Source organism: Malus domestica, chromosome 16 (genome assembly GCF_042453785.1).
Source record: "Malus domestica chromosome 16, GDT2T_hap1".
Classification (NCBI taxonomy): Eukaryota; Viridiplantae; Streptophyta; class Magnoliopsida; order Rosales; family Rosaceae; genus Malus; species Malus domestica.
This window is the reverse complement of record NC_091676.1, coordinates 4416469-4550821: the sequence shown is the minus strand read 5'-3', so window position 1 is coordinate 4550821 and position 134353 is coordinate 4416469. Positions and strand designations below refer to the sequence as shown.

At 38.1% G+C, this 134353-nt stretch overlaps 24 protein-coding genes, 1 long non-coding RNA gene, 1 other non-coding gene and 1 pseudogene across 39 annotated transcripts; 14 read left to right on the top strand and 13 right to left on the bottom strand.

Moving 5' to 3' along the window:
* Positions 1-1261: 1261 nt before the first annotated feature.
* On the top strand, positions 1262-1981 carry LOC139192772 (nodulin-related protein 2-like). The gene has a single exon (XM_070815439.1). The coding sequence runs from the start codon at positions 1262-1264 to the stop codon at positions 1979-1981; it is 720 nt and encodes a 239-aa protein (XP_070671540.1).
* Positions 1982-2606: 625 nt separating this feature from the next.
* LOC103402839 (stress protein DDR48) lies at positions 2607-4878 on the top strand. The gene has a single exon (XM_008341608.4). The coding sequence runs from the start codon at positions 2793-2795 to the stop codon at positions 4512-4514; it is 1722 nt and encodes a 573-aa protein (XP_008339830.3). The 5' UTR covers positions 2607-2792; the 3' UTR covers positions 4515-4878.
* A 939-nt stretch (positions 4879-5817) lies between these two features.
* LOC103402840 (uncharacterized) lies at positions 5818-7900 on the top strand. The gene is made up of 2 exons (XM_008341609.4): positions 5818-5954; positions 6762-7900. Exon 2 carries the CDS (start codon positions 6763-6765, stop codon positions 7549-7551), a length of 789 nt encoding a protein of 262 aa, XP_008339831.1. The 5' UTR covers positions 5818-5954; position 6762; the 3' UTR covers positions 7552-7900.
* Positions 7890-9648, bottom strand: LOC103402841 (uncharacterized). Of its 2 annotated transcripts, none has more exons than XM_008341610.4 (6): positions 9512-9648; positions 9316-9396; positions 8970-9228; positions 8493-8886; positions 8324-8405; positions 7890-8251 (listed from the first exon to the last, which is right to left on the bottom strand). In XM_008341610.4, exons 3-6 carry the CDS (start codon positions 9181-9183, stop codon positions 8057-8059), a joined length of 885 nt encoding a protein of 294 aa, XP_008339832.3. In that variant the 5' UTR covers positions 9184-9228; positions 9316-9396; positions 9512-9648; the 3' UTR covers positions 7890-8056. The 2 variants fall into 2 exon arrangements, with proteins under 2 accessions (XP_008339832.3, XP_008339833.3); XM_008341611.4 differs by having other exon boundaries at positions 8493-8880.
* A 219-nt stretch (positions 9649-9867) lies between these two features.
* Positions 9868-12428, bottom strand: LOC103403264 (heparanase-like protein 2). The gene is made up of 10 exons (XM_070815034.1): positions 12222-12428; positions 12042-12078; positions 11705-11888; positions 11465-11619; positions 11111-11344; positions 10834-11023; positions 10550-10675; positions 10355-10454; positions 10202-10287; positions 9868-10153 (listed from the first exon to the last, which is right to left on the bottom strand). The coding sequence occupies exons 1-10, from the start codon at positions 12426-12428 to the stop codon at positions 9949-9951; spliced, it is 1524 nt and encodes a 507-aa protein (XP_070671135.1). The 3' UTR covers positions 9868-9948.
* Positions 12429-13533: 1105 nt separating this feature from the next.
* On the bottom strand, positions 13534-13607 carry TRNAT-AGU (transfer RNA threonine (anticodon AGU)). Its single transcript has one exon. It is a non-coding gene; the product is annotated as a tRNA-Thr (tRNA).
* Positions 13604-15065, top strand: LOC103425567 (pentatricopeptide repeat-containing protein At5g66520-like; annotated as a pseudogene).
* A 93-nt stretch (positions 15066-15158) lies between these two features.
* On the bottom strand, positions 15159-17826 carry LOC103425471 (receptor-like protein 35). Its single transcript, XM_008363554.4, has 12 exons — positions 17721-17826; positions 17467-17634; positions 17212-17359; positions 17036-17107; positions 16749-16820; positions 16548-16619; positions 16315-16458; positions 16141-16221; positions 15970-16041; positions 15758-15829; positions 15458-15529; positions 15159-15365 (listed from the first exon to the last, which is right to left on the bottom strand). The coding sequence occupies exons 2-12, from the start codon at positions 17558-17560 to the stop codon at positions 15275-15277; spliced, it is 990 nt and encodes a 329-aa protein (XP_008361776.3). The 5' UTR covers positions 17561-17634; positions 17721-17826; the 3' UTR covers positions 15159-15274.
* A 3571-nt stretch (positions 17827-21397) lies between these two features.
* Positions 21398-23386, bottom strand: LOC103425470 (putative SNAP25 homologous protein SNAP30). Its single transcript, XM_008363552.3, has 6 exons — positions 23148-23386; positions 22323-22779; positions 22099-22192; positions 21898-22013; positions 21716-21813; positions 21398-21630 (listed from the first exon to the last, which is right to left on the bottom strand). The coding sequence occupies exons 2-6, from the start codon at positions 22662-22664 to the stop codon at positions 21534-21536; spliced, it is 747 nt and encodes a 248-aa protein (XP_008361774.3). The 5' UTR covers positions 22665-22779; positions 23148-23386; the 3' UTR covers positions 21398-21533.
* A 985-nt stretch (positions 23387-24371) lies between these two features.
* On the top strand, positions 24372-29918 carry LOC103431906 (alpha-1,4 glucan phosphorylase L-2 isozyme, chloroplastic/amyloplastic-like). The gene is made up of 15 exons (XM_008370081.4): positions 24372-25044; positions 25512-25741; positions 25854-25955; positions 26080-26256; positions 26342-26617; positions 26702-26973; positions 27107-27224; positions 27324-27707; positions 27810-27962; positions 28187-28315; positions 28393-28629; positions 28730-28806; positions 29150-29336; positions 29410-29610; positions 29704-29918. The coding sequence occupies exons 1-15, from the start codon at positions 24846-24848 to the stop codon at positions 29818-29820; spliced, it is 2859 nt and encodes a 952-aa protein (XP_008368303.3). The 5' UTR covers positions 24372-24845; the 3' UTR covers positions 29821-29918.
* A 20172-nt stretch (positions 29919-50090) lies between these two features.
* LOC103403263 (probable WRKY transcription factor 57) lies at positions 50091-55434 on the top strand. 4 transcript variants are annotated; one of them, XM_029095804.2, is made up of 4 exons: positions 50091-51157; positions 52306-52449; positions 52956-53383; positions 55255-55434. In XM_029095804.2, exons 1-3 carry the CDS (start codon positions 50739-50741, stop codon positions 53365-53367), a joined length of 975 nt encoding a protein of 324 aa, XP_028951637.2. In that variant the 5' UTR covers positions 50091-50738; the 3' UTR covers positions 53368-53383; positions 55255-55434. The 4 variants fall into 4 exon arrangements, with proteins under 4 accessions (XP_028951637.2, XP_028951638.2, XP_028951639.2 ...); XM_029095805.2 differs by having other exon boundaries at positions 55201-55434; XM_029095806.2 differs by having other exon boundaries at positions 52290-52449.
* Positions 55435-61817: 6383 nt separating this feature from the next.
* LOC103402838 (uncharacterized) lies at positions 61818-64540 on the bottom strand. The gene has a single exon (XM_008341607.4). The coding sequence runs from the start codon at positions 64009-64011 to the stop codon at positions 62308-62310; it is 1704 nt and encodes a 567-aa protein (XP_008339829.3). The 5' UTR covers positions 64012-64540; the 3' UTR covers positions 61818-62307.
* A 2686-nt stretch (positions 64541-67226) lies between these two features.
* On the bottom strand, positions 67227-70329 carry LOC103416497 (uncharacterized). Of its 2 annotated transcripts, none has more exons than XM_008354742.4 (3): positions 69636-70329; positions 69016-69166; positions 67227-68881 (listed from the first exon to the last, which is right to left on the bottom strand). In XM_008354742.4, exons 2-3 carry the CDS (start codon positions 69158-69160, stop codon positions 67497-67499), a joined length of 1530 nt encoding a protein of 509 aa, XP_008352964.3. In that variant the 5' UTR covers positions 69161-69166; positions 69636-70329; the 3' UTR covers positions 67227-67496. The 2 variants fall into 2 exon arrangements, with proteins under 2 accessions (XP_008352964.3, XP_008352965.3); XM_008354743.4 differs by having other exon boundaries at positions 70041-70286.
* Positions 70330-71387: 1058 nt separating this feature from the next.
* Positions 71388-73137, bottom strand: LOC103402836 (UDP-glucose 6-dehydrogenase 1). Its single transcript, XM_029095711.2, has one exon. The coding sequence runs from the start codon at positions 73135-73137 to the stop codon at positions 71695-71697; it is 1443 nt and encodes a 480-aa protein (XP_028951544.1). The 3' UTR covers positions 71388-71694.
* A 4608-nt stretch (positions 73138-77745) lies between these two features.
* LOC103402833 (beta-glucosidase 40) lies at positions 77746-82461 on the bottom strand. The gene is made up of 13 exons (XM_008341602.4): positions 81918-82461; positions 80669-80735; positions 80179-80237; positions 79996-80071; positions 79840-79911; positions 79676-79763; positions 79322-79577; positions 79120-79235; positions 78810-79033; positions 78589-78620; positions 78395-78497; positions 78182-78290; positions 77746-78079 (listed from the first exon to the last, which is right to left on the bottom strand). Exons 1-13 carry the CDS (start codon positions 82062-82064, stop codon positions 77893-77895), a joined length of 1536 nt encoding a protein of 511 aa, XP_008339824.3. The 5' UTR covers positions 82065-82461; the 3' UTR covers positions 77746-77892.
* A 2728-nt stretch (positions 82462-85189) lies between these two features.
* On the top strand, positions 85190-87936 carry LOC103403260 (uncharacterized). Its single transcript, XM_017323422.3, has 9 exons — positions 85190-85386; positions 85488-85705; positions 85815-85929; positions 86240-86329; positions 86447-86620; positions 86730-86849; positions 87226-87336; positions 87524-87605; positions 87692-87936. Exons 1-9 carry the CDS (start codon positions 85228-85230, stop codon positions 87748-87750), a joined length of 1128 nt encoding a protein of 375 aa, XP_017178911.3. The 5' UTR covers positions 85190-85227; the 3' UTR covers positions 87751-87936.
* Positions 87937-88089: 153 nt separating this feature from the next.
* On the bottom strand, positions 88090-90325 carry LOC103425466 (NAC domain-containing protein 20-like). The gene is made up of 4 exons (XM_070815032.1): positions 90192-90325; positions 88905-89246; positions 88509-88810; positions 88090-88427 (listed from the first exon to the last, which is right to left on the bottom strand). The coding sequence occupies exons 2-4, from the start codon at positions 89161-89163 to the stop codon at positions 88293-88295; spliced, it is 696 nt and encodes a 231-aa protein (XP_070671133.1). The 5' UTR covers positions 89164-89246; positions 90192-90325; the 3' UTR covers positions 88090-88292.
* A 381-nt stretch (positions 90326-90706) lies between these two features.
* LOC103416495 (protein KTI12 homolog) lies at positions 90707-92581 on the top strand. Of its 4 annotated transcripts, none has more exons than XM_008354740.4 (3): positions 90707-90842; positions 91329-91682; positions 91764-92581. In XM_008354740.4, exons 2-3 carry the CDS (start codon positions 91417-91419, stop codon positions 92323-92325), a joined length of 828 nt encoding a protein of 275 aa, XP_008352962.1. In that variant the 5' UTR covers positions 90707-90842; positions 91329-91416; the 3' UTR covers positions 92326-92581. The 4 variants fall into 4 exon arrangements, with proteins under 4 accessions (XP_008352962.1, XP_070671569.1, XP_008352960.1 ...); XM_070815468.1 differs by having other exon boundaries at positions 91326-91682; XM_008354738.4 differs by having other exon boundaries at positions 91329-92581.
* A 1422-nt stretch (positions 92582-94003) lies between these two features.
* On the top strand, positions 94004-98889 carry LOC103425468 (probable methyltransferase PMT5). Of its 4 annotated transcripts, XR_011576929.1 has the most exons (11): positions 94303-94492; positions 94649-94816; positions 94906-95818; positions 96013-96148; positions 96389-96629; positions 96733-96955; positions 97126-97291; positions 97376-97677; positions 97902-98034; positions 98137-98351; positions 98574-98889. XR_011576929.1 is itself a non-coding variant. In XM_070815030.1 (9 exons), exons 2-9 carry the CDS (start codon positions 95307-95309, stop codon positions 98284-98286), a joined length of 1863 nt encoding a protein of 620 aa, XP_070671131.1. In that variant the 5' UTR covers positions 94004-94492; positions 94906-95306; the 3' UTR covers positions 98287-98889. The 4 variants fall into 4 exon arrangements, 1 of the variants encoding a protein (XP_070671131.1); XR_011576928.1 differs by lacking the exon at positions 94649-94816 and having other exon boundaries at positions 94004-94492; XR_011576930.1 differs by lacking the exon at positions 94649-94816 and having other exon boundaries at positions 94004-94492; positions 98571-98889.
* A 603-nt stretch (positions 98890-99492) lies between these two features.
* On the bottom strand, positions 99493-101032 carry LOC139192899 (uncharacterized). Its single transcript, XR_011577445.1, has 2 exons — positions 100893-101032; positions 99493-99817 (listed from the first exon to the last, which is right to left on the bottom strand). It is a non-coding gene; the product is annotated as an uncharacterized lncRNA (long non-coding RNA).
* Positions 100921-102819, top strand: LOC139192898 (F-box/FBD/LRR-repeat protein At5g22700-like). 2 transcript variants are annotated; one of them, XM_070815790.1, is made up of 3 exons: positions 100921-101886; positions 101965-102300; positions 102376-102819. In XM_070815790.1, the coding sequence occupies exons 1-3, from the start codon at positions 100921-100923 to the stop codon at positions 102553-102555; spliced, it is 1482 nt and encodes a 493-aa protein (XP_070671891.1). In that variant the 3' UTR covers positions 102556-102819. The 2 variants fall into 2 exon arrangements, with proteins under 2 accessions (XP_070671891.1, XP_070671890.1); XM_070815789.1 differs by having other exon boundaries at positions 100921-102300.
* A 2401-nt stretch (positions 102820-105220) lies between these two features.
* Positions 105221-106429, top strand: LOC139192771 (F-box protein At2g26160-like). The gene has a single exon (XM_070815438.1). It carries the CDS (start codon positions 105221-105223, stop codon positions 106427-106429), a length of 1209 nt encoding a protein of 402 aa, XP_070671539.1.
* Positions 106430-109520: 3091 nt separating this feature from the next.
* LOC103402830 (14-3-3-like protein GF14 iota) lies at positions 109521-112162 on the top strand. The gene is made up of 7 exons (XM_008341598.3): positions 109521-109708; positions 110223-110529; positions 110785-110872; positions 110991-111100; positions 111182-111330; positions 111742-111800; positions 111883-112162. The coding sequence occupies exons 1-7, from the start codon at positions 109633-109635 to the stop codon at positions 111883-111885; spliced, it is 792 nt and encodes a 263-aa protein (XP_008339820.1). The 5' UTR covers positions 109521-109632; the 3' UTR covers positions 111886-112162.
* Positions 112163-113304: 1142 nt separating this feature from the next.
* On the bottom strand, positions 113305-115277 carry LOC103402829 (uncharacterized). Of its 2 annotated transcripts, none has more exons than XM_008341596.4 (5): positions 115038-115277; positions 114842-114914; positions 114149-114200; positions 113993-114062; positions 113305-113586 (listed from the first exon to the last, which is right to left on the bottom strand). In XM_008341596.4, exons 1-5 carry the CDS (start codon positions 115140-115142, stop codon positions 113500-113502), a joined length of 387 nt encoding a protein of 128 aa, XP_008339818.1. In that variant the 5' UTR covers positions 115143-115277; the 3' UTR covers positions 113305-113499. The 2 variants fall into 2 exon arrangements, with proteins under 2 accessions (XP_008339818.1, XP_008339819.1); XM_008341597.4 differs by having other exon boundaries at positions 114842-114902; positions 115038-115260.
* Positions 115278-117197: 1920 nt separating this feature from the next.
* Positions 117198-120488, top strand: LOC103402827 (triose phosphate/phosphate translocator, chloroplastic). Its single transcript, XM_008341595.4, has 12 exons — positions 117198-117919; positions 118185-118256; positions 118362-118427; positions 118528-118606; positions 118696-118816; positions 118907-119002; positions 119123-119235; positions 119324-119401; positions 119497-119613; positions 119713-119812; positions 119941-120041; positions 120166-120488. The coding sequence occupies exons 1-12, from the start codon at positions 117603-117605 to the stop codon at positions 120190-120192; spliced, it is 1287 nt and encodes a 428-aa protein (XP_008339817.1). The 5' UTR covers positions 117198-117602; the 3' UTR covers positions 120193-120488.
* Positions 120489-120903: 415 nt separating this feature from the next.
* Positions 120904-124534, bottom strand: LOC103402826 (pentatricopeptide repeat-containing protein At1g26460, mitochondrial). The gene is made up of 7 exons (XM_008341594.4): positions 123802-124534; positions 123363-123585; positions 122787-123269; positions 122118-122324; positions 121607-121744; positions 121317-121505; positions 120904-121191 (listed from the first exon to the last, which is right to left on the bottom strand). Exons 1-6 carry the CDS (start codon positions 124413-124415, stop codon positions 121320-121322), a joined length of 1851 nt encoding a protein of 616 aa, XP_008339816.3. The 5' UTR covers positions 124416-124534; the 3' UTR covers positions 120904-121191; positions 121317-121319.
* A 3084-nt stretch (positions 124535-127618) lies between these two features.
* LOC103402825 (PLASMODESMATA CALLOSE-BINDING PROTEIN 4) lies at positions 127619-130483 on the top strand. Its single transcript, XM_008341593.4, has 4 exons — positions 127619-128029; positions 128393-128635; positions 128741-128777; positions 129899-130483. The coding sequence occupies exons 1-4, from the start codon at positions 127978-127980 to the stop codon at positions 130155-130157; spliced, it is 591 nt and encodes a 196-aa protein (XP_008339815.3). The 5' UTR covers positions 127619-127977; the 3' UTR covers positions 130158-130483.
* The last annotated feature ends 3870 nt before the right edge of the window (positions 130484-134353 follow it).

Sequence of the window (134353 nt, the reverse complement as noted above, 5' to 3'; positions counted from 1 at the left end):
GAAAAAAAACTAGTTTTCCAAAGCTTCAAATAGCAGCTTCAGCTTTTTCCTTTGATTTTAGCTTATTCTCACAGCAGCTTCCAAAATAAGCCTTTTTTTTTTCAGTTTACCAAACACCTAAAACCCTTACAATTTTTTTTCATGGGTATTTTTTTTTAAGCACCTCACTCCCAAACTAGTTCTTAAGCTAATAAGCTTTATCCTTTTAGGAACGTCGATGGAGGAACGTGTATCGTGTTTCATCTTTGTTTTGCAATTTCACGTCTCGAATCAATGACTTTTTCGTCATAAAAAAGCAACTCTCTGATTGCGCTAAAGCTCATTCTAAAAAATAACGTTTCCTTATCTTAAAAAAATAATCATAGTTTTCTTTGGTCCCAAATCGAAGGCCCAGAAAACTATAAATGCTAAAGCAGGAAGCCTGGACATGGCAGGCATTGACGTATAAGCCGAAGAAGCCCAAGACATATCAAACTCTGAGCCCATTGCATACGTGGATCCTTCCCATGCCTTTCAAGCAGAAGCTTGGCACTTGGCAGTTTCAAAGTCAATTTGAAGAGGGAGCAAGCCGGACCACGGTGTCCTACCACGTGTCAACGTGAGATAGGGTTTAGGAGGGGACCAAAATGTTAGAAAGAGATCATCTTCATATCTCTTCCATCAAAATCTGTAGATTAAGTGATCTTGATCCTTGAAATTTGATCAAACAGCTAAAAACAAATGTTCATTTTAAAAGTTATAATAATTTTAACCATTAAATCAAATTTCAATAACTCAAATCACTTGATCCGTGAGTTTTAGTGGATGAGATTCGCAAATGATCGCTTCCCCAAAATGTTAATACGAAACAGGATAAGATGAAACACGAATATGCCATAAAGATACCGAAATCTGAACGCGGTGAGCAGCAACAGCCACCGCCACAAGAATCCTCGCCACAAGAATCATGTGGTTATCATAACACAAATCGTATATTACGTGTTTTTATATAAATAATGATTTATTTTATTTTTTAAATTATTAATTTTTTAATACATTTATTCCGACATAATAGCATACAGTATATTATCCGTATTCTGATCATACTGAAAAAAATTTCTTGCCGACAGATTTATTTCCTACCGACAATCATAAATATTTTTAATTATCCATCCATCCACCCATAAAGCAAGAGCAAGTCAGTTTAAATATCATCACCTTCAACCCGTTTTAGCAAACCCTGCTCGCAAGCAAAAGCACTTCTACTTTTCTTCACTCATTAATGGATCGGCTTTCAGCAGCTTTCTCTTCCGGAGGTTACGGGGACAAAGACCAGGAAGATCAATACGGTGGCGAGAGAAAATCCGCCACGGAGGGTCGCCACGGGTCTGGAGGTTACGGGGACAAAGACCAGGAAGATCAGTACGGTGGCGAGAGAAAATCCGCCACGGAGGGTCGCCACGGGTCTGGAGGTTACGGGGACAAAGACCAGGAAGATCAGTACGGCGGTGAGAGAAAGTCCGCGACGGAGGGTCACCACGGCAAGCCGGGACGTGCGCCACCGACGACGAGTGAGCTGATGTCGAGTGCAAAGATTGTGGCGGAAGCAGCCAAATCTTCGATGAACAAAGGGGGCGACGAAAATATCGACAGAGCTAGGGTTTCCGAGGCTGCTAGTAACATCTTAAGCGGTGCCGCACACTATGGCAAGCTGGACGAGAAAGAAGGACTTGGGAGTTATGTTGGTAAGGCCGAGGATATGCTCCGCAAGTACGGCAGCGGCGGTGACGGTGAAAGCGGCGGAGGAGGAAGTCACAACTCTTCTGAGTCTTTTAAGTCTAGTATGGGGAAGGAGAGAAGAGACGATGATGAGAACTATCCGGTGAGCGGAGAGCATGAGACTAAGAAGAAACCTAGTAAAAAGGAGGATGAGGAGGAGGAGGGTGGATCAGGTGGGGTTGGGGATTACCTTAAGGTTGCTCAGGGTTTCTTGAAGAAGTGATGATCGTCATAATTAATCACTAATTAAGTAACGTTAATTATGCTTATTCCTCCGGAACTTTCACTTAATTTGGCTTAAGTTGTTTACTTAATTATGATGTTAGATAAAGTTTGTTTGAGTGTCTGCATTTGATTTGGGGTGTGCTGTTTCGGACCCAGTCCTTATATGTATCAGTGTATGTATTTCTTTCCCAAAAAATGAAGTAACTGTGTTTGTGTGTAGATCAGTAGATGTATCTAAATCTTAAGATCGGAGAGATCACATCGGTTACACGTTAGAGTCTCTACGCGACACTAATCGTCTAATGAAACAATGCAAGTTATGTTACATGCTAGAATCTCTGAACGGCATCGCATGCTTAATCAAATAATGCAAGTTATGCAACCATTGTAATACATTGTAGCATTAAAAATTCTCTGTATTCAAGTACCATCCGGCTCCATGCAAGTATAACTTCTAATGCATAACATAAGTATAAATTTCAATGCGAGAGATCATACACGCTGATTTTCTGCTCTACCGATTTTCTGCTCTACCGAAGTTTCTCTCCAGAAATGAGTGGTCGAGAGAGAAAACCCGTGTCCAACCAATATTTGGCTTTCTACAATCTATGATAATTGAAGAATAAGAAAAAATTGAACCATCAATTAACACCACCCAAAATAGAAGTTGCTTGTGAATAACCCGTTGAAAACGGGTACTTCACAAAGTCGAGAGAGGCATGCGTATATATTCACCAACAAGCTACTCAATTTCTCATCACTTACAGAAAAATTAACAAGGCACTGCTACATTTTCTTTGAATTAATCAATGGATCGGCATCATGGTTCTGAAGATTACGAGGAGGAAGAAGGAGCTCATAGTCAACCCCGCCAGAGAAATATGACCAAATCGAAACCTGCTGGAGGAGGGTACGTAGACGAAGATGACCAAAGCCAACATCGCCAGATAAAACCAGCTTACGGCGGTTCTCGCGAAGAGTATGGCGACGAAGAAGATCGAGACCGACATGGTGAGAGAAAATCCAGCAAACCGAAATCATCAGCAGCTTACAGTTCGAGGGAAGATGAAGATGAATATGACGAGAGAAAACCCAACAAGCCGAAAGCCTCTGCGAAAGCAGCTTACGGTTCGACGGAAGATGAAGATGAGTACGGCGAGAGAAACCACAATAAGCCGAAAGCCGCTGCGAAAGCGGCTTACGGTTCGAGGGAAGATGAAGATGAATACGGCGAGACAAAACCCAACAAGCCGAAAGCCGCTCCGAAAACTGCTTACGGTTCAACGGAAGATGAAGATGAATACGGCGAGCGAAAATCCAACAAGCCGAAAACCGTTGCGAAAGCGGCGGCGACTTACGGTTCGACGGAAGATGAAGATGAATACGACGAGAGAAAACCCAACAAGCCGAAAGCCTCTGCGAAAGCGGCTTACGGTTCGACGGAAGATGAAGATGAATACGGCGAGAGAAAACCCAACAAGCCGAAAGCCGCTGCGAAAGCGGCTTACGGTTCGAGGGAAGATGAAGATGAATACGGCGAGACAAAACCCAACAAGCCGAAAGCCGCTGCGAAAACGGCTTACGGTTCAACGGAAGATGAAGATGAATACGGCGAGCGAAAATCCAACAAGCCGAAAACCGTTGCGAAAGCGGCGGCGACTTACGGTTCGACGGAAGATGAAGATGAATACGGCGAGAGGAAACCCAACAAGCCGAAAGCTGCTGTGAAAGCGGCTTACGGTTCAAGTGAAGAGTATGGGGGCGAAGATGATCAGGATGAATATGGCCAAAGAAAACCTGGCAAACCAAAGGCCGCTGCGAAACAAGCTTATGGTTCTGAGGGTTATGGAGATGAAGATGATCAGGAACATCGCGAAAAAAAACCTAGCTCGGGTTCTGCCGGGAAAGCAGCCAAAGGCGCGAAACCTGAAAAAGATGGGGATGTGGAGGATGATCAATACCCCGAGAAAAAAGCTGTTGCTGCTAAACCATCAAAGTCAACTTATGGGGATGAAAAGGATGAGCAGAGTGAACATCGTGAGCGGAAAGTGGGCACTGACGGGAAACATGTTGGTGGTGTGGGGGCGGAGAAAGCGAAAGCGGGAGGAGCGAAGGAGAAAGGTGAAAAGCCATCAATGGGGGAGGTGATGTCGAGTGCGAAGATTGTGGCGGGCGCTAATAAAGGGGACAAGTTCGACAAAGCTGAGGTTTGCAAGGCTGCCAGTACCATTCTAGGTGCTGCCTCTGCGTACGGCGGTTTCGACGACAAAGAAGGCATCGGGAGTTACCTCAGCAAGGCAGAGGATATGCTTCGCAAGTATGGTGGCGGCGGCCAAGAAGGTGAGGGAGGTGGCCCCAAAACTTCTGTTTCTCATTCTTCAGCTTCTGAGGAGAAGAAGAAGAAAAGTAATGATTCAAATGAGAGCGGTGGGGGCCCGAAGAAGCCCACTAAAAAGGATGACGGTGAAGAGGATGGTGGTGGTGGAGTTGGGGGCTATCTGAAGATGGCTCAGGGTTTCTGGAAGGGCTAATCTGATGATTATCATTAATCACTAATTACGTGAAGTTAATTAAGCTCACTTCGAGAAACTTACACACACTGAGATACCACTAAAGTGACAATGCAAGTCAATCATGCAGTGCATACTTGTCACAAAGTATAGTATGATTCGATTAATGTATAGCAAACGTTTTCTTGGGTTGATGATCATAGTTTGTTTCTGACTTTCTGTATTCTATTTTGGGCTACTTTGGGCCTTCTTTTTGTTTTCCGGCTTGTTTTGGGCTAGAATGGACTTGTGGTCCTGGGCCTACCTTCCTATGTGTGGAGCCCTCTGTATTTCAGTATGTATATTTGTATTTCTTGCTAAATAAGTAAAGTGGTGTTTGCATAAATTAATTTTTGTAATTTGAAATACTTATCTTTGTTGTGTAAATATATTAAATATCCCTTAAATATTTCATAGATCTCATTTCTAAATTTGTTAAATAATCCAATTATTATCTTATTAATATTTTTTTCTATAATATTAGAAGAGGCCCATAGTTAATCCTTCCTCATAAGATAAAAATATTTTGCTATATTAACAAACATGTTTATTTACTTGGAATTGTTACTATTTCTTAAATTTTATGAGTTAGGTAATACGTGCATAATATAATATAATAAATTTTATATTGTAATTCGTAATCAGATACCTAAAAGAAATTAAATTGATTAACAAGAACCAACTAATATACACATTTGTTTTATCGACAATACATAACTTATTCGATTCAATAACTTCCCTCGTTCCAAGTCAATAAAATCAATGTCCAATGCCTAATTGGTGTCTCTAAACATAATCTAATCAGATTTAGGTGATAGTTAGACACATCAAACCAACCCATCTATACTTATATCAGGTTTGCTCAACAAAACATTGATTTTTCTTGGGAACACACACCAAATAGCATTGAATAATTATTATTTTTGTTTAAAAAAAAATATTTAATCTACTTTTTCACTAAAAATATTTAATTTGTTATTCTCCTATTGGCCAACGGCCACTCTGTTTGCGCTTTTGTTTTCCAATAAGGACATCAAGGTCATCGGATCAAATGATCTGGCCTTTGAAATTTCATCAAACGATCTATTTGTTTTGATAATTTAAAAGTTATAATAATTTTTTATCGTTGAATAAAATTTCAAAAGTCCGGATCACTTAATCTGGTGACCTTGATGAAAGAGATTAGGAAATGATCTCTTTTCACCCAACAAAAGAGCTAACCAGAATCCTTGTGACACGGGCTTCGCCACCTGGCACCTACCCGCATTTTTAACACCGTTACATTCTCCACGGCATCTTTGCCATTTTTTAACACGCGAGGCAGCTACGGCGATCGGAGATACAGAGGAACCGAGCTGCTCGCTCGTTCATCATCTGCCGCTTTCCAAATCCCCTTGGAATTTCAGTCAATCTCGTTAAAAGGTGAGATTTTGACCTCCAAATCGTCATTTTATGTCTTAATTTTTATTTTATTTTATCATCGATTCGAATCTACGTAAAAATTTGCCGCATTGAGGTGTTGAATTGCGATGATTGTTTGTTCGGTTGATTGTAAAAGCTTGTTAATTTCGCTTGTCAACGGTGTCACCGTTCAAATTCCTTGCGACCCAAATCATATTTTGCTTAATTGTTTGTTGGGTAGTTCTATCCTAGCGCTTTGGTTTCTCCATCATAATTCAACTGTGACGTCTTAATTGGGGTTTTTGGGTAATTTTTGGTAAACTTATGCTGTATTGTGCAGAAATTAAGAATTATAATGTTAAGCTTAGAGAATGGTAGAGGATTTCATGTTCCCCAGTATATGGAAAGTGATTAAACAAATTATAAGGTGTCCAGTTGAACTGGTGTATTAAGGACTCTACTGTGAAAAGGCTATTGTGAAAGAATTGCGGTGTCTCGATTCGGACATATTTTTGGTCGTTAAGGCATTTTGGTGTTGGATTGGTCTATTGTTTTGGGGATTCCAATGCATGCTTGCTGTAATTCATACTATGTTTGTTGAATAAATTACTTATTCACATTGCAAAAGGATAATCAAATTTGTGGAAATACAAACTATATTTCTTTTATGTTGTCGTTTATCCTAGAATTTCTCTATAAACTAGCTTGTTGTTGACAGGACTTAAAGGATTTTTGAACATTCATGTTTCTTGGCCGAATGCTGTTGCATGTTCTTTAGGGTTTTAGCATTTAACCCCTTCGTTTGTATCGGCCTGATTTGTTTGTTAGGATGTGGGGTTTTGCTTCAAATGCCATCACAAGCATTGGACTAAAAAGAAGCTCATCAGAGCCAAGTCGGGTATGCTTGGACTCCTCGGATGATGAAGTCTGCTCGAATTCAAGCCGAGAGGAAGGGTTAGAATGCCCTATATGCCTGGAATCTTTCAACATTGTCGAGAATGTGCCCCATGTCTTATGGTGCGGCCATACCCTGTGCAGAAACTGTGTCTTGGGGCTTCAATGGGCCACTGTAAAGTTTTCCTCTCAAAAGTTTAAGATACCATTCTTCATTTCTTGCCCTTGGTGCTACCTGTTGTCTTTGCGGCTGATTTATAAGGGTAATCTAAAGTTTCCTCGCAAGAATTTCTTCCTTCTGTGGATGGTTGAGAGCTTTAATGGTGATAGGGTAAAGTTTGTTCCTGCAATCAGTGGGGAAAACCAACAAATTGGTTCTCCAAGAGCAAGTTTCGCTATAGGAAATCAAGCTGGCAATGGTAACCTGAGGAGGAACCATTCTAGTTGTCCTTCACTATCAAGGTATAACCGTGATGATAGAGGTGGCCGTGTGGAGCGGCATTTATTCTCCCTGCACAAGTCTTTGGATTGCTTCATTCACATTACATCCAAGTTCCCATTAGTCATATTATTTCTCGTGATTGCATTTTTTGCAATACCTGGCAGTGCTATAGTTTTGGCAATCTACTTGTTACTCACAGTGGTTTTTGCAATCCCATCGTTCTTGTTATTGTACTTTGCATACCCTATTTTGGAGAGGCTGGTAAAGGAGATAACCTCGTGACCCATCAACCTGAGTCTTTGCTATCCACATCCTTCTCAGATCTCGTGCGTATGATGGTGGAAGTTTCAAGAGTTTAGTGGGAAGTTTCTTGGGTAATTTGTAAGTTCCGACTTCTGTGTCTAAACGATTGTCACTACTGTAACTATCATTATTTGTTTGAAGTAGCTGATTTCCTTCTGCCCAAGCTTGAGTACTCTCAAGATTATTGCTCTCAAGTGATTTTAGATGAGGTATTGAAATATATCGCAGTGGATTACATACATGCTTATTTGAAATCCGGAGAAAATGAATATACGACTTTGAAGTGTAATTTACCATATGAAATGAGTGTCTATTAGTTTGTTTGTAATTGGGAAATTCCTTTGTGTTTTATTTATACTCGTTTTAAATATGGGGCAGCTAACCATGCGGTGGAACTGCCATCTTATTGTGATTGACTCTCTGTGAAAATACAGTATCTTGATAAAAATATTTACACTCGAAAGTAGGTGAGTAATTGGTCTAATTAGAAGCAGAAGCATGTTGTAGGAGCTTTCCCTGTTCTTCTCATTTCATTTGCCTTTTGTTTCACCTTCAAGACACCATTTCTGTGCCTCTCTGCTGCCTGTGCCCTAGCTCCGTCTGCAATCTCTTTGATATATTCCATCTCTGCGCTGAACTTTCGTAGTGCTTTTTCTCTTTTTTCCGCTACTTCACCTTGCTGTTCCAATAAGTGGATTATTAGTTCATGATCTTAATTTTGATTGTATATGAAAATAAAATGAAGCAAAACCTTTATTTTATCGAGACGTTTTCTGCATTTCGTCTTCTTGTTGTTCTCCCATGCAAGTATTGTGGCCTTTTGCTTCTCATACCTGACAATAATGGCTGTCAGAACCTGAATGTGACAGAATGTTTGAACTATAAATTATGCAAAATGATCGCCGATGATGAGTAGCTACCTTGCTTTGAGTCTAGCAATCTTGGTTTCTTCCCAAATATCTGCTTGTGTTTTCCTTGTTCCAGGTCCTGTTGAAGTCGGCTTCTTGGTTTCATCCCAAGGACTTTCGGGTTTCGTAGTGGCAGACAAATTGGGTTTTGCTGCTGCAGTTTCAGGTTTTACACCGCCAGCGCTGCTCGACCGTTTATCATCAAAAGTTGGAGTTCTCTTGATAGATGGGGGTCGAAGGGGGCGTGGTGGTGGTGGTGGCGGCGGTGGTGGCGGTGGTGCAGTTTGACGTTTTATACTGTCAGGAAGGACAGCCTTTTCTGGGCTCTTCCCGGTTGTGGCAATGCTTATTGGCACCTTACCATCTGGATCTTCTTGTGCTGGAGTACTTTTCCTCGAACCTGCACCTAATACAGAAAATCTTGGTTCTGGCTTAAAAACCGGAAAATCGGTGTTTAGGGTCGTTAACAATGTTATTAGATATTTTTACCTGAGAATATTTTGGAAAATATTCCAGGTTCCGGCTTTGAAATTGCCGTTTCTTCCTTTCCGCTCGTGATCCTCACCAAATTTGGTTTACGCTCATTGCCCGCCATTTCCTTGTCAGAGATGGCCGAATCTTCAGTTGATTTAATGGCAAATGCAGCAGCTGCCACCGCAGTTGCATGCTCCATTGCTCTGTTAGCATCGTAGTCTTGACTCATTTTTGCTTAGAGCTGTCTCCGGAACCAGTTCGGGTTTCCTTTTCTCTGCAAGAAATAGCTTAAACCACTAAGAAAAGTTGTTTCCAAACCAGAAATTTGTATATTATGCAGAGACAAAGAGCCATGTATTACCTTTGAAAAACTAAGTTTTCTGCAGGTCGTAGACGCTGCCGGACTCTTCAGTCTTCTCGTCCTGTGCCGGAGAATCTCATCCTAACAATAGTGATTGGTCAAATATAAACGGATATGATCCTCTAGTTACAAATAGTAATCATAATTACATAATCGAAACAAAGTCGAATATTTTCGGGGTTAAGGGGCGAATTACCTTATTTGGTTGATCAATCTATTCTTTCCGAAGAAACGAGCCCCGAATTTTCTTCTCTGTGAATTAAGGATTTGTTGCTCATAGTTTGGTGTTTATTTGAAGGATATTTGAATGAGAAGATTAGAGAAGAGATGCTTGTTTAAAGCTAGTTCATAGGCTAGTTTTAGGGCAATGCTGGCAAGAAAGCTTGAGGTTACTTTGCACACAAGTTAGGGTTTCCTGGTGAAAGGAAAGTATTTCTTCTTTGCAATGATTCTTAGCTTTCGGAATTCTTAAGAAAAATTCCATGAAAAGTTTATGCTACTCTTCTGTTTCGAAAAAAGTACTTAAAATTACATAAAAAAAGCACTGCAAATTAACCCTACCAATACTTGAAACCTTTAATCTAAAGAACAAAGAAAGGTGGAACCAAAAAAAAATGTAAGAAAGATATTCGATTAAGCGCAGGCCGGAGCATGGGAATTTTTTATAGATACAAAGACGATTGAATCCGCTGCGACGCTGATCGTCGAAGTGGGATCAACGAGTTTTGGTTTCATTTCCGGAATGTCTGATGAGTTTGTGAGTTTCAAAGGAGTTCCATTGAGCAATACCACATCACTTTGAATGTTGCCACCTTCTGGTGTCAAATGATACTCTTCTCTTTCTGGTTCATCATTAGCACCGTACTTTCTGGTCGTAAGTATTTGCCTCGGGTACAAATTATAGTCGGGGAGAACAGCGACGTCGAAGGTGGTGGCGTTGGACATGTTGATCAGAAGTAGTGTGACCCCTTTCTGTAACAAAATATGTTAAGATGCTATAAATGTTAATAAAGGAAAGGCTAATTAGGGTTTGAGGTACCTGATTCTTTGTGCAATGGCAATATGCTCTCAGATAAGGAGAGCCAAAGTTCATGGTGGAAAGAACCCTAGTTCCCATTAGTCTATGCCACAAGAGTGCACTGGTAGGGGAAAAAACAACGGAAAAGATTTAGAAAAGTTTAAGAACTTCGGTACTGTTTGATAACCATTTCAAATTTAAGGCGGAGATTCGAACCCGTAATAATCGGGATTAGGGATGAATGTGGTGGTGTTAAGCAGAGCATAGTTCCCTCCAATCAAGGCTTGTCTGCAGTAAACCTTGTGGTTGTAGGTTGATGTCATGCCAAGCTGGTCCAAATACCTATTTCAATCAAAGTCACATTTGTTTATATTTGCTCATAGATTTTCGGGTATCGATTTTCACACTCTCGTTTTTTCTGTCACTCCATAATGTACACGGAGAGAACAAAGGAGTGCAAAATTCAGTTCCCAAATTGTAAAGGCAAAAAATGTGTTTACCAAAAGCCATCAGCAAAAGTATGTGAGACATCTTTGCCACCACTGTTATAAGCTCCACCTGCTTCCCCAACCCAAGCTTCTGACCATGGCCCAAACTGCTGGATTGTATTCGACAAGTCGTAAAATGTTTGAGCTATCTCTGACAGAAAAAATGGATCTTGAACCTTGTCGATAAGCTCGGGATCAACACCTGAAAAAAATCATAAGATTTTCCCCAAATCAGACATTTTTCTGCCAATGATCAATACTTATTGATGATTAGTAATATTTGTATTACCTGCACCAAGATTGTATAAGTGATGAGTTACACCATCAACAACGCCTGGCCCCGTGGCCTGCAGGAAGTTTTCGAACCATTTCTTGTCGTAAAATCCAGCAGGGCCTAAAACCTTAGGTCGATTTGAGGCATCGGGGTACAATTCTGTCACAACTTCTTTGAGCTTTTTCATGTCTTTTGCATATTGCTCACTTTCTATTCTTGCAGATACTCCACTCCCGGATAGCTCATTCCCTGTTGGCATTTGCAGTCAAATGAGCAACAGTTACATATATCAAACTCACAATCCTTCTACAGAGCGATTAACTACTAAAAAAAGTCCGCATTTAAAAAAACAAAACAAAAGTCATTTACCAAGCTCATATGAATCAATCTCGTATCCCTTTGCAATTGTGTACTCCATCAGATCACGAGAATTTTGAGCGTTCCAATCGCCGATTCGAAGACTTTTGTCTTCAGAAGACACTTTCTTCCCATGCAAGGCATTCAAACCAAATGTGACTTTAGCTCTGCAAAAAATGAACGTGTGAGTGTTTAGTAAATCAAAGTGCCATCTTATTTCCTGCATTGCTTTTTATGGAGAAATTATCATACTTTGTTTTGTTAAAGAACTGATTGAGCTCATCCCATCTTTTATTGTGAAGGCAAGCTTCGCTGAATCCGAACAATCCCGAATCATTTTTCTTGAAACGGTTGCATGATTTGTCTCCAAACCCTACTCCATAACGGACCTGATCTTGCAATGAGCCTCCAACTCTGATCCTCATTGGATTGAAAGCTGAAAATTTTCCAACAAATTCAGTCCTTCATCAACACAACGTTTTCTAATTTTAAAACGAAAGTAGTGAAGCCAATCACGGATTAGGCGAGCAGAACTAAACGTCAGAGTTTCGATAATCGAATTCTCAAAGTGTTACTCGGAAACACTTACCCTTGACAGCATTGTGCAAGATCTTGTTACTCAAATCCTGCAAATACGAGCAAAGTTTAGGATCCTCACCAATTTGTTTATTAAGAAGATGAAAGAGTACGGCTAGAAAACATAACGAGAAAAGACTCGTTAACTATAAGGAGATGAGCAGTGTTCAATGGAGAAAAAGACGCTACAAACCAGATTAAAAGTGCCAGCCTTCCCCCATGGGCACTGATCGTAGTCACATTTGTCAGCAGGCCACCAGTCCAAAGTTGCACAGATGAAGTTATCATCTGTGGTGGCTATGAAAGTCACTCCCTTGACTCTCACTTCAACGTACTCAGCTAAACCTAATGAAAACCACGATACACAAATAAAAAATATGGCTCCTCCTCTAACCTCCATTTTTTCACACACAGTAAATCTGGGAGAAAAATCACGTTTATGTATAGTGCTTTTTTTGAAATACATAATATGGATAGGGATAAATCTAGGTAGGGTAATTTGTTTGTTTGTCAAAATCCAGTGTTTGTTCATGTACGTATCACTCACAGTTTAAAGATTTTGAAAATCTCTTTTATATATCCTGCTATATATCTTATCCAATTTGAGATAATTTTGTTGTAGTAATCATTATGTTTAACCGAAATAGTGGGTTTTTGTGTGATATCGCAATTTAGGTTTAATAATTTTACTCGCATTGTCACAAATTGATATTTTACATGATTGATAAAAATATATGAAAATATTGTGGAGCAAAAGATAATCTGAAATTTTTTGGAGTGACAAGTAACGAAAATGCTCCCATTAAATTAGTACGCCCCACATTTATTGTACTACCCTCTTGAAAACATGAGCCTGTGACTACAATCCCACCAAGCTTAATAAGGGGAAAGGTCAAATGTATTAAAGATATCATTAATAACCAAATCTTATCTTTATGCTTTCCTAATTGAAGACCAACCCAATCAAATAAGGAATCACAATATAATTCAATAATATCTCTAGGACAATTCTTTCATACTTTATCCAATGGATGACATATATTGGCCAACTGAATTTCGACACATGTCATGGCAAACCCTACACATATGGCCAGCCCTAGTTCTATAAATACCTCATTTTCCATCAATTAATAGTAAATTTTGGGCTATCCTGTTAAGCCATAAACTCTCTTTATTTTCAAATAAACTAACTTAGATATCGAAGATTCATTAACTAAATTTCCCACTGAAAATTGAACGAATTTTTGCTACCACAAATGTGCCAAAAAACAAAGAGAGCCCAATGCAGAAACAAGACAAAACGGAGCTCCAAAGGTCCAACACAAAAAGGAAAAGAAAAAAAAAACTTTAACGAAAAGTTTTCGGTATTGTTCATTTTAACGAAAAATCATATTTTTATACTAAAAAATCAATTATGGTACTATTTACTTTACCATTTATTTTGTATTTATCGTTAAAACAAATTCAAACATTTTTCATTAGTTTTCTTTAAAAATCAACTTAAATGCTTTCATTGAGAGTTGAACTCAAGACCTCCCGCTTACTAAACGGGTGCTCTAACCAACTGAGCTATGAAAGCATTCTTGGGGATGCCTTCATCAGATTCCTTTTTATCTGGTGAAACCAATAGAATGGCCTTTTGCTTGGACAAAGGATTGTAAACCAACATTTCGATCATTTGAGCATGAAGGTGAGTGCCCATATGAGCCCACAATCTGCTTCTACAACACAATGTTAAAAGCTTCACTGCTCAGAAACGAACTCATCCTGACCGTCGGTGTATTTACCGAGATGTTGCAGAATGGGATGTGCCCAGGTAATTATACCCTCCCTTATTTGCTAAAGGCTTGTGCGAGGATGCAAAGGTGTCGTCTTGGGGAATTGGTTCATGGGTTCTGTTTGAAATTGGGTTTTGTTTCTGATATCTTTGTGGGTAACTCTCTGATTGTTATGTACTGTGCGTTTGATGACGTGAAGAGAGCACTGTACGTGTTCGATGAAATGCCTAGCCTAAGTGCAGTTTCAAGGATGGTCATGATTTCTGGGTTTGCAAAGGTGGGCAATCTTGACATGGCGAGATTGTTCTTTGATGAAGCTCCGGTGAGGGACAGGTGGATATGAGGTGCCATGATTTCTGGGTATGTGCAGAATGGTTGTTTCAGGGAAGGTCTTTATTTGTTCCAGTTGATGCAGCTTAGGATACAGAACCCGATGAGGCGATTTTTGGTCGTGTTTTATGCGCTTGTGCTCATTTGGGAGCTCTGGATATTGGGATTTGGATTCACTCGTATTTGAATCGGCTTCGGTTGCGGTTAAGTGTTCGATTGACCACTGGTCTGATTGACATGTATGCCAAATGTAGGAGATTGGAGTTAGCTAGAGGATTGCTTGCTGAAATGCTGCAAAGAGACACGGTTTGCTGGAATGCAATGCATGGAGATGATGTTACTTTCATTGCTGTGCTTACTGCTTGCAGTTATTCCGGCATGGCAGACGAAGGAATGAAGGTGTTTGATAAAATGCGTAGGATATACACGTTGAGCCAAAAAGCAAACACTACGGATGTATCGTTGACCTTCTAAGCCGTGCCGGGTTCTTCGAAGAAGCAAAGGAGATAATTCAAAGTATACCCAGTTGCCAGTTCAAGTAAATCATCTGAATAAGCAGTAGCTTGGAGAGCATTTCACCTCGAATGTCACATGGGCGTCTATGTCTTGCTGTCGAATTTGCATGCAGCTTCAGGGAAGCATGGTGATGCGAGATGAATGAGGAATTTGATGAGAAACGGAGGCGTACACAAGGCTCCAGGTTGCAGCTCGGTCAAGGTCAATAGTTTTGGAGACCATAAAAATGCAGTTAGAATTTTCAGGCAGAGATCGATGTTCGTTTCAAGTTGACAAGACTTGAATCAAAGCTTTAATGTTCGATTGCCGAATTCCTAACCTTCAACACATAAAAAAGAACTAAACCAAATTTGCGGTATCGAGATTTTTCTTACCAAAAATTAAACGGTTGATTTCTATACTATGATTTAAAACATGCATTAGTTCTGCAACTAATGTGAAGTCCTGCTACCATTTACCATATAAGCAAACTCCTTGCGGAGTTGAGCAACATATGAACTCATCAGTGACAGCAAAACTTCATCGATATATATTTCCATTTCGTTCCGAGACTATAAGAACCCTTGTTTGGGCAGTAAAAAACACAACCGGTTAACAAGTAAATAGTAGCTTGATGTCTTGACTAGACGAGAAATTCTGAGTCTGTGAGCTCGAGAACTTTGTGTATGCCTAGCGGTTTTACACCTGGTCGGAATGCATTCCCTTCAATATACCTGTGAGAAAACGATTGACCAAAGTATCAAACACAATACTGCATAGTTTTAGTAATTCAAAGTTTCCAAGTTCCGGAGACAAAGAAACTCACATGTCTTTCAAGAACGGGTGTTTGTAGAAGGCATCAGGAATTCTTCCTGAAAACTGGTTGTGATCCAAGTACCTAAATTTGATAAAAACCCGAACAAGAAATGAATGAAACTGCACATTAATTTTCCTTAATCTAACGCAGTAATGGGTAGATCCTTCATCAAGGCTGTTTACTTTCCAGAGTACAAGTTGACCGTATAAAAAAGGAGGCAAGCCCTTGATCTTTGATGAAACTACCCCCTAAACACCAATTAGTCGAGCACATACGCAAAGAGTAGAAATGTCGTAAAAAGGAACTCACAAGTACGTCAGTCTCGGAATATGGGAAAGTCCTAATGGAACTATCCCAGACATCTTGTTGTAAGATAGGTACCTGTAACCAACAAAATAATCAACCCAACAAGCTTCGTGTCAGGTCAAAATGTAATGAAACCAATCCAAATTGATGATGCTTAACTCAAGATTAGAAACAGCCCATCGGGACAGGAATGGAGAGAGGGGAGTGAGACATACAGTATTTCCAGTTTGGACAAGCTTGCAAGCTGTGCTGGAATTCCTCCGGTAAGATAGTTGTTGTTTAGGTAACTAGATACCCCAGTTGCAAAAAGATTCACTTCAGTTACCATGTCATTTATACTTTTGAGGTAGAGATAATTATGTATTCGCCAACTTGGACTAACTTACAGGTTACGCAAAGCGGGAAAGCAGCCCTCAATACGTATGAGTTCCCTAATAGTACCCACCAAATGATTGTTACCAACGTCCCTATGAACAAACAGCACCACAATGGCACACATTGGTAACAAGATACAGATGCATTATCTTGACAAAGTGTGAGGAGTAGTTATGTAAACATACAAGTGCCGAAGATTTTGCAGAGTTCCTAGTTCTGGAGGAATCCGCCCAACAAGGCGATTTTCTTGCAGATACAGATAGCGAAGCTCAGGAAGATTAGCAAGCTCCTTCGGGATTTCTCCTTTAAAACTATTAAAGCTAAGATGCCTGCCGAATTATTAAGTAAATCATGGTGAATTAGCCCTTACAAGAAAAATTCATATACATTGTAAAAGAAAGAAACAGAATTCACTCACAAATGGGTTAAACTCTTCAGTTCACCAATTTCAGGAGGAATGACATCTTGTAGCTTATTCCATCTCAAGTTACTGAGAAGCAACAAGAATTAGTAAACGATCAAAAATAGAAAAACGAAGACTTCTATTAGAAAAATATGCACATTAGTTGAACACAAGACAAATTATCTTGAACTAAAAAGGATTAGAAAAGGGCTGTACAGCATTTTGAGACGCTTCAAACGTCCGATTTGCGGAGGAATAGGGCCGGTTAACTTGTTGTTATGGAGATCCCTGTGACACAGACAGAGTCACATACAGATATAGTAGATTCTTCAAAACAAAGATCAAACTTTTTAAGTTTTGAAAAAATTAAAAACAACCAGAGGGTTATTGATTAATGCATTTGTATCTGATAAATTTATAGATTTTGAAACGTCAATTTGTATTAATTGTTATAGTTTTGGATAAATTAAATATCAGCAGATTGAAGAGGTGCGTGTTCTTACAGCCTAGTGAGATCCAAGAGATTGGTGACAGCAGTAGGAAAAGGGCCAACAATTGACACTGCATAAACCTCCCTGCAAATTTGCAAAACAAGAAACAACACATAAATACGTAATTTTTAGTTAAAGCTAAAAACTTTGGAGCGAAATCGAACGGAAGGTGGAAGTAGTGTTCTTACAACTCGGTGACGACTCGGTAATCGCCTTGAGTGGAGCAAGTGACACCGGACCACGGCGGAAGGTCGCCGTCTCCGCACGGATCGTCTCCTACCCAGGCGTACACCACTCTCCACCCCAGCGAAGCCTTGATCTCGTTCAGCGCTTTCACTGTCACAAAAAACCACCCATTTCCATAATTCCCCAATCACATTCGCAGAAAGAGAGAGAGAGAGAGAGAGAGAGAGAGAGAGAGGTGTGAGGAGTCGAGGACTTACTGTCGCGTTTGAGGGTTTTGGCGTCGAGAAGCAGCGGAGGGAAGACGATGAGTAGGACCAGAGAAAACGCGGCAAACGGAAGACGAAGTGCCATTGTCGTCTCCAAAAGGGGATTTTGGAGATATCTCGCAGCAGATCTCTGATCTCAGACTTCTTCACTCACACACACTTTCCACTCGGATTAATTAAGTGGCACTTAATTATCTAATTAGATCTAAAACTCTGTCCTTAATTATGATTTGTTAAGTAACTACCTGAGAGATTAGTGATTTCCCTTGAGCTTCTTCGATCTCTCCAGTCTCCAGAGATTGGAACTCTGCTTTCGTCCTCCCGAGTCGCGTCGGTGACCCTTTTTTTCTTTCTTTTTTCCTTTTTTCTGATTGGTCGGGCCTCCTTCCTGCTGTTTTTTCTTTGGGCCTCTTCGCTGGTGTTTCTTTTGGGCCTTGTCTCGTTTAGTTATCTACGGGTGTACTATGGGCTTTTTTGGGCCTCTCGTTTTTCTCTTCTCTCTACTAATTGAGCAGTATTTGAGTACATCAACATTTACATTTTACACTAGAGGTGAGCGAGAGTTCGACTAAGCTACACAATGAACACTTTAATTTGGTATCAAATTCGTCATTCATGAGATTCGAACATAATACCTCTCACTTCTAAGCGAAGAAGAATACCACAAGATCGTAGTACTAAATAGTAATTGAGCAGTATTGAACGAGAGAGAATTTCAATTCAAATTCTAGAAAAGATAAATGATTCTAGTCAGTTGAGTTATAAGTTCTGTGCATCTTTTGATTTTTTTTTTGTACACTCGAACTTCATTTTACTTATTTTTGTAATAGCATTTTAAACTAGGGGGTAGAGCATATTTTTTTGCTACGTATTTCTCTAATGAGAACTAGATTTAATCGTCGTCACTGTTCAAATAAGTAAGTGTGTTGAGGAATGCCAATATTTCCGTTTACACCCAATAACGTATTTCATTAACATATTTCACTTTCATGATATGCGATCCATATTTCACCTTATTATACAAAAAAATAAAAATACTTGAGATAGAGAAGTGTTATTCGCAAACCGCAAAAAATTGAAAGCAAAAACAAGAACTCTAAATTAAATTCACGTATTCATAGAAAAAGCTTGAACTTAATATAAATACACGATAACTTTTAAATTCGGACCCACATGGTACATTTTGGAAAGCAAAATGTCCACTTTGACCTCGAAAAAGAAAGCGATAGCTTCAAGTATATTTATGATATTCATAGGCATCTTTTGAATTACATGATGACGATATCTCCTCCTCCACCCACCCAAATTTGAACTGGCGCCTCCGATCCCATGAAGAACATCAATTCAAGAAAATCTGGGACCATTTCCTTGCTTGTTTTTCCCGCTTCCACGAGAATTAATTTCCCATTAAATTATCGGGATAGCGATGATTAATTCATAAACAAATATGAAAATAACGTGTACATGCGTCGATGAGTACTAATTAATTAAGAAAACTAATGCACTAAATATAGCAAGAGGATTAAGGAACTAAAGAACTAGCTAAACTCCTTGATAGCAATATTATACCGGTCCCGATGCATGATCGTCGTTCATCATTTCGTTATGAAGACGGAAAACGGACTCGAATATGGCTGCTGGAACGCTCAAGAACGACTTTGGTGATGAAAGATGCCAAGAAACGCTCAAGAACCGATCAAGAACGATAAGTATTTATATGTTCGTGGTAAAATATTCAGAAATTTGTTTGATGAGGACGTTACTTGGGGTGCAGGACTTGCACTTTCAATTGTGAAGAGGGTTGGGACCGGAGGGAACGAGTCTCTTCTCGACACCGTATCTTGGATCAATCTGGTGACCATCTTGATCTTGATGGTCGTCGTGAGCCGGCTGTGAGGGGCTCGACGAGGATAGTGGCGGCGGCGAGAGGGGAAGGTAGCCGTGGACTATTCTGTGGTGGGTGAGTTCAAGGCACAAAGAACGTAACTGAGCACTCGACCATTCCGAAACTGAAGTCGGATGATCGCAATTACGGTGGTGGTGGGGGTTTCTTGGCGTAACATTGATTGGGTTAGAGATGGGTGCGGCAGCAGATGTGACAAAAAGTAGTGAAATGAAGACTGCCGCCGCGGCCATGAGAAAACGCCGCCGGAGGCCGAAAGTGGAGGAGAGAAACGAAAAAGAAGAGAGAGAGCTCTTCGTCATTCTTGGGAAGAGAGAGAGAGAGAGATGGGAAGGGGGGGGGGGTGGTTTAGAAGGGGAGAAACTTTTTAGGTGTTTAGGATGATGGTGATGGAATTGTAGTAGTAAAACTAAAAGGAGTTTAATGCAAAGGAAAGGCGCAAGAGGCACATGAAGGACTTAAATTTATAAGGGAAAATTTGAAATAGATCCCATTTTATAGGCTACTTTTGAAATAGATCCAATTTTTAATGAATTTTGACTTTTGAAATAGGTTTAATTTTTAACTACTTTGAACCCATATCAAAATACCCCAATTTATAATTACAATTGCCGTGTGAGGAGAAAATTTTCGGTGTCATAGGGACACAAATTAGTGCTTCGAGTGTTATAATATAATTGATTAGAAATATTTTTTTTATAAATTTCTACCTAATTGTAATTTTACACATGAGGTACTGGACGATGTTCCCAACACAATGAAAAATCTTCTGTACCGAGATACATTGTCTATTGGAGTGGAGTGGAGTGGTGGTTAAAACTCACAAACACAAATTCACAACTCATTATCCGTTCCATTATCTCCAGTCACCAATAGATTGGATACTTAACTCATTTCTGTGTCTTTATTTTTTAATCGGTAATTACTGTTCTCAGTAATTCTATTTACATACGTAAAAGTCAACATATATGTATTTTAAAGTGTGTCAGTAAATATGTGTTGTTATTATCTTTGTCACATGATTCACATAAATATGTTATGGTCTACTCTTACTCCTATATCTTTCTTGTACACTGACATGTTCAAAATGGACAAGGATTGTCAGCCGTTCACTTATGGTGTCTCTTCCGTGCTCTCCTGTTTTGTGTGGTCACGGTTAAGCCACGTTAACCTTTTATATTGTTTTTTTTATAGATATAATAAGACAAAAATAAATAGTAATATAAAATGTTGACGTGGCTTAACTGTAACCACACAAACAGAAGGCACGTGGAGGGCAGACAATCCTTGTTCGTTCAAAATAAGACGGAAAATTTTCAAATAGCCACTCCTTTTCCTTTTTTTTTTTTTTGCTCATTATTTGTTCAGAGACTTAAGGATTTACGCCATTTTCTTCAATTTTTGCATCATTAGGGGTGAATTTAGGTACACTAGGTTGGTTGCCACAAGGAAGAAACTTACTTATGTTGGAAACCATGATGGGGAGGTGCACGACACGGTTGAGATTCTAGCGTCGGGGCAAGTTCTCGGCTGTAGTGGAGCTGGTGTAGGCGGTATCAAGTCTGTTGATATCGGTAGCGGTGGTGGTGCTGGAGTTATTAGGAGCAGTGGGGAGTGTACATTCTCATGGTTTGTGAAGGGAACAAGCGTGTTGGTGCTTGGGGTTTTTATAGGATATGTTGGGGGGTTACATTTCATATTCCAGGAAAAAGGCCGTCCCAGGAAATAACTGGACTCCTGTGAAGAGTGAGGAAACGTGAGCAGGAAGGCATCCTGATTGCCTGTTGTACAACTGCAGATTGCAGTGTTTGTAAATATTCAAACTTTCTTCACACGGTTGGTGTCGGTAGTGATTTTCACTCCCGTTTTCTCTTCCCGCCATCATCCCCTTATTTCTGTCCCGTCCCGGGATCTTATTTGATTGATTCGATCCAAAAGTTAGGAAGAAAAGAGGAGTGGAGGAGAAGAAAATTGGAATGCAGAACTATATATTGTCATTTAGAGCTGTATGGTGAAATCTGAACAAAAAGGCTCCTTTTATTGCATGCATATCCCAAATAGGGGGAGACCAGTTATATACAATCGAAAGTGGAAAAGATTTCTGTAGTTACAGTAACTAATGTTAGGTTGCTGGTATTTGTAAGGCTGTTGGTCTTCACCCAAGCAATCGTCGTGTACGTTGATTGGCACCTTTCACTCGACAATTAAGCTCATCAACATCGTCAGAGAGATTATCAATAGCTTTGTTTTGCCTGCATTTACCATATTATTAACAATAATGCAAACATGTATACGAAATCGTGAAGAAAGTTTACAGAGAAGAACAAAGATATTAACCTGTCAATTTCACTTCCCATGTCCATAGCCATACCCTTCAGATCCCCCAATATATTGCTTAGGTCTGAAAGAGCATCTTCTTGCTTTGCCTTCTCATGCTGATATTGACAAACCGGTCCCATATAAGTAAATATGGAGAGCACGTAGCCATATTCTTGACATTCGTAATCGCAAACACTTACCTCGACTTTTTGCAAGGCACCTGATCCTTCGGGAGGAGGCGTTGCAGGAGCTGACCGCCCTTTCGGAGCTATACCCAACTTTTCCTTCTGCTGTGGGTCAGCTTTTTTGGGTGCAGCTGAACATGATCAACAGATGCAATAAGCTTTATGAGGTTTTGAAGAATTAGGATATGAAGCAAGCAGATTATAACAGAAGCAAACCTAATGAAAAATCAGGCCCCGAAATATCCTTGGTCTTCTTCGGCTTCCAAGGCATTGAGAACATGCCTCCAAGATTGTTTAAAATCTTCTCACCCTGTTTTCAGAATGCATCAATAGGTATTAAGATCTAAAATGCTGCTCTTCAAGATTTATAGTTTCTTGTGTCACAAGAAAATATAAATCGTCCGGGAATAACTAAAAGCATGACAGCAAGGAGAGGTTACCCGACTCAAATCCTTATCGATATCAACAGCCGCCATGTGAGTCCTTGTAATTTGCTCACCCTGCTGGTGCAACATGTCAAGTGTCCTTGTAGCATCCCCTCTGATGTCCTCAGCAATCCTGAGGCAGTTGTTGACACTCTTTGTTGTCTCCTCGGCCTTGTTAACGGCATATTTCTCTAACTCTTGCATACTCTGCTGCTCTAACGGTTTTTTTTCGTTGCTGAAATCCGGGGTGACAAGCATAGGCTCCGAAGAAGTTCTTCTCGCGGGGTTAAGCACGTTCTTCCCGGCATCTGAATCAGCTTGAGCAATCTTTGCAGGTGATTTTTTTGACCCAAACATTTTGGCAAGAAACCAATGGTTGTCTAAGTGGTAAGGTTTTTTTAATTATTTTAACCAAAAGTCACTAAATCAAAAGGAAATTGTTTGAATCCTTGTGAAGATTCTAATACGGTACCTACAATCTCAGAAAAAAAGTTAAACGATGAGAAAAAATTCATAAACTAATAGCAATTAAGTATTTAAGCGATGTTCTAAACTACTAGAAATCATTTTAATATATGAGAAGGGGATCAAACTCGACTACAAGCGTGTGAGCATGTTGTATTGTCTAACCTAACCCACGTCTGTAAAAGACCACGAATTTAGAAACAAAAGATCAAAACTAGGGTTTCCCAATTTCTTTCTAATACCACATTCTTCACTTGGCCTACATTTTCATACCACATTGCAATATTCCACTAAATTCAATAACAAAAACGAAAAGCTCCAGAGTTGATCACCAAAAATTACAACATGGGATGTGATCAAGATCAAAAAATGTACCTAGAAATTTCGATAAAAATCAAAACTTGGTAGTGTTTCATAAACAAACCACTGCAGTTTTTGGATTACGATTTAGCTTGTGCTTGAAACGAAAAGAGGAATTTGAGAAGAAATTGGAGAGAAACAAAAGGTTTTCTGTGGAGAAGTATTTATTTTCTGTGTCTGTGGTTGTGAGGAAAAAAATCAGAGAAAAATGCGCCGTGCAAAAGCAGAGGAACTGGACGGCTCTAACTTCCTCCGAATCCAAGGTCCAACTTTGAGAGACCGTTGGGAGGGATTTACCTTCTTCCCTCCTCAAATTTCCTCAGTTTTGTATTATTTTTGTGGATAAATAAAGGATTATTGTCAAGACGTGTATGCATGCCACGTGGGTGAAGCAGATGGCCCCTGTCACTGTGGTCCATTGGCAATTTGCATGCTTCTTGTTGGGTTAATAAAATCCCAAAATGGTCCTTTTGCCATTGGGTCTGATTTTGGGTTAGAGAGAGTCATTGGTGGCCCAAACCTTTATTCCATTCTAGAATTTCTTATAGTGCAGCCTTTTTACAGTATGCCGACAATATAAAGCGGAATGCTATATGTTATTATAAAATTAGAGAAACACTTGAAAGAATTATTTTTTTCAATTGTATAATAAGATGTGATTTACTGTTCAATGTTCCGAACACACCGAAAATTTTCTCCTCATAGTGAGAGTGGATATGAGATTGAGACTCGTACATTGTAGATGATAATATCAATAAATTGGTTGGTAGTTGGTTCATTCTAAATTTGTTAGAGACCAGTCTTTTGCCCTATGATTACTTTTTCAGTGTGATCATCAAACTGTGATGTGATGTTTTTAGAGCTCTTATGTTATAATATGTGTATCTGTTTATCATTATATAACTAACAATTGGATTAGTAATACAATGTGACATGAGACATCACACTAAAAAACTTGCGAGGAATGGATGAACAACATAATTTATAGAAAAAGGGTGATTTGGAAAATGAATTAGCAACAAACAAAGATCAAATTCTCAGGAAAATAAAAAAATTAACAAAATCAAAGTGGCTAGTTGCAATTTGGAGGGGAAAGATTTACCAAAAGAAGGTGATAGTTGCTTGCATGGTAGGGTAAGTTGTTAGGATAACGGAACGGCCCACTTGTCTTGGCTAAAAGTGAGACCAAAACCTTCACATACTTTTCAAGAAATTTCAAGGAAATGCAGGAACAATATCATGCAAATAATTGTGCCAAATTTTCAGTTAAGTGAATAATGCCAACGAGGGTTGATTGAGTTAGTAAGAATTGTTCTTTTCGTTAAATCAAAGCTTAGGTTCGAGTCTTACTACCAGCAACCTTTTTTGGTGGCGATCTATAAAAACTAAGAACTAAAACCTCTTGTAAGTTCTCGAAGAAGTTTGTGATATACGATTCTAAAATAGGATAGCTCCCCTCCTCGTAAACTTTTTCAGGATGAAAAGCACATGGAGCAATAATAAAAAATTTCATTAATTGGATTAAACCAATTAATTGAAAAAAGATTAATGTGGTAAACTAAGTAATAGTGGAGTCGTTGGAAAACGACGAATCAAAGCATTTCCCTCGTCTCAAACATGAGGAAGATAAGCAGACAAAAGGCAACACATTTTCTTTCACTCATTTTCTCCTTGCTCTGCTACTAACTTTCTCAGAGGGATACTGAGAAAGCAATGGCGGCATTACCATTCTCCGCGAAATCAACACCGTCAAAGTTCGTCTCAAGCTTCATACACTCCAACCACATAAGAAGAAACTCGAGACCGTTTTTTATCACAACAACCACTTGTTCCCGCAGCCGAGCAAGGAGGCAGCTTCGTGTGAAGAACGTGGAGACTGATGAGAAAGATGTCGCCACTCATACCCAACAAGGTTTGGTTAAATTTGTTTCCTTTTGATTTAGAGTTTTGGTTGCAACGTGCTTTTTTCATAAAAGTGAAAAGATTTGATGCTTTCATAGTCAAATGCATAAGCACTTTCTACCCATCTCAGCTGAGGTGGGAATTTACTTTGCTATATCAATTTTAAGTCAAGGTGGTTCATCACAATCTCACTTTGAAGATTTCATTGCCCTGTCACTGAATTTTTTCTAGGAGGCCAATCGTTGTGCGTTTGAAAATGCTTCTCCAGAAAGCACTTCAGCTCAAAAGCGTTTTCTTAAAAGCAAGTTGAAATTCTCTCTTCCATGTATTTTGCTAACCCAGAAGCACATTCAACTTTTTCTATGCTGTCTAAAGCACTTTCAATAATTTGGGCATTTACCACTTCCAAAAATCTTTATATTCACTCATTTATATCGACTTGATTAAGTTGTTATTTGATTTGATCAAATGGTTCAGGCAGTTTGGCTACAATTCCTCCTGATTCTTCATTCATTGCATCGAATATCAAATACCATGCCGAATTCACACCCTCTTTCTCTATCGAATCTTTCGCGCTTCCCAAGGCATTCTACGCTACCGCTGAAAGTGTTCGTGACATGCTCATTGTTAATTGGAACGCTACATATGAGTACCATGACAGGCTGAATGTAAAGCAGGCATATTATCTCTCAATGGAGTTTCTACAGGTTTGCCATGAGCTTCTCTTTTTGTCCTGATGCCGAAAATAACCTCTATTTTGTATACATTGCTTGTTGAGCATAAGGAGGTCTCATCTGTTATGTTTTAAAATTGTTGCAGGGAAGAGCATTGCTGAATGCCATTGGTAACTTGGAGCTTTCGGGGGCTTATGCACATGCCTTGAAAACGCTAGGGCACAATCTAGAGGATGTAGCTAGGCAGGTCAGATGCCCTGACCATTAGATTAACTTTACTGCGATTTCCGTTGAGCATTCCTTCGAATGGACTTACTTAATATTGTCTGGTTACTTTGGCAGTCTCTAAAATTTGTGTTGTTAATTGACAGGAACCGGATGCTGCGCTTGGAAATGGCGGGTTGGGGAGGCTTGCTTCCTGCTTTTTGGACTCCCTGGCCACTCAAAATTACCCGGCATGGGGATACGGACTCAGATACAAGTATGGCTTATTTAAACAGCACATTACAAAAGATGGGCAGGAGGAAGTTGCTGAAAATTGGCTGGAGGTTTGATCATTGAGACTTACTTTTTCCTGTTCTGTTAAAAGTCATTCACTGAATTTTGTTGATTAAGAACACTTTCCCTTATCAGATGGGAAATCCGTGGGAAATTCCAAGAAATGATGTGAGCTATCCTGTGAAATTCTACGGCGAAGTTGTTTCAGGGCTAGATGGAAAAAAGACATGGATTGGAGGCGAAAATGTCATGGCGGTTGCCTACGATGTCCCCATACCGGGATATAAAACTAAAACCACCATAAACCTTCGACTTTGGTCCACAAAAGTAGCACCGGAAGAGTTTGATTTACATGCTTTCAACACTGGAGATCATGCCAAGGCGTATGCAGCTTTAAAGAATGCCGAAAAGGTTTGTATGCTTTCATCATAGTTGTTACACTTATTCTTCCAAATCTGTATTGTTGTGTTACTTTAATCTTTTCATCTTCATTAGATCTGTTATATATTGTACCCTGGGGATGAATCCATGGAGGGAAAATCACTTCGGTTAAAGCAACAGTACACATTGTGTTCTGCTTCTCTCCAAGATATAGTTGCGCGGTTTGAGAGAAGATCGGGGGAGTCTGTGAAATGGGAGGAGTTTCCTGAGAAGGTTGCAGTGCAGATGAATGATACTCATCCAACTCTCTGCATCCCAGAGTTGATAAGGATATTGATGGACGTTAAGGGCTTGAGCTGGACGGAAGCCTGGGATATTACTCGAAGGTACTTCCCTTCTCGATATTTTGATTAGTTATTTAGCTTCAAGTTGGCGCATTCCGTGTGACTTGGAGTGTTTTCCTTACATGTATAATTATATATAAGCGAATGTTTTTTCATTCGTCGATTATCTTGCCAGAACTGTTGCATACACTAATCATACAGTGTTACCTGAGGCATTGGAGAAATGGAGTTTGCAGCTCATACAGGAATTACTTCCCCGACACGTTGAGATCATAAAAACGATTGATGAGGAGGTAATATTCAGCGTTCTGCGATAAAAATTCTTTTAATGAGCAAAAGATTCATTCTTTACTTTCTACTGTAGTATGTAACATATTCGATTTCTTGACCAGCTAATTCATACCATTATTGCTGAGTACGGCACAGAGGATCTTAACTTGTTGGAACAAAAACTGAGAGAAATGAGAATTCTTGATAATATCGATTTGCCTGATTCAGTCATTGGAATTCTCTGTAAATCAGAAGAAAGTTCTGCAGTTGATCACGTTGAGGAAGTTGATTTTTCTGATGAAGAAGCTAAAACCACTGATGAAGTAGGTCAATCTAAAGGACTGGACACTAATACAAAAAATGAGGTTACATTTGAACCGGATCCTAAACTTCCAAAGACGGTGAGAATGGCTAATCTATGCATTGCTGGTGGACATGCAGTAAACGGCGTTGCTGAGATTCACAGCGAAATAGTGAAGAACGAAGTATTTAACGATTTCTATAAGGTATAAACCCTATAACAAAACTTGGAAGTGTTACTGACGTCCATTTAGTATTTGCATATTTTTTGTCCACTGTTTTTCACATAATATTAATACCTCTGGCAGTTGTGGCCTGAGAAATTTCAAAACAAGACAAATGGGGTGACACCGAGAAGATGGATTCGTTTCTGCAATCCAGGTCTAAGTAAAATTATAACCAAATGGATTGGAACAGACGATTGGGTGAGAAATACTGACATGTTGGTCACCCTTCGGAAGGTAAGATGTCATAACTAGCTAACCTGCAAGTCATTGAATACATATCTGCTGGTCTTTTTCTTCGCTTCAATATATGAATTTCGATATTTATAAATCTCACTTTTGTGTAAGATGATAGCAAGTTGTATCGGCATTGTGCAAACTACCTGCATCACCCAAATGTACCCAAATTTTTTGCTTGTTCTATATGGTCTCCTTTTACACATTGTGTAACTTCTTAACAGTTTGCTGATAATGAAGATCTCCAATCCGAATGGAGGGAAGCGAAAAGGATAAACAAGATTAAGGTTGCATCCTTCCTCAAGGAAAAAACTGGTTATCTAGTCAACCCTGACGCAATGTTTGATGTGCAAGTAAATTTCTGATCCTACAAATATTTCCCCTGTTTCCTCTGGTCCTGTTTTTCAACTAAACTTATATATAATATCAGGTGAAGCGCATTCATGAATACAAACGGCAGCTATTGAACATCCTGGGTATCATTTATCGCTACAAGGAAATGAAGGAAATGAGTCCTGAGGAAAGAAAAGCAAAGTTTGTTCCAAGGGTGTGTATATTTGGAGGAAAGGCATTCGCAACCTACATCCAAGCGAAAAGGATTGTGAAATTTATCACAGATGTTGGAGCCACTGTGAATAACGATCGAGACATAGGTGACCTTTTGAAGGTATGTTTTTGGCTCATAGAAATTATCAGCTGCTTCACCATGTCCATTCTTGTCAATAATTTTGAGTGAAGTGTATATGTCTTCGATGTTTTAACCACAGGTTGTGTTTGTTCCTGACTACAATGTCAGTGTTGCTGAAGTGCTTATTCCCGGTAGTGAGCTCTCCCAGCATATCAGGTTTCTAGATTCATTTCTGCACAATTGCTTCAATTACAAGTTATCATTTGGTCTCATAAACTTCTGGCCTGTTTGGGAATGCTGTTACAGAAAGCACTTATGCTCATAAGCGCTTTTACTAGAAGCATAACAAAGTTCTTAAGAAAAATTCAAGTGCATTTGGAAGCACTTTTCAAGGAAGCGCTTGATAGGTGCTTCTCATAGAAAGCACCATAACCCAAGTACTTTAAACTTTTTTCTGTCAAACGTTCATGAAAGTGCTTCTGGTTGTCTGAAAACGTTTCTAAACTTCGCATAATCATAAATAATGGTAATAATGGTACTAATTCTGTGGCTCTCTCAGCACTGCTGGAATGGAGGCGAGTGGAACTAGCAACATGAAATTTGCAATGAATGGTTGCGTACAAATTGGAACCCTAGATGGGGCAAATGTCGAAATAAGAGAAGAGGTTGGAGAGGACAATTTTTTCCTCTTTGGTGCACATGCTCATGAAATTGCCGGGCTAAGGAAAGAAAGATCTGAAGGAAAGGTAGAATATATGATTAGTTTTTTACTAATCACTCAGTTAACAAACTATTAGACCTAATTAACATGTAATGCAGTTCGTTCCGGACCCGCGGTTCGAAGAAGTGAAGGCATATGTGAGAACCGGCGTGTTTGGTCCTTACAACTATGATGAACTCATGGGATCATTGGAAGGAAATGAAGGTTATGGTCGTGCTGATTACTTTCTCGTTGGCAAGGACTTCCCTAGTTACCTTGACTGCCAAGACAAGGTTGATGAAGCATATCGAGACCAAAAGGTGATTGTATATATTATTTGAACAATTAATTCATATTGCTTCTTTTCTCGTTGAACATTAACTTCCTTGTAAATGTACACGAACATGGTGCAGAGATGGACGAGGAAGTCGATTTTGAACACAGCTGGTTCGTACAAGTTCAGCAGTGACCGTACAATTCATGAATACGCGAGGGACATATGGAAGATTGAACCTGTTGTTTTACAGTAGATTGAAAAGTAAATAGCTAAGCTTTATATAGCTAGGTTGTGGAGCAAATTCAGATCAGCAATTAGCGTCACATTAATATATTAATTGGTTAACGCTTATATATATATATATATATATATGTATATATATATATATATATGTATATATATATAGTGAGGTAGCTCTCTCTCATGGTGAAGATAATGTTCCTCTTAACCCTAGCTCCTTTAAAAAAGAATAATGGCCCTATCAAGTGCCATTTTTGAGGAAGGCAATCACTTTTGAATCCAACTCAAAGCACAATATTCCGAATCCTAGTTTAGGGTCCTCCTCCTTCAACTTAATTTAAAAGGTATTCCCTCTCTTTCCCATGCTCCTTTAAAATTACCTTTCTAAAGGAACTCTTTTACCAATAAATTGGTTTAATTTGCCCGAGTTAATAATTAGCTTACTATTTTCAACTAAAGTTCAAAACTCAAAAGTGAACTAGCTTGCCATTTTCTCCATTAACCATATTTTTTTTAGTTGTTGGGAGGATCCCCATCGATGAGATTCCTAAGGAGAAATGTCTTCACCATTTAAAGTGGATTGGAATTTGGAACTGGCCGCCTAACAATGTGAGATAATATAATTTATGAAAAACGCCTCGATTGGAATATGATTCTTTTAATAAAAGTTGTTTTGGAACTCATTCGATTTCTTTGTCCTTGTCACGCAAATGATAAATTAACCTATCACCTAGAGTTCCTAGGCCAACAACACACCACCACCTTTAAATAGAGAAAAACTATAGTATTGCTCCTACTTTAATAATGCAATGGTTACTAATGGCGGAGTCAGAGATTTTGTTACGAGGGTCAAATTTTATATGAGTATAAGATCTATTTTTTATACAATGATATTTTATTTTACACAATGAGATGAGGGATTTGATTGAGTCACATAATGAGAGTCAAATATAAAACCTCTCATTTTCAGTTGAAAATAATCAGTCTAAACAAATTGAACTCATTAATTGTTCATCAAAATAGAAAGAAAGTACATATCCATAATCAGTATTTATCGTAAATACTAATACATAATCTCTAATTCATTCTAATTATGAAGTATCTCTATTGTTTGTCTTTTTAGTGTTTCACTATTTCTCATTAGCTGTTTATAATAAATTTCTATGTAGTAGACGGATAATTATCATTCCCAAAATTATTATATGTATATGACCTACTTTAACTAAAAGCCAAACAACATTAGTAAGGAATTCAATAATTACCAGGGCGAGAAGGGTCAAAGCAAAACAAACATAGCAAAATATGAGGAGAAACACTACAATGCCACAATGATGCAAAAGATGTGTGACAATCTGTCCCGAATTTTACGGAACAGAAGGGTATTTTTGGTAAATTCTTTTGGGTTGTGGGATATTTGGTTTAAAATATTGTTTTTAGGGCCTTAATAGGTCTGCCCAAGGGTCCCACCTTTGGATTTTGTCCCCTCGGCCTACTCTTCTCTCTCTCTCTCTCAACTTTCCCGTGCTCTCTCTCTCTCTCGGATCCCTTAGCCCTCTCTCTTCCCCAAGGACCAGTACACACCCATTACACACCTGCAACGGGTGACCACACCCTCATCAAAACACTTGGCATCGATGGAACCACCATTTTTTAGTGACAATGTAACTCGGGACTAGAGGAACCCAGTTGTTCCGGCGAGTCCGACGACTTTCGATCCGATTTTGCAACCAACTCCGGCCACTATTTGGGAAACCAAAGTTTCCGGCGACCTCCGACACTTTCAAGGCAATTTTCGGCCAAACCACGGCTAGTTAGCCATCGTGCAAGGTGCATTTATTGTGGCATTTCCGTCTTCGTTAGTTTGCATGGCTTTTCGACGACAAAGTATCTATGAGTGGACCCCTTCTAAAATGCTTGTTTTAATAGTAGAAATGCTTACATGAAAAACATGATTTAATGGTTACGTTTTATGAAATGTTTTATGAGTAAATTAGATTTACACTTATGATATATCATGCTTTACTGCGAATATTTTGGAATACCATATTTTGTCAAACTTATGTTCTTTGTAGTATATATGATGGATGACTATATACTATTTATGAACATGTTTTCTTTACACTTCTTTATAGTATATATGATGGATAACTATATGCTATGAAGATGATTTTGAGATATATGTACTAATGTTTGGAATGAGTATATTCAAGGTTTTGTGCGTATTTAGTGGTCACTATTCTGCCTACGGGCAATGATACTTATATTGACCTATGGGTTGGGTGTTGTAGGAGCCTACGGACGATGATACTTATATTGACCTACGGGTGGGGTGCTGTAGGAGCCTACGGGTGATTGATACTTGTGAAGGAAATGTTATGAAGGAAGAGTTCCGTATGTCTTCAGGCGATACTGATACCACTTGTTAGCACACTATATACGATATATGTTTTATGAATTTTTTTATGGCATGCTAGGGTTTCGGAAAACCTATCACATATTATGCTATTAGTTTTCATAAAACTTTGGGGGTTAGTACGTTATTGAATAATTGTTTCAGTATTTTATATATATATATATATATATATATAAACTTAGTCCACTTATGTTTGTTTTGTGCCCCCTTAGGACTTAGATTCAAGGCGTACAACCCTAGTGTCAAGGCACTCCCACATCGGCATCTTCAAGTCCTCTCGGTGTAGAACCCATCTCTTTGTTCATTCAATTTTGTGTTATTCCTTTTTAGTGTCTAGGGTTAGTTGTATGCTCTGAACACGTTCCTCATTTGCATATTAATTACATTTAAATTTATATGTCTTATTTATATTCATTGGTTCACATGCATTATAGTATGGCTTCGTCACCTTTGGGTGCCGGCCAGCATGTGCCTACCCTGGTATTTGGGGAATAGCAGGGTCAGGCATGTCAAGATGACCCTTCTAAGCCTTAATTGGCTCCGCCCTTGGTTACTGGCCTACTGCAACTGATGTATTAGTTTGTAAAATTGATCTGGTCCATCTCTATAACCAATCTAAAAATTCTACAATGCTTAGGTGCATGCCAATATCTTTTCTTCATCTAGTTGGTCGAAGAGTCCAAAGAAACAAATTAACGATAAAGTTCTGAAGCATATCATGCTCTTATGCACAGTTGAAAGAAAAAAAGAAAGGAAAAACTACTCCAAAAACCCTAAGCATAAATTGCAGATGCATATTGTGACATTGATGTAAGATGATTAACGCGGGAAAAACATAGATCTATGAAGTTGGACTTGCATGCCCTAGCATTATAGTTCACAAATGTGTTTGTTCTGCCCTAGTTTGTTAGCTAGCTACATCATGAAGTGCACGACTTTTCAAGCCATTTATACAGTTGTGAGTTTTTTAATATTAAGCTGCAGAATGAGAGGCAATAGCATATCTGTATGTATACATATTTAAATCTTTAATATTTATTTTACACAAAGTTTAAACATTTTTGTTTTCTCTGTCTGGGTCTCTTAATCGTATGATGTGATTGAAGTGGTTAAGTAATCGGCAGGCTCTTTCTAATGCCAATTCAACTCATACATTGAAGGAAAATAAAAAAGGAAAGGCCATAAAGAACTTTTGTGAGGTGGCCCCTCCTTAATATTAAAGAGAGAAATTTTAAAGAAACTATGTTAAAAGTGAGATTTTTTATGTATTCTCTGTCACTTCATGTTTTTAATGTAATATTTTATAATGTTAATATAAGAATTAACGTCAAATCATAAAATGATCGAGAATTCATGAAGAGTTTCAATTTGAGATAAGTTTTTTTCTTTCATAGATTACAGCACATAAACAAAGTTATTACATTATAAAGCAACACCACTTAATAAAAAAATGATTCTATAAGATATATTATAAATAATGTATAAAGCTAAAGTTAAAAAGGGGGACACTCGATCTCCAACAATTATTTGTGCATGAAAGCTAGCTAGCAATATTTGGTTCATGCATATACATATTATTTGGTATATTTCACTTCCGATATGCATATATTTGTGTGAGCCGTTAAGATTCCACAGAACATATATCTTTTGGTCCAAATGGTTGTGTATGTCCCTTTCAGTGCTAGGGTTTTGCAAAGGGAACAGTACAAAATGGTTTCTTAAGCTAAAATCATGGCATTTGCCGCTACTGGGGTTCAATGCTTCTGGTTATTGGGATAATGCCCTTGACCTAATTCTTTGTGTGATATTTATGCTTGTTATGTAATATTTATGCTTGTAATAAAGTGATCTGGATCTTTTTCTTACATTTATCTGAAATTGCTTACATTTATCTGATAAATATGAAATTGCTTACAACAATATTCCTCCCCAGTCAATATAAACTTCTTTAGAGCGAGGGTAAACCAAAAGTAGAAAGAAACTCGTGGAAAGTGCTCCTTGAAAATTTGATAACAAAACTTTGAGTCTTTATCATATAATTTCCTACATAATTAACCAACGATCACCAGCGACGAAAAAAAATAATTAAAACCCATATGAACAGGAAGTACTTGGCCGAACTTCCAAACGTTATGTTTCTGTTTAGTCGATCGGAACCCAAATCGTTCTTTGTTTGAAAATTAAAAAAAAAAAAGAAAAAAAAAAGAGAAAAAGTTGGTCTTAATCACATTAATTTGGGCAGTGCTAGTGCTGCAGAGAATACAGATGCAGATCCTTTGGAGATTATGAAAATGATATATATTGAGCCTCATGAAATCATGATTTGCATACATTAATCTCATAACGATTTGATTGGTACCTTTTAAATTTATATTCCATACTATTATAATAAGAAGATTATGCTAATTATGGTGCACCTGAATGGAAGATGATCACCTCCGGATCCACTTTGTGAGGAACTTAGGGATCCTTACATCCTAGCCGTTCATCGTATATTGTGCGGCTAGTTTTCGTCAGATACTATTTGTGTTTAATTTTAAATTAAAAAAAAAAGTCAAATGATTTATGATCGCACAATATAAGATAAATAACTAAGATGTCTAGATCCCTAGGATCCCCACAAAGTGAATCCAAATAGGATCCAATTCCCACCTGAATTATCTAATCCATCCGTTTAACTTTTTTAATGTTTAATCTAAACTGTTTAAAACCGTAAAATGATGCATATTATATCATTTATACATGACATACTGGCTTGCAGATTAATACATGATAAAAAAAAAGGCGCGTTATTGGCGTAGGTTATGAGTCATGCATGACAATGACTAAAATAAATCAAGACAAAGTTCCAAATCCAAGGAACGTGGTATATATCTTGTTTGTTTCAATTAATATATTACTTGTACCGAAAATATATATATAAATCCATCCGTCATATGATGTATTTTGTATAGATTGAGCTGGATTTTGGTGTTTTGTTTGGTGAATTCTGAATTTGTGATGTTACTTTATCTAAAGGTTGGAGGTGATTCTGGACTTTTGAAGTATTCATGTAGGCTTTTAGCGAGTCAATCGTTTCTTTTATTCAAAGTTTAACAAAATGCAACGTAATCAAGTGCACACGCATTCAACTAGAATAGCTTTCCGGGTCCTGGGTAGGAGCAAATCATCGATATGACAACCTTACTGTTTACTAAGGAAGCTCTCAAGTTGAATCGATGTTTGCGTGAAATCGGATGAGATTAAAATATAGAAGATTTCACCCTTTTTAGGGTAGGTTTGAGCAAGAAGCTTTCTCCATCAGTTGTGCCGGGGATCTTGTTAGCTTGGACCCATCCCGCCCTATATGCTACAGACATCATATAGAGAACCAACGATTCAACGATTCAAAGATTTGTTACCTTCTATTTAATTAATTCATAAAAAGAATTAATATTAATTTAGGCAGATAATAATTGATCTGAGATTTGTAATATGATAAAATAATAGAACCGGCCGGTGGAGCCAAAATAAGGGACTGTGAGGGGTACTGTTCTCAACTTTATGACGACGATGAAACCGCAACCACTCGAGATGAGACATTGCAAATTTTGGATATGGAGGTTAGACCCCTACTTTTTATTTTTTTTTATTTATTTTTTAATTCAACCATGAAATCATAACGCAGATATTCCCTCTGAATTTCTAAATATTTTTAGGTAAATTTTCAAGTTAAACTTCACAAAAATTTCTTTTTTAATACAACTACCAATTTACACTTAGGAGTAGAGAATATTCGCTCAGCACATGATAAATTAGCTACAATAATTTGGTGTCAAACTCATTATCAATGAAAGTCGAATCGAGGACTTCCAACTTATAAATAGAGTAGCACTAAACTTTAGTGCTAAGTGTCAAACTTTAATGACAACAAGATGAACAATAAGTAAAATGTTACTGATAATACTTCATGCGATATTTTGTAGATCATAGAATGTAACGGTTGATGATTGAATATCATCTTTAATAATTTAAACAAGAAATCTAATCATCAAGTTATGTGTTCTATGATCTTGCTAATTGACCTAGCCTGCGGAATGTGTAAAAAACCCGAGTTTTGAGTCAACCCACTTCTAGGAGGAACCCTAATGTTTTACGGCAGGCGATTATATGGAGTCCAACAAACCCACAAGTGGACGATTCAAAAAGATTTCGAAGCTTTCGTAGGGTTGATGGTAACCATCGATCCAATTGCCCCACGTACCCAATTGTTATCTCCATAAATCTTGTGAAATGACTTGTGGGTCTCCGGGGTCCCCAGTCCTGACATTCATCCTTCTAACAAAATGCATAGTGCATTCCTACTGTATCATGAGAAATCAATTTACATAAAATGAACGTGACAATAAATTTATTTTATGTAAATTTTTCTTTCACTCACAAATAAATCTTGTTAATCATCAATTGCTCAAAAGAATAAAAATATTATAACGTTCCGAAGTATTCTATACTCAATAATTTTCAAAGTTAGCAGTTCTTGACAAAGGATTTTGACAATTAGATATACCAAAATATAAAATGCCCTGAAATACAACCTGAAGCAGGCAACGGTTTCTCTTTAACAATAAAAGGTCTATTTATTATTTTATATTATGAATTTTGGTTGAAACGATGTGCTTGCTTGAGGCTCAAGCAGTTTTTATATCAATTAAAAAGATTTAGGTATCAATCTCTCTCTCCCTCCCTCTCAAAAGCTTTGGCCTTTGGATGATTAAGTAATTGAGGAAATAGAATTAAATTGAGTAACAATATTATCCTCCATAATAAAATAAGAGTGATTTTATTAAGGATAACAGTGTGATTATTGCGTTTGGTATGGGAGGACATAACACCTCCACGTCAAAGGTCTTTGATATGGACCATGATTTGTTTGGACCACATGTTTCACCTCTAGGCTTAACCAATAGCTATGCCTTCCAAATCAAAACTAATTGTATTCATCGACTGAAAAAAGTTTGAAATCTGTCAAATTTAGGGTACGCAGCTGCTACTTGGAGCATCTCCAATAGATGCGGTAAAACAACCAAAATTTTATTCTAAGAGTTGAATTTAGAAAAAAAAAAATACATCTCTAACAAGCTTGGTAAAAGAGTTTCTATGACATTAAAATGAATAGTCACTTGTTAAATTTACAAAGCAATTGTTCATAAGTTAAATATTAAAGAATAATAAAACTCAAGAGTGGACTCCTGAGTAAGGAGAAAATGAAGAGTATAAAAACTGTTTTAGAAAATGAGTGAATTGAGTTTGAATTGTTAATAATAAAATATTCAAAGCTTGTTAGAATAGAAAGTGTTGTCAGATATGAAAAGTTAAATTGAGTAAATAAAATAGTTTTTAACTCTGTTTACTTACTAGTTTAACAAAAATTTAGAGCTTCTTTTAAAGATGCTCTTCTAAGTTACTGCTATTGTTTTTGGGGAAAATTAAGTCATTTCAGATAAGCATATGTGATTTATTATTGTAAAAAGTAGAAAAAACGACAAAGAAAATAAGGTAAAAGGAGATGAACTTTATTATGCGTATGCTCTAAGTTTGGTAAAGCATACATTGTTCAAACTTAATTTGACAAGTGAACCACACTCGTCTATTTTCAACACATTTTGATATATGATTATTGGTTTTAATTTTAATTAAATAAGGTTCATGAAGATGATAGCAATACTTCATCACTCTAATCTAATCATTGTGTATCATTTACCCACGTAATGCATATCTATGCGTATAATTATGACGATTTTACTCTATAAAAAAATGGGGCACTTTGGATGCGGTCCTTAGCTATCAATATTCTTTGATTGAAACCTTATTAGTTTTTAGTTTTTGATTGATGTCCCTGACATTAATGTAATAATGTAAGTTACTATATTTTTAAAATTAAAAATTAAAAATTGAAATTTGTAATTGTTTATATTAATGAGATTTTAAATAAAACCCATAATTTATGGGATTAAAAATAATAAAATATAAATTATACTCTCTATTATATTGTGTGTGTGTGTACATATATGTATGGGTACATTAACCAAAATTAACAAAAAAAGTTATTGTACCAAAACATGGATACGTTCTCAAATCAAAGAAAAAGAATGTACCCATATAAGTTTAAACATGGATTAAAAAATTTGAAAGGATTTTATATTAAAAAAAAGGTACATTTTACAATAACAAATTTTTGATATATTTGAGAATGGGTACATTTAAGATTAAAAAAAATTAAAAATTATATGAATGGGTACGTTTAAGATTAAAAAATTGAGAATCTTTTTAAATATATAAAAAAAAACTAATAGGTACAAACTTAATTTAATTTAATTTTTTTATTATTTTGGAAATGTTTGAATTGAAAATTAATTAGAAGTTTAATAGAGGTGTGAGTATTAAACCCTAAATTAATTACTAATTTTTATATTAAAAAATTATATAATAAACATGTAAATTCATTATCACATTAATGCTAGGGACTTGAATCAAAATTTGAGAACTAATAAGGTCTTAGTCAATGAACAGTAAGAACTAGGGACCGGATACTAATTTTTCCTAAAAAAATTGTAGTATGTGAGTTTTTTTTAAGTGTAGTATGTGAGTTTATTACTGCATGAGAGTATGGAGAAATGAAGAGATAAAAAATTAGGGTGTGGGATAGAGGAAGTGGGTAGATCAAAATTGCTATCCCACCCTTAGTTTTCAAGTTATATTTTATCCTCCTTGTCAAATAGTTATTTTATCTTCTTTGGAAACCAAAAAAAAAAAAAAAAAGTTAGTAGCTTCGCTACTATAGTCTATTCTTTTAGAAGCTGGAAAAACTAACATAGAATCGAACCCAGGACGTTCTATGTAGAATACAGACTTGAAATTTATCTTCACCTGCTAGACTACCCGTAGTGATTAGTTATTTTAACCTCTTTGATTAACAGAGAGTTACCTTGATATATATATATATATATATATATATATATATATATATATATATATATAGACTAATGAGGAAAAAAAACTTGTTCTCTATAAACAAATATAGAATTAATTTCTTTAATTAACTTATAGTCATGCCTTTGTGTATTGAGCTTCATACTTTGCATGACAAAATTCATAATTTGTTAAATATATCATAGAAAAAGCCACAAAGAAGAGAATAAACGAATCAAAACTTAATCGTACCGTAGATGGATTTTATTTTATGTTATACGTGTTAATGTTATCTCAATTATTGGTATGAATAGGTGATGTTACTGTAGACATCGAAATTTCGGTAAATAAATGTTGACCAATAAATCAAAGTGTCAACGCTCATGTATTACATAAATTTTACACGTAGCATGTGACTCAACGAAAATTGAAATGAGTTGGAAAAGTCATCAAATAAGACACGTGTCAACACCTGGCAGAAACGACTTATTTCATCTGGGATATTATATTCAAAATTAGGCCTTGGAAAATTCTATAAATACAAGCCCATTTCATTCATTTGGGGGACGAATTCATATTACACCTTGAAGCTCTAAAGCTCTGAAACTCCGAAGCTCTCAAGCATCCAGGTTCCCGAAGAATCAAGAAAGCCTTCTTCGTTCTTCGTTCATCGTTCTTCCAAGATCAAGCCCCGACGGCCCTTGAAGAAAGTGTTATTCGTTCATCATTCATCCTAAGATCAAGCCCCAACGGCCCTTTGGATCAACAATCATCCACCAATTCAAGATCAAGCCCCGACGGCCCTTGAAGAAAGCATCATCGTTCATCATCCGTTCATCCAAGATCAAGCCCCGACGGCCCTTGGATCAACAAACATCAACAAATCCACACATCCAACCGTTCTTCAAGATCAAGCCCAAAAGCCCTTGAAGATCCGTTCATCACTGTTCTTCAAGATCAAGCCCAAAAGCCCTTGGAGATCCGTTCATCACTGTTCTTCAAAGATCAAGCCCAAAAGCCCCTTTGAAGATCCGCTCAAATCCACCTTCAAGATCAAGTCCACGGCCCTTGAAGAACGTTCATCCTTAGATCAAGCCCAACGGCCCTTTGGATCAATCGCACATCCACAAATACACACCTTACGGAGATCGAATCAGAGGATCAAAATAGAGAGAGATTGTAACCCAAAATCATCAAATACAAATATTTGTTTGTGCACGTCGTTTCTTGTCTCTTTCGTTTCAGGAATTTTCCGTGTTCACAAATTGGCACGCCCAGTGGGACAATCTCTACCTCTCATCTCTTTCTCCGTTCAAGAAATTCGAGCACACTTCCAAAATTAATGGCATCAAGGAAGGCTCAAACTGTTCCCGCAACTGGCGCAAAGAACAAGAGCGTCCTCGTCGCAAGTGGTGTCACTTTAGGCATCACGACTCGAAGCATGGCAAGAGCTACTTCTGCCGCCTCTTTCACCTCTGCATCAACTCTGCCAAGGGAACAAAAGCACCCAAGGCACGAGCCTTTGATCACCTTAGCCTCACTAAGGGCACCAAGGGGGGAAAGCCCAAGGAAATACTTCGAATCCATGCTCTCCGATGCCGATTCAAGCAACAGTTCAGCCATGCAAGTCATGACCATTGGAGCAACTTCAATCGATGAGCAGCTGGCTCAAATGAATGAAGCAATCGCAAGGCTAACCCGAACTGTGGAAGAAAAAGACTTGCAAATTGCAGCACTAGTCAACCGACTGGAGGCGCAGGACGGCGATAAACCCGACCTAGAGGATGATCCATTAAAGGGAGGAGCTGGCGGAGACGAAGAACCCCCGGTGAAGAAAATCGATGGGAAGCCGGAGCCAGACCAAGCAGTGGCACTCATGGGATCTCTCTCTATCCAGCAGCTGCAGGAGATGATCACTAACACCATCAAGGCACAGTACGAAGGGAGCTCACATACCTCCTTGTTCTACTCGAAGCCCTATTCCAAGAAGATTGATGCCCTAAGGATGCCAAGGGGTTATCAACCACCAAAGTTCATGCAGTTTGATGGAAAAGGAAACCCAAAGCAGCACGTTGCCCACTTCGTTGAAACTTGCAACAATGCAGGAACCGAAGGGGATTACCTCGCCAAGCAGTTTGTGCGCTCGCTGAAAGGAAACGCCTTTGAGTGGTACACAGACCTAGAACCTGAGTCCATCAACAGTTGGGAACAATTAGAGCGGGAATTCCTCAACCGCTTCTATAGCACCCGCCGCACTGTAAGCATGCTAGAGCTGACGAGCACGAAGCAATGGAAGGAAGAACCAGTCATGGACTACATCAACAGATGGCGCACTCTAAGCCTCGACTGCAAAGACAGGCTCTCGGAAACCTCTTCAATCGAGATGTGCATCCAAGGCATGCAATGGGGTTTGCAATACATCCTTCAAGGCATTAAACCACGGACCTTCGAAGAGCTAGCCACCCGCGCCCATGACATGGAGTTGAGCATCGCCCATCATGGGAAGAAAGAACCGATCGCCGACTTTAAGAACGACAAAGTTCTTGGGACAAAGGTGGAAAAGGTTGCATGGAAACCCACCAAGGAAGCGATGACGGTCAACACATCTCCCGTCAAAATATCCACACGAGGCAAGGCGATTCAAACCGAAGCTTTTCGTGATCAAGAGATGCGTAGACGCACTTTGAAGGAGCTCGAGGAGAAAACTTATCCATTCCCCGACTCTGATGTGGTTGCCATGTTAGAAGACTTGCTGGAAAAGAAGGTGATCGGCTTGCCTGAGTGCAGACGGCCAGAAGAGATGAATCGTACCGACAGTCCAAGATACTGTAAATTCCACCGCTTCATCAGTCATCCGACAGAAAAGTGCTTCGTGCTGAAAGATCTCATCATGAAGCTGGCTCAGAAAGGAATCATCGAGCTAGATCTTGACGAAGTGGTGAAGTCAAACTATACCACCTTCACTTTTGGCTCTTCCAACTCAAAGTTTTCACCTCAACCGCTGGGGGCATCCTCAAAGACAAGCAAAGTTGAAGGATGGACTCAAGTCACTCCTAAGAAATTGCACAAGAAGCATACGTCTCCTCCACAAGTCCGCCAATCGGAAAGGGGGCAAAGCAGCTATTGTCAACCTTCAAAGCAACGTGAACGTGTTGAAGATGATGAAATTTCGACACATAGATCGTCCATCCCCATCACGATGCGCGATTTCCTGCCCGAAGACTTCTTCAATCACGCGGTCAAAGCTCCTTGCTATGAAAATTATGAGGAACGCCTCTCCCGGATTGCTTGACAAAATTCACAAATTCTCCTCACCCGCACGAGTCTAAACTGCATGGCACAAAGCTCCTGGTCTGCACGAGCATAAAAGGCAACACCAACGCTCCTGGTCTGCACGAGCATAAAAGGCAACACCAACACTCCTTGCCTGCACGAGCTGAAACTGCAACACGGCACCAAATGCTCCTTGCCTGCATGAGTTAAAAATGCAAACGGCACAAAAAAGAAAATACCAAAAAAAAAAAATGTATGTATTTGAACTACGTTACGACTTGATCTCTTCTTTGGAGGGGTACGTAGGCAACTCGAATGTTCAATTTTTCGAGTTCAGTCACATCAAAATATAAATAAATGTTTTATTAAAGAAAGTCAATTTTATTTAAAAAAAAAATGATGAATACATATGTTTATGTATTTACAAAAAAAAAAAAAAAAAAAAAAAAAAAAAAAAAAGAGGTTTGTACAATATATATATGTATATATGTATACATATATATAATCTGCAATTGCTTCGGCCCAGCACGGTTCACACCATCAACAAGGCCACCAAATGTTGGGCCCAACTCCTGTGGCCCAGTTCTTCACATCCGGCTTGTCTTCTTCCCCTACGCCTCTCCAAAATGCGGAATCTGCTTACAGAGTGTGAAAAAGCGGTCAGGGCACCGCCATTTTTACAGCGGAGTGCTCCCATTCCTTCCACTTCGCCTGCATCTCCGCCCACGTCAAGAAGAACAGCCTCCTCCTGTGCCCCGTCTGCAGTACTGCCTGGAAGGAGCTGCCGTTAATCTCCGTCCAGATCTCCACAGAAAACCCAAAACTGAACCAACTCACTCTCTCTAGAAATTCGATTCTCCTTCTCCATAGCTCTCTGCAAGTGCAATGCAAAACCAATTCAAGCTTAAGCTCTCAAATATTTTTTTGATCCGCATCTGGCTCCTGCAAGACTCGAAACTTATCAGACGAGATCGAGAAAGCCGCTCCGGAGATTCGTCAGGTCGAGAGTACTCTGGTTCGAAGAATTGCAGAGCAGATCCAATTGAGGGAAGAAACTGTGGAGGAGTTCACAGATACTGGTATTGATACGAACAGTCGGGTTTCTGCCGGACCCTCGAACCCGATTCCCTATCCATCCTCTCATCATCAAAATCCTAATCGTCTTCGTCAATCTCTTTCTCTGCCGGATCCGAACTCGAGCCCGTTTGGCATAATCGTCTACAGCTCCACGCCCGACTCGAACACCAAGTCGGACCCGCCATTTTCTTCCTCTCTGTCTTCGAATCTCGCGACCAGGCTGCCAAACCGGACCGAGAAAATACACCTGGCTTTTTCCAGAAGTATGAGCTTGCCTTTGACCATGGCGGACTCCGGGTTCTCACCAAGTCAAGGGGAATGCAAAAGGAAAGAAAACCGAGACTTCTAGTTCAAGTAGCAGCGGAAGTGAGAGCAGCAGTAGCGGAAATGGTGGTGTTAATAATGCGGGCAGCGACTATCGAGCACGCGAGCTCTATGCTCCGCTCCACCAACTCTTCGACGCCGTCGTCCACTCTGACTCTGTGGAGTCGTCACTAAGCCTCAACCTTTCCCCCGTGTAGGACTGCTTTGTCTGTCCTCTCTTTCTCGCTTAGCAACCTCTGACGACGACAAGCACCGCCGTTCTCCTCCTGTAAAGTGACGGCTGGTGACAGCGGTAGAGGAGCAGCCGCGCGGAGCTCCGTCGCGTCGTTCAGAGTATTGCCATGGCCATTGCAGTCGCCGTCGCCGTCGTCTTCGTCTTCTCACTCTCCTTTGTCTTCACTTCCCGAACCGACTCCTCCGATCTCGGCGACTCGGGTTTCGATTCTGGTTCATTTGGTGGATTTGGATCGACGAGAAGGACCGTGCTGGCTCTGAAATCGGATCCATTGAAGCTCCTCCAGGCCCAGGAAGCCCAATTGGCGTTTTCTCCTTCACCAGCCTTTGGAATGGCAGCTTGCGGATCAGGAGCTCCGTGCTCTTCTGGTACTTCCTGATCTCTCTCAGCGCCACCGTTCCCGGCCTGAAGCGGTGAGGCTTCTTCACTCCTCCGGTCGCCGGAGCAGACTTCCGGGCTGCCTTGGGGCCTTGCCTCCGGTCGATTTCCAGGCGGTTTGCTTGGTACGTGCCTTCAAGACAAGCTGCAGGGACTTCAAGAGATCACAGCGTTGCAGCCACCACCGTTCCGCCGCCTGCTCGCATCGACGAGTGCAGCTTCGTCGCCGAGGAGACCAGAAAGGTCTTCAAAAGCTTCGATTGCAACGGCGATGGCAAGATCTCCGTCACAGCTGCCCTGTCCTCCTCCGTCCAATCCCTCATCGACAACACCGCCGTCGCCATCAAAATCATCGACAAGTCCCAAGCCGACGCCGCAATGGAGCCCCGCATCCTTCGAGAAATCTCCGCCATGCGCCGCCTCCTGCTTCACTCTCCTTCTGCCCTCCGCTGCTCCAGCTTCTGTGCATGCTTCATCCGTCATCCTCCTTGCTCCGCTCCCTGCAAATTCCCCCAGCCCATCATCGAAATTTATACAAAAAAAAATATAATAGAAAATGGGATAGTGGTGCAAATTGGTGCTGGCACCATGTGAAAAGAAAGGGGAGGTGCATGTGGCACCAAAAGCAGACGAATAAAAAAAATAAAATAAATAAATAATAATGATGAAATAATAATGATAATAAAAAAATAATAATAATAAAAAAAATAAAAAAAAAATAAAAAAAAATAAAAAAAGAAGGTGGATTCTTGGTGGCTAGCACCATGCAAAAACAAAGGGAAAATGAGTTTTGGGATGAAAAAAAAATATATATATATATATATATATGTATGTATGTATGTGTATATATATATATGTGTGTATAATATATATATATAAAGCAAAAAAAAAAAAAGAGCCTTAAGAAAAATAAAAGTCCATTTTATTTATTTATTTTCGGAAATTTTACATAAAATTGCATTCTACATACCAAAAAAAAAAAAAAAAAAAAAAAAAAAAAAAAAAAAAAAAAAACAATTAACAAATGTGCAAACAAACGGGAGAGAGTCTTTATTGCTCAGGTGGTGTCTCAGTACTCGGCGGAACCCCAGGAGGAGGAGGCACCGAAGATTGATCATTCGGAGCTTCACTACGCGGTACAGTCCCAGAAGACGAAGGCAAATGCTGCTGGAACAAACCCACAAACCTCTGATGATCAAGTAAAATTTGACCATCAGACTCCTGCATCTGGTCAATCTTCCTCTTCATGTTTGTCGCATAGCTATGTGCGAGTTTATGCAACTGTTTATTCTCCTGCTTGAGCCCTCTAATCTCTTGTTTGAGACTCATCACTTCAGCCGCCAATGATTCAACTTGACGGGTTCGAGCAAATAGGCGTTGGGCCATATTAGACACAGAACCCGCACACTGCACACTGAGAGCCAGAGAATCCTTAACAGCCAACTCATCAGACCGTTTGGAAAGTAGTCTGTTATCTCTGGGAGTGACAAGGTTCCGGGCCACCACCGCAGCGGTCATATCATTCTTCACCACTGAATCCCCAACGGTAAGAGGACCAGTGGGGGATATGAAGGATGGGCGCCATATGTTGTCTGGAGAAGAAGGGACTGCCTCTTCACCAAGATTCAAGTCAAAACGACGATCGGAGGGGCCAGACATTTTCAAAGGTGTTAAAGAAAGAAGAGGTCGGACAAATCGAGATCTTAGAAGTGCAAGAAGGTACAAGCAAAAATTCGAGTGTGCTTTGAAATGAACTGCCTGCCTCTATAAAAATCAGCACTCGACGGGATTTCAGAGATCGAAGAGGCGAGCTCAGAATTCGAAGAGGCCATTCAAAAATCGAAGAGGCAAGCTCAGAAATCGGAGAAGCATCTTGCTTTTCCAGACGCGTCGGCACCCGTCACACGCAAACTCAGCTTTGCGGAAATCACGGGTAATTTGTCGAAGCGCCGATCCCAGATATCGAAGAGGCGCCAGTCTTTTTCAGCCGCGTCATCACCTGTCATATGCACACTCAACTTTGCGCAAATCACGGGCAATTTGTCGAAGATTTTCGGTGAAGGAGAAAGCACGTGAAAGTTTACTGTTCAATCACGCGTTAGTTGCCGACACGAGTGAAAGAATAGTACCTCTACAGGTATCAAAGAACTTCCTATAAACTGTCCACCTTCACCTTCCACAGCAAGGAAGACATACAGAGCCTTTCTTCATCTAAAAAAAAAAATGCTTTCCCAACGAAGCCTCTCGAGTCATTCAATGTTCCTTATTCCTTGGGGTACCTCTGCAAGCCAATGACTCCAAAGCAAAAGTATCTCATATCACTAGGGTTGAAAGCAAGAGTATCTCATATCATGCGTTCTCCCTGTCCTTTCCTTTGTCCTTGTTCTTACCTACAAAGACAAGGATAAAGAAAACAATATGCCGGAACTTCCACTCAAACTCGGGTAAGGAACCGACTGCTTGGAACCCTTCCCTGATTGCCTGCCTAGCACTGCTCTCGAGTACTCGTCTCCCACTGCTGCTGTACTTCCATAGAAGCTGTCACATCTGCTTGGAGAACAGATAAGACAAGTGAAAATGATACCTTGCAGCATGTGGAGACAACGTGCTGAAGAAACAAGCAGAGAAGAAGGCGGTCTGCACAGTCAACTCAGCAGAAGGAGTCCGAGCTGAAGAACTCGAGAAGCTGCCATATCTGCCTGAAGAAACAAGCAGAGAAGAATGCAGCATGCTCAGTTAACTCGGCAGAAAGAGTCTGAGATGAAGAACTCGTTTTGACCCTCAAATTCTTGGGTCGACTTACTAGGCGTTGTGGGCTGCACGTGCTGATTCACCACCCTTGAATCAAATCCTTAAAGATCATGTCACCAACGGGAAGAAGAGCTCATCAACCTTGAAGATCATACCGTTGACCAAACTGCTCAGGTGTGAATTAGAAAGATTGAACAAAGAAACAGGTTGTCACCTTTACCTCGTGCCTGCTTACCATGTGTTCGAGTCAACCTTCAAGAATCAAGCCTCAACGGCCCTTGAAGAAGCTTCCAGCCAAATTCAAAATCAAGCCTCGACGGCCCTGGAAGAAATCACAAGTCCGATTCAAGATTAAGTGTCTACCACCCTTGAATCAAAACCTAGTTCAAGAATAAGCTGTGGAAAATCAACAATTGGAGGAATCTAGAAAATCCTTCAACCCAGTTCAAGATCAAAGCTGTGGAAAGTCAACAAAGCGCAACAAAATACGTGTCGATTCACCCACTACCAAAGCCAAAGATCATCTACCACATGAAACTCCTTGTGGTCCAATTTCAACCTTCACGATCAAGCCTCGACGGCCCTTGAAGAAATTTCAAACAACAATTCAAGATCAAGCCTCAACGGCCCTTGAAGAAATCTCAAGCCCAATTCAAGATCAAGCCTCGACGGCCCTTGGATCGACATCTATAGTAAGGGACTTCAAAACACATCTCCTACACGTGACAAGCACATGTATACGACGTGCCTTGAAGTGGGGGCATTTGTAGACATCGAAATTTCGGTAAATAAATGTTGACCAATAAATCAAAGTGTCAACGCTCATGTATTACATAAATTTTACACGTAGCATGTGACTCAACGAAAATTGAAATGAGTTGGAAAAGTCATCAAATAAGACACGTGTCAACACCTGGCAGAAACGACTTATTTCATCTGGGATATTATATTCAAAATTAGGCCTTGGAAAATTCTATAAATACAAGCCCATTTCATTCATTTGGGGGACGAATTCATATTACACCTTGAAGCTCTAAAGCTCTGAAACTCCGAAGCTCTCAAGCATCCAGGTTCCCGAAGAATCAAGAAAGCCTTCTTCGTTCTTCGTTCATCGTTCTTCCAAGATCAAGCCCCGACGGCCCTTGAAGAAAGTGTTATTCGTTCATCATTCATCCTAAGATCAAGCCCCAACGGCCCTTTGGATCAACAATCATCCACCAATTCAAGATCAAGCCCCGACGGCCCTTGAAGAAAGCATCATCGTTCATCATCCGTTCATCCAAGATCAAGCCCCGACGGCCCTTGGATCAACAAACATCAACAAATCCACACATCCAACCGTTCTTCAAGATCAAGCCCAAAAGCCCTTGAAGATCCGTTCATCACTGTTCTTCAAGATCAAGCCCAAAAGCCCTTGGAGATCCGTTCATCACTGTTCTTCAAAGATCAAGCCCAAAAGCCCCTTTGAAGATCCGCTCAAATCCACCTTCAAGATCAAGTCCACGGCCCTTGAAGAACGTTCATCCTTAGATCAAGCCCAACGGCCCTTTGGATCAATCGCACATCCACAAATACACACCTTACGGAGATCGAATCAGAGGATCAAAATAGAGAGAGATTGTAACCCAAAATCATCAAATACAAATATTTGTTTGTGCACGTCGTTTCTTGTCTCTTTCGTTTCAGGAATTTTCCGTGTTCACAGTTACAACTCAAGCAACATGGTTAATTAAGTAGAGCCATGAATGTTGCGTATTGGGGAATTGGATAACTCATTACAACAGTCGTACAATATATATGTACATATATGTCTTCACCATCATGCATCCATATGCCATCAATCAACATCGTTAATTAAAAACACATATTGAAAAAGATGAGTTTGGGATTCTACCAAACTTGAAAATAAAATGACGAAAATCCTTCACATCCACATGACGGGCCACGTGACGTGTCTTCAAAATATATAAGATTTTTAGCTAAAATAGTTCATGAAATTAGTATAACTCTTTGCTTTGATTCTTGACATTGAAAAGTGATAGAAGTGGTTCTTAAGTTTGTCTACTGTCAATCATTTTAGTTTTTTCATGAAAAATCTTCGTTAAATGGAATGCAAGTGGAGGGGTTGATTGGATAAAAATACTCTCAATTTAATGGAGATTTTTCACGGAATGACCAAAATAATATTGGCGATAAACAAATTTAGTAACCACTTATATTGATTTTCAATCTCAATGATCAAAGTAAGAAGTTATGTCAATTTCAAACACTATTTTGACCTAGAAACCGTATATATATAGACATAAAGGGATGGCATTCACATAGTACCATGCTACTATTCATCAATTAAGTTACTCCACATCCAACCCATGGAATAATGTACATGATGCATTCCGTGTCCAAATGACATAAATATAAAGAATAAAAGGAAAATATATTACTTACTTGTATAAACCCATCCATCTCATTGTAATTAACATATTTTTATTGGTTAATGTCATAATCAAAATTCTTTAATTTGTGAATAACTATTTAAAGTTCATGTGCCAAAAATCAACTGAACTAAAAAGTTTTTGGTCATTCATATGTACTAATAAGGATTGAAGTATCAAAACTGTCAAATTGTTCCATACATAAGGATGTTTAAATGATATTTTTACAGGAAAACTAATGAAAAGGGCTTGAAAACTTTGAGTTTTAATGATAAGGACAAAATAAAGGGTAAAGTGAATAGTACCAGGATTGACTTTTTAGTGTAAAAATATGGTTTTTCGTTAAAATGAACAGTACCATGTGCTTTTCGTTAAAATTCCCTATTTTTATTGGTTTTTTTACAAAAGATAATTTTTAAATGAACGCTTTTGGTTATAAAATGTAGAATATTATACTAATAACAATATAAAATTTACAAATGAGTGGACAATGAGGTGCACTCAATAAGTAGACATGAGTTTTGTCTTCATTTCTAGATACAAACAACATTAAGAGAAAATTTCTAACGAATGCAAGAATGACCACTCTTCAACACAAAACCATCGTTATTTTTATGTAGACGGATGAGGGGCTAGTTGCCCCATTCCCACCTTGCTTTGCTTAAATATGAGACTCTAGTACTATATTGGAGAGATTTTTTAAGTGTTCGAAACATAAGACGGTAAACCATATATTATTAGGCGGAGAATTTTTTTTTACTCATGATATAAGACGTTCCGGGCACATACTTGAAAGGTTGACGGCGACTTTTCTATCTTTTCTCTGTTCTCCCCGGCCCCTTCCTTTCTTCTCCATTTGATTCCTTTTTTCTAATTCATTCCACCTCCCTCCCTCTCTCCATATATTGCAACTGTGCATGACGAGACTAAGCTTTCCATCCCCCCTTCATAAAGTTCTAAAAGCAACGCGTCCTTTCCAACACTCACTCACCAAAACCCTAATTTTCTCTTCTCTCTCCTCACCTCCTTCTAATTCATGCTCAATTCTCACGGACGATTCCAATCCACCAGTCCACGGCGGATCGTCCTGATCTATTCTCATGGACGAAAACAACGAAAAACGCGATCCACTAACCACGACCGAGTTCACGACTCAGTCCACCTGGACTCCGGACTCCGACAGCGTCTACTTCTTCAGTACCACCCACGACAGAGACAGCAACATACTCAGCGACTTCGGCTGGAACTTCAACCCGGTCGCCTCCAAACCCGATGAAGTCTTCCCCTGCCTCGACCCCATCGCCGCCGCCGACGACATGTCCGATTTGGCGGGAAATACTAGCAGTAGTCCTCTTGTTTTGGAGAACAGCAGCAGCAGTAGCAGCCCCGCCTTTCGGAGCTCCGACCTGGCCCCGGTTGTCGGATCCGCTTCGACCAATCAGTCCGCGTCTACGAGCTCCAGCGAGGATCCTCCCGAGAAGTCTGCAGGCTCCGGCGGCAAACCACCGCCCGAGATACAGTGAGTTGGGTTTCCATGATTGAGTAATATTGATTAATAATGGCTTATTGCGTAATTAACTTGCTTTTCGTGGGCTACAACTGAGGCAGGGATCTTTTTACAAAATAAATAATTAAATGGATAAAAATGAAAAATATCAGAACGGGTTTGCAAAATCTGCAATTGGGGTCTCCGTCCGTACGCTTTAGAAAGTGAGAAACTATTAGAGCTGCACCCACACACACACAGAGTTCATGCAAGTTGGGGTGGCATTTTTGTAATTCCACACAGAATTAGGGCGTGGCAAAGCAAATTTAACGGCAGGAAATGGCGTGCCAAAATTCACACTTTTTGGTAAAGAGGGAAAAAAGAGTGAGAATATGGTGGAAATAAAGCGAGTTTAATTTATTATATATGCTTGTTTTTAAATGATTTAGGTTTAGTTAGGAACAATAATGTAATTATATGCTTGCTCTTGCTGTAGGGTTTTTTATTTTATTTTTTACAAACAATAACAAGATTTTATCTCGTCAAGTGGGGTCAGCTGTATGAATCATCGAACGCCACTACGAATATTGCAATAGCATTTGCGTGAGTAAGTGATGGATGATGCATGTGACATATTTGTCTCTAAGTAGCATTTGCATTACCATAATAAAGAGAGAGTTGGGCGATGATGATATTGCTGCCATGGGATTCTTCTTTAATTTGTGGTCCATATTTTTGGATTTCTTCCTAATAATGGTGGCTTATAATTACATGCACCACCTCACTTTTAGTTGCCGACTACCGACTATGTTGAACCCCTTGCTATTGTTTGGAATTAAAATTTAATTTACTTTGATACGAATTACAGGTTTATTCCCTAACGGTTTAAGTTTAAGTTTAAGGTAAAACATAATGCATGATATACCACACTAGTGTTGACATATGTCAATATCTTCTGAGCGACCATGTGGAATGATGTCAATAATTATATACATTATGTTTTAGGTGGATCACATTAGAAACTAACCATGCATGAATATATACGTGGTACTTTTATATGGCATTTCCGTTTAATTTGTAATATATGACATATAATTCACTTATCTTTTGGGTTTTTTTTTTCTTTGGATTTTTCAAGATATTGTTTTTGTTGTGATAATTGTAGGTAAAATATTTTGTAGGAGTAAGGTTAAAAAGAAGGGGCCGAAGAGAATCCGGCAGCAACGATTCGCATTCGTGACAAAGAGTGAAGTTGATCATCTGGAGGATGGCTACCGATGGAGGAAATATGGTCAGAAGGCTGTTAAAAATAGTCCATTTCCAAGGTCTGCAACCATTTAATTACTATCTCCACTAAAATGTTGGTACTTGCTATATATTTTCATTTTGAGACTGTTATCCTTGTCATCTAAATATGGAAATATTTTTCTTAATTTCTTATAACTGATAGCTTTATTTTTTTTTACCCTAAATTTCCAAGCCTCAAAAATAGACCTAGAGATTGTACAGATTGCGAGCGTGCCACTGTCTACCTACACTAAAAAAACTAACTTTTAATCTAAAGATTGTGAACTGAGTAGAGGGACAGAGTTTACAAATTTGGGATTAAACAACTTCAAAGTGGTTATGAATTATTGGAACAAAAGAATATTCTAACAGTTAAATGTATATGCATCATCTTACACAATCTGACACTGAATCTTTTGCTGTTTATTTTGCAAACCAACAATCATTAGTTTATTAGATATGCAGATATTAATCACCAGATTACATGCATTACAATTTTTATATGCAGAATCTCACACTCAATCTTTTGCTGTTTAATTTGCAGGAGCTATTATCGCTGCACAAATACCAAATGCACAGTGAAGAAACGAGTTGAGCGTTCCTCTGAAGATCCCACAACTGTAATTACCACATATGAAGGCCAACACTGTCATCATACCGTTGCATTCCCTCGTGGGGGAGTCATTGGTCATGAATCTGGCTTTGCAGGCCACCCGTTGGCTCAGCTGTCTCCAGCCTCACACTTCATGTATTATCCAACAATTCGACCCAGAGAAATAACTAGTCCTATTAATTTGACCCCAACGGCGTCGCACCAAGCAGTAGTCCGACGTCATGACGATGATCAAGCTGCAGGAGGATCATCCCACTTCATTGATCCTCAGCCAACCCCACCTCTTCCTACCGATGAAGGGCTTCTTGGAGACATTGTACCTCCCGGAATGCGAAATCGATAACGACTGGAGTAAAAGGGTAATAATACACCAATACTTCACTTGAATTATTTAACTATTTAATGTATATAATGAAGATGGTACTTTCTAGTTATAGGATAATGCTATTCACACACATTCATTTTTACCTCTCACACACTCTTGTTAATCTTTTGCCATTGATCTGCTTCAATTTATTCGATTCACCGAACGGAAATTGAGAGAGGTGAGTGAGAAGTAAAAATAAATATGTGGATAGTATTATCCAATTTATAATGCCTAGGAGAATAACTTTCATAACATGAGACATTATGATATCAGTGTACTCGTGGAGGTTGCTCTCTTACGATAAAAGTTCATAACCTGACGTTTGTACTTACTTCTTAACAATCATCTAGCTAGCTTATTAGGTTGAACACACGCAGATATATATTAATCACCAGAATGTAGGCAATCGTACTGTTGGTTTGAAAACCCTAGAAGTTGAAAGGATGATGAAGACTAAGAATTATAGCAACTTAATTATATAATAATTTCGATTTCTGGAGAAGTTACTTTAGGCGCATGATTGGAAGAATGTAGCTTCTTAATTCCGAAATCTGTGGAATTAATTAAAGTAGAGGTGTTTTCCTTTTTAATTAAAAAACACAAGCGTGAATTATAATTGAGTGGTTCTTATTCTATATGACTAGTATATATAATTTTGTGTATCTAATTGTTTCCTTGTGGCTTTTTATGCACCACTATCAACATCATGTACTTCTTATTGGCTACGAACTTATCTGCTACGCTTGGGATCTTGTGCTAGGTTGCTAGGTTGTTGACTATATCTTATCTTTTGATTATTGCATGCCAACTTTAATTTCTCTTTCAGCCAAAGCAAGTTAAAGGAAGCTCTAAGACGTGATAATTCATTTTACTTTTTTTTTTTGCTTGTGGGGATTTGGATTAATTTCATCATCTGCATATTTGCAATCCATATCTGCTCATGCGAAAGTTATAACTGTTATTCTTGGAAACCTCCGACATTATACAAACTCTGGCGGCAAAAATTCATTTCTCAAAATATTTTTTTAGAAAAAAAATATTAAAGTGGATGTCAAATTATCACGCATGTGAGATGAAAAATTAACGAGATGTTTTTTACATTAATTTTGTTTTAAAGTTCATTTTTCAAAACTTGACTTGATTTTGTGTGTTTAGTTATATTTTCAATTTTTTTAAACGAAAAACTTGTTTAGTAATTATTTTTCAATTAAGAAAATTGAAGTTCCTTTTTTTTTTCTTTCCCAAATGATAGCGTTGGTTAAATTGTTAGTTGTTAGAGGGGAGGGGGAGCGATAGGGATCGAACCAGCACTAGGGTATGCATAAAAAGCTACTTGTTTTAGCTTTCAAAACTTGGCTTCATTTTGGTTTTTAGTTTTCAATTGGTCTAAAAACGAAAAACAATTACCAAACGGTTTCCAGTATTTTGTTTTCACAAAAATATAAAAGTTAAAAACTGAAATGATTATCAAATAGTACAAGAGGTGGTATGCACTAAGATTAATTTATGCATTCATGATATATGCCTCAAATAAAAATAAGGGGTAGAAAATGTGCATTAATATATTTTATATAGATCAAAATATGCGTCCACTGAGAATTTGGGATTAATCAAAATATTTTAGAAAGGAAAAGGGAAAAAAGCTTACAAAAGAAGAACCGCGTATAATTCTCATTCATAATGGCTGCAGTACAAAACGCAAAAGCCTGTATTGTCCATGAGATATGCAAGTCGCATTTTCGTTGATTCTAATCATGGTTTAATTAGTAGATAGTACCTACTTAATTAACGCAAATCTTTGTTGTATAGGTGGGATATATATGTAGCATTAATATTGTTAAAGCTTGGTTAACGTCTCTGCAGGCCACGCATGCATGCGGATATATTGCAGGCTTAACTAGCAGGTGCACGTGGTATCTTCAGCTTCTTAACTAGTATATATTAAGCTCTGTATGTAATTAACAGAATGTACCTCTTGACTTAGACTCTTTCCTTTTTATACATATAATTGAACATCCTAAGGAAATTCATTCACAACGTTAATTGCTATATTTGATTAACTAATTGCTGAGATCTGATAATATATTTTCATATTAACTTTCTGCAATGATATATATATATATATGGGGTGTGAGACAAGATTCGTAGGACCATCAAGTGGGGCAGGCCAATTCCGCAAGTAGAGACGATAGAAAACAGGAGAAACTCAAAGAAGAAACAATAGGCAGATGGAGTCGAGAGACCCAAGCGCATGCATTGGATCACCATTGCAGAGATAGAAAGCATGGCTCCAGGAGAGAAACCTAAACAGAAATCCCTCAATCAAAAGCTTCTATATCTGTGTGTGTGTGTGTGTGTGTGTGTGTGTGTATGATATCTGTACGTGTCTATCATGCATCGACCGTTTTGAATTTGTTTCGTAATCCTTTTCGATAGGTTTATAAATGAATTAGGAAATGTAGTTTGTCGATTTGAACCTTGAAACCTATTGGTTTTTCGGGGGACTTGTGAATTGCCCTAGTTGTATAGTTGTCCGCTGAGTTTGCGTACGTATTGCTTTAGCCGACATTGCTTTTTTCACTCTTCCTCTTCACCTTTGTTTATCTTTCTTTCGTCTTTTTCCGGCAATTACGTAAAGCTTTCTTACCGGCCGACTGGCGTAAAGTGCCAATTACCCGTGCGACATGATTAATTTATGTTTGCCTACCTAGCTAGTATTTCCATGCATATGCATCATATAAATTCGTTTTGAGATTCAGAGAGGAACGTACTAACTAGTCAATTAACTGCTAATCAAGTAACGCAGTGACCGGTGACCAGTGACCCGTGCCCCTCTCTTTTTGTTGGGTGGTGGGCCATGGCAGTTGCTTTCTGTTTGAACTTTGACATAAATGTCCCTTTAAAGCCAAAAAAAAAAACCCTAGAAGCACCGGTGAATAAAGTTACCCTAACTTAAGAAGATCCCTAATATATTATATTACAAATATATTAACCACTCTATTGTTGATGCCGCCGATGTTGAAAGGGTACAATGGTCAAAATGGTGTTGATATATCATATTATAGTGGCGTAAACTGCCGATTTGCCCCTTGAATTATCACCCAAATTTTGATTTCTGCCCTTAACTTTTTAATTGAAAAATTAAGGACTTAAACTAATTTTTTTGGCCGATTTGCCCTTGCTGTTAATTTTTCATTCATTCCATCCAAAATTTTGTTAAATGGAAGCATGTGCACAACATGTGTGGGTAGTTCGGTCGTTTCATTCTTTAAAATAATTGAAAACCTTAGATTTATAAAATATAAACCTATGCAAATATGTGTGAATCTATAGCTTTTATGTCTGAAGGTCTAGTGAAGTGATGCTTTTGTACACAAAGGAGAGTTACGTGGTTTGCTCATGATAAAAGTTAACGTTAATTTGGATGAAATCTATGAAAAACTAATTGTAGGGGGCAAATCGGCCAAAAAAATTAGATTAAGTCCTTAATTTTCCAATTAAAAAGTTCAGGGGGAAATCGAAAGTTGGGTGATAGTTCAGGGGGTAACTTGGCAGTTTACTCTGTTATAGTGTCTACAAATGCGGTTAACTGCAACTTAATATGAGTAAAACATAAAATTCAATCGATCTCGAATTAGTTGATAGTAAGTTTTAGCCCACGTTTTAGAAATTAAATTATACAATTGGAATGAATTCGCTGCACCACTATTTTATACAATTTTTGACATAATTTTTGTGGGGCCCATTTTATTTCAACCATTTGAACCGTCTATCTTTTAGGTTCTACCAAAAATCACCCAAATCTGAAATTATATAACAGTTAGATTAAGAGTTTAAGGTTTTTTGTAGAACCGTATTCTTTCATTGTCTTCACTACAAATGATTGTTTTAATTTGTTTTGGGAGGTGCACATAAACTTAGGCCCGAATGCTGAAAAAACAAACAACAAAAAATTCCTAATCTTGAGCAGCATTAACCAGGTTGCCGCCGCCACCACATCCTCAAAGGAAACCAAACTCCAAACCCAAAAAGTAGACGCCAAATCAAGTCCCCTTCACGAATCCCTGCAAAGATATACAAATAAAGTATCTCATGGGTAAAAAGTAAGGCTAAAGAATATGTAAAATATTGTTACGGTGACGAAAATCATAAAACACTTGACCTCAATGAAAATCCGGCATGCGGATTGGAGGAGGAGAAGTGAGGTAGGGAGTTGCATGATTAAAATGAAGGCTTTCACCATGCATGCATGAAGTGGCATGGTGTCATGTAGTCAGAGCCTTCAATGTCAGAAAAGCAGAGGAGAGAGAGAGGACGCATGCCGTATATATTGAGCAGCTCTCTTAGTCTCCCAGTCATGAGTATCAGCATAGAAAATTAAGAAGGTGGTCCAAGACATGTGCTAAAAGCGGCGTTTCACCTGCCGCTATGTGCGCGAGGAGATATGATCACGCGCCATGGAAATTCCAGTCTCCCTTCTCGTCGATCGTCGGTGACATAGAATATCGATAAGAATGATACAATGGTACATCCGTATGTCTACTCTGTCTATAAAATAACCATGCAACTGATTACACGTGAATTAATTAACACCATATGACGATACAATACAACTGTTATATGAAAAAACTTATTGTCCTCATTGTACGCATTAGCGTCCCATCGCATCTAGTAGCAGATTCAGGATTCAAATCTTGGGTGGTCCCACTGTTAAATGTTCAAATTTTATAAATAGAAACAAAGCACGAACCACACAAAATAAATTTCAGTTTATTCACTGAGGCATTTCATCGAGCACTTCATGAGGCATATCGAGAAAATTTGTCGAATATTGTCCATGTAACATGTCGAGATATGCTAGCAAGTATTACATGAAACACTTATTAGGTACAAGCGGACTGATACAAAACATTTGAAGGGTCGTTTGAAGACCTTCACATGTATATTTATGAACTCCAAATGGTCTTGTAACCACCTAAATCCCAATATGCGTCCACCTTTGATCACATCCTCATTCTATTTCTAACCCTAGCAACTGTTTATAGTTAGAGTGGTGGAAGTCTCGAACTTGTGGCCTCCGAAAATGGAGAACTTGCCAACACTCATCTGGACGACTAGGCATTCATGACATCCTGAATCAATAACACAATGTCACGTATTTTAAAATTTTTATGTCCGACAAATAATTAATTTGAAATATCATCATGGCATTCTAGTTTCGTTTAAGTCATCCCGAAACTGAATAACAAGTGGCAGATCATATATGTCCATATTATTACTGAGATTTCAGTATTATGTAACGTCCCTATCAATCGACAAATATCTCGTTAGCTGATCTCCGTCAAAAGAACTGATTGAGAGTGACACAGCAAATCAATTCTTCTTCAATTATTTGAGCCACGGCGGCCTTTCTTGTGGCTGGGCCTAGTCGGTTTGTATCCTACAGTGTTGAGTATGAACACAATCCCATCCATGCGAGACCCAATCCTTACAGTCTACAGGCCCAAAGTGAGGCTCCGCAAAGTTGTTTACTTCTCTCTCTTTTTATTTTCACAAAGCGGTATTCAAATCTAACATAGAGAGAATAATTCAAACTCGAGTGCAAAAAGATTCGGTAAATTTAGAACATTGTTATGATTTATTTGGTCCAACTTATAAACAAAATTACTCTCTAATCTATCGACAATATAGGATCAGAAAAGGCATGATAAAGATATCCACCTGAAAACAAATAAAAATCAGAAACCCTAAAAGGAAACCTAGCTACCCTCAATTGTTAATGTTAGGTAATACATTTCCAAATTCTATGCAGAGATCAAAATGGAAAAAATAGCTATGACCAACCCTACTCCTAATTCTTCCATTTCGTATTAACATTTCTCTATCTAAATAAATGAGTCAGCTTCTCTATCACAACAAACAATTTAGCTTATGGCATATTCTTACTTTGATTTACGGAGAGAGGATTGAAATTTGAGTGAGAGTCTGGTAGATAGGCACATTATCACGATTAATTGACATAATCCACGTCTGCATCACACACTCATTGTAGATTTTATAAAAATTATAAATGACTCGATTTGTAATGGTAGAAGATAAAACGAGTACCAAAATCGATACTCAAAAGCGATAGAGGTTTGTGATATGATTAAGTGAGAAGCAAATCCAAGTTGCCTAAAGAGTTAGAGAGTGCAATAATGCATATTTGGTTTTGAAATATTTGGTGTTTCCTTATGTGGTGGTTGAATATATTTGAAGCACAGACCATATGAGTTCATACTTCTATTTACATAATGCAATTGATACTCCTCTCAAGTGCTTCTTGATTCGAGTTGATGCAATGCAAAGCTGACTCGAGCTTTTATTGCCCTAAAAAAAAGGTGGTCCTGAGGGCTGAGGTCGTCCACAGAACACACACTACATTCAGATGATGGAATGAACATATTTAGTTGGAAAAAATGCACAAAAACAACTTTGTGTGCTTTGTGAAGAATAAAGGTAAATGAGTAGCACCGTGATTTTATTGAGTGGTATAACCAATTCATTTATATGTTAGGTAGAAATATAGATATGCAAATTTATAAAAATATCGATGGATATATCGACTTTGGTTACCTTCAACAGAAATTATGGAAATTTACAATGGGGTAGGTATATCAATTCATTCAGATTTAGTCGAAATTATAAAAAAAAAAATCGCAAAAGAAAAATTCGAAAGTTAGAAATTTGTATTGGGTTCTGACAAATTTTCTGTAATGAATCGGTAAATATCATTGATACTCACTAATTTTCTTATATTTCACTGATATAGAGTGAAGTTTCCATTTCACCCCTCTTTCCATATCGATCATTGATTTTTCATTCAAAAGCATAAACCAGTTGTTTGTTTATGTTAAAAACGAAAAGTAAGTATATCGCATAATTGTATTTCAATACCAATCAATAATTTTTCCAAAACTTATATTATTAATATACGTTTTCACATGTCACTAACTTAGATGATTTAAAACAAACTCAAATGCTTAGTGGTAGGTGCTATGCAACCACCTTGAACCAAAATTTCTTCCCCATTGATGGAAAGTGCACAGTGGACTTTGATTCCTCATGATTCCACAAACTAATTATATTTCCTTAATTCAAAAGATTTATCCACACCTCCAGCAACCCCAAGTGTTCAATTCTATCTGCAGAAGCTTTTTCAAATTTCGGATCCCCTAATTTACAAATCGTGATGGGAAACAATCATTCAAGGTCGTTGTAGTATCGTGGTAGTATTCCCGCCTATCACACAGGTGACTCGGATTTGATCTTTGGCAACATCGATAAAGCAGTGGCATTTTATGATTCATACAGCCGACCTCGCTCAATCGAATAAAGCTTAATTATTGTTTGTTTTATTAGATTGAAAAAAAAGAGACTAATTGTAAAGCAACTATAAGGAAGAGTGGCTTGAAGCTTTCTTATATGCAATCATAATTTTAGAGAGATGCAATTGCAAATGCAGAAGTGAATGTGAATACACAGTGAGAGTGATTTAGGGATGTAAATTATGGAGGAAACTTCTCTCCCAACATTTTAAGTGGCACCACTTTCTAATATTTCCCCATAAAGCAGTTGGTCCTTGCAACTTTTGGGATAAATCCATTTTCAACACTGATTTTGGTGCTTAATTGGCAATCAGTCTGAAGTTCTGAACGGTCACAATTAGAAGTGGAGCTAGTTATGTATGGTGAGATGCAATTAGTCCTTGTTTCATTTTGTTTCATTTTTTTAGGATTTACATCGAGAGAGACTTACATGCATTTTTTCGAAACTCGTATTATAGTGTCCTAAATCAATCCTAAAATGTTTAAGTCGGAAATTAAAAAAACATATCATTATTTTGTTGGCTGCAATGTTATTGTAGAGTCTGAAGAGGTAGATGTAAGTTCTTTCCGTTCAGTTAAACACAAAACTAAACTAGATAATTACTTACTATAGCGTATAAGTGTCCGAGAGAGTCTAGGACGATACCAAAAAACATCTAGCCCATGATAGCACGCCGCACCAAAAACTTAACCTAATAAGCTTAAGACATGGGGTCCTACTCCTAGGTGATGGAAAGTGACACTTGATCAAATGTGGCTTTCATAAATGAGGTAATTTTCAAGAGCACACCTCTCTCCCTTCTCTTTTACTTGTAACTTTAAATGGAAAAGTTTCTTTATGAATTTCAAAGTTTTGAGTCAATGCATTGAGAAATCTGGACCGTACAAGAGAGAAATTCAGGTCTTCTGTTTGTATGAGATGAGTCAGTGAGATGGGCTAATGAGTGGTCCAGATCTCCAGGTTCGTCTCAAAAACCTCTCCAACTTTTGGCTTTTATATTATCATACTCCTAGTAATTTTATAGTTGAAAATTTGTTGATAAACAATATTATGAGACATTCCAAAACAGTGTAGGATAACATATAATAATTTAAAATTGTCAGAGAGAGAGAAACAAATAAGTTCCTAATAACTATATGCTTTGGGAAGAAACAGATCAAAGTGCCCTACAAATGAGAAAGATGATGAGATAAATTATTTAGAAGAAAAGAAAAACTAAAAGAAGATGGAAAATTGCAAGAACAACTCAATTCTTCCACCCCCTTAAAACTAAAAGTTGCAACCATTACCTCTGCAAGGCATCCTTTGAACTGATGGGACCCAAAGAGACAAATAATTAACCACATTGCCTGTACTTCGCCTTCATTTGCATCATTACAGTTGCAGATAATGAGACCCACCAAAAAAGTTTCATGCTTTTGTTGCTTCTTCTTGCACGAAATTCTAAAATGGACCAAGTGAATGAACGGCTGGATGTACTATTAAGAATTCAACGTCGAAAGATGCATACTATGTTTCGGTTCATACTAAAAAACCCTATCTTCCGACCTACCACGCCATGTATTCAAAATGGTCGTGTGCTTCATCCTCCATTGGAGCTGGAAGATTGAGATCAAATAGTGCTGTGATTTCAGCCTCATGAGGAGGGGATTGATCAGGTTCTTGCTGCCCAAGTACCACAGTTTTGACTTCACATCCCCCAACAAAATGTGACCTTTTGTGACCGCCCAAAGCTTGGCCTGACCTGAAAACCTTGAAGCAGAAGGGACACTCATGCCCCTTGCTTTTCTTGGACCCTGAACATCTCTTTGCACTGCCACTGAAGTCCTGATCATCCATTGGTTTCTTCCCACTGCAAGGCTGCTCAGCAAGCTTGCTGCTTGCGGGTGTCAGAATTGGAGAGGGATCGGTGTCCATGCTGTTTTCCCCACTCTCATAGATGGACTCAGAGTAAGCAGTGGTCTTGGTGTGACTTGCTCTGTGCGCCCCAAGAGCCCTGTGAGAATGGAACGTTTTGTTACATGTCAACAAGCACTCGTATTTTCCGCTCTTTCGTGTATTTCTGCAGGGTTCGACATTGGAAGAATCATCAGCTATTGGTCTGTGAAAAGTTCCATTCTTGGTTGTATTTCTCAATGCATACTTCAAAGTCCTTCTATCTCCATGCACTTGATCAGGACTACGATCTTCTGCATTTGACACATCCTTGCCTAATTCAGATTCAACACGAAAACCCTTCCTTAATTTCACATCATAGGACTCATATCCCTCGATTCTGGATCCAAATTCTGCTCTACCCTTGTGAAATTCACCATTCCTAAAAAACCCATCTTCTGAAACTTCCGAATCAACTTTCTTAGGTCGTTCATGTCTAAAATACCCGGAATCAGAATTGTCAGAAACACCCATCTCCTCACAGTTGAACTTTTTCTCTCTTGCTCTCTTCATCCCTATAACATCACTCACTTTATAGGCACAGTTCATACCTTTCTTAGTACTAATCCTCACATCGATAGACGATGATTTCGCCTCCAAAACCACAGAGGTGTTGTCTGAAGACTCAGCAAACGAATTCAAACCCCCTTTACTACCCGAATCGCGTGACAGCATCATCAAACAAATAGCAACTTCTTGCTGCTCTTGCTCGATTCCGGAACCACCAGATGACGAACCACCATTTGCCACAGACGAGTAAACATCCAGATTCTGCTGCTTTAATCTTTTGGAAATCCTTCTCTGCCTCGGAGGAGCCGATGTCTCAGTATCCGACTGACTGTCCATTACATCAAGCAGCTTCTGCTTCTCATCGAACTCTAAGATTTCTTCAAGCTTGTTCATCAGCTTCTCCTTCTCCGAGTGACAAGCCATGTGACCACACAGAGCTTTCAGTGACTGAAACCCTTTGCCGCATACTTTACACGCTTTCTCCTGCTGCAACTGGAAATTGGGGTCCGCATCCGAAAACCTCCATGTTTTCTTGGGGTTTTCTCTGAGAGAATACCCAGAATGCCCACCATCTAAAGGTGAAAACTTTACAATCCTAGAAGCAGCGTTGGCTATAATTTCATCATCTTCTTCCTCTTCTTCTTTTTGAGTAGCTGGTTTTTTGTTCAGAATCTTCAGATGGGTTCTTATGTGACCACCCAATGACTTCCCACAGGGGAACCTTTTGCTGCAAAACTTGCACACAAATTTCTTTTTCTGGTTCTGATTGTTCTGATCTTCTTTCTCCATGGTTTGATTTCTTTTCATCACTCAATAGTCAAAACCAAAAGATGGGGCAGCAGTAACAAAGTAAAATTAGCAAAACTTACCTCAAACGAAGTAGCTAGAATGCAGCATTATTCGGTTCCCTGGTTGCAGTAAAAAATACCCAAATGGCAGAGAGAAACAGAGCACAATCTCTCTCAGATCGAGCCAGCCGCTGAAGAAATAGATCACAAAGTTTGGAGCTTTATTGCAGGTGATGAACAGATGGGAGAATTGAAGTGTTGAGATGTGACGGTTTTGTGAAGTACGAGATCCGACCCAACAAAAAGGGACCCTTTAAATTCCATATCAAAGTATAACCCACAATCCCTTTTTTCAATGTTGAAAACAAAAATTGGGATTAAATCGAAAAGATCAAATTTTGGAGAAATGGGTTTCTTCTCGCCAGTGATGGCGATGAAGAGGCCTGTAAAACACAATCAAAGCTTAAGCCATCACTGATTCAGAGATTCTTCTCTCTCACTTTCTCTCTCTAAACTCTTTCTCTCTCTAGCTTGTGTTATAGTCGGAGGAGAATTCCATGCATGGAATGGAAGCAAAAGATAAAAAGGGAATAAAAAATTGGCAGCACGTGTTGTCAAGTGAGACGTCTTCGCTGCTCAACTTGACGGCCCGGATTGCTGGGTGTGTATTGAGGATCCCAAGGTTTGAGGAAGTCTAAAATTTATACGATATTCACCTAATTATTTTTACTTCTCACATTTTTATTAATTTTAGGTCATTGTTATTTTTCAATTCATTCGTTCTTATGACCAAAAATTAAAAAGATTGTGTGAAAAGTAAAAATAAGCATGTGGATAATACTAACCAATAAAATAGTGTAAAACTGAAACATCTTCAACCAAAGGTCAGGTCTTTATTGTTTTATAAGCTTCCTATAGTCATATGGTTCAAGGAGTGCTGGGGACAATCTTCAACACGCCGATAGGTGACTCTCATCTATTGATGCAATTACGAGCCTTTATGCGCCAAAAAGAGTAATTGCATCTAGCAAAGTCCGAAAAGGAAATGTATTTGCATAAATGATAGGTATATGTCAACATATTAATGAGTTTTCTTTACTTTCTAATCACTTTCCCACTACATTAGTATATGACTGGTCATGACTCTTTTGTAAAACAATATTTATATACGATTCAACAGCTAAGATTGAAATCATCAAACTAATCTTGAAGTTAGATGCTGACCAAGATGACACATGTTATTCCCAATTCATCAAACACCAAAACAAAATGTGTAAGTTTCACACTATTCAATTCATAGAAAGTCACATTTGCTTAGTAATTACCAGTTTCTTTGATCAAGTCAACCGCCCATATTGTAGTCATCTCCTTGTCATATATCCATTGCAGATGTTTAATTATTAAAATTTCATGCTTGCCATTTTCCAGATCATATTTTTTGTTTAAAACTCATATGACAATTGGGTAAGGGAAAATTCTCCGCTCGGTTGTATCTTCTAATCTTTACTATTTGTATCTATTAACAAAATTCAAATTTTAAAAGACAGGCACACTATTCTAACCAATAGATCAAACGTAATTTTTTTGGGTCAAACTTAGGATGCGTTTGTTACGCCGGCTTATTTCGGATTAGACTAGCTTTGGGAACTAACTTGGATTAGCTTAGACTAAATTAAGCTGGACTGATTCAGTGAAGTGTTTGATGTAGTATCAGGACTAAGAAACACACTAATAACAAATTCCAATATTATATTTTTTTTTTTTGCTTTTTTGTTTTGAATTTTGCTGGATATGGGATGAAAATGGTAGATGAGAGGGGTGAAGTAGGAAGTTGGTAGATGGGAGGGGCAAAGTGGAGAGGAGTGGGCTTAGTAGTCCAGTCGATTTCGGGAGGTTTCGCTAAGACCCTTTAGCGAAGAGCTTAGTCCCATTTAGTCGGGGTAAGTCTCATTAAACTTTGTCCTAGCGTGTAACACAAACGGGACTACTCTGCCAGTTAATCCAGTCCAATCTAGTGAATGCCAGTGAGTGCAAACAAACGCACCCTTAATGAGTTTTAAAGTTCATAGAGTTGTTTGACATCTTGTAATTGGAAAGGGATCATCCTGATCCCTTCCACCTGAGCCTACTGAGCACAAAATCCGGATCCTTGAAATTTAATCTAACGGCTAAAATTATTATAACTTTAATGGAATCCCCTGTTTTTAGCTGTTAGATCAAATTTTTAGGGCCCGGATTTTATGCTCAGTTGGCTTAGGTGGAAAGGGATTATGAGGTCCCTTTCCCTTGTAATTGACCAAAATTTTGCCTAATCAGCTGAAGAATTCCACGTGGCCAACACAAAAGAATTAAAGAATTCAACCACCAATTTTCGACAAAAAAAAAAAAACTACCCATTTTTAAAAGCATTGACTTTACTTTGCAGATAAGAGAATCGCAATTGCAGCATGCATGTCAGTCCTTCCTCATTATAAAGGAACCGGATCCCTTCTGATCCAAAGGAATTGAGCTCAAAAATTAAATGATTTAGGTCATTAAAATTTAATCAAATGGTTACAATTATTATAAATTTTGGAGGGGCTCCTGTTTGTAGCTTTTGGATCAAATTTCAATGGTCCGAATCATTTGATCTTTAGGCTCAGTTCCTTTGAATCTGGAGGGGATCCGGTTCCCATTATAAATTCTAAGCAGAGTACTTAAAGACCCAACATGATACTCTCTAGATCCTTTTGGGGAGAATTCTGGGAATTCATGAATCGTGTTCGTTTATCGTACATCGTATAGTTAGTTTTTATCAGATACAGTTTGTGTTTAATTTTACATAAAAATATTTAAAATAATTTCTGATCGTACGATATACGATGAACGGACACGATTCTCATGATCCACGTAAAGAGGATCCGGAGAGCATCCGGATTCCTTAAAGACTGCCGCAACTATACATTTTATTGGATTTATGTTTGTTTTTCTTTACTCGACTTCATCCAGTCACCCATTAAGTTGAAAAATATCACCAACCACGACTTCGCACATGTTTTCTTACTTTATACGAGCGCTGAATAAGAAAACGAGAGTGAATATCACCAGTCCGAGACATAAAAAAAAAAAAAAAAGGGAGGAGAGGAGAAGAGGGGGGGGGGGGGGGAAGTATTTGATGAAGATTCTCACGAGGAGAAAACAGTGTGGCTGCCTGCTATGGGACTGTAAATAAAGAGGTAATGAAGGCACACAAAATTACAAATGACAGGAATATTCCAATGAGAAAACTTGACATATACAGGAGGAATATCTGATTCCATGGATTTTTGTACAAAAAGAAACACCGGATATCAAATCACCTGTGCTTCGGGAAAAATATATTAATAAACAGAAAAAAAATTGAGAAAAGCTCCCTTGCATAGAAACTTAGCTTCCAATCTCAAAACTTAGCCCTCACAAGAGCTGTACAGAATTTACGGTAACAATTATTTGGGTTAAAAGAATTATTTCCTAACCCACACGCGACTAGCCACCAGCTGGAGCCTTGCGCTCATCCTTCATCCTGTAATCCTCCATGCCTTGATCGAATATGCCTTCAATCATACTCCACGTCGGCAGTAGATCATCGCCTTTCATGGTGTCCACCGTGAATCTGGCGTCCCAAACTTTAGCGTTGCAAGGCTCCGATAAATATGCATGACCAGCAACATCACCGGATGCATCCGGTTGGCTATCCAAGCATTTGCTGTCATGCATATAGGACTGAAATTCGAAAGATACGCACGAGTCATCTTGGAAATCAAATTCCTCTCCAGTACACCCTGAATTATTTTCCCAATCCCCAACTGTATCAAACTTTCCTTCGTTAACTGAGTTCAGCATGTATGATTGTGCCACATGATCTATCCCGCCATCTTCTTCGCTAGAATCTCCTCCAACATGCCCCACATCACCATCACCGTCACCATCATCATCATCACTACTATCTTCTTCGGAGTAATCCTCTTCATGGCCCAAATGATCACCTTGATAATAAGGAGACTCAACAACGGAGTCTTCATCATCTTCAGCAATTCTCCCGTCATTGGAACCCCCATCGTTTACATGCCACTCATCATCATCACTATCTATGTCTAGTATACTAGACCTGTTCTGAGCACCCCGCGTGCGAAGCATGAACACATTAAAATAATAGCTGATCAGTTCCCTTTTACTTCGAGAAGGGAACACTGCAGACAACTGCTTCCAAAACTTCCTCCTCAATGATGCAGGATTGGAGTAAACAACCTCAAGAAAGGTCTGCTCTTCTTCTTCACTCCATCGTCGTGCCACTTCCTCCCCCATGTCACAAAACCCCAACTTCACAAACTTTTCATTTCCAAGGGTTCTTCTAAGTTCTTCCCGTGCTTCCATGACATGCTGTCGCACACACCTGACTGAACCTGCGTCCAGGCAGCTACAATCTGTTCGACCAAGTCCAACCTTATCACACTCAAGAGGTGATAGGTCTGACACAGGCATTGGAATGACACAAGTTCCTAAAAGCTTTTCCTCACTGTCATTATTAATCTCATCTTTCTGATCCGACAAATTCATGCGTCCACTCCAAGTGGGGATAATGGCCTGATGATCTGGTCCAACAGGAACTTGTTTTCTTGGAGAGCAGTCAAACAAAGAAGAATAAGCATCCTTGAAAGGAACACATGTTCTCCTTGGGAAGTCAAATTTGAAATCCTCAGTAGGAGTTGAATAAGCATCTGGTCCAGACCGCACATCTTCTTCACCACAACTCCTAGTTACTGATGAGAAGGAAGCACAACCCTTGTTGACAGATGTTGAACCTTCAGCAACACTGTATTTTTCAAGAATGTCAAGCCACTGAGATTTACAATCACCATTCCGATTCTCCCCTGAATTATGGAAAACAAGATTAGACTTCACCATGAATCTATCAAAACAACCATGTTCAGTAATTAAAATAGCAGGGCTTTATTAGCTAAAAAAAAAGAAAACGAAGGTAATGTAATCCCAAAATAACATTTACCTGAAACACAAGTTTTTCGGGGAGCGCCATTACAAGGAACAGCATCAGAATATGGTGAGCGCCTATCACCGAATTCATGCTGTCTTGAGTGCTTATAAGGAAGCTCCTGGAACTCGACATCATCAAAGGGCCTTTTGAATCCCATATTAACCTGAAGCCCAAATAAATTTCTATGAGAATTTTGAAAATATGCATGACAACACCAACCACAATAATACTTAGGCGTTTAGCAGGAAAAAAACAAAACTACATTTTTCATAGAAATTTTTCCAAAGCCAAGACCGCAGCCATGTAATGTTGCTAATCCAAACCCGCCAAAACCCGCATAACTTGCTTTCAATTGCTCACCCACTTATCAAAACACCAACATATCTTCACTTGAACACAGACCACTTAAGCCTTTTTTATCATTTCACCAGACCACATATTCCAACTTAAGCTTAATAACTAACAAAATATTTTGAATAATATCAATATTCAATCTCAATCTCAATACTGTTTCCATTTATCAGATTTATTTGTCAGCATAAGAATAATAATGATAACTGATAGGGAAAAAAACTCACAATAATTACAACAAAACCCATCACAAAATTAAAGTAACAACAACAAAATTGTACCTCTATTAATTCTTCAGAGGAACAGTAGACGGCTTAAGTAATACAATTGAACGCTGAATTATGAACAGAAACAGATTGACCGGCCTTAGGAACCGTCACCCTAATCCAATTTTACCAAATAAAGAAGGTGAATTTTTTTAGAAAACCCTAACCCTAGAAATTGCAATTAACTAGTGAAATCGTGAAATTATTGACAAAAAAATACACGAAATGGCGATAGAGAGGTGAGGCGAACAAAACCCCTAACCGAAATTACACAAAGAACAAACCCTAATGAGACGAACTCTACGAAACCCTAGAAATTCGACGCGGCCGAAAAAATATACAAAATTAGGAGCAAATTCGAGAGGGCAAAGCAAGAAGACAGAAAATAGATCCAATAAACGAGAGGGATTGGAATATTACGAGGCGAAAGGGGCCGATTCAGAGTCGAAACCCTAGAATTGTGCGAGGCCAACGGATTGGGTAGAATTTGGGATTAATCGACAGCGGAGATTCGAATTCAAACAAACGGACAACCGATTCAACGATTATGATAAGAAATTTGGGGAAATCTGGAAACAAATTTAGGTCAACCTGCTTGGGATCGAATCGGAAGGGGATGACGATGAAAGATAAAGGGACTACGGTTCGTGCATTTTATGTAAAAGAAGCGGTCCAGGTGGTAAAAAAACCGGTTTAATCTTGATACCGAAAGAGTGTATTGGTGTGGGCTGGACCATATATAAGCCCAAAGGGCTGAAGCCGTCTTTTGTGGAACTGAATTTACGATAAGGTCCCTACTGTCTAATGTTATTGTTTGAAAAAATAGAGAAAAATAAAGAGAGTTTAACAGGAGAAAGCTCCTCACAAACTTTTTTTGATAAAAAAAATTCCTAGCCATTTGTTTTTACCTTTTTTTTTGGGTAAAATAAAAAAAATAAAACCAAACTAATTTTCTCTCTACCCAACCGTGATACCATATGAAGTGACATCTTACTTTTGGCCACCGAGTTTAAAGATAGGGTGGTATTCTCAAGTAATACATTTGTAAATTCAAACTTGGATTAAAAATTCCAAACTTTTGCTCACTTTATACTAGAAAAAAACAAAAAACTGCTAAACACTCGTAATATTGAATAACATGTAGCATTTGATGCCAGTGATAGCGTGACAAATGATGAAATTTCCAATTCACCAAATCTTTGTAAGAAAAGTCATATTACACTCATGGACAAATTCAAAAGGGGACCCGGATGGTCCAGGGACCACCTGAAAGCCGGTAAAAGATCATTTGAAGGACGTTCGAGGACCTCTCGATTCTCTTGGAAGGTAGTGGTGGAAAGGTGGTCGGGACCTCTTCGGTTCCATGGATATGCGGCAGTTGATCTGCAGAGAAGCTGCAATGATGGTGGTGACGCTTTGCAACTATGGTTGTTTGTTGGAAGAAAATTTGGCTGCCCACCTTTTCGGTTTTTAGTTCTATTTCCGTCTCAAAAATTCTTGGATTGTATATGCTAAGACCACTTAAAGTTAAGTATTTGATTACGAATTTTAAAATGAAATTTGGTTGCTATGTTATAGTGTAAGTTGCTCGCAGTGTTACAGTGTATATGCATTCATTTTATATTTTGTTTTGACTAGACAGAGATTTACCAGACCAGCAACGGGAATGCCGCGGTGACAGTGTACACTTGTCATCCTCCAGTTGTAAACCTACACTACTTGGCAACATAAAAAGAAAAAAAAGAAAAAAAAAAAGGAAGATCAACAGAATTATAATTTCCTGGTTTCTGATTTTATTACATTAAGCTAAGAAAATAACAAATTGAGATATATTCCACTAAGCCGAGGACAAAGCTCACGAACCGTATTAAGGATACCATTACAAGTAACATATGACGCAACATAAACCCCCAAGTTTAAGAATAGTGAAAAACAAAATCATACAAGAAGGTAAAAATTAAGGACAAATTAAGCATCCACTCTCGGTAACAAACTTCAGAACTGACAGAACTTTTACCCACAAGCGGATCGATCTTCAAATTACTGTGCTTCTTCGCTCCTCGTCATCAAGTCTTTACGCCACGGCGGGCATGTCCTTGAGCCACTCGTCCAGGGGCTTTCCGATGGAGTAAACAATGAACCCAATTTGCCTCAGCTTCTCAGCATCCACCACGTTCCTTCCATCGAACACAAATGCAGGCTTCTGCATCTGATCATAAATCTTCTGGTAATCAAGACTCTTGAACTCGTCCCACTCGGTCAGGATGCAGATTCCATGAGCATCCTTTGTTGCCGCATAAGCATCCCAGACTACACCAACTTGCTTCACAGTAGTGGGGCTCTGAGGTTGAAGATGAATGGGATGGTCCCAATCAAACTTCTTCATAGAAAGATCCCTCTGGATCTGGTCCTCACTCACCTGAGGGTCGTATATGCTCAGCCGGGCCTTGTCACCCAACAGCCCTTTGCACACGTCAATGGCAGGTGTCTCCCTAGTATCACCAGTGTCCTTCTTGAAGGCAAATCCCAGGATTGCTATCTTCTTACCCGAGACTGTGTTGAACATTGAGGAAACCACACGGTTCACAAACCGAGACTTCTGGTAGTCATTGATCTTAATGACTTGTTTCCAGTAATTTGCAACCTCAGGAAGGCCATTACACTCGCAGATATATACCAAGTTCAAAATATCCTTCTGGAAGCAAGACCCACCAAAACCAACGCTGGCATTTAAAAATTTGGGCCCAATTCTTGTGTCCTTGCCAACAGCATGTGCCACTTCTTGGACATTTGCACCAGTTGCCTCACAGAGTGCAGATATGGCATTAACAGAAGATATCCTCTGTGCCAAGAAGGCATTGGCAGCAAGCTTTGAAAGCTCAGCAGACCACAGATTAGAGCAGATGATTCTTTCTTCAGGGACCCAATGGGCATAAACTGACTTGAGTGCTTGAATTGCCTTTTGGCCTGCTGGGGTTTCCCGACCTCCAATGAGGACTCGATCTGGGCTAAAAAGGTCCTCGATTGCAGTTCCCTCAGCAAGGAACTCAGGATTTGAAAGAATTTGGAAGTTGATGCCTTTGCTGTTGTGGGTCAGAATCTTTTCAATGGCCTCAGCTGTTTTGACTGGGACGGTTGACTTCTCAACCACAATTTTGTCAGACTTTGATACATCTGCAATCATACGAGCAGCACTCTCCCAGTAGGTAAGATCAGCGGCTTTGCCAGCTCCAAGACCCTGGGTTTTGGTGGGCGTGTTAACGGAAACAAAGACAATGTCTGCCTCCATAACGTGTTTTTCAACATCAGTGCTGAAGAAGAGGTTCTTTCCTCTGCGTTGCTTCACCACATCATCAAGGCCTGGCTCATATATGGGGAGCGTATCACTGTTCCAGGCATTGATCCTAGACACAGAAATGTCGACAACAGCTACTTCAATATCTGGGCACTTAAGGGCAATCACAGCCATAGTAGGCCCACCCACATATCCAGCTCCAATGCAGCAGATCTTCACCATCTTGTTCTGCTATTGACGGCCTAAAGACGAGCAGATCAAAACAATGAGATAAGCAACAGCCCAAGCACTGAAATACTAGTATCTTTATGTTATTATAGAATTATCAAAGCTTTAAAAGACTAATTGCTCCTGACCGGCCTTCTAACTTTTATTAAGAACAAAAGGACAAATAAACGAATATATTGGGAGTTTTAACGAAACGCTTCCGATACTGTTCACTTTTAACGAAAATGACATTTTTACTCTAAAAAGTCACTCCTGATACTATTCACTTACAACCTACAAGACTTGGCTGCTGAAGAATCAGCAGCCCCTCCTGCTGAGAGCCAATCACGGCTGGACATGTGTCCAAGTAGTGATTTTTTAATCACAACTTGGACACGTGTTGCGCATGATAGGCTCTCAGCAGGAGGGGCTGCTAATCAGCAGCCAAGTTAAATCCTTGATTAAAATTTAAAGTTTTCAAGCATTTTTCATTAGTTTTCTTATATAAAATGATGACGAACAAGCTTTATTGGTAACCGAGTGTTATATATTCCATTCAGAGTGCAGTATGATATCCAAATCTAGGAGACAAATTGGTGATCCATGATGAAGGAAAAACATAAATGAACGCAAAAGATTAAACCACGGAAACAAGGGCCTAGCCATCAGTTCGTCTCCTAACGACAACCATATCGAAGAATAGGCTCAAAAGTCAAAACCTTTTCGATTTTAAAGTATAATACTGATTCATGAAACTAAAACAGAGAATTGTAGCTAAGTGTGAGATAGGTAAACGCAAGATCTATAAGTTTAATCGACGAAAAACTCATTACAATTTTTGCAGATCCACAGTTTTTAAAGCAAATGAAAGATGATTTCTTCAAAATTCAGCTAAACAATCCCATTTCTACAACCCACAGAATGCAAATCTCAAATCATAAGATCCAAATTCGCAATTAAAACCGATTTCAATCAGATCTACAGCAAGCAGCGAGAAACTACAAAGATCTACACATTCCAGCACACCCAAACAGCATCACAAGTGAATGAGCAACCTTTCTGAATCAAACACCTCAACACACAGAACCCAAATCGAATTATGCAAAAACAGTATCGAAAAATATCCATAAACAAAAAAAACCGAAAACAACCCAATTGAGCAAAACCACGGAGCTCGACGAAATACCAAATGAGCAGAGCAGATGAATATTACCTCAGTCAATGTGAGGCGGGAGGTCGACGGCGGAGAGAGCGAGAGAGATCTTATGCGGAAGAAGAGCGAGAGAGAGAAGAGAGAAGAGAGGATAGGGGGAGCTGTGTTCTTCTTCTGATGGCAGTTAACGTAGGAGATCTGAGGGGTATATATACGCTCACAGCGCAGTGAGGAGTCCATAAGATCCAACAACCGAAATCTGTGTGACCCGGAAACAGTACCAGCCCGATCCACGTTGATTCAACACGTTTTCGTTTCACCTTTCACGCATTCATCATCATTTCCTAACCCAAACGAAACAAATATCACGCAGGAAAATGTGCAGTAATTTATTTAATTTTTATTTAAAAAGTTTAGATATATTTTTTTAATAAATAATTTATGCTTTGGAGCTGCTAACTAGAAAGTTCCCACCGTTAAAAGTCAACATGCAGTTTTTCCCTTGTTTGTTTTCATGGAAAAGGATCTTTTTTTCTAAGGATCTTAGGGATCCTGCAATCGTGTTCGTTTATCGTACATCATGTAGTCAGTTTTCATTAAGTATTATTTATATTTGAATCTTAAATTTTAAATGATTTTTTCGGAGTTTCAATGGAATCCGAAGCCAGTGAGCTCCCAAAATGCCTCGTGCTAAGTAAAGATAAAAATATATATATAAAGCCTAGATGATCTACTCCCTTGGACGACGTGAGATGTTATATACATGCTTTATGATTGTATCTAAATCTAGTTTTATTAAAAAAATGAATCACTAATTGTAATTTTTTTTTATTTGGACTAAATCGTACAATATATTAGTAATTAGTAATAGTAAGTAAACAACAAATTCGTCATCTATGTAAAAAAAAAAAAAAGAACAATCTCGTTACAATTTCAAATAAAGTAAGACTCATGTAATTTTACTTAACACTACTTATAATTAGAATGTTATTTTTTACTACTACTTGTAATTTCATGCTAGTTTTGCATCATGCACGCACAACACATTACAATATTGGGGTCCAAATAAAGACTTGTAACCTTAAACAGAAACACACCCACCCTTCTCTTCCCCCCCCCCAAAAAAAAGAACGTAGAGCCATAGTATATATTGTATAAAAGAGTACGAAAAATTGTATTTTTATATATATCTTGCCCAAAAAAGTACCATAAAGTGTCAATTTTCATTAAATATTAAATCCACAAAAATAAATATAAAAACCAGAAAGTGAAGCTTTTTTTTTTTTTTAGTACAAAGATGTATTTTACATTAACGGAAGGGAGGGGTTCGGTTAAGTTACACAATGAGCAACCTAATTTGGTATTGAATTCGCCATTTAAGAGATTCAAACCTAAAATCTCACACTCACAAGTGAAAAGGAATATCACCAGATCGTAATATTGAGTGATAGAAACTGAAGCTTTTATATATGATTAAATAAATAATTAGAACTTTTGGTAGGAGCAAAAGAAGAAAATGGAGTACAATGCAAGGCATACATAATGAAAACATATGGGGTGTAATATTGTTGCAACATTGCCTCACCCCACACCCTCACTGGTAGGTACAGATCCGAATAGGAAGGGAAATTATGCGGTGAATAATTATCTATATAAACTGTGTGCTGTTGGACCAATATTAAAAAGAGTGGTGTTATTGATGTGGTCCAGAACTTATGCAGCGTTTTGGAGACTAAGGTCAATCATTGAAGATTTTCGATGGTTGGCTTTCTTTTTTTCTCTGTACCAGCATATTTAAAAAAAAAAAAATTGTAGCATATGCTATGACAAATGCGGGCTTTTTTCATTCGAAATAAGTATATTTGGGATAGGTTTCTTAACACATTATTTTTATACTTTATACAGCGATCTAAATTTTTGATCGTCCAATTGATTGAATTGAACATGCTCCAATGATAGACACTAACAGAAGAGATGTAAAAAATAAAAGGAGTTTTAACGAAAAACTCTTGTACCGTTTATTTTAACGAAAAATTACATTTTTACTCTAAAAAGTCAATCATGGTACTATTCACTTACAACATTTTTTTGTCATTTTCATTAAAACTCAAAGTTTTCAAACTATTTTCATTAATTTTTTTTAAAATAAAAAAAATTGTGTGAGCAACACCCGAAGAACTATAATATAAACTATCAAATATTTATGTCAGACGTGACAGAGAAAGAGGAGGAATTGTTGTGTAAAATAATAGTGTCCACTCCTTTTGGTGTCAGTTTGGTCTTATGACTGTGATTCCAAACAATGTGCGTTTTTTGTTTTGTTTGTTGAAATTTTGGAGTAATTGCTACGACAACAAGTCATCGATTTTATTTTTTTTTAAATTGAATTAGGCAACTAATCATTTTCTTCTGGCCAAACAATACCATCGCAGGCAAACGCGTCAAGGACGTTTGTACGGCCCAATTGTTAATATAATTGTTTACCAATGCGGTATTCAAACTCGAGTGCTAGAAGATGAACATATTACTTGTTCGAGTCAATTGCTTTATTCACAATTTTTGCAGTTTTGTTCGTGTTTTGTAATGCAACACAATGTTTTTTTTTTATTAGTAACTTACAATTTAACATGTACAAGAATGAAATATTAAATTGTGATTAGTTGGATGAATCATGAATGACAATAGTTTTAGTTTTTTTTTAATTTATTTATTTTTTAAATGGAGAAAGATGAGGCAATATTAGCTATCTGGTAAAGTAGTGAGGGTAATTATACCCTCGAACTTTTTGGTCGTCTTTCCTTCACCAAATTCATTAATAATAATGAAAGTAAACGGAAAAAAAAACAATAGTCATAGTTAATTCACCTAAATTAGGATTGAATCGACGGACATGTATATGTCATGTATTGCCGCCCTTGTTCATGGTTAGGCCAATTGGCATATTCAAGAGCTTAGATTTTGGCTCCGATATCCTTATCATGGAGGAGGATTTGAGCTCCATGAACAAGTAGTGAACAAAATTAAACCACTTCCTGGTCAACATAAAGAGTATGGGAAACATAATTGACCCATGTCTAAACTTCGGTATGGCTGTTTGATTATGACAACTCTCATATTGAGTGGATCTAACATAAATTTGGACACGATTAAAATACAGGTAATTTTATGTTTTTTTTAGAGATGTCTTACGAATAACGTAATCAGAGACTCTGAAAAGTTTTTTTCCGTCTAAGGACCTAAGGTACTAGCTTACTGGTAATTGGGGTCAAATGTTTGAGAGCAAACAGTTTTGTATAGCTTGAACATTATAGCGGATCTATTCAACCACTCAATGATCTAGCTCCTGATCTTTGCTGCATCAAAACCATTCCCAAATCCCAAGTGCTGAAATTTGTGTGCAGATCAGTGCCATCTGTTTCGCAATGTTTATCGTGTGCTCTAATCAAACCTTTTATGTTTCTCTAACAATATTGACTGCAAACATAAGCCAAAAGCTTGTGATTTCAAATCATGTCTCAAGTTTGATAGAATCATAATGTTATTTGTGAAAGAAACAGGAACTGCAACAACCCTCGTGTGCTCGATGAGTTCGGGTGCAAGTGCAGAACTTCAGATGATCATAGCCTTGTTTGAGTAGAATTCAAGAAATTCGTGAACCATTGAACGGAGTCCTTCGGGTATCTCTTGAGCTTGTCCTTATAATCCACAAAGTAGAGACCAAATCGAGAAGTGAATCCAGCCGTCCATTCCCAATTATCCAGTAGAGACCAGGCAAAATAGCCTTTCACATTGCAGCCGTCTTGCCTGCATTCAACGAAAACAGAACGATATCAGGTTTGACACCACACAAGATGGACAAGAAAAAGTAGATTCATAGCTAGTGGATTAGTTAAAGGTGGTTAATACTTGATTGAAGCTAGCAAATTTGCAAGATAGTCATGGTGGTATTTAATCCTTTTTGTATCCCTTAGAGCGTCCTTGAGGGAAATGAACTGGCTATTTGGGTCATCCATGCCTGCGAAAAATAATGAAACCAAGAAGATTAGCTCAGGAAATGTCCCATGAACACGAAGAACTTTTGGATTTCCAATCCCTTCTACTTTGTACTCGAAAAATTACCATTTTCGGTGATAATCACTGGAGGATTGCCGTACTTTTGCTTAATGTAGTTCATTAATTTTCTCATCCCCTCTGGGACTATGTATAACCATATAGAATTCGCCTGCAATTTCACACGAGCATTCATGTCGGATCAAGTAAAAAAATCAAACAACAGTAACAGAACTTATGAAATCTTAACTGTAACAACATACCCTATCTCCAATAGGTTTCCAGTTTTTGAATGCTGAAAACAAGGAAAACGAAAAGATAGTTTCAGCTAACAACAAAAGTTGAACCGTAACAAGTTACAGAACTCTAACAAGTTGGTCTTCGACTTCCTGATATCTGAATTGGTGATTCCGACAACTTATGAAATAACTGGAACATAGAACGGTTAAGTGGAATATGTAGCGCGTTCAATGTGAGTACTTACGAAGGGTAATGGCACCAGAGTCTGAAAGGCTGCCGTTAAGTAGACCTCCGATTAAATCCCTGGTATCGTTTTTACCATAGAAGGTAGTGTAGTGATTAATGCCGACAAAATCCAAGGACCCTTTAATTAGAGTAGACTCGGATTTGGAAAAGGTTGGCAGCCGGCTCCCAACCCTTCTTCTCATAGAGCTTGGATAATCCCCGAAAATAAATGGATCAAGAAACCTGCAGTCCCAACATGGTGATCACACAAATTATAAGGCCGTTCTTAGTCGAATATAGCTAAGTAATAAAATCAAACTTGTGGTTACCAGCCAAGCTGAAATTCTTGGGCTATGTCAGTTGCAATGACGTCTTCTGTTGAGTTTGTTTCTGGTTCGTACCAGATAACATCAAATGATGCCCCAACCGATCCCCGCTGTTTTGACTGCAAAGACGCCAAGTAGCATCATCAATCAACTTCTGTTGTTAATAGGTATGCGCATGAATATTTCTTCGTTCCAGCATTCTTACCTTATACTTTCTCTTGTAAATATCAGCCACAGTTCCGTGAGACAGGATGACATTGTGAGCAACCATGTAAGGCTCAGTTGTAGAGTTTCCGGACCTGCATAAGATCGGACGCAGGATAGAGCACCTTCCCGGTGCCTGGAGGCCCGAAGCATATCCATGTACAGAAAATGTATGTGGCTCGTTGAATGTGATCCAGTGCTTCACCCTGTCACCAAAATGTTGAAAGCATGTGTCCGCGTACGTTGCAAAGTCCTTTCTGCAATAGACAAAGGTCGTATGAATCACTTAAATCCAAAAGTCATCGTTAATCAAACTTACGAAAATTAGAGGCACAAAATTGTCTGCGTTGATTACATGATTTGAGGGTTGAGCCACCCGTTGTATCTGTCTTCCAAGGCTTGAGGGAGGTCCCAGTGATAGAGGGTCACATACGGTTCAATTCCTGCATACATACAGAGCTTAATGCAAAGTCGGAAGTACGTATAAAGTTCTGAGAACAATGAAAATGTAAGAGGCACCTTTGGCTAGTAATGCATCAATGAGACGATTGTAGTAATCAACACCCGCCTGATTAATTTGCCCGGTTCCATCTGATATACGACAAACTCACAGTTAAAATTTGTTGAACTAATCTTGTATGTGAAATAAACACTGATAGAACTGATGGAGATTACTGGGAAAAATCCGAGTCCAGGATATCGAAAATCTGTAAGCATCTAGTCCCATATCCTTCATAAGTTGCACATCTTCCTGCTTGCAAATGATTTAACATGTTGCTAATCAGGCATATATCAAAGACAAATAGTTCTATTTAACAATCAAGAAAAAGCAAAGGATAGTTTGAGTACTAGACTTGCCTTATAACGGTGATACTGATCCAAAGCAACATCTGCATTGCTGAAATCAGCTATCTTACCTGGAACGCAAGGCAAATGATCCGTACGCATTAAGCGTTGTATGTTTATGAATTGTTCTCTAAAACATGGATGATTTGGGTGTTATCGAAGATGTCTCTATGTTATCATCACACTTTTCACTTAACAATCACGTGATGAGTGAGACACTCACATAACGTGAAATCGGTAATATAATGAAATCTCTTGTATGTTTCTTAATTGTTCCCTAAAACATGGACGGCTTTGTCAGAGATATATCTCTTTGTGATCGTCTCACTTTTCACTTAACAATCACGTGATAAGTGAGACACTCACATAGCATAAGCCAATAATATGATAGAATTTCTCCACATAGAGACCTACTCTATAGTTGGTAAATGTTCCAAATTATGGCCAAAATAATATAAATGTAAAAAAAAGAGATGATCAACCACAAATAACAAATTATTACCAAAAGTATGTGAAAATGTGTCCCAGATCGAAGGCCCCCTTCCATCCTCTTTAACCGCACCTTCGTACTGACAAATATAAGAAGAAAAAAATGTAAATAATTTTGTTTTTATACTCATAGTCCTCAAATAATTTATGCATCATATCCAAAAATAATATTAATAACCTTAAATAATTATAAAACAAAAACAATATTTGGTTGATGAAAAGAATTATTAACCTTGTTGAGGGTTTAGGGGGTTGTATTCAATTAGAAGTTTAAAATATTTTAAAAAAAATTACAAATTCAAGGGTGTTCAATCAAAATTTTAAATGAATCTATGGAAGTTCATAGGTATTAAACCAAAATTTAGGTCTTAAAACTCCATAGAAATTTTTATGTATTTAATCAGAGTTTTAAAGTAGTCAATAAGATCTCTTGTGTGTTTATATAGGAATTGATTTTAAAGTATTTTAAAAAATTAAGAATTTTGATGGATTTAGAAATATTTTATAATGTATATTAAGCATTAGAAATTAAGTTTTTGATCGAATTCACATGAGTCTATGAAACTCCACCACAACTTCACCAAACTTCACAAATCTATAACTCTTTTAAAAATCTTTAAAAATCTTTAAAAATCTCAATTAAAATACTCCTCTTAATCTTTTCGTGGTCCCTATATATATGAAAAAATAAAATAAAAATCAAAGGCCGGTTTTGCAAATATCGCAAAGGGAGTGATCCTTTTTTAAGGCTAAAAACAGGAAGAGCCGGGGAAAAATGAAGGGGTATTTCGGTAATTGAAACTCCTCAAGTGGGTTTGCCGAGCAAAAGAATTTAAAACCCGGAAAAGCCCCTATGTTCCCAGTCACGTTGTATCTTCAAGAGATTACTGTGAATCTGCAGATGCAAGGGCCTTGCAAATTACAACTTGCAATTTTGTTTTGAACAAGCGATATTACGAGGACAAATCAAACTCGAGACCTCGAGGGCTCGGACGTTGGTTTGAATGTTTTTAATCAAATAAACTACATGCACTCGCACCTAACTTACAATTACAGGTTAAGTTTTAAGATGAACATAACGAGAAAAACATGAAACTCAAAGTACATCATGCAAATGCAAAGCCCAGAAATTAATCACTGATTACTGGTAACCCCAAACACCAAAAAACAGAAAATTACAATCAAGAGAAATAATGAATGATTAGTTATCTTTTACCACTAAGTTAATAACAGGGTAGAAGAGTCATTTAAAAAATGCGAACCTGGAAAGCAGAAGAGGCGGTCCCGAAAACGAAATCTTTGGGAAAGCTAACCCTGTTGATATCCGAGGCTGACAAACATGTTGGAAACCCAACAGCCAATAGAAATGCTGTAACCACCATAGCAACGCCTCCTCTTGCCGACCCCATCACTTCACAATGACGGCGGGGCGGCGGCGGAGATATTAAGAAGGAGATTAGCTAGCTTCTAACCCTGCTTAATTAGAGAGAGAAACGAAAAATAGTGGGGGAGGGATTTGTAGAAATGGGTGAGGGAGAGAGGTGGGGTGGGAATATAAGGGAACATTATTTATAGTGGTTGAGTGAGTAGATTATTTGTAGTGAGAGACAGACAATGTGAAAATGGGTGGTTGAGTTCGACAAGGCAGTAAAAGGGTAGTGCTGTGGTGGTGCCACCACCAAAAGTGGCGGCGCCTCCAAGAGAGAGAGAGAGAGAGAGAGAGAGAGAGAGAGAGAGAGAGGTGTTATTGGGTAGTGGGGGAATGAAAAACCAAAGTCCTGAGTTCACACGTTTTCATACCAGAATAAGAAACATGGTGGCATGGTGCATATATATATACATGATATGATATGATCATATATGTATTTGTGTATGGATTCATTGGATTAAGATTTCAGATTGCAAATTAATTAATTTTTAAACTGTAATATCCTCCTTTTTTTCGCATTGCCCTTGCTTTTATCAATCATCGTGAGATGATTTGGATTGCTTTCCAGCCTCCCTTTTGTTTTGGAAGTATATATCTTCTGCTGTATAGTCACGCTTGGCATTGCCAACTTTTGTTCTAGGAAATGTATGTTAATATATTTCCAATATTATAATGGATTGGTTACTGACGTTCCGAATTAGACATTAATTATTAAGAAACGTTTGGATTCTCTTTTCAGATCTTCTTTTTTTATATAATACATGATGCGGCAGTTGATGTACACGCATATACTCGGATTATTCATACTTTACTCGGTTCATCACCATGTATTTTTCACAACGACAGTATGATATATGATTTACATATGTCATATCAGTTGATGGTATTTAATATAGCAAATGGGTGTGATATCCACACACCCCTTTTTACTTCTCTTACACTTTTTTAGTTTTTGGCCGTCAGATCGGATGAATTGAAAAAGATCAACAGACATAAATTAACAAGAGGTGTGTGAGAAGTAAAAATGAGTGTGTGGATAGCACACCTCTATAGAAAAATACAAAATGTGTTATATTAGCACTATTAGGATACAAATAATAGCTTAACTAATCAGATTGGATAAGTATGTAATATTATCCACACACCTATAGCAAAATACAAGATGTGTTATATCTGCACTCTTAGGATACAAATAATAGCTTAACTAATCAGATTGGATAAATATGGTGCATAAGCAACAATTAACTTTTAGTTACTGTTATCTGATTCCGTACCAAAATATGGATGGTGGTATGTCCTTGATTCTTGGTCAGAAATGGTAAGTCCATTTTAACCGAATAATCAAACAAAATTGGAATACAGTGTTGCGTGAGAATCGATACAAAATTCAAAACGGATTTGCCTTTTTGTGATGCCATTTCGCCCAGTTGGCTCCTATTCATGGCATGCTCTTGAATTTTGATACGATTTCGCGACTTATGAAGAGATTTTTCTATGTGTCAATAATACAACTTTATGAATACAGCTCGATACATCAAGTATATTATTTCTTTAGTCTTAATAATATTCACTATTTAGCTATACAGATGCCAGCTTGACATGCATATTTGATTCCGCATATTTGATTGTATAATAGATTGGTTAGGAGTGTATTTTTGCTCCTTAACCTAAAGTGGTATTGATGCTCACTTTCATATTAATTACCGTTATATTAGTTTAAATTTCATAATTTATGTAATATATAGATTGAATCAAATTTATCTAACAGTAATCAATGAGATGATGACAATTAAACAAGTCTTCGACGCCAATTATTGACTAGTGGCATATTGATTAGAAGCAATCAAGTAATTTTTTTCTTAATTAGGAATTTTATTGATGGTCAAGAATGTTTGTCAACTTTGATTAGCAAAGGCAATTCGAACTTTGAAGCAATGCAATATGTTTTAACCATAAGAGCAAGTCAATTAATTTAAGGCAATTTTACTTCGTGAATGCAATTAACTTAAAATAGTGGTTTAATGTGGCTTCAAACTACAATTTTATAATATAAACCTCATGGTCTCCATACTCTGTATTTGTTTTCCGTACAAGCATAGTCTTCTTCTATACAAGCATCGTCCTTGTCGTTATTCTCCACACATCAAGTAGTTATCCTAAACGGAAAGGGACCGGATCCCTTCTTCCTAATCCATTAAATTAGGGAATATGTGTCATTGAAATTCTAACGGCTATAAACAAGGGATTACTTTAAAAGTTATAATAAATTCAGTCGTTAGATCAAATTTCAATGCCACGGATTTCCTGATTTGATGGATTAGAAGGAAGGGATCCGGAGAGAATATATTTCCATCCCAAATAAAGACCATGCAGAATGTAAAATATAATATTACATCATTTTCGTTGACGTGCCCCTCCCAAAGGAGGCAGATTCTCTGCCCTCCCATTTCCCGTGCCCTCTTGTTTGTGTGGTCACGGTTAAGCCACGTCAACATTTTATATTACTATTCATTTTTGTTTTATTATCTCTATAAAAAAATAATATAAAATATTGACGTGACTTAATTGTGACCACACAAAACAGAAGGGCACAGAAAGTGGGAGGGCAGAGAATCTGCCTCCCCTCCAAGCTGACTTCGAATATTCCTCCTACATAAGTTGTTGTAAAGAATAATTTCTTAGAAAAGAGTCATGAATCATAAAATTTATTCAACATATGATGGTATAGTGAAATTGTGTGTTTTTCTTTAATAACGAAATTGGAGAATATTTGGAATAAACCACACATTACGCCATCTGTTATCGAACTTACCACCTAGATATGTCGAACCTGATACATCGCACTTATAAATATGAAAGAATATCACTAGACGGTAACTTTAGTGACTTTTTTATTTATAAATTTTTTAATTTTGAGAGCTGCATTTGCACCTATTTTTCATGTTTTTAATTTTGGTTAAGAGGTGGGCTGAAGCCCAACAAACAAAACCCATAGAAGATGGGAAAGCAGAACTTCTACTCATGAAGGCCCAAACTAAGCCCACGACCCAGATATTGGCCCAGTGGGTCAGCATAATTCAAGTTCAAACTGAGGTGGGATTACAAAACCCTAAACCTGTGAATTTCCCGGGATTGGAAAAAAAATGGAAGACGATGAAGAAGCTCCACCTCTCGCCGTTGAAATCGATCAAGCGACGGAACCCTACTCTCAGCAGCAGCCCAATTTATCTAGTCGCATAGACGACGACGTTTCGGTCGGTGTCACCGTCATCACCGGCTATCTTGGCGCCGGAAAATCCACTGTAAGCTCACTTCTTTTTTGTTTTGCTATATTTTTTCCATTTTTTGGAAAAGATAAGAGCTTTGAGTATGTTTTCTTGGTTTTCGATTTGGGATTACTCAGCTGGTTAATCATATATTGAATTCCCAACACGGGAAGAGAATTGCTGTGATATTAAACGAGTTTGGTGAGGAAATTGGCGTGGAGAGAGCGATGATTAACGAAGGAGATGGCGGTGCGCTTGTCGAAGAGTGGGTGGAGTTAGCAAATGGGTGTATTTGTTGCACTGTTAAGCACAGTTTGGTGCAGGCATTGGAGCAACTTGTTCAGAGAAAAGAAAGGTTTTTGAAAACTGTATTGAAATTTGTTTGCTTTTGTTGAAATTGTTTTCTTTTTATTGTGATTTTGATGGAATTTGGGATGTCGGTTTTCGGTTTGACTTGGTTGTAGACTTGATCATATATTGCTGGAGACTACTGGGTTAGCGAACCCAGCTCCGCTTGCTTCGGTTCTATGGTTGGATGATAATCTAGAATCGTCTGTCAAACTTGATTCAATTATCACTGTAAGTTCGGATTCGTTTATCTAGTTTGTTTCCAAAATTTGTGTTAGTTTTGATATTGGATGGATTATGTGCCAGTGATGTATTAAAGTTTTACCAAATTGATTATGACCATTTGAATTTTGGAACTTGCTTTGGTAAATGCTTACTGCTTAGTTAGCTGCACGACATGGTAGTAAATGTTACTTCTGTCGGTTCTGTCTTATGTATTTTAAATACCAACTGAGCTTGTTCTGTCCTTTTTTCTAGAGAAGTTATGCAATTTTTATTTTGAAGTTAGTAGTAAAGGTTTATTCCTCAATATCCTTAACAGGTTGTAGATGCCAAGAACCTCCGTTTTCAGCTCAGTGAAAATCGAAGTTCATCTTCATTTCCTGAAGCATATCTTCAAATTGCGTTTGCGGTATGGTCTCTTTATGACTTACTTAATCCGTTCTTTATGACTTACTTTTATCTGTTGTCTATCTCTGTATGTGTGTGTTGCACTTAATTTTCTTATGAGTTTGGTTGTTTGTTGTAGGATGTTATAATTCTTAACAAGGTTGATTTGGTTTCTCCAGAGGATTCTGCCAATTTTCTGGAGGAACTGGAGAAGGAAATACATAGTATTAACTCACTTGCTAGTATCATTCGTTCTGTTCGTGGTCAAGTTGACTTGTCCAATATATTGGACTGTCGAGCCTATGATGCCACGGTGAGTCAAGCATATCTCCATTTTTTTGGTTATATTTGTAGTTCATTCCTGTCTTTTAATAATCTTTAGATTTTACTCTAAAAAATAATATTAACCTTTTCCTTCTCAGCATGCTACCCATTTAGAATCATTATTGGAAGAAAGTCGTGCTCTATCTACAAGTGATCTTCATGATAGTGGTGTGCGAACTTTATGCATTTCCGAGCCACAGCAGGTTGATCTTGAAAAGGTATTCTTGTGAAATAGTTATGACATGAGTTCATTGAGTTGTTTGAAATCAAATTACTGTTAACTTTTTGGTGCCGTGTTAACAACTTTTCAGAAAGGTTAGCATTCATCACAGTACATTTTTGTAAGTTTGATTATTTTATTCATATGTGAAAATTGATTGGTCGATGAAGTTCTGGCAATTAACATCAATTGTTTATGAACCAAGACTATATCGTAGCCAAAGAAAACCAACAGTAATGACTTATGTACGATTTCTGCGGTTAAAACTGTTATCTTGGAGATAGTGGATGCTTATTTCCCATTGCTACAATTGTTCGAAAATCAACAGTAATCATATATATCTGTCATTAATGTCTGATGGTCTTGTTCAAAAGGTTCGTTTGTGGATTGAGGAGATTCTTTGGGAGAAGAAAGATGGCATGGATGTATACCGCTGCAAAGGGGTTTTGAGCATTCATAATTCAAATCAATTACATACTTTGCAGGTACTGTTCAATATCAAATTATGCGACTGCTTCTCTTGAAAAGTTTAGTCTTATGCTGCAATTGCTTACTTTGCGGGTTGATCTTGTACTTATGTGGTAAATTGTTTTCATATTGTCCTCGGCTGATATTATGTGCTATTACTGAGTCTTGTTATTCACGCACCTCTTTTTTCATCGATAATGGCAGGGAGTGAAGGAGATATATGAGATTGTGCCCACTCGTGATTGGAAAACGGAAGAAACTCAGACGAACAAGATAGTGTTTATAGGTAAAGCCTCTACTCATGTCATGTTTTCTCAAACAGTTCCATTTACTTTATTTATTTGTTTGTTCGTTTCTTTGTTTCACCTACAGGTCATAATCTAAATGAGAATGTTCTCGCCGAGTCTTTTAGGTCGTGCGTAGTTTGTTGATTTTGAACACTCTCAATTTTATACGGATTCATTACGCTATGTTGAACTCTCAATGTTGTTTCGGTTGAATACATTAAATTAGAATTGTAGACTCTCTCGACATGTTATAACATGATGAGTGCAGATCGGTCACAATACCAGTTGATTTTCAATTCTTGCAATTATACGAATTCATTTGAACTAGAATTCTAAACTCTCTTGACGTGTTATAACACGATAAGTGCAGTTCTTGCAATTATACGAATCCATTTAAACTAGAATTCTGAACTCTCTTGACGTGTTATAACATGATGAGTGCGGATTGGTAATACCACGTGAGTTAAACTTCTCGATAGCTAATTCGCCAAAAAACAAATCCCATATCAATTGAATTACTCTCCTACCATTTCCTAGGTAAAAATCGCTTGTGCCAAATCAAATACTAGGCCAAAAATATTGGATACTTAATGTTCTGCTATATCTATATAACACTAAAAGAAAAACATCAAAACGAAGGAGCTGCATTTGCTATTTCAATGAAGCACTAGACTGCTTCTGCCCCATCACTTTGGTACTCCATCTTCAACGGTGCCGGCAGACGATTTTTGCAGTAGTTGGAGCAATCCCTGTCCGTAATCGATTGCTGGTTGATTCGAAACCTCCTTGTTTATAATTCGGCATACCACGTACCTCTCAATCTGAAACAAAGAGAACAAAAACTTCACAACCTAAAACAAAAGCATGTTACAAGAACTTTTGTACATAGTTTACAGCCGTACCTTAGTCTTAATGCTTTCATTCAGCACATGAGCAGGTACTACACGAGGATTGAGCCTGTATTCGTTCATGACAAAGGGGGTTTTGGTCCCGTTCGGCGCCTGCCCCTTGTAGAACTTCATGACGGTTTCAAACCCTACGATTACATCGCTGTCCTTGAACAAAACCTCCTCTTCGTCGTCGATCACCTTCCAGTAACCACCATCTGTAGCCGTCTTAATTATCTTGCCTTCACGAGCGTCGAAGGGTTCTCTATTGGCGAAGTAATAGGCAGCATTGAAATCGGCAGTATGTCTGAAGTCACCTGCGAGTCACAGAACGATAAAGCAATCAAATTTGAACCTAAACATGGACCGAACTCACTAGCTGCATAAAACACCAATCAAATTGAAACTCACCATTCGGCAGCTGATTCGGATGACACTCGTACACATCAACCTCTTTTATAAGATCGTAGGTAGGCATCGCGCGGTCCATAATCTTGTTAAACAGATAGTACACAAGAATCTCATCTCCGGTGGGATCAAATCGATACCCTAACGGTAACCTGATCTCCGCATCTTTCTTGCCCTCTTGGACGGTCGAACACTTCAACAGATCAAACCCCTCGTTTTCGTCAGCAGATTGGGAAGCTGAGGATGCCATGGAGGAAGACATGGACAATGATGCAGTTGACGTTTTCTGTCACGGTTTGAGATTTGAGCTCTCGACTTGTGGGATAAACCTTTGTTTTTGCGAACCTACACACACACACACACATATATATATATAGGGAAGATGAAGTAATCAAAACAGGAGTACGTATTGAATTCTAGCACGTGCAACCCTAATACACGTAGAACTTAGAGCTTTTACTGTTCTTACAGATACGAATCACCTATCCCAAATTTTTCTGGATCTTATTACCTTATTTGTAGATTTTGGTTTGAATTAAAAGTTAGCTAAGACAAAAAAGGTCACAAGACTCGATTCATAATGCAAAGCCACAAACATAATAATCAAAACCATATCGAATAGGAGAAATTTTTGAGTGCGGACGGGCATGAAAATCTCGGGTGTGGATCATACAAAATACTCAAGCTCTAGTGATTTGGTCCCCTCCATCCTCTCTAGTCTCTAGTCTCACATTTTATGTCCTATATAGAATAGAAGAATCTTTCATGAAAACGACCAAGGCGAGACGAAGGTGAGGTCGGGTGAGACATATTCTAACTCAATACGTGTATTTTGATCCTACCCTCCCTCCGGTCCCACTCCCCTCATGTGTGGTAGTGGTGCCCTAAAGGAAATGGGATTGGTGTGGTAGTGGTGCCCTATAAGGAAATGGGATTCACTCTAGATCTTGTGTCTGGTGTTTCGAGAAATCTTAACTGTTCAAGAGATAAAAAGATTCGGGCTATTCAAGTTTTTGGATTTTTGTGAAGTGGACTAGTGAGATGGACTAAAAAGACCGTAAAATTGAAATTGAGTAATCCGGATCCCTCCTTGTGCGAAGTCCGGACACAGACGGACACAGAGATTTTGAATGAATCTCAATCTCCCTGTAAGGCCATTGCGACACAAGAATCTCTCCTTCACACTGCATAGGCAAGTTTTCTAAACCAAATGGGAGAATTGTGAGGCCGGACGAGACCATGAAAACACTGAAAGATAATTCCAAAAGCAAACGGAGATGAAAAACTTACCGGGATTTCGTACAAGTCGGAACCGAAAACCAGAGACGGAGAGAGGAGGAGAAATGCGATTGCGATTGGCGTCGGTAGGGTTTTATAGCGGTAGAAGTTTGAAAGAAGACGATGACATTTATTTGCATTTATAATTTCACGAGATACGTATGAACTGTTACGATGACTTATCCCATCGGCCCACGCGAATCTTGGTGTCCAAGTAACGGGGACTCGCAGCGAATCAAAAAATAAAAAGAAAATTAATAAAAATGATTTGAAAATTTTGAGTTTTAACGATAAGAACAAAATAAAGGTAAAGTGAATAGTATCAAAATTGACTTTTTAGTGTAACAATATGATTTTTTTTTTAAATAAACAGTACGGAAACTTTTCGTTAAAATTTTTAAAAATAAACCGCCGCCGAATCCCGTTCCCAAAATTTCAGCTGTTCGGGCCGGGTCGGGTATGAGTTGGCGAAATTGGGGCACAATCCGAATAATTGTTTAAAATGTTTAGTATCCCCCAGCGACGTCGTTTTGCTATTTTCCCCCGAAACCCTTCTTCCTCTTCTTGGCTGTAGCAGAGCGGCTTTACTCTTTGTGTTCTGTATGAGTTTCGATTCCTCCTTCCAGTTCCAGCTGAAATCGTCTTCCTTTTCTCGTCGAACAGGTACTTCTCAAGCTCTGTACTTCTCGTTTTCTTCGTTAATTAATCGCTTAATCTCGTTTTAATCATGTTAATTTTATCGATTCTTTAGCTTTTGGTGTTTTTTCTCGTTGTTACTCGTATCGATTTCTGCATAGAGTTCTTGTATGTTCGCTGTATCATCAATTAATTAAGGTTCTCGGTCTGCATAGTGGGAGGCTCTGTTTGAATACCTGTTGAGAATTTGAAAATTTTCGTAGTTTTGGTTTTGAATTCATGTCATTTTCTGAATTGGTGTTCGTTACCAGCTCCGAGAGTGCCGAATGAATCGTAATTTCAATACAACGGAAATATTGTAACGAAAATTTCCTCACATCTGAATTGAATCTGATATCTTTTCAGATATGGTTTGTATCTTTGTTTGTTGGAATGGGATTATAGAACGATGGTAATTGTAATTGATGAAGTATTTCTTTCGTACTAATCGTTAACACTGTGTATGTGAAGTAGCTTCTATTGGAATTTGAAGAGTTTCTTCTGGATTTCGAGAAGTTGGGATTTATTTTGTGTCATTAGACGAAAGTATACTCTTCTGCAAATGGCATTGGTTGTGATTTGTGGACAACCATGCAGTGGGAAGTCGAAGGCTGCGCTCTGCCTGGCCGTGGCTCTCAAGGAATCAGGATTGAACCAAATAGTTAGGGTTATTGACGAGACTTCCTTTCATCTTGACCGTAATGAAAGCTATGCCAATATGCCTGCAGAGAAGAATTTAAGAGGAGTGCTAAGATCTGAAGTCGATCGATCAGTGTCAAAAGACAGTGTCATAATTGTGGATTCTTTGAATAGCATCAAGGGTTACAGGTATGAATTGTGGTGTTTGGCTCGTGCAGCGGGAATCAGATACTGTGTTTTATTTTGCGATGCTGACGAAACCCATTGTAGAAAATGGAATGAAGAGCGCAGGGAGAAGGGAGAAGCTGCTTATAGTGATAAGATATTTGAAGATTTGGTGAGAAGGTTTGAGACACCGGAGAGAAGAAATCGGTGGGATTCCCCGATGTTTGAGTTGTGGCCACATAAAGAGGGAATAGAAAAAACTTCTGCTGCCATTCTAGATGCTGTTTCGTATTTGACAAAGAAGGCAGACGCAAAGTCACGGGATGTTAAAACTTTGCAGCCAACTATTGCAACACAGAATACACGTTTTTCCGAGGCAAATTCTCTGTATGAATTGGACAGAGCAACGCAGGAGGTGATCAGTGCTATAGTGGAAGCACAATCGCAAGCACTTGGAGGGCCTCTAAATGGAGTTTCTGTTGCTCAGGGGTTGCCACCTATCAATATTTCAAGATCAGTTGGGCTTCCAGAGCTTCGTAGGTTGAGGCGAACTTTCATAAAATTGACAGGGCAAACGAGTTTAAGTGGGCGACCTCCACCTTCTGATGCAGACAGTGCAAAGAGGATGTTTGTTGATTACTTGAACAGGGAACTGGAAACTGCTTGAAGGAGGAAAGCAAGGATGATATTAAAGTTTTCGGGAGGTTTCCTTAGTTATCTTTGTACCACCAGTCTAGTTTGCGCCAGCTTCCTGCTAGCAAACATCGACGAATCATTCCTGCGTCAACCGACGGGAACTGGTACTGTGTTTGCCTAGACTTATACCAATGTCACTTATTCACCACACTGAACTACAAATCCAACAATGTACTATTCGGAAGCTGTTCTTTTTCGTACTTGCAATGTCATTCTTAGTATTGTCACGTTGTGTTTCGTAGTTAATAACTTGATGGAAACGGCATGGCTTCGAAATCTGCAGATGGATTCTTAGCCTGCCTCGAATTCGAGCAGATCGATTTTGCTTTTAACTTATAAGTAGTTACTGGTAAGATGTTTCAAGAATATTAAGGGATTGAAATTGTCTGAAATTCTGCAATTTATTTCTGCCGTTAGATATCCGCACATCCCATTTTACTTCTCACACACCCTTCTAATTTTCGGCCGTTGGATCGGATTAATTGAAGAAGATCAACGGACAAAAATTAACAAGGGGTGTATGAGAAGTAATTTGGGGTGTGTGGATAGCACACCCCTAAGCCTAAGAGCCACATGTTTAGAGGTTATGGAATTAAAAGCTGCCAATTTCTCTTTTGAGCAAGAATCTTTTTTCTACTAAGGATTAGTTTAAAAAATATTTTCATCAAAAACGTTTTTAATAATTTTAAAAGCATTATCATATAAGTCTTATTATTGAGGACATTTGATTACTTTTATGATTTTTTTATATCTTGAATTCATGTCTTTTCGGGAAGCGAATGTTTTTGCTCATGTCATTACTAGCGTGGATATTCCATTCATGATTCTTATATTTGAGATAGATTATTACCCATTATTACTAGAAATACTTTTCTCTTCGATTATACTGAAAGCAGAAGTTTTTATTTTATTAAGTAAATGATGGTAACCATTAAAGTTCATTACCAGCTATCACCTTCCCATTTCATCATTTTATTTTAGGAAAACTAATGAAATGAAAATTTTGAGTTTTAACGAAAATGACAAAAATATGTTGTAAGTGAATATTACCAGGATTGACTTTTTAGAGTAAAAATATGATTTTTCGTTAAAGTGAACAGTCCTAAGAGCTTTTAATTAAAGCTCCCTTTTATTTTACTTTTATAAAAAAACCAGTTCATAACTTTTTACCTTCAATCTAATTAAGGGTTGGTTTGGACCATAATTGGTTTTGCAATTTTTTTTTTTTGGGGGGAAATGACATGTTGAAATTTTGTGAAGGGGTTTGGTTGGTTCCCAAAAGGAACCGGAGCCTCTCTGGATTCAATAAAATTGGTATGCTGAGTAGGTGATCCGAATCGTTGAAATTTGATTCAACGGCTACAAATAGGGAGCGTCTAAAAGTTATAATAATTGTAACTGTTTGATCAAATTTCTACGACTCGGATCATCTGCTTAGCAGGCTCAGTATATATGGATCCGGAGGGGATCCAGTTCCTTCCCAAAACGCAACCGTTTCCATGTTTGCACTGCACCAAACAGATGTGACGTGTACATTTCTTTATTCTTCCGGAAATGAAAAGGAAAAGTGAAAAGAAAAAGAAAAAAGAAGTCCGGAAACATTTTGACAGCGACGTGCTTGAAATAAATAGTATACAAACTGGACTTATTGGAGAGGATTATCTTCTGATGGACAGTAATTAACCAAATGGATTATGATTAGTACTAAAAACAGTGATTAAAACTAATTAATCATCAATAGAAAAACTAATGAATCCGGTTGCCAATGACGGCTAAATCACAGCCGTCGATTCTATTCTATTTATATCTCGACGCTTAGTTGTAGTGTTTGCATACGTCATGGCGAAAACATAATACAACCAAAAACTAAAAAATTAATTATAAATAATTTAACAAAAAGTGCAAGAAGCGGTAAATAACAATGATTCCCAATTAATTAATTTAATGATTTTTTTTTTCTGTCTAAATCAACGAGCCTCTGGATCTGGTGATCGACATCACGAACACAAACAAAAATAAAAAACAAAAAAAGCTAAAAAATAACTAGAATTCCTATAAATTTGGACTCACATTAAAAGCTAGACTCTTTCTCTGTTTTGAGGCTTTGAATCTCCACTCTCCAACGAACCCAAAAACCGGTAAGCATTCCCCCAAAACCCTAGTAATTATCAGTTTTCGGAAGTGGGTTTCTGTTTTTGTTATTAAATTCGATGTCTTTTTTGGATTTTATTGCTTTTTTGTTCATGTGTTGGATGATTGGTTTGATTTTGCGTTTGATTGGATCGGATTGAAAGGTTTTGGATTTCCATTTCGGGATCTGGGATTTGGGCAGTGATTTGTAAAAATGGAAAGTCATGGCATTTATTATTGAGCTAATGCTCTGTTTGGTTGCTGGGAAAAGGGTGGAAAATTGAGAAGTGAATTTGGAATCTTGTCAGTGGATTCTGTTGTGATATTTACTGGTAGTTTTCTCAGCACCCAAATGGAGATTTTTGATTTGGGACTTTATTGTTAGGAATCTAATTTTGTGGATCTTTGGATTTTGTTGCAGGTTGGTCTTTTGCTCAACACTTGTCATTGTCCGTTTCTTTCCGAATTTGGCTTTAAATTCGCTGTGGGAAGTTTTAGAATTTTACTGATTCGTAATTGAGTACTGAATTGTGTTGGGTTGTGATCTTAACTTTGTGTCCAAGTAAGGATTACTAAGGATTTACAGACTGATTTATGAGTCTCTTGGCGCGATCAGAAAGCGAAGATTTGTGTATGTTGTTGTGGAAGAAGTGGAATTTATTGTTTCAATGCTTGTAGGAATTGTCCGGATTCACGGCAATATATTTAGAAGCTTGTATGTTATGATAGGTTATGATTTTCGCTGTTCTTGGAGATTTAAGTGCTTGGTGATCTAGTGGGGGCTATTTTGGAATTCTTAAGTCAGGTTTTCACTACTTGGACATGAGAAGCTCCTGGTTCAGTAAACTCTCCCTCATTTTTGGCCCTAGACCACCGCTCAGTTGGTTACTCTTGTGTGTTGTTAGTGTACTCGCACTAATTGCAGTGCTGGGATCATCTTCTTCTCATACATTTGACTCTTTAACTACCACTTCAGTACCCGACATATATACAAACTATAGGAGGCTAAAGGAGCAAGCGGCGGTTGATTATCTGGAGCTGAGGTCTCTTTCATTGGGGGCTAGTCGACAAAGAGAGCTTGGTCTTTGTAGCAAAGAAAGAGAAAATCACGTGCCTTGTTACAATGTTTCAGCAAACCTTTTAGCTGGGTTTAAAGATGGGGAGGAGTTGGATCGGCATTGTGAAGTATCAAGAAACAGAGAACGGTGTCTAGTTCGCCCTCCTAAGGATTATAAGATCCCCCTGAGGTGGCCAGCTGGTAGGGATGTGATATGGAGTGGAAATGTGAAGATAACCAAAGACCAATTTCTTTCGTCTGGAAGCATGACCAAAAGGTTCTTCCCAGTTAAAGTTATATATTTGACCGCTTTTAAATAAGTGATGACTCAACGCCAGTGATTTAAAACATTTACGTTTTTCAACTGTGTACAAATTGAATTAGTTTCTATGTTGTTTTTTGTTTTTTGCTGTGAGTGAATATTTATTTCTGTACATAATTATTCTTTAACTTCTTGATAAAAATATTCAGGTTGATGCTACTAGAAGAAAATCAAATTGCCTTTCACTCTGACGATGGTCTGATTTTTGATGGTGTCAAGGATTATTCTCTTCAAATTGCAAAGATGATAGGTTTAAAAAGTGACTCTGACTTTCTTCAAGCCGGTGTAAGTATTCTTTGGGAATTAAAGTCGTAATTATCAGTTTTTACTCTCTTCGGCAGTGTGACTGTTAGATTTCAAATAGGCCAGAATTTGTTAACACGTATCTCTGCTGTTGTCTCATAGCGCAAAAATTAAGCTTATGTTGGAAGCAAAAAAAACCATGCTACTTTTGCTTCTTGTTGGTGACAATGTAAAGTCCGACTGTTGCGTGATTTATTTTAATATATCTACTTTAAACTACAGGTGCAAACTGTACTGGATATTGGTTGTGGTTTTGGTAGTTTCGGAGCTCATTTAGTATCACTGAATGTAATGGCTATTTGTATTGCGGCCTATGAGGCAACTGGCAGTCAAGTTCAGTTGACCCTTGAGAGAGGTCTTCCAGCAATGATTGGAAACTTCATTACAAGACAGCTTCCTTACCCAGCATTGTCATTTGAAATGGTTCATTGTGCTCAGTGCGGTATTGTTTGGGACAAAAAAGGTAATTGGGATTTCCATTGAGCATATTTCTTTCTTCGGAATTGTCCTTTGCTTTTTTCCAAATATAATTCCTCTCATGGAACCTTAATTAATTCATGAATCAGATTCGATGTTGCTTTTAGAAGTTGACCGGGTACTCAAGCCCGGAGGCTACTTTGTTGTAACCTCATTGACAAGCCAACCATATGGAAGTTCATTGAGCATGAAGAATAGCATGTTCACAACAATGGAGGAATTGACCCCGAAAGTCTGTTGGACTCTAAAAGCTCAGCAATATGAAACTTTTATCTGGCAGAAAACTGTGGATTCTGATTGCTATGCATCTCGGTGAGGGTCTCTTGTGAATAATTATCTAGTTTGACATGTGATAATCAGTACTGTTTAAGGCTTTAGTATTGACTTGCGCCATTGAGCTAGAGTATTTCAAGAGCTCCGTTTATTTCTTTTCCACTGCAAAAGAACCTTACTGATGCTTTGCTATTTATTCTTTATTGTAGTAAGCAGGGTGCTCTACCAGTTTGTAATGAAGGGCATGACGTTCGATCATATTATAAGCCTCTCGTATCATGTATAAGTGGGACCACCAGCAAACGCTGGGCTCCAATTCGAAATAGGTCCTCTAGTCCCCATCGATTGAGCTCGGCTGAGCTTGAAGTTCATGGAAAGTTTTGTTGCATCATCATTCAGTTCTACACTTCACTTCGTGGTGTTCTGCCAGCATATTGATACTCTTTTACCCATGCAGGAGTTCAGCCTGAAGATTTCTTTGAAGACTTACGGGTTTGGAGATCAGCTCTGAAAAACTATTGGTCTTTGCTTACACCCTTGATTTTCTCTGACCACCCGAAGAGACCAGGCGATGAAGACCCATTACCTCCATTCAACATGCTACGCAATGTGATGGACATGAGTGCTCATTATGGGGGTTTAAATGCTGCTTTTCTGGAGGAAAGAAAATCAGTGTGGGTGATGAATGTCGTGCCTGTCAATGCTCCCTACACACTTCCTCTCATTCTAGATCAAGGTTTTGCTGGTGTTTTGCATGACTGGTAAGTCGGTTTCAATCTCTTCACCTAAGTTGATATTAGAAGATCTTTTCTGCATAATTCAAATGCACTGTTTTTACGGGGGAAAAATAAAGTTAAGAATGGTTAACTCTTAAGTATGGCTGACAAACTTTGAATGTAAAAAAAATAGGACTCATTTATGCTCTTTATATCCTATTTTCTTGAGTAGAGTCAGTAGTAGTGATCCATTTGAGCTTTTGGTACAGGTGTGAACCATTCCCAACATATCCTCGAACATATGATTTGCTGCATGCAGATGGGCTGCTCTCACATCTCTCTTCAGAGAGGTGCGGCATGATGGACTTATTCTTGGAGATGGACCGGATTCTGCGACCTGAGGTATTTTGATTTCCTCTTTTGCTTATATTGCTGACCTTTAATATTTCCACGTTATGTGTGAAATTGATCATTTTGGGACACTAATTTATGACTGTTTGGCAGGGATGGGTTGTTCTCTGTGATAAAAAGGGAGCTATAGAGATGGCGCGCATGTTTGCTACACAAATACGTTGGGAAGCAAGGGTAATTGACCTTGAGAATGGGAGTGATCAACGACTACTTGTTTGCCAAAAACCGTTCGTAAAAAAATGATTATTTTACTTTAGGAGCCATCATCATTGCGGACGTGTACAATTGTTTTTCCTCCTTCAGCTCCGGTAATTTCTCTCATCTCTCGAGAATCAAGTTTCGATTATTCAACGGAGTCCAGTCTCCTGATTTAGTTGCAATAAGTTATCAGCCCTAGGACGTAGGAGGTTTAAAACGGTAGCAGGGCACTTTTTTTGGCTGTGACCTCGACTTGCAAGGAGCGAGGAGCGATGTGGAGTTTGGGTAAATCTTGAATTAACTGTCATTTTTGTGTTCATTTTCATTAGCAGATTGTGATCTGGGAAGAAAATGTGACTCGTGATCAGAATCCGAAGAACCTGGAAGGCGATCCTGAGTCATTACTGGAGTGAGCGTATGTGGAAGCTGTAGATTAGAATGTTTCACACAGAAGTAGCTGCAACTCGTATATTTTTTGTCAAGGCGTCTGTAGCAATTCATTCGTCCATTTTTTTTCTTCGTGCAAAATTTTTTTTGGTCTTATTTGTTTATTCATTTTAATATTTGTAAGAACAAATCCTTGCTGTGTCCAAAATTAAGAGTCCGGACACATTTTCGTGTGATCGTAATGGATGCTGAGTTGGAAAATACAGGAAGCAAAGGAACTCTTAAACTAACCAAGTTTTGTTTTTATGTGGTGGAACAAACGGTAACTCGTAAATAAATAACCATTTATATTACTACACATATTAATTATGATTAAAAAATAAAATTAAATACATGCGGATCGGTTCGGTTAATCGCATCTTATGAATTTTGAGAATCAATTGCCAAACTGATTAAGTGTCAGTGCGATTCGATTTAATCATCAAAAATTAAAAAACCAAACCAAACCATCGGTGCGGTTCGGGCGGTTCAATCGGGTTTTTTTTTTTTTTGTTTAATGCCCAGCCCTAGCTAAGTGTGTAAGCCGTTGCGAAATTACACCCCAACCTAGTATTTGAAATTTTTTACCAGTGAGGGAGAGAAATGTTAATAAAACTCTTAGGGTGAAACTCTCTATGAATTCTTTGTTACTTCATATTGTACCATTAGTTTTCATACTAACATTATAAAATATTTTACCAAAAACACGAGATAACCTAGAGTCTCGCTTTTATCGTTTCTATAGTGTTAGTCCGCTGACGCTGGTTTACTTTTCGGCCAATTTTCCTGGAGTGACGTGGGACGTGGGTACCGTGAGAAATAAAGAGAGTGAATTTAGGTGCATTGACACGATGGTCTGGAAATAAAATAAAGCGTTGAGATACTTGCAAGAAATAGGGATTGTATTAAAAACTAGAAAGGAGCGGCGGAGGAGGAAGCTGAAAATCTGGTACGGCCTCGTCTTTTCCTGGCAGTGAAGCGGTGACACCGGCTACGGAGGAGAAGGAGCGGCGGAGGGAGGAAGCTTCAATTCATCCCAAATCTGGTACGGTCTCGTCTTTTTCTGCAGTTCTCTACTTTTTTTTCTTGCACTTCAAGGCGCCAACCCCATTTTGTTTTCCTTGTTTAATCGCTCTTGGGTTTTAGGGAACTGTAAAGAAATAAGAAATGTTAAATGCCAAACATAAAAATTGACTTCTGCATTTGGATTTTGGGTTTCTCTGCATCTATCTTGACAGTGATTTTGTTTTCTTTGTTTAAAAGTTCTTAATTTTGTTTTCTTTGTTTAATGTTCTTTATTTTTTGGGAACGGTAAAGAAATAAGAAATGTTAAATGCCAAACATACAAATTGACTTCTGCATTTGGATTTTGGGTTTCTCTGCATCTATCCTGACAATGATTTTGGGTTGCTCTGCATCTTTCCTGACAGTGACACCAGCTACGGAGGAGGAGGAGCGGCGGAGGGAGGAAGCTTTATTTCATCTGAAATCTGGTACGATCTCGTCTTTTTCTTGCAATTTTGTATTTTTTATGTCTTATCGAGTCTTTCATTTCGAGGCACCAAGCAATTTTGTGTTCTTTGTTTAATTGTTCTTGAATTTTTGGGAACTGTAAAGAAATAAGAATTAAATCCAAATACACAAATGCTGACTTCTTTAGACCCTTTGATTTGATTTTAATTTGGGAACTGTGAAAGTGAAACTTTCTGTGGGTACGTGTATGTTTGCAAGATTGTATTTCACTGTATCCAATTTATTTTTTTTAATTTTATTTATGAACAGGATCCGAAACTTTCTGTGTATTATGTATGTGTGTACGTATATGTGTACGTACATCTGGTGTTCAATCTCCACCCCGAGATGCGCACACACCCGGTTTTCAATCTCCTTCTCCCTCAACTTTTCTCTCTGTATGGATGATTAGGATCATGTTTAGGGAAGTAGGACGGGACGTAGGACGAGAATAGAGAAATGCTTGTATGAATTTGACAACAAAATGTTATAGATGAACAAAATATTGGGTTGCTTAGCAGTTTACCAGCCTTCTTCCTAACCTAGTGGATAAGTGTCGAGCATTATTCCTCCCGGTTGGTGTCCCTTGGGATGGTGAATGTGGAACCTCTGTGGCATGCACAATTATTGCTTCTTTTATCCTTTCTGACAGTATTGAATGTATTGTTACTTGACAGTCTGATGACACACAGCAAATTGATGTAATTTTTTACCTGACATTTGCTACAGCCCTCGGGATCTATGGCTCGCAACAGGGGCGATTGCATCAGTAGGCTCCAGGATGAAATCATCTCTGTCCATATACTCACAAAGTTGCCAATAAACCAGGCAGCAGCCACCAGCATTCTCTCAAGGAAATGGCGGAACCTTTGGACCCTGATGCCGTCTGTGGAGATTAATGATCAAGGGGAACAAGAAGAGCAAGGGGAGCCAGGGGAGGAAGAGAACCGAGAGAATGCCTTCTATGCCAGGATGCAGGGTCTTCTCAGCCATCCGGCGGCAGCGGCAACACCACTACAAGGGTTTAGCTTGGTTTGTGAGGAGTGGACGAGAGCTGAAGAAATGACCAGGCTGATCCGGATAGCACTACAGGATCGTCGTGCCAAGAAGTTAAAGGTTGATGTTGCTCCAGCTTGGGAGGGAGGCAACCTAATTTTGCCGGATATTGTATACACCTCACCTGACCTTTTGGCACTCAATATAAGTAAGGTGATAGTTCAGATGCCAGCTGGTGCCGTCTTCATCTCTCTCAAGTCTTTGACAGTGGATATAACCCACCAATCAGATCCATCCCTGCAGAATTTCTACCATAGGTGTCCGGTACTTGAGGAGCTGGCTTTTGAAGGGAGGATAGACGAATTTCCAGATGTTGAGCATCATTTCAGGGTGAGCTCAGAGAGTTTGAAACTCTTTTCGTTGAGGCTCCATTCAGATTTCAACTATGAAAAGTACTACGACGTGGACCTGGATATATACAAATTTAGTATTAGGGCACCTAAATTGAAGCATCTGGTATTAGACGAAAACATTTTGGCGTCTTACGCAATTGAGGGCTCAGAAAATCTAGTTGGAGCAGACATAAGTACAGGCTGGGATGATGACCTCAGCTATCCGGGAGCTACTGATTTATTCTTGGCAAGGGTGTTTAAGCTAATGGAGGGGCTGAAACATATTCAGATGCTCGAGCTGAACGAGCGTACGATGGCGGTGAGTGAGACTATCCTGTCACGTTTTCTCTCCTGTCATGTGATGAATGTTTGGACTGATGTTCTTTTTTCTCCACAGGCACTGGGGATGGCCTTTAATAGGCTGTGCCTCATTGAGGATGAAGGTGACCAAGATAGTGATGATGAAGAGGAGCACCTGATTGACGATGAAGGTGACCAAGATGGTGATGATGAAGAGGAGCATCTGATTGACGATGAAGGTGACCAAGATGGTGATGAAGAAGAGGAGCACCTGAGGGCTGAAAAGGATGTGTGGTCGCTTGTTGAGAAGAAGATGGGTACCTTTCCTTTGCTAACAAATCTGAAACTGCGGATTGGTAACAACCTTGGGTGGGCTGTCTTTCCGTATCTCCTGAAGAGTTGCACTGCACTGAAAAGTTTAGTGCTGGAAATGGTGAGCTTGAATTAAATAGATATAAGTTCTTTATTAACGGTAATCTTATCTCTGTTCTGTTGTACCAATTTTCAGGTGGTGATGGATGGCGTTGAAGAAGGCTTTGCATGGAATCCTCCATCGGCTAAACCAGCATGCTTGGAAGAAAGCATCGAGCGGGTTCAGCTACGAGGATTTGAAGAACAAGGAGAAAGGGTCCTTCAGTATTTTCAAGAAATCAATGGAAGAAATCCATTCGAGCTTATAGTCCTCTGAGGGATGCCGTCTCGACTTTTTCGGGATTAATGGAAAGAACACCTAAAACTAAACAATTAAACAAATACAAAGAACAATAACCCTTCATAGCTTCTGTATTCGGAGAATGACCGCCGGATTGCGCGTTGCGGCGAGGAGAGATGTTTCCGCCTTTGTAGACTGGTTGGGGTTTTGTAGTTCAGTTTGTTGTACTAGGGTTTGCTTATATTTTCAAGTGCGCGTTGGTCAAAGTCTGCCGAACGTTCTTGGTAGTCTTTTCATAAATCTTGCCTACCACCATTACTTTTCAAGACTCCTAATCACATCACATCACCATCTCATTCTTCCAAACCATCCGTCAAGTCTTTTAAGTGGATTTTAAATTATCATCTCCACCGTCCAGAAAACCCACAACCTCTTTTTCAAAATGAACTCAATACTTCTAAGCTCATAAAACATTTCCAAATTTATCAAGGTAGAGTTAGAAATTTTTTCACCGAGTAGGTTAGCTTGAAGATTAAACTTTTTATAAACAAAGAAATTTGATATTGTATTTTTTAGATCAACTAGCTTAATGAGAAAATTTTCACAAACTGAGCCAAGAATTTTCGTTATAAAACAATATGTATTAAAATTCAAACAAATCTAAACTTGTACATGTAAAAGAAACGATGAGAAAAAGAGATGATTTGTAAATGTAATATATAATTTTATATAATTAAACTCAAAGAATTTAGATTAGTGACTAAATATATGATAAACTACATTAAAAAATCATTACAAATTACATATAAATTTTTATTTTCCACCAAAAGGTACCTAAGCTATATCCCAGGTAACCCTTAACTTGCCGGTGAAATTATGCAAAGCCACCCAATCCGTTAAAAGACCACGTGAAGTAGAACTCCAATTTAACTCAATACAATTGAATATCAGAGTGCGGAACAAACAAGACTACAAAATAATATGAATTTTATTGAACAAATTGAGAATGCCGAGACGGCTACAAAAACCCTAGAGACTACATTGTGACTAACTTATTCTCAAACTAAATTACAAGCTCTATTTATAGAGCAATAAACCTAAGAAACCCTAATGCTTAAATGCCAAAAATACCCTACTACAAAATCAAATCAAATCTTAATTAATTTCCTAAATAAACCTAATAAATTCCAACACCCCCCGTCAAACTCATGGTGGTATACAACATGAGTTTGCCAACAGACGATGTGGATGCAAGCTTTGTTATGCTAACTTCCGATGCCAATTTCAATACAAAATTCCATCGGTGCAAGTGCAAGATTTCAATGCCAGTGCCAGTGCAATATTCCAATGCCAGTGCCAGATTTCCATGCCAGTGCCAGTGCAAGATTTTCATGCTAGTGCCAGTGCAAGATTTCCAATGCCAGTGCCAGTGCAAATGTCGATGCCGATGCCAAACAAACAAAAAAAAAATCCAACAATTTTTTTTTTTCTCTTTTGCCCGCATGGGCCTAAAAAACCTAACCTTTTTTTTTTTTTTTTTACTTCTGCTTTCTTCATGCAACAACCAAGTCGAGGGAAAGAAAATGGATTGCAGCCAACAGAACAACTCCAATGCAATTGCAGAATGACTCCATACGAGTTGCGACAGATCCAACTCATAGGAATCGAGTCCGGGTACCGTGCGAGTTCAAGCACATGGTGGGTGGATGGTTCTGCAGATCTAGATGGGGTAGGCGCAGCGGAGGTGATGGCAGATTCCACCTTTTTTTTTTTTTTTTTTTTAAAAACAAACTAGACCAATGACAATCCAAACAACGAACAAGACGGACAAACAAACTGATATGAATCAAGGGCAGATTAAATCCCAAAGGATCAAACCTGCTCTGATACCAAGTTGAATATCAGAGTGCGGAACAAACAAGACTACAAAATAATATGAATTTTATTGAACAAATTGAGAATGCCGAGACGGCTACAAAAACCTTAGAGACTACATTGTGACTAACTTATTCTCAAACTAAATTACAAGCTCTATTTATAGAGCAATAAACCTAAGAAACCCTAATGCTTAAATGCCAAAAATACCCTACTACAAAATCAAATCAAATCTTAATTAATTTCCTAAATAAACCTAATAAATTCCAACAAATACTTCTAAGCTCATAAAATATTTCCATGAGAAGTAATATCTAGAAAAATATTAATATCCATCGCCCTTAATTAAACGAACCAATGATATAATACCGGGAAGAAAACACATATTATCTAATTAATTAACGAAAAGGATTTTGTTTGAGGTTTATCTCATCGTAATCTCTCTCTTTATTCTTGTGGGATTATGAATTCTCTCGTAATTTTTTACAACAACGGATTGGATTTGTAACAAAGTTGTTATTTAAAAGGGCCAACTAATATGCTAAACTCTCAAAAATGCTTTTTTTAAAGTTTAAAAAGGTTTTCTTATTCATTCGTCTCGTACTAGAGATACAAATTAATTAACGAAAAGCATTCCTTATTCTCATGTGATTATGAAACCTCTTGTAATTCTTTATAATAAAGAATTAGATTTGTAACATAAATTGTTATTTAAAAGGGCCAATTAATCTGCTAAAACCTCAAAATTAATTCATGTTTTTGAAGTTTAAATAGGTTTTCTCGTTAATTCGTATCGTTCTAGAGATACACGAATTGCATTAATTCCATGGACTCTAATAAGAAGCCATGCGTATGGGTTTCCGAATGGGCGAGTCTTCCTCTACCTGCCATCTTTCTGATACTGAACAAGCTCTTTGAGCAGATTGACCATGTTCGTTTCGCCGTCGTTTGCAAGGACTGGCGTTCTCTCTCAAAAGAATATAATCAAGCAACGCAGCGGTGGCGTAACATTCTTCCCATGCTCTTGATCCCCAGCGAATGCCACGGCAAGAGCAGCCTCACCACCCGAAAACTAGTCTACAGCATCTCTCAAGGAAAAATCCTCGACGACCATAAGCTGCGAGTGCCTTTTAGTAAGAGGTGTTGTGGCTCCAGCCACGGTTGGGTGGCCACAATCGAATACCAAACTGACCAAGGTCTCATCATAGCACTCCGCAACTCTTTCCGAAAAGCGTGGTCCATCTATCTCCCTCCCTTGGATGCCAAGGTACCCGAAGGCAACACGGGATATCATGAGTTTTACGTTCCAAAGGTTGTCTTATCTTCTGATCCCGCTTTGGACCCCAAAAATTATGTGGCTGCGGCAATCTGCGGTAGCAATTGCATCTTGGCTTTCACCAAGAGAGGCCAAACGCACTGGACTTATATCAAGCGAAAGTCTTTCTTGTTTGATGTTATTTTTCATAAAGGCCACGCTTGCACGGTTGGAAAATTGAGAACTATCGTGTCGTGGGATGTGGCTAGCCTCGATTGTAATCCTTTGTGTCCTCCAAAAGCAAAGATACTTTCGCCTCGAAATCCATCCTACCAGCATCTCAAGGCCTATCTTGTGGAGCTGACGAATGAAGATCTATTGTACGTCCGAAGACTTTATAAGGCAACCACAGCTGGTGCCACCACTACAGGCTTCAGGGTTTACAAGTGTGTGTTCAACCACCAAGACGGAACGATTGCAGACTACGTTGAGGTAAAAAGCATCGGAGACGAGACTCTATTTGTGGGCGACAATCACTCACTCTCTATTTTGGCCTCCAACATACCTACATGCTTGCCGAACTCCATATACTTCACGGACGATCTAGCACCATCATTTGGCAGGTTTAAAACATCTGATGGAACAAGACCAAGTGATGATATGGGTATCTTTAACTTGGAGGACGGAACCATCACACAGCATTACTCTCTAGATTCAAGATTGCGAGGGTACATACCACCCGCGATTTGGGTAGTGCCGCCCTTTGATGGACTCTGCTAGTTTCTAAGTCTCGAGAGATTTTTTAGTATGCTCAGAATACAGGTGGTACACTAATTTTCATGCCTCAATCCTTTGTAAAGCCAAAAGTTAATTACTCATCTTTCTTTTGCCCCTTAGTACATCATTACCCTATCAATGTGTTCAACAAAGGATAGTAAACGTTTCGATTTCATCTTGTCTCTCGAATCTAGACTACGCTCGGATGTTTTAGTATTCAAGTTATTATTATATAATTATATTTTTATAAAAGCAAACATTAGAGGGGAAGGATTCGATGTTGAGATTTCAGGTATAAAGATACACGCTTGTTGGAGCGGGATTTCCCACAAGGAGAAATACCTCCACAGAGTTGTTGACCGCAATCCTCACGTTCGCCGAATCCTTCTTCGAAGTGTCCCAAAATAATCTTCCTCCGCAACTTTGGCCGTGCGGGGTACCTGCAGAAGATACTCTGACGCTCAAGTCAGTCGATTAGTTCCTATTCTCTGGATTCTCTCGGGTGTTCTTTACGTCCCTGGTTCTTTGGCTCTTCTCCCTATTTATAGGATCGCATGCTTGAGGATCAAGTACCACGACCGTTCCTCCTTTTCCACTTCCTTCGTGGTCATCCGTCACGACCTGTCTTCCTCCCCCACTTCTCCTCCGTAGTGCGGTAGTTTTATGGGCGCGTTTCCCTCGCGCATATTTCTTGTGGGCTTTTTATCTTGCACAATACTTTTTCCTTGGATGATCGTATTGGCCCATGAGTCGAAACAAGATTTTATTCTCCCACAACGCTCTTTCTTATTTGATTGGGCTACAAACTCTTTGCAGAATTTAAAATTTTAATATGAAGAATTTTTTTTTTTCTCGTCAGTTGTTAATTAAGATTTTCATGAGTATCTACAAACTCCTTGCAAAAATTTACATTTGAAATGCCTGAATTTCGATTCATATGAATAACGAGTTTAATACCTAATTACGCCAAACACATTATTTGGCATAGCCAAAACTTAGCTCCTCTCGCTATCATTGTATGAAGAATAAAAAGAGCACCATATGCCAACATTACAACTCTCTTGCTTATATGACATCCCTTTCGATGACATAAAATCCGATTGGGATCTTGTATGTTGGTAAAGAAGGTTTTTAATGGTATAGGGGAAATTCCCGAAAACCCTAGAAAATGGGTTCCAGTAAAGTAGAGGTTAAAGGTTGAGCAATGGTTCGTTTTTTTTTTTTGTTTTTTTTTTCGTTCAAGGAATATTTTATTAACATCATTACATACACAAGGCCTCACAAACAGAGCCATAAACAAGCGAAAAAAAAAAAGAGCCAACCAGACAAACCAACAAGAGCCCAGCCAAACAGCTAACGCCTAACGACAAAAAAACACAAAACAGAGAAATCCGTTGTAGCCGCCTCCATCGGAACAATACATCTCGATTTGCACAAATCCACATCCATCACCGAGCATTGCCTTACCAAACTCATCATCCGAACCCGAACAGTTTCTCCGAGCACAGCCACAAAGTAGAGATAACCAACTGAAAATAATCAGTCGGCTATCAAGGTAAAGAAGTCCATGGATGAGCAACAATGCCAGAAATAACCGACAACAAAGAGAAGATGATGGTGTTGGAAACACCCGATTCGGTTGAAGAAATGTAACTCTACACACCATCTCAACAGAAAGTATGGCTAAAAAATGAATCTCATAAGAAGGAGATCGAAGCCCATATGAACAAGAGGAAAGGATGTCAGAAATATAAGAAGAGGATGACAGATTGAGATGTAGAGGGGTGACTCCAACCAAAGCTAGAGTCGGTGACACCGATTTTGAACAGATTAGAAACTGTTGCAAAAACTCTCACAGTAAGACCATCTCCAACCCTGGGCTAAAAGCCAAATTACCCCCCCAAACACTCTCCAACCCATGCTAAAATTTTAGGCTAAATGCCAAATGCTATTTCTGGGCCAAATACCCCCCAGCTTTCCCCCGGGCTAAATGCGAAATGTTTATCGGAATTTAAATTTTTTTAGATTAAAATGTTCATAAAATTAATTTACAATAATCTACATATTTATTTTTAAAAAAAAATTGATTTAAGAAAAAAATTTAGGCTAATTTCATTCTTTAATAATTCCGAGCTAAAATTTTAGGGTAGAAGGGTTGGAGCAGAAAAGATGTTTCTGGGCTAAAAGCTAAATTTTCCGGGCTAAAAAATTTGGCTTTTAACCCAAGGGTTGGAGATGGTCTAAGAGAAGGTCCCTCACGGAAGGAGAGAAGGGCCTAGAACCTAGTTACCATTTAATCCATGGACTCTGATGGCTTCTAGGCTTCTAGCAAATATTGGAGGAGAGGGAATTTGGTGTTGAGCTTTCGACTGTAAAGATACACGCTCTTTTTTAATTGATTGGGTTACATACCCTTTTTTAAATTTAACGTTTAAGTATGAACAATTAATATGTTTTCATTACTCTCTTCAGTTGTCAATTAAGATGTTCATGAGTATCCACAATGTCTTTGCAAAATTTAACATTTGAAATGCCTAAAGTTCAATTTTTATGAATAACAAATTCAATACTTAATTTTGACTAACACAGTATGTGGCTTAGCTGAAAACTAGCTCTCTACCCATCATTGTATGAAGAAAAAAAAAAGAAAAAGAGCACCATGTGCCAATGAAAAAAATTTTGGTCTGCCCAGAACACGACTCAATACACCAAGTATCATACAGAAGTGGTTGAAATTTTTTTTTTTTAGTATCCAACCACTTATACTATGACATTTAGTGTACATGACTGCGTTCTGTCACATTGTAAAATCTCCGTATGCCAACATTACAACTCTCTCGCTTATGTGACATCCCTTGTGTAAAATCCCGAAAAAGCCCCTCCGAGGGAAGGGCAAATATTCAAAGGCCTCCCTTGTCAGTTCTCGCGCACACGCACAAAAATAACAAAAACTGCGCGCTTCCTACTCCCAGTGTCGTCCTCTCTTTCCAACATTCGAAACGGACGGTCGAGATCTGGTCAGGGGCACCCCAGAAGTTGCTCGATGTTTAACAGCAAAGGTCCCTCTCCTTATGTAAACCCGCCATTTCCAATTTCCTCGCATCTCTCCACCCTCCTATTGTTCCAGTCAGTTTTACCATTCATCATCGTCTTCCTCTTCGCTTTGATCAATCATCATCTCGCATTTCTCTCTCTGAAACGAAACGATGGCGTCGCCCAAGAAGGAGAGAGAGACCCAGGTTTACTTGGCCAAGCTCGCCGAGCAGGCCGAGCGATACGAAGGTCACTCACTCACACGTCACTCTAATTTTCTCCATCTTTTAATCCGTCGCTCTTCTTATGTGTGTATATATATGTATATGCATATGTGTGTACGTATGTGTATATGATTTTATGTTAAAGCAGGCATTGATCGGATTGTGAGTGTTTCGGCATTGTATCGGATCTTACAGGATTTTGCATGAAATAACGAATGCCTTTGTTTTTGTTCGATTTTTGTTGCATTGGAGGAATTCAAAGTTCTTAAAATTCGATCGTTACGTTTATATGTCAAAGCTGGCGTTGATCAGATTGTGCGCGTTTCAGCATTTGTATCGAATTTAAAGAATTTTTATTTAATTCCGAATGATTTTTATTATTCGTTAGAATTGATCATTTTTTTTAAAATAGTATGGAATATAGGGAGAATCAAATGTATACACTTTTATGCATAATGTTGAAGTGAGTGGAAATGAGTTGCTAGCCGTATGCCATGATGAATTTCTCTTTGAATTGTTATGTTTACTCGATGATGCAGAAATGGTTGAGTGTATGAAGAAAGTTGCGAAACTTGACCTTGAGCTGACTGTAGAGGAGAGGAATCTTCTTTCTGTGGGATACAAAAATGTCATAGGTGCTCGAAGGGCCTCTTGGCGCATCATGTCTTCCATTGAGCAAAAGGAAGAGTCTAAGGGAAATGAGCACAATGTCAAACTGATCAAGGGTTACCGGGTGAAGGTGGAGGAGGAACTCTCCAAGATTTGCGATGACATTCTGTCAATCATAGACAAGCACCTGATCCCCTCTTCCTCCTCTGGAGAGGCCACTGTTTTCTACTACAAGATGTGAGTCACATTTTCCCCTAATCGTTTACTCCAATGAATGCATGGAATATATTGCACAAGGGAAAAATTGCAAATAGATATCGGTTCAGGAAATTTTCTCCATTTCCTTGTTGGCCCTGCCTAAATGATAGGTTAAAGAGTACAAAGTCCTTTGGTTCTGTTATCCTATTTTTCTCCATCTTGTACTGACATTCATCATACTGTATTTGGAATTTCTAATTTTTTTCGCGACCAACAATGGCGTGCATGTTTCAGGAAAGGTGACTATTATCGGTACCTTGCTGAGTTCAAGACCGATCAGGACAGAAAAGAGGCAGCTGAGCAGTCACTCAAGGGATACGAGGCATGTTTAATTTTACCAATTTTAACACAAATGGATGTTAATCAGTGCTTATGTATGTTTCATTCTTTTACACTTCCTATCATTTGATGTGCTCTTCTATTCCCACGTCCTTTCTCAGGCTGCATCAGCCACTGCAAACAAAGATCTCCCTTCCACCCACCCAATCCGTCTCGGTCTAGCCCTCAACTTCTCTGTCTTCTACTATGAGATTATGAATTCTCCCGAGAGGTATCAGTTTACGTCTGTTATCTTTTGATTGTTTTCGTTGAAGTAACTCCTGAGATGGTTGTTGTTGTCGTAAACTTGTAGGGCTTGCCATTTGGCTAAACAGGCATTTGATGAGGCAATTGCAGAGTTGGACACCTTGAGTGAGGAGTCATACAAGGACAGCACCCTTATCATGCAATTGTTGAGAGACAACCTCACTCTCTGGACCTCTGATTTGCCTGAAGACGGAGGTACAGCAAACCTCGATGCCTGATTAACATGCATTTACGTTTTCAGTAAAACCGCATAAATAAAAATGGCCAAGTAACAGACATTTACAATATCAATCCTTCCTAATTCCAAACCGTATAAAGTTCCTTTCCTTTTGAAATCACTGTACAATTAGAAAGACTTCGAAAGACTTCTCTTTATCTTCAGCTCCTCCCATTCTGAATGTGAAACAACAACGGGCATGCTGTTGGTGAAGGGATACAGGAATCAAAAAACTGTATGGACTTTTAGGGTAGTAAGTGAACGAAAGTGTGCGTAGATACACATACGAAGGTGCCTGTATCTCTGTGCGGGCATCAGCACGGTAGAAGTTTCTGTTCTGAATCACAATTCAGATGGAAAAAACCTAATGTGAAAGTGATTTTCTGCAGGTGATGACAACTTCAAAGGTGAAGAATCCAAGCCTGCCGCCGAACCCGCAACTGCTAAGGTAAGTGCTTGCTACTTTTTCTTTGGGGCTTAATCGGTATGGATTAAATCAATAACTAATTGTTACTTTGGATAAAACACAGTAAATCTTGCAGCATTCACGGGCTTACCTGAAATAGCCCAGAAAACGGCAAGTAAGACCTCTGCAAAAGGCGATCTTTTAGCTTTTCTCACTCAGTTTTCGCGAGGGGATTTGACTGAAGGACGTAGACATATTTTTTTTTCCGATATTAATCCTTCTAGGTTCCAAAGAAAATTAGGATTTGATCAATTATCTGTTCTTATTTTTGTTTCTGGATTGATTGTTTTGTCTACGTGTTAAACTTCGTACGTTAAGAAATGGATTATTTTCTCTTCTTTTTACTTTTGTAGTCCCCTTGCTTGTCTTGCAAGTTTGATATAAACTAGACTTTTCCCAATATAATATGTATTTTCTCTTCGTTTTGTGGATTGAATAAGTTTGATTTAATTTACCCCATACTTGAATCTTTTAAACTCATTCAATTTTGAATTATTGTGATGGCGATGCTCACTACCAATAACAAAAGATAGCAAATCTCTTATTGCCAAAGCTGGCAAAGATAAAATAATCTAAAAGAGTAATGCTAGGTAAACCGAAATTTGTAAACTAAATGATGTGGTTGTAGATTATTGGATTATTAATTGTCAATTACCATGCTTTTTTCTTATTGGTGACATATTATTTGGTTTCCCTAGCACTACTCAATCTAAAAATCTAAAATCCCTCGTAACAAAAGGTGGCCAAAAAATTACGGTTTCTAGAACATTGATAATTTTTCTCTACGAATACTTGTTCTGCAAAGAGGAAATACATCACATCGTGAGCCACAAAAAAGGTTGTTAAGATGGGAGATTTAACCGTGCAACCATTTATATTTATAGGAAAACTAACGAAAAGTCCAAAAAAACTTCTCTTTTAACTAAAAACCATTTTTAAAGGTATGGTGAATAGTGTCAGTTAAAGATAAAAATGTGATTTTTCGTTAAAAGTGAACAGTACCGAAAGTATTTTGTTAAAACTCCTTTTATTTATTTCCCTTACATGATATGCGAACGAGATAGAGAGAAAAAGACAAATAACTGGTTGCATGCAAGATTTTGCCCGTTGGGACCGAAGGGAACGTACGTGCGGACCTCAAAGAAATGCAAACAGAATTGCCGCCAAGAGTTTCTATATAGAACACTAGAAACAAAGGAATTGTATGCACTTTTAGCCAATTTCTACACTGATATAAATGATATGAGGCATAAAATTCATATTTATATTTAAAAGGTGATGGCATATCATTTCAGTAAGAATGAATTGTCGTTTGATCCCTTGAATTATTATTCCAATTAAAATTGATTATCTGAACTATTTTTTTGGTAAATTAACTCCTGAACTGTTTAAAATTAGTCAGCTAACTCCCACTGTCAGATTCGAAGAAATTTTATCCATTTTACTCTTTCAGTAAGGACCCTAAAACCCCTTTCAAAACTGTGAATCAACATCAACCTCCCCTGCTGAGGTTCAACCCTCAAATGCAAATTAAGATTTTTCGAATTAAGTTCTTACATATTTGCAAAAACCACCCTGAAATTGTATAGTCAAGGAAAAGTACTGGATGACCGGCATCCTATAACATTAGAGTCAACAAAATACGTTCGAACGAAATATTAATCTGTACAAAAATAATCAGTTATGGTTCTTCCTTGACGAAGAAATTTTGAGGCAGGCAAAACTCTTCCTCGCGATTCAGGAAATCCATCTCCTCGTCGTCTGGTTTCTGAAATTCAAGAAAAAAATGGTAAAATATGTAGATTTCAGCAAGTCTAAATAATTTCAGTAGTTGTTTATCTCAAGTCTTGCATCAAACTTCCGTACGTGACCTCATTTTCCAACATTTCCTCAAGCCTACTGAATAATGCAGCTATTTAGTACCTATTCACCTATAACGCAGTGCAAAGATGCGCGTATATTTTGTATTTTGAGAGTCGTTCTACCTAATAAGTATGAAGCGTCTAGTTATTTTTAAATCCCGCATTCTGCAGTTGGCACTGTGAGTGTTCGTTGTTGATTGAGTGTACACAAACAAATTACCGATGAACGTGGATATTAAGTTTAACAGTTCCATCATAAGATAAAGATCACTGAGATATGAAAAAACTGAGTGAATTAAGTAAATTAGATACCAGCATTTCCAAGTTATAGAACCTCTCTAGCAACTGCAGAACCTCGTCAGCGGAGAAGTGTCGATCAAAGCTGTGAAAACAACACAACAATGAGTAAGGCGATGCAAATGGCGATGTATTATAAACCCACAAACAGATACGTTAAGTGGGACAAACCTTCTTCGAAGAAATTCCATTAAACCATAAAGCACGAAATGGCGGTGTATGCCTGCGCCCAAACAAGTAGCGGATTGCTCATGTATTTACCTTACTTGCTTGTCTATTTACGAATAACATGATAACGTAAGAACGAAAATGGAAGAATGCATGAACGACTGATCCTAGCATTCCTCAAAATGGAAACGGTATTGTATTATTGCCTAATTAATCACCCGTCGTGCATTAACTCATACACATAATTTTTTATCCAATGTGAATGTTGATTTACTATAACTCCCCTTATATTGACTTGAACCATCAGATTCCAAATTCAATTTTGGTAAAAAGTGACAACCATACTCTTGAACTTTTCCTACCAATAATAGCCAAGCCTTATCCCACTAAGTAAGGTTGGCTGTATGAATCTTATAACATCAATGCGCTCGGTTTTGTGTCAAGTCTTTTGTTAGGTAGAAGAAGAAAAAATGATAACTTTCCCTCCAAAAATCAACAAGAAATATTGACTTCTTAGCATTTTCTCGGTGAAAAATTCTCCGTACGAAGATTGAAGATGCTAATTAACCACCCATTTTTACAATCTAAATTGATAATTTACATAAAATTGTCACAAAAACCACCCATATAACTAACCAAAACCGGAACTCCAGAGATAATAAACTGAAATATGAGCATTAATTAGAGAAAACCTGCCTTTTAATTTCCCGGGAGGATAAATTTCAAGAGCTTCCAACAGCCTGAGCTCCAATTCAACCTGTGATTCCTCCTATTACATTGATCATAAAATTTAAAGCAAAAAAAATATAAAACCAACATATATATACATATATGTATATGTGTCTGTGTCTGTGTTTGTATAGAATCTAGAGAGAGAGAGAGAGAGAGGGACCTTCGGGAGAGAAGAAGCAGAGGAAGGGGGAGGTTTGCAAGGAGAGTGTACGGACATGCCGTCTTGTTCCTCTTCTTCTCTGCCGTTGCCACCACTCCTTTCCATTTTAATTCGATCGATTTTATGTGATAATATTTTTGAACGGGAAATTTCTGACAAAATTTTGAAATATTTATGAGGTAGCAGCAGTCACACTGAATTTGGAAGCAAATCATGTTCTGTTTTTTATTTAGGTTTTCCATTTTCTTTGATCCAAAACGATCTCTGGAAATTGAAGTGGCCTTGTTTTTGGGCTTTTGGAGCAAAGCCCAAGTTTGTCCTGCTCTTTTTGTTGACTTAATTCGTTTGGGTTATTGGATTGGACTTGGCCCAAAATAAGTGAATTTTTTTTTATAAACGACGTTAACCGCTCTAGATTTTTTTATTTTTTTTGGGAAAGGCGTTACGTGGTCGGACCTGTAGGGTCATCCATTAGCAATTTTCCACGTTACGAGTGGAGCCGGCTTAATTATAATGCATGTGTGTGCACTTGTGAGAGAGAGAGAGTGGGGAAAGGAAAGAGGCTTGCTACTCTGTTGAAGCTTTTCCACTAGTTTATGATGAGATAAATTTAAATTCATGTTTAAAATAACAGATACATTGCCTTAATTGATTGACGCTGATAAATCACACGATGGTGATCAGAGGAAGGTTAACATGTTTCTGTGAGTCTTCTCAGCTCCTGAGATTGACAAATCCACCGGTTGATTTTATTTTTTTTTATTTTTTTAAAAGAGGGAGCTTTTCTTGACCCAAAAGGAGAAAAATTTGTCTTTTTTTTGTTCATTGTAGCAATGAATGCGGGAACAAATATGCTCTAACAAATTTAAAGTAGGTGAGCTTCCAAGCTAACTAGTTTTTAATGCATTCAAAATTGGATAGCTTTGTATTAAAAAAAAAACATAAAAAAAGGAAAGAAAAACAAATGGATACCTTAAAAACTTATTAGTATCAAAATGTTAGGCTCGTGTCTGCTTATATATGCAGCTCGTTTTATGTACCGAATATTTCATATAAAATTATTATGGTCACTTCATGACAATGGCGGATTACTGATTTAAATATGAGAGGTTTTAGTGTTAAAGTTTTGTCTAATTGAAATATAGCTAAGCGCGCAATTTTTTTTAATCTTAGATTCATTGACAACAGGGATTCATTTTGAAACCAAAGGCTGATCTTCCTCAATAGGAATTGAACGCTGGTTTGAGGAAAGCTGAGACATTTCGTCGAACACTTTGTGAGTTTGTTGTCGTCAACGAAACCATATTGCACACATGTTAAAATATATAAACGTATTTCAAAGTAATCTGATGAATGCTATCAAGTAAATTTGTCAAATACTCTTGACGTAGCCTATCAATATTACACACATAATAATTAAATTATTTTTTCAAATATTATAGACCCGTTGCGATAACATTCTCCTCGAAAACGATGACAACAACATCACAGCATAAATATGGCAACGACCATGGTGCCGATAATGGCAGCCTGACAAAGACAAGGCCAATTTGTTACTATTTAATTTGTAACAACTTCCATTTGCATACGTCCGACACCATGCGCCCTTTATTTATTTTTTTCTTTCTTCTTCTTATTTGCATTGTAGGAAATAAAAAAAAGGCAAATAACATTTCTTTAGTTGGGAATATATTCGATCTAACATGATCATCTCCGAATTTTTTTGGTGAAAATCTTGAAAATTCGTGAATTGTATCCGTTCATTGTATATTATACGATTAATTTTTATATTAAATACTATTTGTATTTAATTTTAAACTTAATGAAATTCAAGCAAAATAAAACAAGAACATTGAGTTCAAAGAATTAAACGTTGCAAAATGAATTTCAAAAAGTAAAATGTGATCGTATTTGAATAATTGAACGTAAGAGGCAAATCAATAATTGAACCTCCTCTATTATGCGCATAGCTAACCCTTTATAGAGACAAACAAAAAGAGTATTTGATTCGTTTGGATGTGTTTTTCTATTATTGAAATCGCTTTTGGTGAAAATATTTTTAAAATTAATTATTAATAAATATGTAAGTAAATCTTAAAAAAACACTTAAAATACTTTATGTAAAAATGATATAACCGATGATTCTTACATAAAACACTTAAAAGAACGTCCAAACAAAAATGCCTCTCTCTCTGTCTTCTTTCACCATCCAGTTTCTCGGTTAACAGTCTCTCTCTCCATTATTGTCTGCTCAATGATCTCTCTCTCTCTCTAAGCTTTCAACTTTTTTAATCCCAGCTCTGCCCCTCACTTAGTCAAGCGCTTTGGGAATCTGGGTTTCCAGAAAACGAAAACAAAAAAGAAATCATTTTCTCTCCGCATCATATTTATATTATAATATAAAAAACCCTCATCTCCTCGTTTCCAACGTTCACATATGCTTTAATATCGCTCCATACTCTACCCTTTTGTTTTGCCCAACTTCTCAAAAAATCCACCGTCAATTCGTCGACAATCTTTTTTTGGGGTTAATTTTGTCATTTGATTTTTTTTGGGGTCTGAAAAATGGCTTCATTGATCAACCCAGTTCATTCTCCAATCCGAACTTCTCAGTTTTCTTCGCTGTACTTATCGTCCAATAAGATTTCGCCTTCTTTTGCTCTGCTCAAAGTTCGCTCGCTTTCTTCCAGAGCTTCAAGCTTGGCCTTTTCTCCGTTGCCGGAGGCTGTAAAGCCTTTACCGGCAGTTGGGTTTTCCGGCAAGGGGTTGAAGCTTTCAGGGTGGAGTCAGCAGCTGAGACGGCGGGGCTCTGTTGAGTTGCTGCCGGTTGCTAAGGCTGCAGCTGCCGATGCTGATGGTGCTGAGATTGAAATTGCTGATGGGTTGGATTTTGCTGAACCCTTTAATCTTTCTTCCTCTGTTAGTATTAAAGTTTAGAACTTTTTAACCATATGATTGGTTGCTGAGAAAATGATGTGGAAAGAAAGTAAAAATCTGAAAAGAAAAAAATATATAATTTCATGGTTTCAGCTGCTTTTTTATTGGAGAAAGGTCAAAAGGTTGACTCAGATGAGTTTTTGTGGTCAATGTTTTTGGACAATGATGAATTTTTGAACGGTTTTAACGATGGTTTATGTGATTGTGCAGGTATGGGAAGCCTACAAAGAGCTTTTCTGAGAAATTTCCTTTTCTGATCACCGGTTTCTTTTTCTTCATGTGGTAATTAATTCATATTTAATTTTTTAATTAATTTCTGATTATAATTATTTATTCCAAAAAATCAATGCAGATATGGTCATAATTTTTATTCTGTTTTTTATTCAGGTACTTGTTAAATGTCATCTTCAACATACTCAACAAGAAGGTCTACAATTATTTCCCATATCCATAGTATGTTCATCCTTCAGTCTCAAACTTGTTTCGATTTTTCTTATAATTTTTATTTTTACTCACAATTTGTAGGATTGATTTCCCTTCACCCCTTTTGCAGTTTTGTTTCTGTTATACATCTCCTTGTTGGAGTGGTGTACTGTCTCGTTTCTTGGTCAGTTGGGTTGCCGAAGCGCGCAGTAAGTAACTATTTCTGCAATTGTTTAGATTCTGTTTTCAATCCGCAATGTGGGTTCCGCTAAATTGTGTAAATTTTTTGTTCATCCAGCCGATTGACAAGGAGCAGTTGGCTCTGCTGACCCCAGTTGCATTCTGTCACGCCCTCGGACATGTCATGTCCAATGTTTCATTTGCAGCTGTGGCTGTTTCTTTCACACACACTATTAAAGGTATGATCAAATGACCATTTGATAACCATTTCGTGTGTAAGCGTGAGAGTCAATGAAGTTTACAGCGTTTTTTGTTATATTTATCGACAGCCCTGGAGCCGTTCTTCAATGCATCTGCTTCTCAGTTTGTTTTGGGGCATCACATTCCCTTGTCCCTGTGGCTATCATTGGCCCCTGTCGTGATCGGTAAATCTTTAGTCTTTGATCTTCTGTTTCATTTCTCTAATATTTCTCTCACACGCCAATGATAGAGTGCACATAGATTCAGTCCTCGTGTATATTTACTGAACTGAACTTCCATTTTAGGTGTGTCCATGGCATCATTGACTGAACTTTCTTTCAACTGGCTTGGCTTCGGCAGTGCGATGATTTCAAACATTGCTTTCACCTATAGAAGTATCTATTCAAAAAAAGCAATGGTAAGCATCATCTGATTGAGCTTTCTTTTATTTTTTTTCGCGCTGCAGACTAATTTCGATCTCTTAAAATGTATTTTGACTTCAACAGACAGGAATGGACAGTACAAATGTGTATGCTTACATTTCAATCATTGCTCTCTTGGTTTGCATCCCACCAGCAATTCTCGTAAGTTCATCTTTTCGCAGAAATTCCGATTTTAAGCAATGGCATTGCTCTTAATTTGAGAGAGAAATATTCAGAATGCTTTCCTTTGACGTCAGATTGAAGGGCCCCAACTGATGCAATATGGATTTAAGGATGCTATAGCGAAAGTAGGCCTCTACAAATTTGTCTCTGATTTATTCTGGATCGGAATGTTCTATCATCTGTACAATCAGGTAAACCATTGACATACTCTCCGAAAGCACATGCTTGATCCGTACCTGCACCGTTGCCCGTCTTGTAGTATTAACCGCTGCTGGGGGTTACAATTGCAGCTTGCTACTAACACTTTGGAACGGGTTGCACCACTAACGCATGCAGTCGGAAATGTGTTGAAGCGTGTTTTCGTGATCGGGTTCTCCATTGTTGTGTTTGGTAATTTGCTTTAACCTCATTCAAATCATATGCACCTCAGATGATACCTCAGTTTGTTAAGCAGTTTGAACATGGGTGAGTCCGGTTTATCATACATGTTCATATGTTTCTCGCTCCGTGTTTGACAGGCAACAAAATCTCTACACAAACTGGGATTGGAACTGCCATCGCAATCGCTGGTGTTGCCATCTACTCCTTAATCAAAGCAAACTTGGAAGAGCAAAAACGGGTAAAGATCCTTCGACACCTTAACTATTTTATTTCCTTTCAATTTTTCGGTAATAAACTTCTTCGTTTCGAACCAGCCATTTTTGCTTGAACTCACATACATATCATACCATCCTGCATTTCAGAAGGCTGCTGCAGTTTCCGCATCATAGGTTTATAGCCATTAGAGGCTTTGTGGTGGATGCCTGAGAGAAAATAAAAGCTCTGAGAATAATAAGAATCAATAACATCGAATCGAGTCGAAAGCATCGGGAGATTACGAAATGGAAAAGCTCATTGAATTTGTTGTATTTTTCACTCAGTTTTATTACCAAAATTGTAAGTGATCTACAAAGAATTTTGATCACTGTTGTAATTGTAGCAGGCACTCGGCGCTTAAATTCTGATTAGGTGCCAAATTTTTTTAATAGAATTTTAAATACCATATGGTAACCTTCAGCGTTGCAAAGCTGTTTTTTTAAGGAAAACTAATGAAAATAACTTAAAAAATGGTATCATGATTGATTTTTTAGTGTAAAAATGTGATTTTTCGTTAGAGTGAACAGTATCAGAAGCTTTTTTTGTTAAAATTCCTTTTCTTTTTTGTTTTTTTCCATTTAAAGCAAATATTGGGGAGGAGAGGGGATTCGAGCTTGGAACATCGGGGCATCAAAGTGCAAGGGTAAATACTTTTAATTAAGAGAACTTTAACGAAAAGTTTCCAATACTGTTCTTTTTAACGAAAAATCATATTTTTACATTAAAAATTAATCTAGATACTATTCATTTTACCCTTTATCGAATGGAAATTTTAAATACGCTAAAGACGACAGGAGAAAGAAATGGCCGAGACATCTTGTAGAAAAAATTGAGACTAAACACCATTGGGCACGAAACAAGAAACATTTTTCCTACCATTATTGGCAACAATTTTAAGGTTATATTTTTCCTGTCTAACAATTTACTACTCATTTTCGCTCAAAAAGCACAAAAACGTTACATATGAAGAGCAAAAAAAAACAATAAGGAACTAGGAGGCTATTATCCTAGCAAAGATCCTGCCAAGACTCGATGGAAAATCCGAGGTAATGTACATATTCGGATGAAAGTTACACCGGAAGATACGAGCGTTCGAGGTGGATCTCGTATCCAATCAGCTTCATCAAACCATACTGCAGGTAATAAAGCAATCGTTAATCAGAAACACGGTTGAAGCAAGAGACCGTAACGAAAGGTGGTGCAAGTTATACGGAAACAGAATGAAAATCTTTCATCTCAGAAAGGAACATTTACTTACTATTTAGGCATATCCGGTGCTGTAGTTGAGGTTGAACAGCCAGTCCCTGCGATTCTCTGAACCCATCACAATTTTGAACCTTTTGGCCAAGGTATCAACATGATCGTCACTCTCATAGTCGAGCTCTCGCCTACATCTTCTTCTGACCCTTTTCAGCATTTCTTTCGTTGGTTCAAAACCAGCAATTACCTGTCCAAATATTTATTATATTCTTTACTGAGGCAGCAAATTAAGCACTATGGAAAAGGTTACACCATCAGTGACAAGAAGAAATTGAAGAATGCAGTTACCATGTCATCAATCACCAAGACCGCAGCTTTTGGATCTCTGTTGATGAGATGAGCGTCTACAAGTAACGAGTACGACTTTGCATTGGGTTTGACGCCCACACTAACCAAGTGCTCAAATACTCTTGAAGCTTCAAAAGTCTGCCAAAAAAACCATAAGACGAGATCAGCAAGGTGTTATCATGTTTAATACATGCGATGCCTTTACAAATTTTGACACTGCATCAGGTCCATATGCTGCTTCTGGGCATGAACAGAGGTCCCCGGGAAATAAATATTTTCTGTGCCAACTAACTCCACACGATACGTAAAAACCAGTCCTAACTTCTAAGAGTATGGATCAACTACTGATAACTTGTCACCCAAGTTCAATAGAAGTACAAAATCCTTTGATGACACTAAAAGCATTAAGGGTAGATCATGGCTACTCAATGCATATAAAAAAAATATCACATTATAAAACTATGACGGACATTGAGCTAGCTAAGTCTCAGATAGAGAGAGCACTATTTACCTGCTTGTGCTTTCCAAAAGCATACATGAGAGCGTTGTAAGAATGTATATCAGGGGTCAATTCAAATGTAGAACTAATCGCCTCAAAGGTCTGGTAAGCACGCTCAATCTGCCAGGTATTTGCACAACCTAATATTATGCAATTCAATGCAGCAACAGATTTGTACGGAGGGTCTGCACGGCTCAAATTTTCTAATTGATAATACACCTGAGGAATCAATATGTTTCAAGTTAGAAAGCTGCAAAAGAAAATTCATAAAGGCATATAGACAATGGGGTAATGGACTGAAAACTGCAAAGCACTCTCCTTGGCCCCCTTTTCCTCAGACAGATAATTGCAAGATATATTTTCATTTACTAGTTCTTTTTTGGACTGCTATTAGTTAACAAGTTTTAGTTTGTTAAACAGTGACCTACAGAAACTTGAAAGATTTACTTCATGGGGACTAGCAATTACATCACTGATGCATAATAAGAATCGAAAAATTGGGAGTTGTGCCTATGCAAAATTTAAAAATGCACAAGAACATCATAAATTTGCATCTTTAAGATAAATAAAGGTTAAAATCTTTATTACCCTACAAATATCTCAGACACAAATCGAGACAACGTTGATTTTTCAATAGATTACATGTCTAAATCAAATAGGAATAAAGAGAGAACTACATACCGAGTCCAAAGTTCCAAAACCTCCCTTAGAGCAGGCAACAACCAGCAGATATAATGAAGTAAATGGGGAGAACAGTTCCTCTTCTGCTTCTTTATCGGAATTACCATAAGCAGCCTCATATTCACGGAGAGTACTAAAAGCTCTTTGAAGACTCCCTAGCGATGCAAGGGCACATATCTTTGCACGGTAAGATTCTGCATTAGGAACCTTCTTTTGGCGCAACGAGCGTAGTAAGATTGCCCATGATGCATCCAGTAAAGTAGTATTGTGTGTCCTGCCGGCAGTTGCAAGTGCTGACACAAGCAGCCCTTCATCTGCAGAAAGAAAAACAATAGGTCTTGCTTGCTCACCCCTAGCAATCCATTTGGCCATAAACTCCAGGGCATGAAATGCTAATTTGCTATTATCCTCTTGCAGAGCAACTTCCGCAATGTAGTTGCACAAGTTCCACGGAGGGCAAAGAGCTTTGTTTTGATCCATTGACTGATAACACCCAAAAAAAAAAACTTACATAAGCCAACATTGTCCAAAATTTTCCATTCCTCGATCTAAATATCTATGGTCTGAATCATGTACCTTGCACTTGTCGATAATTGAAACCAAAGTATCTAGTTTTCCCTTATTGACACAGCCTCGTACACATTCTCTAAACACCGGCATTGACAGCATGTAACCAGATTTTAAATTCAAGTCTATATATTTCAAGGCGGCGTCAATCTGGTCCATTTGTAACAGCATGCCGATAACCAAGTCATATGACTCTTCATCAGGCGGAGATTCCTTCCCTGTCTGCAACATCCTGATACATTGAAGTGAAATTGATTCATGAAAGATGAATGCATACATATACTAACATGTGTTTCTGGGAGAGCCGAAAGACGAGTCAAGAAAACAAAAGCCTTTAATCGGCACTCCAACAAGAAAAATTCATTTCATTACAAACCACGGCGGCAACATCAATTGAATTATAAGGTAAACTTGCGAGAATAATAATCAAATCGACCAAAGAGCTAACCTTTCGAGCAATTTATCTGCGGCCTCGGTCTCTCTGGCCTGGTGCATGGCCTTGAGGACGAGATTAAACGACGCCGTGTTGGGCGTGATGCCGTAGTCCTCCATATGCGCCACAAGATCCAGCATCGTCCCCGGCGAGGCTCCCATCATCAAATTGGCCCTCAAGTAATGGTTATACAAGCTCACATCGGGCTTATTCGGCTTCCCGTTCTTATCCAACGACCGAACCCAGAACTCGAACAGCTGCTTCATGTCCAGCCATCGCTGTGATGTCATCCAACCGGCGAACTCGTTCATTAGGCTCTGCGCGTCTAGGTTTTGCGACATGGCCTGGAATCGGGCGCTCGGGGACTGGTTGAGGAACCCGATGGGAAGCGGGGACTGACCCATGGGCGAGTTGGGTGCCGGATTCCGCCAGTTCTCGTTGTACATGGGGCTTCCGGAGGCGGGGTTCGGAGGGAGAGGGGTGGAGGCGATGGGGTGAGTCCGCTCGACGTCGAGTTGAGGCTCCTGGGAGAGAAATGTGAATGTTGTGATGGACTTGAATCCCGGGTTCGGGTTTAGGATTTTGGCCAGCGTTCGGGTCCGCGCGAGGATCGCCATTTGGGACGCCATTGATGGAGCTCAGTCACAGTGACAGTGAGATGTACGGTAAGTTAGGGTTTTGAAGCTTCTCAGGGACGGAGGGCTGTATGGTAATTTCGAAATTTCTAATGGCATTTCGGACATTATCTGGAAATGAAGTGGCATTGTGGCTGATGGGTTATGTCAGCAGCGTTTTCTTTGGGCTTGTAAAATTTACACGTGGGAGAGTCCAAAACTTCTGGTGTTGGGTTTTAAACGTTGGAAAGCCCAATTTAGATGGATTGCCTGGTTTTAAGTTCTTAAAAGCCCAAATGACAGAAGAGGCTCCAACTTTTAGGCCCATTTTAAATGTCTTTTGAGATCAGGATCTTTTTTTATATCCCTTTGGAATCAATTCCTCTTATTCGTTCATCACAAATCTTATGGCCATAAATTAAACACAATTCTTGACCGCACGATTTGCATCAACGGAGCCGCAATAACATGGTCCGAAGGCTCCGAAGAGAAAGATCCAGAAAGTATCTGGATCCCAAATGTTTATTTATCCGCTTCATGAGTTTTGAAGCCAATTGGTACGACTTAAATTTGTCTTTTTTGTGAGATCCTATAATTTCTTTGGCTTTTTGGTTAAGTTTTAATTAGACAGTTGTATCTTTCATGCGTAATGGAATTATGCAAGTAAATTAAATACATTTTTTTTTACAAAACAAGTGGTGGTAGGGCCTAACAGATCAAATCCGACAAGATTAACAAACAATTTGATCACAACATCATCACATGGTAAAAGATCAAATCATCACACATTCTTTGTGGAAAGGGATCTTCATCCCTTCCATCAAATCCGCTAAATCCATCAATCTGAACTCTTGACATTTGATTCAACGGTTAAAGTTATTATAACTTTTAAAAGAGATCCCTGTTTTTAGCTGTTGGATCAATTTCAATGATCTAGATTCGTGGATTTGGTGAAAGGGTTCTGGAGATGATCCCTTTCCTTTTTTTGTTTTTTCTTTTGTTTTCTTAATTTCATATAATAATTTTTCTAGTAAAGCATATATAATATTTGTTTGTATCATATTTCACAAATCCTGAAACAATTGATTACCTGTCAATTTTGTATCTTCAAAGACTTACTGAAGGATTTATGATGAGGCACCTCTGCCAAAGCACACGAGTTTCTTTTCAATTAAGAGACCAATCACAACGTTACACATGTTAACACCAAATTAAAACTCCTAGAGTTCCACATCAACTGCAGACGGAAACAGGAGACTCTCGTCAACTATAAAAGTAGATCATTCTCCAACAATTAATCCCTAGTGTCATTATTTCCCTTAATTCACTATTAGAACTTACGATGATTATGCTTGAACTTTTGTCCAATGTAAACTCTACATTATTAATGAGAACTCATCTACCTCTAGAATGTAACCCAACTTAAAAAAAAAAGTAATCATAAACCTTTTATTGGTGAAGGTTCTGTTCCATTTGTAAGAAAGAAAAGATGAAGCATTACCTTTGTTTTTGTGTGGTCCAATTTATTCTCTTTAGGGCTGGTAGGAATTTCAAGTCCCAAATAAAAAACTTTCGGGACTCATTCACCAAAGCCATCTAAAAGCAACCATAGATTTTCAAAGAATCACTTTGCTAGTGTTTCTCCTTTATAATTTTGGATCCACCTAATATGTATGACTCAACTCACATGTATTTTTTTTATATTGAATTTGCAATTAACATATGAAAAATTAACTTGATGAAATTGCAAAAGGAAAGTTTTCTGCACATATATCGAGGTCCACATAGAATAGGAAGACTTTTTAGCTAAATTGGTTATTGAAATTGACATACTTTTTCACTTTGGTTCATAACTGATCGATAAAGGTAATCCTTGATTTTGTCACAGTAAATCATTTTGGTAACTCTAAGAAAAATCTGTCAATATTATTGTTAAGTCGAAGGGTTGGTTTGACAAAAATACCCTTAAAAAGACGATTACAAATTCGTTCACATGACAGTTCAACGAGAAAACTGACAGATTTTTACATAATGACCAAAATGATTTGCGGACAAACTTATAAATCACTTCTATTAATTTTTATTGTTAAGGACTAAACTGAAGAGTTATGTCAATCTCAATGATCATTTTGCCTAAAAAACCAAACAAGAATTAAACTCCATGAGAGCTAATCTCTTGTTGTTCCTCAGTTGCTTAATAATAGAGCGGTCGGTTATTAACCGAGTGATTTTAGGTTGAACCTACAATAAAAAAAATTAATTTAATATGGTTGCGTGCACTTGCATGACCCCAATACAAACTGAAACAAGCCATTTCATTGATGATTGAGTTCAAGTAATTCATTAACGTTTGCATTCCACACTTTATCAAGCAATGTGTCAGGAGTGCCGTGGCACCACCCCATTGGCTAGATTGATATTTGATTTGAAATCCTACTATGCTGACGTGTGGGATTTCTTAGGTTTGTGGTAGAGACCGTAGTTGGAAGGTGCATGCCTTCAAGTTCAAGCTGTAAATAGGTTTGAGTATGTCCACCAAAAGCCATTGTATGAGTTGTGTTTGTCCGGAGACTTTCAACCGCCGATGATATCCAAATTCTATGTACATTAACGATTGGTAGTCACTTCAAGTAAGCAATTGCACTTAACAATTTTTCCAGGACTAAACGTTAAGGAAGTCTTGATTATGCGTGTGTGTCGCATGGGGTAACACACTCACAATGAATTGCAACCCTTGCCTTGAGTCTTAGCACGTCCCGACTATTATTACTGTGTTGCCTTATGCATTAGTTGTACCAAAAATCCCCTCCATATAATATAGGTTGTGTTAACTCTAAAAGAACGATTACTTAATACTACGGTTTAGTGATATTCCTCTTCATTTATAAGTGAAAAGTCTTAGATTCGGTTTTCGTCAAAGACAGTCCTACCCCTTTAATATGGAATATCACATGATTCCAACATGGCATGTGTATTTATCACAACTCGTTTAACTTGTATGAGATGCTGATGCCTCATGCCCCGAAGGAACCACCTATCCCTCCATGGAACCACTAATGGCGGGCCCCAACAGGCCAGTGCTAAGTACTAACCAAACCCTAGTCCATATTGGGTTCAGTGCCCCAAAAGAACCATCTGTCCCTCCATGGAACCTTTAATGGCGGGCCCCACACAGGCTAGTTCTAAGTCATAACCAAACCCTAGTCCAGGTTGGGTTCAGTTCTGTCTGATCACCCCGCGGGTGAGTTTAAGACCGTTAACTCTCACATGACAAAAGCTTCTGCTTGCTCACCTCCCCAGAACCCTTAAACAAACAAGTATAAATCTAAATGTAAATTATATTGCTAATTAAACAGAATTTCTGCCACTTAATGTAAAAAAAATCTGAATTAAAAAAGGTTTAAAACCATATCACATACACACAGCCACCGTCCTATCATTGCTTTCCCCACTAGAAATCCCCACTCTCCACCGCTCTCTCTCTCTCTCTTTCTACAAGCCACCTCTCTCTCTCTCTCTCTAGTTCAGCAAAACTGTCATTTCTCTCCCTTATTTTTCCTACAATCCTGCATCAATCATGGCTGCTTTAGTGTATATTGTGATTTTATTGGCCCTCACTGGCCATTCAAGTAAGCTCCTTTATCATGTTCTGTTTTTTAATTTCTTTCCCGTTTTTTTTCTTAATTTTCTCAATCTAAAATGTGGAAACTAAAAATCACTGTTACCCCTTTTTTCCAATCGAGGAGGAACTCCTTCCAAATCATAAAGTTTCAATCTTTCTCGTATTTTCCCACTCCATCAAATGAAATGCCTCCCAATCAAAAAGTTTTAATCTGTCTTCTGGTTTTTTTTTTTTTTTTTTTTTTAAGGATTAGAAGATGTTAGCTCCTCGGAGTAGGACGATGTCACGTGTCCTCAAAAGGGCTATGATTTAAAGTGGTTTTAGTGTGAAGTAACTGGTTTTCTGGGTTTTTTTTTTCTGGGATTTTTAGGTGCTATTTATTGCGTATGCAAAGATGGAGTTGGTGATTCAGCACTTCAGAAGGCACTGGACTATGCCTGTGGAGCTGGAGCTGACTGCAGTCCAATCCTCCAAAACGGTGCGTGTTACCAGCCCAACACCATCAAAGATCACTGCAGCTATGCAGTCAACAGTTATTTCCAGAGGAAGGGTCAAACTGCACAGAGCTGTGATTTTTCTGGTGCTGCTTCTCAGAGCCAAACTGCTCCTAGTAGTAAGTTCATTCCTCCTAAATCCTTATTCTTACCAATTTTTTTCAATTTTTTTTATATATTTTTAATAAAAATCACTAATTTTAATTTTTTTGGTGATTTTCCAGCCGCAAGTTCGACTTGTGTTTATCCTGCAAGTACCAGGTAGGCGTCTGAGTCTTTATTTCTGATATCTTGCAATTTTCCCCAGAATTTTATCAATATATTTAAATGCAATTTCCCAGAATATATTTTTTTGATTTTCTTGTATTTTTATGTGGGGTAGATGGTAGGTAGACCTCTCACTCCGCACTTAAATGCTGTAATTTTTTATGTTTTTGTCAAACACTTAAATGCTGTAATTACTTGTAGTTAAAATGGTAGGTTTCAAAAGGGCTTCTTGAATAAGCAACAGCAGCTGCAATTTGCAGAAGTGAATTTGGAGATTAGTGCATAACTTAACGAGCTTATTTGGAAAGTGATTAAGAAAAAGAATAGATCTACCTCCGCCCTTAAATTAATACTGTAGTAGCTTGATCTATGGTATTCAGTCATAACTGTGAGCTGTCATGATCTATAAGCTTGACAGTTGTTTTACTGCATGCCACTATCATTCATTCAATGTAACTGGTTACAAACTTTTAATTAAAGAATATTTGTTGATTTGTCGTCTGGACTTGTATAGAGGTGCCAATTTTCTCCTAAATTTAGCCGATTATCCTATGAACTTGTATAATTAGTTAATTTCCCCTTGAACTTTAATTTTAGCTGATTACCTCCTAAACTTTTATAAATAATCAATTTTCCTCTGATGTTAAATTTAAAAAAAAATTTCATCCATCCAATTTTTTATCTATTTTAATCACTCGAACAACACATAACAATGTATTGGGGCAAAAAAAATGGAAAATTGGATGGATAAAAAATTAAAAATCTAACGCTAGGGGGTAAATTGACTATTTATAATATTTTAGGAGGAATCAGCTAAAGTTAAAGTTCATGGGAAAATTGGTTAATTATAAAAGTTAAGGGAGCAATTGGCTAAAATTAAAATTTAGAGGAGAAATTAACACCTCTATATAAGTTCAAAGGCAAATCGATAAATACCTCTTTAGATAAAAACGAAAGACAAGTGACTCTTAGATATTGGTTTATTGTCGGTTTAATTTGCATGCAGTTCTATTTTCGATTAAAAGTTTGTAACGGGTTAGTTTGTATGTAATTTCCCATGAAGTTCAAAGTGCACACTCTTTGCAATTAATATGATTTTGTTCTGTTTTGTTCAGCCAAGCAGGAACTGGCTCTACCACTACAAACTCAACCACAGGCACAACTCCAAGCACAGGCACAACCCCAACCACCGGCACCGGCACCGGCACCGGCATCACAACTCCAGGCACTCCGGCATCAGTGTTCGGAATAAGCCCCGCCGGGAGTAGCACAGGAATCGGCAATACTGACGGCGCGGCTACCTTGGGAGGCGCCAACCAGTTCTTTTTCTCTCTAGCCTCAGCTCTGTGCTTCACAGTGTTGTTACTGACCTGAAGAGCTTCAGGTGGTGGTGTAATTGGTGGGTAGGCATGTAATTTGCGACATTTGGGTGGGTGGTTGTGTAGGGAAACATCTTCAGAGGCCAAAAAAAAAAAAAAAAAAAACCCCCACTAGGGTTTTTAATTTTTCTAGTTTCTGTGTTTCGTGTTTCCTTGCTCCAATGTGAAAACAGCTGGGGAATATTCGATTCCATTTTGAGTGGTGCCGCTAGTGCTTATTTATCGGGGGTCGGAATCTGATCATCTCCTTTTTAGATTTTTTCTTTTGTATATGCATGAGGGACACTATTTTTTTTAATTTATTGTTTCTTAATTTCCGTAGTCGGCGGATGATTTTGTACTATAATTTGGTATCTCTTTCATCACATAACGCATTATCAATAATTTATGCGGATATTGCATCGAGCTATCATAGAGGCTTTTGATAGTGAAGCAATGGCCAAAAAGAAAAAGCAGACAGAGACTCCTTCCAATAGATCGCATCAACGCAACTAACCATATCCTGTCTATTTTATGTTCACAAAAAATGAACGTCAATTTATATCACTGCAACATAACGTAAACGCAACTAAATACGTCAATTTTAATTTTTAACGACCCGTTTGATAGCATTATTTTTAGATTACTTAAGTTGAAATAAACAGAGATGTACAAAAGGAATAAATGGGTATGCGGAAATAAATTTTCTATACTGCGTTTAGTATTGCACCAAATTTGTTGGATATTTTGAGTATTAAAAACATTCGAAATATTCTAGAGTGTCCAAGAATTTTTTATGGCTAGAATCCACCAGCTTGTCAAAACTCACAAGCCTTGTGGAATTTGACGTGCATGGGCGAAAAAGTTGAAAAGAATCTAAAATAAAATACGAGTACGTAACATGTTGAAGGCTACAGAAGTTGGACATTTGATGAAGACTCGTGACCTACCCACAAACCATATATAAGCCACAAACTCTAATATTTCCAAGCGCATTAAGCAGATTTAAGTTTTAAGTTAAATTGATAAAAAAAATGTACTCTTCATCGATACTTAATTAAGAATTCCACCCCCTTTAGCGTTTGACGCTAAAATCTATTATGTTATTGCATCCCCCTTTTTGCCAATCCTTCTTTAATATTGTTGTTAATTTTTTGTCATTAATTTTAAATTTAGCAATTATTGAAGCAGAAAAGATTGAATAATCAAAGATTAGAAGAAAAAAAATTATCAAATTACAAATTAAGAAAAACTTTATAAAGATGGTGTGAATGCTACTGAGGTCAGCAAATTCCACTCACCTACTTAAAGAAGATTCTTAACCAATAGACATACACACGCAATTACTTCTAAGTTGTATATATAGCAAATAGTAAATAAGTACAAAGTTACAGTTACTGCCAGTAAATGGGCGCTTTTACATACCTGTTCGTATCAGGAGTTTAGAAAATATACATGTGAAGGTCTTCTAAGCATTTTGTTAATGTTTGGCATGGGTTACTTTTGTGCTCACCAAATGTTTGATGCAGTACCTGGTAAGCATATTGGCATCACTCGGCAAGTTATGTTGAGAGCAATCGACAAATTTTCAAGACAACACTCATTAGATTGGTATCACTCAACATGTGTGCAATATAGTTCAGCTGACGACAACACGCCCACCAAATGTTCGACGAAATGCTTCAGTGAATAAATTGATTTTTTGTGCACGCTTTGTGCTGTATTTCTACTCCTAATGTTCGAATCCTGAATCCACCACCGATCATGACATGTAATTCGGATTCCGGAACCTGAATGTAGCTCTTAAAAGATATAAAACCGGCCGAATTCGTATAACATGTATGGCAGGATATGAAATTGTGAATATCATTTAAGAGGACATGGAAAGTAAACCTTGAAACTCTGAGCGATACACAGAACCTCTTCATGCTGATCTTGTTTTGACAAATTTTAAACAGCGTTTGGCAATTCACAACGCAATCTCTGCAGCAAACGATATAGCAAACCACACGATTACCAAGCTGTATAGAACTGTGGTATGATGGAAAGATGATACACTCAAAGGGTCAAAAAACAAGGAAAAGGGACATTGTTGTTCTACGGACGTTTCTCTTCAAATACTTGAACGGATTGTTTCACCTTGGCAGACGATAACCTCTTTCCTATGTGCATGACGCAGCACGAAGTAATCAAAAGGTTATCAACGTAATCCCTTAGAAGAACAAGTCTGGAATCCACCAAAAAGCGGAGAGAAATCCCAAGGGATTGAATCAATGAATGATTGAATGAATACAATTAATACATTTAGGGTGCGTTTGTTGCGTCGGACTGTCTCGGACTGGACTAGCTGCAGAGACTAAGCTGAACTGGCTTAGACTAGACTAAACTAGACTAACTTAGTGAAACGTTTGGTGCAAGCAGGATAATAAAAACAGTACTATTCACCAGATTTGTGTTTGCTTAGACTAGGACTACAAATTTTTGCCATTGTGTAATAGAGTAATGCTACAAATCTCATGATATAGGTTAATTTTAGCATATTTTTGCCATGTATATTATGAATCTTAAAAAAAGAGGACAATTGTTTTGTTTCTATTACCTGCTAATAGAATTGGGACATACTTGGGACATACTATTTATAAATAGTTGAGTTTAATTTGCAAATGTAGCTTGGTTTAAACTCTATCACCCAAAAGAAGAAAAACAATAGTGCCCAATACATGCAACTTCAACAAATACAAGTACATAAGAAGATACTTGTGACAAGTCAATCTTTGCCATTGATTGACTCTTAAAACATCATTCACTAAACTTTCATCCATGATATTTTACAAAATGCCAGTGAACTATAGTATAGCATTTCAAAGTAAATCTCCATAATTTACAAAATCCTAGTTAACATTAGCCAAAATACTTTATAGTGCAAAACTAAGTTATAAGACATAACATAAGATTGTACAATTAATAAAATACATCTATGTCAAAAGGCACCACATAATATACTCATCCGCTTGCTTTGTCGCTTAAAAGCCTTTGAACGAACACTTTCTTGAGTTCTAATTTGATTGCCCTGAACACTCCCACATTTTGTGGTTTTTCCAAAATAAAAGACAATGCATCAATTTGATCCATAGGAGAAAGACTCATTGCTTCAAGTTCGTTAGCTATGTCACTATGATTTGCAGTACCTTGAACTAAAGTTTCATTTACCATTTGCATCATCTTCCCACTTTCAACATAAAAATATTTTAGTCCATTGATAATTACCTCGGTTCCATCACTTGAACTTCCCACACCTCTTTTCCTCTTTCTTTGGTTATTTTCGGGTGCTTTGTTGGCTTTGTTGGTTCATTAAAGAAACAAAATTTTCACCTCGAATATCACTTGCACCAACTTGATCATGACTTTGTTCCTCCACCATTTCAGCAGGGGTTTTGGCTACATTACCCGTAGCCCGATATTTTCCAAATATATATGCAAATCTATCATACAGTGGAAAATGTTTGCTTCTCCATCCATCAGCTTCTTTATTTTTCTAAGATTATATCAACATAGCAAAACTAAAATTTAGCATGCGTAACAAATATAGCAGCAATAATATAACTAATGTATAAATAACATAGGATATGAACCCGCACATAAGTTTGCCATGCGTCATCACTATCAACTTCAACGCACTTTTTGACATTATTCCATGCAAATCCACTTGTGTTTATCATATCAACGACCATACTATATTTTTTTTTTCCATTTCTTCAACTTTGACTTAATATGTGGAGTTGCCTTTATATTGGAATGAGGACATAAAACATTGACAGTTTTCGCTATTTCAATCAAAGTACCTTGTTTGAAAGCACCGGTGTCTCACATTTGCTTCCGAGCAACAAAATCCTCAAAAACGGATAGTAATACTTCTTCCTCAAATGCTTCCCATTTACGCCTTATTCCTTTTGGCTCTTGAGTAGCATTTAAAATATTGTCGTTATCCATACCTAAACAAAAAATATTTGAATGTACTAAAATACAATACAAATAATCAATTTGCATAATATCCAATCAATTTGCATAATATCCAATTAATTTGCATACCATCCAATCAATAAAAAAGTTTTAACATTCACTGATGAGCAATCTAATCATTTTGCAAATATCCAACAAATGCATGATAAAAAGAAATACTAAAATAAAATGTTATCACTAACACATATAGCT

Excerpts from the sequence above, each read along its gene's own strand:
- LOC103402825 (XM_008341593.4), top strand. The coding sequence starts at position 127,978 with ATGGCTGCTTTAGTGTATATTGTGATTTTATTGGCCCTCACTGGCCAT. Across the intron at positions 128,030-128,392 it reads GGCCCTCACTGGCCATTCAA|GTGCTATTTATTGCGTATGC; the intron begins GTAAGCTCCTTT and ends TGGGATTTTTAG. Across the intron at positions 128,636-128,740 it reads GAGCCAAACTGCTCCTAGTA|CCGCAAGTTCGACTTGTGTT; the intron begins GTAAGTTCATTC and ends GTGATTTTCCAG.
- LOC103402839 (XM_008341608.4), top strand. The coding sequence starts at position 2,793 with ATGGATCGGCATCATGGTTCTGAAGATTACGAGGAGGAAGAAGGAGCT.
- LOC103402827 (XM_008341595.4), top strand. The coding sequence starts at position 117,603 with ATGGCTTCATTGATCAACCCAGTTCATTCTCCAATCCGAACTTCTCAG. Across the intron at positions 119,236-119,323 it reads TCTATTCAAAAAAAGCAATG|ACAGGAATGGACAGTACAAA; the intron begins GTAAGCATCATC and ends TGACTTCAACAG. Across the intron at positions 120,042-120,165 it reads ACTTGGAAGAGCAAAAACGG|AAGGCTGCTGCAGTTTCCGC; the intron begins GTAAAGATCCTT and ends CCTGCATTTCAG.
- LOC103425468 (XM_070815030.1), top strand. The coding sequence starts at position 95,307 with ATGAGAAGCTCCTGGTTCAGTAAACTCTCCCTCATTTTTGGCCCTAGA. Across the intron at positions 95,819-96,012 it reads TCTGGAAGCATGACCAAAAG|GTTGATGCTACTAGAAGAAA; the intron begins GTTCTTCCCAGT and ends AAAAATATTCAG. Across the intron at positions 96,630-96,732 it reads TATTGTTTGGGACAAAAAAG|ATTCGATGTTGCTTTTAGAA; the intron begins GTAATTGGGATT and ends TTCATGAATCAG.
- LOC103403264 (XM_070815034.1), bottom strand. The coding sequence starts at position 12,428 with ATGGAGGTTAGAGGAGGAGCCATATTTTTTATTTGTGTATCGTGGTTT. Across the intron at positions 12,079-12,221 it reads AGGCTGGCACTTTTAATCTG|GATTTGAGTAACAAGATCTT; the intron begins GTTTGTAGCGTC and ends TCGTATTTGCAG. Across the intron at positions 10,676-10,833 it reads ACTTTTGCTGATGGCTTTTG|GTATTTGGACCAGCTTGGCA; the intron begins GTAAACACATTT and ends TGATTGAAATAG.
- LOC103402841 (XM_008341610.4), bottom strand. The coding sequence starts at position 9,183 with ATGAGTCAAGACTACGATGCTAACAGAGCAATGGAGCATGCAACTGCG. Across the intron at positions 8,887-8,969 it reads ATTTTCCAAAATATTCTCAG|GTGCAGGTTCGAGGAAAAGT; the intron begins GTAAAAATATCT and ends TTTCTGTATTAG. Across the intron at positions 8,252-8,323 it reads AACGTCTCGATAAAATAAAG|CAAGGTGAAGTAGCGGAAAA; the intron begins GTTTTGCTTCAT and ends TTATTGGAACAG.
- LOC139192771 (XM_070815438.1), top strand. The coding sequence starts at position 105,221 with ATGGACTCTAATAAGAAGCCATGCGTATGGGTTTCCGAATGGGCGAGT.
- LOC103402840 (XM_008341609.4), top strand. The coding sequence starts at position 6,763 with ATGTGGGGTTTTGCTTCAAATGCCATCACAAGCATTGGACTAAAAAGA.
- LOC103402833 (XM_008341602.4), bottom strand. The coding sequence starts at position 82,064 with ATGGGGTCGGCAAGAGGAGGCGTTGCTATGGTGGTTACAGCATTTCTA. Across the intron at positions 79,912-79,995 it reads CTGGACTCGGATTTTTCCCA|ATGGAACCGGGCAAATTAAT; the intron begins GTAATCTCCATC and ends GTCGTATATCAG. Across the intron at positions 78,291-78,394 it reads AGTGATTATCACCGAAAATG|GCATGGATGACCCAAATAGC; the intron begins GTAATTTTTCGA and ends TATTTTTCGCAG.
- LOC103402836 (XM_029095711.2), bottom strand. The coding sequence starts at position 73,137 with ATGGTGAAGATCTGCTGCATTGGAGCTGGATATGTGGGTGGGCCTACT.
- LOC103425466 (XM_070815032.1), bottom strand. The coding sequence starts at position 89,163 with ATGTCTTCCTCCATGGCATCCTCAGCTTCCCAATCTGCTGACGAAAAC. Across the intron at positions 88,811-88,904 it reads TCCGAATCAGCTGCCGAATG|GTGACTTCAGACATACTGCC; the intron begins GTGAGTTTCAAT and ends TGTGACTCGCAG. Across the intron at positions 88,428-88,508 it reads ATGAAAGCATTAAGACTAAG|ATTGAGAGGTACGTGGTATG; the intron begins GTACGGCTGTAA and ends TCTTTGTTTCAG.
- LOC103416495 (XM_008354738.4), top strand. The coding sequence starts at position 91,417 with ATGGCATTGGTTGTGATTTGTGGACAACCATGCAGTGGGAAGTCGAAG.
- LOC139192898 (XM_070815789.1), top strand. The coding sequence starts at position 100,921 with ATGGCTCGCAACAGGGGCGATTGCATCAGTAGGCTCCAGGATGAAATC. Across the intron at positions 102,301-102,375 it reads AAAGTTTAGTGCTGGAAATG|GTGGTGATGGATGGCGTTGA; the intron begins GTGAGCTTGAAT and ends ACCAATTTTCAG.
- LOC139192772 (XM_070815439.1), top strand. The coding sequence starts at position 1,262 with ATGGATCGGCTTTCAGCAGCTTTCTCTTCCGGAGGTTACGGGGACAAA.
- LOC103403260 (XM_017323422.3), top strand. The coding sequence starts at position 85,228 with ATGGAAGACGATGAAGAAGCTCCACCTCTCGCCGTTGAAATCGATCAA. Across the intron at positions 86,621-86,729 it reads GTCGAGCCTATGATGCCACG|CATGCTACCCATTTAGAATC; the intron begins GTGAGTCAAGCA and ends TTTCCTTCTCAG. Across the intron at positions 87,337-87,523 it reads ATCAATTACATACTTTGCAG|GGAGTGAAGGAGATATATGA; the intron begins GTACTGTTCAAT and ends CGATAATGGCAG.
- LOC103402826 (XM_008341594.4), bottom strand. The coding sequence starts at position 124,415 with ATGGCGTCCCAAATGGCGATCCTCGCGCGGACCCGAACGCTGGCCAAA. Across the intron at positions 123,270-123,362 it reads CAATTATCGACAAGTGCAAG|TCAATGGATCAAAACAAAGC; the intron begins GTACATGATTCA and ends GGGTGTTATCAG. Across the intron at positions 121,745-122,117 it reads CTTTTGGAAAGCACAAGCAG|ACTTTTGAAGCTTCAAGAGT; the intron begins GTAAATAGTGCT and ends TTTTTTTGGCAG.
- LOC103402829 (XM_008341596.4), bottom strand. The coding sequence starts at position 115,142 with ATGGAAAGGAGTGGTGGCAACGGCAGAGAAGAAGAGGAACAAGACGGC. Across the intron at positions 114,201-114,841 it reads TCCTCCCGGGAAATTAAAAG|GCATACACCGCCATTTCGTG; the intron begins GCAGGTTTTCTC and ends GTTTGGGCGCAG. Across the intron at positions 113,587-113,992 it reads TCTATAACTTGGAAATGCTG|AAACCAGACGACGAGGAGAT; the intron begins GTATCTAATTTA and ends CTTGAATTTCAG.
- LOC103425471 (XM_008363554.4), bottom strand. The coding sequence starts at position 17,560 with ATGGCACTTCGTCTTCCGTTTGCCGCGTTTTCTCTGGTCCTACTCATC. Across the intron at positions 16,042-16,140 it reads TTTCCCGCTTTGCGTAACCT|TTACCTAAACAACAACTATC; the intron begins GTAAGTTAGTCC and ends TGGGGTATCTAG. Across the intron at positions 15,366-15,457 it reads CACCCGTTCTTGAAAGACAT|GTATATTGAAGGGAATGCAT; the intron begins GTGAGTTTCTTT and ends GTTTTCTCACAG.
- LOC103425470 (XM_008363552.3), bottom strand. The coding sequence starts at position 22,664 with ATGTTTGGGTCAAAAAAATCACCTGCAAAGATTGCTCAAGCTGATTCA. Across the intron at positions 22,014-22,098 it reads GGGGCCTGATTTTTCATTAG|CTGCACCCAAAAAAGCTGAC; the intron begins GTTTGCTTCTGT and ends GATCATGTTCAG. Across the intron at positions 21,814-21,897 it reads GTGCCTTGCAAAAAGTCGAG|CATGAGAAGGCAAAGCAAGA; the intron begins GTAAGTGTTTGC and ends TGTCAATATCAG.
- LOC103431906 (XM_008370081.4), top strand. The coding sequence starts at position 24,846 with ATGGCGGCATTACCATTCTCCGCGAAATCAACACCGTCAAAGTTCGTC. Across the intron at positions 28,630-28,729 it reads ACATAGGTGACCTTTTGAAG|GTTGTGTTTGTTCCTGACTA; the intron begins GTATGTTTTTGG and ends TTTTAACCACAG. Across the intron at positions 29,611-29,703 it reads AAGCATATCGAGACCAAAAG|AGATGGACGAGGAAGTCGAT; the intron begins GTGATTGTATAT and ends AACATGGTGCAG.
- LOC103402830 (XM_008341598.3), top strand. The coding sequence starts at position 109,633 with ATGGCGTCGCCCAAGAAGGAGAGAGAGACCCAGGTTTACTTGGCCAAG. Across the intron at positions 110,873-110,990 it reads AGTCACTCAAGGGATACGAG|GCTGCATCAGCCACTGCAAA; the intron begins GCATGTTTAATT and ends GTCCTTTCTCAG. Across the intron at positions 111,331-111,741 it reads TGATTTGCCTGAAGACGGAG|GTGATGACAACTTCAAAGGT; the intron begins GTACAGCAAACC and ends GATTTTCTGCAG.
- LOC103402838 (XM_008341607.4), bottom strand. The coding sequence starts at position 64,011 with ATGAAAAGAAATCAAACCATGGAGAAAGAAGATCAGAACAATCAGAAC.
- LOC103403263 (XM_029095804.2), top strand. The coding sequence starts at position 50,739 with ATGGACGAAAACAACGAAAAACGCGATCCACTAACCACGACCGAGTTC. Across the intron at positions 51,158-52,305 it reads AAACCACCGCCCGAGATACA|GAGTAAGGTTAAAAAGAAGG; the intron begins GTGAGTTGGGTT and ends AATATTTTGTAG. Across the intron at positions 52,450-52,955 it reads AAAAATAGTCCATTTCCAAG|GAGCTATTATCGCTGCACAA; the intron begins GTCTGCAACCAT and ends TTTAATTTGCAG.
- LOC103416497 (XM_008354742.4), bottom strand. The coding sequence starts at position 69,160 with ATGGGATTCAAAAGGCCCTTTGATGATGTCGAGTTCCAGGAGCTTCCT. Across the intron at positions 68,882-69,015 it reads CCGAAAAACTTGTGTTTCAG|GGGAGAATCGGAATGGTGAT; the intron begins GTAAATGTTATT and ends TCCATAATTCAG.